A 144179-nucleotide genomic window follows, 5' to 3' on the forward strand; every position below is an offset into this window, starting at 1 on the left:
CCAGGAGGTGGAGGTTGCAGTGAGCCAAGATCGTGCCACTGCACTCCAGCCTGGGCGACAGAGGGAGACTCCATCTCAAACAAAACAAAACAAAACAAAACAAAAAAAAAAAAGGGAAAAAAAGAATATTAGTTATCTTTTTTAAATGCCAGAATTCAAAGCACAATACCACACAAAGAACTTTTAAACCACAAGAAATACATATATTATTTCTACTTAACACACACCCAGTATTATAATGGTTAGGAGAAAATTAGAGCATTTTAGAGGGTTTTAGAACTGTCCGGCGAACAGCGCAGACGCAGGGCCCACCTGGCCTTGGGAGCCTTTAGTCATCCTGTGACTGTCCTAGGGCCGATGGTCAGCGCACGCAGGACAGTAGGGAACTTCTGGACCACTCCCCGAAGACCCAGGGGGCCCCTAGAGACAGGGCCCTGGAACCCGGGACGGAGTGGAAGGAAGCAGAAGCATTGTGAGTGGGGGGTGGCGGCATCAGCTCCGTGGGATCCTTTGCCCCCCGCCCCCGGGGCTGAGGGACGCGAGGAGGAGCGCGAGCGCAGCCGCGCGGGGCGCACCCGGATCCGCCTGGCGCGGGAGCCGCCCCCTTCCCGCGGCAGGTGGCGCGGGGCTGCGAGTCAAGTGCAGGACTCGGGCCAGTCTCTCCGGAAGACAAGACCAACCTCGAGTCGCGGCGCAGCAGGACGTGGGCTCTGAGAAGCGCGAGGCTCCGGCGACAAGACCCCAAGCACCTCGGCCGGTGGCCCGGGCCCGACCACCCCAGCTGCGCATCGTTACTGACCACAAGTTTGCCCAGGCCCAGCCAAGTTGGTGACTTGGAAGCTTCTCCCGGGCTCTGGAGGAGGGTCCCTGCTTTTCTCTACAGCCGTTCCGGGCATGGCCGGATTGGGGGCGTTACTCCACGTCTGGGGTTGGCTGATGCTCGGCAGCTGCCTCCTGGCCAGAGCCCAGGTAAGAGCCAGGGCTCCGCGACACCTGTTTTCGCGGAGCCTCCGGCGGCGATTTGGCTTTAGCAACACTGAGGCCAGGTGCGCGCGAGAGCTCATTCATGTTCACACGTCCACACCCGCCCCGGCACGCACCGAGGCGCTCCCGGCAGGTGGTGGCAGGCAATTAGTGGAGCTTCAAAGATCTGCTTTAGTGGAGTGATGTCCTGGGGCATCCTGGCATCCGCAAAGTAAGGGGATATTTCAGAACAGCGGAGTCGTGGATCAGGAGTGTGAGGCTGGGAAGGTGAAGAAACTTTTCTTAAACTCCGTGGTCCCCATTTAATTAATGAAAACGGCTTTCGTCTGCTGGTAATTTACCATCGCTTTTGAGAATTTAAACTTACAGGATCGATTGTGATCACTATCTGAAAGAATAATTGGCTGTCTGTGATACAGAATCACACACCATTCAAGTTAGGAGACAGAATAAAAATACCAAAATACAGCTCATTTGTTAATGTTAAGAAGCGGTGGCTGTCACTTTCGTACTGCTAATATCATTTAGAGATTATCTGGGCGATCTTTCACAATGAAGCCTCTTTAATGTGCAAGGCACAATTCAGACGCACTTTTTTTTTTTTTTTTTTTGAGTCAAATCAAATGCAGGGTTTACAGTCAGCTTTTCAGATGAGCTAGAGAGATGCATGTTGTGGTGGATGTTATGCAGTTCAAGAGCCCTGTGAATTTAAACTGAATCAAGGTGTTTCTCTCCAATTCGGTAGGGGGTGCACCTAGACCATCAAATGAAGGCCCAGTAAAAAATTATTTCACCGTGAGAATGTAAAGCAGTGATTTATGTATTGATACTGTCTAAACTTAATACTATGTTCTCGGCTTTCAGATGACTAGTTTAAATTTCAGTTATTCTAAAAGTGCAGTTTTAAAAACCTATTTGTTATAGACATAACCAGAGACATTAAAACTTAAAGGGGATTTCTAGAATATGTGCCATGCTAAAAGTGAGCTTTACTTAACATGACCAAGATGCTTCATGTAGATTTATTTTGTTGATAAATAAATTTTGTTAATAAGCAATTTGTGTGTCATACATTGACTAATAATATTAGCAATGGATACCTGAAAGTAAGGTACACTTAAACCTGAAAAAATTCATCAAGTGACCAGAAGGAATATGAATGCATGGAAAAAAATTTGGTGATAAATTTCCATGACCGTTATAGAACTCTGGTAGTCTCTACTATACTTCCTACATTTCTATCTTGTAAGATATTTGGATAATTTGCTTAAAAATGGCATCTTCTTATACCTAAGAGGCAACTAACCATTTATTTTCTTTAGTGTTCTAGATTACTTTTTATAAGGAAATGGGGAGGTATTATTTAGTACAATATGAAAAAAGGCTTGGTGTGGTGGCTCATGCCTGTAATCCCACACCTTTGGGAGATGGGAGGATCTCTTGAGTCTGGGAGTTCGAGGCTGCTCTGAGCTATGATCATGCCACTGCACCCCAGCCTGGCAACAAAATGAGACCCTGTCTTGAAGGAAGGAAAGAAAGAAAAGAAAGAAAAGAAAAGAAAAGAAAGAAAAAAGAAATCACCGTGGGATTGTGGGCAGAATATTTTCTTTTTCTTTTGCTTTCAACAAAACCATTAGGACACTGAATACTTTTTCTATAATTTTAAACCAGGGTTTCCCAACCTTGGCATTATTGACATTTTGGGCTATATATAATAATTCTTTGTTTTGGTGGGGGCGGGGGTGTTGTCTTGTATATTGCAGGGTATTTAGCGCCATCCCTGTCTCTTACATCCAGTAGATGCTAGTAGCACCCCTCCCCCTAACTGAGACAACCAAAAATGTCTCTAGATGTTGCTATACATATTTTGGAAGGCAAAATCACTCCTGGTTGAGAATCATTGCTTTACACGGATTTCCATTTATATCTATAGATTATGAATTGCATAAAATGACAGTTTGTGGTATTACATTTGCCAAATTTTTGACATTTTAAACAAAATCTGGAGGTTAAATTCAAGTGATTTATATCGACAAACTGATACATTTTCTGACCTTCAGTTTCTTCATCTTCAAAAGAGTCATATTGGCCTAAGATTCTTTTAATTCTATAATTCTTGGCTTATTACTTTAGGTTACAGTCATTTTCTACTCTGAAATTCCATTAGTTAACCTGGAGTATAATAGAGACTAAATATATTCTGGGTATTATTTACTTCAAATATCAGTTGCTGATATTATTAGCTTAAGTATGAGAGACAAGGTATTTATGAAAAATGAGCCTGGCTTTATTAATTTTTTTTTAAGCGTACCCAGTTAATGATGAATATATTGGTAGCTAACACAGATATTTGAAAAAATAATTATAATATATTGATAGAAAACCAAAGGGAACTCACAGGCAGAATGAACTTGTGTAGAGTAAATATTTAGTATTCAGTAAACATTGGATCATACCATAAAATAGATGATATAGACTAGCGCTCATCAACTGTTTTAAGGGTCTCTGTGGTTTCTGGTTGGTAAAGATATACTTTTGTCTCAATGCACAGTTCAAAACCCATGCATTCATACATCATTACAGAGCCCAGCAATGCATTTTCTATAGTCAGATTATCACATGGTAATGAGGACCACTAGATAAACATGTTCAGTATTTTCTTTTACTGTGTTAGTGGATCCTCCTGGTAACAGACTGTGAGATGGAATTGGGGTGCCAGAGATTTATTAGGGGAGGAGGTAATGCTTGTGAAAGTTGAAAGGGAGAGGGAGAAGGATTGGACAGGGGTAACCTCAGACCAGCAAGCGAATCTGACAGTTTTGTCCAACTCAATGGAGAACCCTGGGGGAAAGGTTGCCCATCAGAGGAGTCCCCTGCTGTGAAAAAATGGCCACGTCTTAGAATTCCTACTATTGACCTTCCAGTATAAAGATTCAGAGCCTACTAGAAAAATCAGAAGTCTCTTTCTGGGTGTGGAAAAATGGTAATCAGTGATGCTACTTGCCAAGTACCAAATACTGTGCTAAGTACTTGATTCTCTCATTTAATTATCACAGTAACTTTATGAGATGGGCACTGTAATTGTTCACATTTTTATAAATGAGAAAATGGGGCTACGAGGTGTTAGATAATATACTCAACTCACACAAGCAGCCATGATTTATACTCTGGCTTTTACCTCTGGGGCCCACCCCTCCTACTGGTACCCTCATTGTGGAGATCAGCTGGGCACGGCTTAGTGACATTTTGTATACACATGTCCTCTGTCCCAGCAATCTCTGTCCCTGAGTCTCTATCCCAAGGAATTTCTCACCCAGGTCTATAATGATTCTCGCAGTAATTCTGTGATGTTAGAGAATTAGGGACAATCTGGGTGTTTGTAATGGGGTATTGTGCAGCAATAAAAAGCAATGGCTTAAATGTGCACAAATCAGCATGGACAAGATTGTAAAAACAGGATAACATGTGACACAGAAAGAATAGGATATATGGTATGATATCATTTACACACATTAAAATACATGCATATAAACAGTAATATATGTTTTATGAACATATTCAGATAAAAGATTTTGTGTGTGTGTGTGTGTGTCTCACATAAATGCTTGTATATAGGAGGTAGAGAAGTAGGAGTGGGGTATAGAGATAAAAGGGGATAAATCAACAAATCAAGTAGGCCTGCACTCTGCATCTCAATGCATGTGTTAATTGGAAATTGTGGTAATAATAAACAGAACTGTCAAAACTATTACTGGTGGAGTTAAGAATGAGGACGGCTGGGTGCAGTGGCTCATGCCTGTAATCCCAGCACTTTGGGAGGCTGAGGTGGGCAGATTACTTGAGGTCAGGAGTTAGAGACCAGCCTGGCCAATGTGGTGAAACACCATCTCTACTAAAAATACAAAAATTAGCTGGGCATGGTGGCTGATGCCTGTAATCCCAGCTACTTGGGAGGGTGAGGTGGGAGGATCGCTTGAACACTGGAGGAAGAGGTTGCAGTGAGCTGAGATCATGCCAAGTCCTAGAATACAGGCAGCTTCTCCAAAGTGGAAACTAGGGACTATCTTTGGCAGAGTCAAATGGAAACTTGACTGTTGATTATCTCTATACTGTGTTTATTGCCACAAACACTATTATAGTTAAAGATAAGAGAGTTGGTTTGTTCTCATTCTTTTCTGTTGACAACCAGGACTGTTTCCATTTGTCTTCTAGTTATAAGGAAGCTTTAAATCCCTGAGGAATGGGCTTCTCGGTGGCTGCATTGATTGTGAGTAGTCTCTTCAGCCCTGGTAGACCAGAGGCAGTGATATGGAAGGGTCCTAGGTGTGGCTTTTTCTTGCCAATGCACAGAGAGTAGGTTTCACTTTCCCAGAACTTCCTCAATTCTTTGTGACAAAATAAAATATTTTCAACCAGCATTCATGCATCTCACTTATTTTCCTGTCTTGAACTTCAGTTGGTTTTGTCATCTGCTAGAACCCATCTTGTCCTTTCTTTCCCCTCTGTTTTGTTTTTGTCTTTTCTCTGGGTTATTAATTAAGTTTTTAAACAGTCATGTGACTTTAGGTAGTTAATTTCATCTCTTGGTGTCTCCATTGGCTCCACTGTAAAATAGGACTTATTCATAGGATAAGCATTATAGTGACATCTACTCATAGAATGTGAGTCTTGAATTTAAAAATATACAAACAAAAAGCTTTAAGGTGCCTGATAACAAAATATGTGAGCTCTTTCCTCTTCTTTTATTAGAAGATCAGTCAAATTCTTTTTAATGGAACGATTATTAGATTAAGAATATTTCTAAGCATTAGTGGGAACTCCTGAAGGCTTTTAAATGGGGTGTGTATGTGTGTGAGAATTTTGCGAGGCTATTTTCTCTTCCTTTTATTTCTTATGGCTTCTCCTTCAGAACCCACATTTTTCTGATAGCAAATGGACATTTTCTTCATAACACTGATAGCTGTTATAATATTACATTTATTAATATAAGTACTTGATTAATATCTACCTTCTTCATTGCTTTTGCTCAAAATTTGTTTCCTTCTTGCTGATGGATATAACCACTTCACTTTTCCCAGTTGTTATTATCTCCCAGGATCGCACAGCTGTGCTGCATGACAGATGTATTGCCTAGAGGGAGTGACACTAGTTAGAAATGAATAGAACATTGACCATTGTTGCTATTATGTGTAGATATATAATTTGGCCTTCAGCCTGATTTTCTGTAATCTCAGATCCTCGTTGCCGATTGCTGGCAGGAAACGATCTTCTTGATGATTTCTCATGTCCAAAACAGGTCAACACTATTTCTAGAGTGATAATCATTGGCTGATTTCATTTCCTCATGAAATGAACTCCATCACTGAGTAGAGCTTCCATAGAATAGCCTTGAAAGGCAGAGGTAGTGCTGTGTAAGGACACTGTACTGGAAGACAGGATACCTGGCTGTAGTCCATGTTTTACTGTAAATTAGCTGGGTGGCCACAGATAAGTGGCAAAATTCTGGGTCTCATTTTGTCATATGTCAAGAGTATAAGGCTTCAAGTTCCATCATACCAGAGATTCAGATTTTTTCAGGTTATCAACAGCGGTAGCTTTAAAAGTAATGTTTTTGCTATATACATATAACAGGGGTCAAAAGCAAAAACTACCTGCATTTCTATTTAGTCTTTGTCTATGTGCTTGTTCAATTAATATATACTATTTTCAATTATGTCATAAGTGAAATTTTATATATATTTTCACTTGACATTATACAATCCACTTTTTTCCATTTTCCTATGACTATTTTCCTGTCTTCTGTACTCATTCTCTTTCTCTCTCAGTACAGGCCCATCTCCTCTCCATCCCACTCAGATAATACTGTACATCTTCCACCTCTTTCTCCATAATTTTTTTGCTCATATAAAATATAAACACAGATGTAGTTATTTCATCCTTATTTGTTTAAAAAGTGACCACCACACACACACACACACACACACACACACACACACACACACAGAATGTTTATAAACAATGCAGAAGACTGGCAATTTGAACTCATTAAATTATATTACAAATGACAGAGAGCCACCACTTGAATCTTGAGAGAGTGGTCCTCCTTTCATCTTGGAGTGTTGTTATCATAGTATGTTCTCCCCATGTGATGCCACTCTAGCAATTTCAGACACAGCTACATAGAAGTCATGATTACAGAAACTCCAAGAGCCAGCCTTAGCAGAGACAGCATTTGACACTATCAAGTGTCACTGATGTACAGAAAGAAAAATTAGACTTTAAGGAATGCAAGTGTAAAAAAGATTCAGTGCTCAGGAACTATAAGGTTAGTTACTTGAAAATGGAATTTGAGCTCTGTTATGATTTCAATAGTGCAAGAGCTATACTTAATTATTCCTGCATTAACCATTTTTATATTTTTGAACATTTTTAACATATGGAATATAAGATATTGATTAAATGGAACATGTATTATTTTTACATTCTTGAAGTTTTCTATGTGTTGCTGAAAACCATTTGTTTATCTGTATTACCTAATTAGCCACTTTGAACAATGTCACAACTAAAAGCTGTAAGGGTTGAAGAAGGAAGAAAGAAACACAAAAAGTGGCTCAACAGTCAAAGACAGGTTTATTTTGGAGAATAAACCTGGGAGGGGCTTCTGGCCAGTTTTGCTCAGGAGCATGCTCTCTTACAGACTAAAAGTATTTAAGGGTTCAGGGTGGGAGAGCTTATCACAGACTTGGACTGCTTCTGTGCCTCTTTGTCTTGCTTATTTGAGAGGGATAGTTTTTGTGTTTGTTCCCATACATCTTCCTCCACCTGCAGGCATATCCCCCAAGTCTGCTTTTAGCTTCCCCATCTTAGTGCACCTAATGGGAAAGGAATATGCTGATTAGGGTCCACTGTTTTACTGGGGCTCATTGTATGAGTGTGAAGCTTGGTGGTTACTCAAGAGACTTTCCCCCTCCTTCTGTGCCCAAGCTGTCTTATCTTTGTTTTACTGTCGGCTCTTTCTGGTTACTTGTTGTTAGAAGAGAAGTGATTTCCTTGAAATGCGTGAGGTTAGAAAGGGAGCTAGAACTTAAAATGGTGGTATTTGTCCAAGATGACGGTGCTCCTGCTCTGTCAACAGCAACTAAAAGTGGAGGTAACATTCACTCCATAGCCCATTTTCTTAATATATATGGTGACAATAGTAGTTAGTGATATTTTTGTATTCAGTCTTGTCCATGTATAGATATAATATATCCTACATGGTTACATTCCTCATAGTATTCCCCCAAGTTCAGTAAAAGCAATAATCCATGCACTATTTCTTTTTCTGATTATCTTTTGAGTCCTTTGTCAGCTAATGAGGATAGTGAATTTTTTTTCAGTTTTTTTCTATTGGAATATCTATTAGAATAGGAAATTTTGGGTTGATATATCCTCAGTTCTCAAACTTTATTCCAAAATTTTTATTCACTAGAACAAAAATGGGCAAACTATGGTCTGTTATCCAAATTCATTCCATCATCTGTTTTTCTATGCCTCATGAGCTAAGAATGATTTTCACATTTTTAAGTCATTGAATAAAAATCAGAAGAAGGACCGAGGTTAACAGTAAGAGTGAAGTCATGTTGATAGCTTGCACTATTGATAGGTGAGTGGCACTTTACTTCTGTGGTCTTCCTTTTCAAAATATATTGGCCCAGTTCCATAATGAGAAAACCATAGAAAAAAACATATGGTTTTCTCATTATGGAACTGGATCTTTGACAAACCTGAGAGAAACAAGAAATGGGAAAGGATTCCCTATTTAATAAATGGTGCTGGGAAAATTGGCTAGCCATAAGTAGAAAGCTGAAACTGGATCCTTTCCTTACTCCTTATACGAAAATTAATTCAAGATGGATTAGAGACTTAAATGTTAGACCTAATACCATAAAAATCCTAGAGGAAAACCTAGGTAGTACCATTCAGGACATAGGCATGGGCAAAGACTTCATGTCTAAAACACCAAAAGCAACGGCAGCAAAAGCCAAAATTGACAAATGGGATCTCATTAAACTAAAGAGCTTCTGCACAGCAAAAGGAACTACCATCAGAGTGAACAGGCAACCTACAGAATGGGAGAAAATTTTTGCAATCTACTCATCTGACAAAGGGCTAATATCCAGAACCTACAAAGAACTCAAACAAATTTACAAGAAAAAAACAAACAACCCCATCAAAAAGTGGGCAAAGGATATGAACAGACATTTCTCAAAAGAAGACATTCATACAGCCAACAGACACATGAAAAAATGCTCATCATCACTGGCCATCAGAGAAATGCAAATCAAAACCACAATGAGATACCATCTCACACCAGTTAGAATGGCGATCATTAAAAATTCAGGAAACAACAGATGCTGGAGAGGATGTGGAGAAATAGGAACACTTTTACACTGTTGGTGGGATTGTAAACTAGTTCAACCATTATGGAAAACAGTATGGCGATTCCTCAAGGATCTAGAACTAGATGTACCATATGACCCAGCCATCCCACTACTGGGTATATACCCAAAGGATTATAAATTATGCTGCTATAAAGACACATGCACACGTATGTTTATTGCAGCACTATTCACAATAGCAAAGACTTGGAATCAACCCAAATGTCCATCAGTGACAGATTGGATTAAGAAAATGTGGCACATATACACCATGGAATACTATGCAGCCATCAAAAAGGATGAGTTTGTGTCCTTTGTAGGGACATGGATGCAGCTGGAAACCATCATTCTTAGCAAACTATCACAAGAACAGAAAACCAAACACCGCATGTTCTCACTCATAGGTGGGAACTGAACAATGAGATCACTTGGACTCAGGAAGGAGAACATCACACACAGGGGCCTATCATGGGGAGGGGGGAGGGGGGAGGGATTGCATTGGGAGTTATACCTGATGTAAATGACGAGTTGATGGGTGCAGCACACCAACATGGCACAAGTATACCTATGTAACAAACCTGCACGTTTTGCACATGTACCCTACAACTTAAAGTATAATAATAATAAATAAATTAAAAAAAAAAAAAAACCCAACTGTGGGACATCATACAAAATTTCTGATTAGTGTTCCTCAAAACTGTTAAGATAATTAAAAATGAGGAAAGCCTGAGAAACTATCACAACCAAGAAGAACCTAAGGAGATATGACAAGTAAACATGATGTGGTGTCTTGATGAGACCCCAGAACAGACGAAGGATGTTAGGTAAAAACTAAGAAAATCTGAATAAAGTACCAACTTAGTGAATAACAATATATCAATATTGATTGATTAATTATGACAAATATACCTACTAAGATTTTAATAAGGGGAAACTGAGTGTTTATGGGAACTCTGTACTATCATATAACTAAATTTTTTCTGTAAATCTAAAACTATTCTAAGATTTAAAACATTTAAAAGGGGATTTTATTGTATTTTAAAAGGATAATATTTTGTAGATGTGAAGATTAAATAAAATTAAAATTTCAGTGTTAATAAAATTTTATTTGAACACAGCCACATTAATTCACTTACTTATTGTCTATAGCGATTTTATGCTACATAGCAGAGTTGACTGGTTTAGACAGAGCACCGCTTCACATGGCTGTTTGGTGCATTCTGAATTGCAGTGACTCAGTCATAACTTGACACATTTCAAGTGCTACATGTATTGCTCTACATTTTCACTTTACTTTTTTCACTACCAGGGAGAACCCATCATGTCAATATAAGAAGAGAAAAATGGACTAAATATTCTGCTTCTAAAGGCACAGTGTACGTGGATTTTTTTTGCTATCAAATAAAATGGAAAAGCATCGTGTTTATTATTCAGTGACACCACAGCTGTGCTAATAGAATACAGTATATGTTGACATTCCCAGATTAAGCAATCATTACAATATTCCCAGCTGATAGCACAGCATTCAGTCAGAAAAAATTAGAACATTTAAGATGAGATATCTCATCACATAACTTCTTTTAAAAAATGAGGCTGCAATAAAAGTAAAGTTCAAAGTAAGGTTGTCATTTGTTAGCTAAGCAAGGAAAGCCATTTACCAATGGTGAACTAATAAATGGGTTAAATCATATTTGATTGTAGCAGGCATGAAATGTGTCTAGAAAAAATAACTAGTTTAAAACTACTTACCTTTTGAAAAGAATGGAGTTGAGGATGTTGTAGCAACACCAATAATCAATTAAAAAACAAAGCAAATGATTTTAAGGGTTTTCCTTGGCTCTTGATGAGTTAACAAATGTTACTGATATTAATCAGTTGTTTATTTGAGGAGTCAGTGCTGAGTTTGGTTTACTGAAGCGTTTGCCTTGAAAAATAGTCTGCGTGGGAGAACATTTTCAAAGAATTTGAGAAAATGACTAATTTAGTTCAACCTGAAATGGAGTGTTAAAGACGTGTTAAAAATGATGGTGTTAAACCTTTGTGTGGAAGACCAATCCAAAGCTCATGAAAATATAAAGCATTTAAAATCAATGGTTATTTATTGTATGATTTATCTGGAAGTGCTTTGTAGGAAATATTTGAATCTATCATGTGTTATTGAACCAATAATGCCAATGGCCAACTTTGTTCACCCTTACGAACTTAATTATCATCAGTTCTTTAAATTTTGGCAGAAATAGAAGCCACATACTTTGACTTGCCCTACTATGGCTTAGCCATGATAAAGCTTACTATGATTTTTCTGAGCTCAGGGTTAAAATGTTGAAATTAGGTGAACTACTTTTTCAAGCTATCTGCTGTTCTGTATGTGATGGTTGATACAGAGGGTCAACTTGATTGGATTGAAGGATACAAAGTATTGATCCTGTGTGTGTCTGTAAGGCTGTTGCCCAAGGAGATTAATATTTGAGTCAGTGGGCTGGGAAAAGCAGACCCACCCTTAAGCTGGGCAGTCACAATTTAATCAGCTGCGAGCGTGGTTAGAATATAAACAGGCAGAAAAAATGTGAAAAGAGAGACTGGCCTAGCCTCCCAGTCTACATCTTTCTCCCGTGCTGGATGCTTCCTGCCCTTGAACAATGGACTCCAAGTTCTTCAGCTTTGGAACTCAGACTGGCTTTCCTTGATCTTCAGCCTGCAGATGGCCTATTGTGGAATCTCGTGATTGGTGAGTTAATACTTAATAAACTCCCCTTTATATATATATATCTATTCCATTAGTTCTGTCCCTCTAGAGAACCCTGACTAATGCAATGTACCTCCCAATGAAGACTGGAAAAGAAAGAAGGGATGAAGAAAAATATAGCTTAGTTTTAGGTCTAACAAGAGTCTCTTGATCTTTGGTACTTTTTTTTTTTTTTTTTTACAAGGGGTTTATAATTCAGTAATGATGGATGAATCTCATATTAGTTTCAGGAAATTTGTTAAAGCTGCCAAAATGTCCTTCCTAGATTTCATTATTTATCTCTTGAAATGCATTAAGGATCCATTTTACATACATTGTAAAATTAGTCTTTTTTGTTATAATCCTGGAAGCCGAGTAACTAGGCATGTGTATAAAGAAAGAAGAGAGAGAAAATTCCTGTGCCAAAATTTGTAACTGGGGTGTAGCTAGATGTTTTTTCTCTTGGAGGCAATCTAGTTCATTTGCAAGAAATGGTGTTGAAAAGACATGGATTTATTTATTTGAAAAATTCCAGGTCTGTTTGTTATAATAAAGCTGGTCATAAAAACACAAGTACTTGTTAAGAGAGAAGTACTGTTCAAAGACGGGAATCTCTTTTTTTTTTGAGATGGAGTCTTTCCCTCTCACCCAGGCTGGAGTGCAATGGCACAATCTTGGCTCACTGCAACCTCCGCCTCCTGGGTTAAAGCGATTCTCCTGCCTCGGCCTCCTGAGTAGCTGGGATTACAGGCATGTGCCACCATGCCCAGCTACAAAGGTGGGAATCTATGGTCTAATAGGAGGCGAACATCATTAGAATAAGCTGGATAAAATAAGAGAAGCTAAATAGAAAATCCAGGAGTAACTGTGCAAGTCAGCCATATCTTGAGGGGAGAAAGAAAGGCAAAATATCACAGAAGTAGATCAGTCTTGCTTATCATTGCAAAACATGAAAAATCAATTTTAACTTTATGTTAAAATACAAATACCTTATGAGCAATTTTAGCTTTATTCTGTTGATTCTGTTATTTGCAGATGTTAGCAATACTGTTATAGGAAAGTCACTAGAATTCACTAGAAACTATTAAAACTAAAAAAAGTTCAGTAATGTCACCAAGAATGACATTAAAAATAGGAAATAAAATAGCTTACTTATGTGTAAAAAAACTGCCACTTAGCATAATAAGAATATCCTATTAGTAATAGCGATCAAAAATAAAATAACTAGAAATGAACGGAAGAATTATGCTGAACCTGTATGACAAAAAGAAAGCTTTACTAAAGCTTAAAAAGATAAACATTAAATAAATGAGGAAATATACCATATATTTATCAAAGGAGGATAAAGGGAATGTCTCATATTTTCAGGAACCTATACAAGTTGTGAGGGACTACCTAATGCATGATTTCTTTTGCACTCAATTTTCTTTTTGCTAACGAAGTAGTCTTAATATATTTGACCTTACTTTAGCTCAAATACTATATTGCACTTAATTTATAATTAACTTAAAATTTAGTTGGTGTTTTTCGTGGTTATAGTCATGAAACTAAACAATTCCTGATAAACTTTAGCAGATGAATTTTTAAAAATCTGTGTTTTGGGAGAATTATAGATTCACATGCAATGTAAGAAATAATACAGATACTAAATACCTTTCATATACTTTGTCTCAATGGTAACATCTTTCATTACTATAGTACAATATTACAATCAGGAAATTGACATTGATATAATCCCTCTGTCTTATGCAGATTCCATTGGTTTTATACATACTTGTGTGTGTGCACGTGTATTTGGTTTATGCAGTTTTATCACATGTAGAGTTGCATGTGATCACCACCACAGTGAAGATATAGAATAGTTCCAGCACAGGAATCCTTTCATAGCCACGACCACTTACTTCTCCCTTCCCCGCAACACCTGGCAACTGCTAATCTGTTCTTTGTCTCTGTAATCATTATATGACTCTTAAAAATTTAACCATGCTTTGTTTCTAAGTAGTAATTGGAGCTCTACAAATATCTGTAATAAATTCACATGTAGTTAAAATATAAGAGAAAAGGATGAGCAATAGCTTTGAAGGATGACAGCTCAATGTGATCGCATTCTTAATGTTTTCATTTAACTATGTGTGAGCCATACCACAGATAGGTACATGGTTTTCTTAAATCATTTTCAATTTACTTCTTGCATGAACAGGGTCATGGAAATTTTTAGAATTTGTAGTCAAATGTGCAAAATCAACTGATCTTCAGATTTAGTTTGAATTAGAGTTCATTATGTGAAAGGATTAAAAACTTAAGAAGCCAAGACATTTTCATATAGTGTGTGTGTGTGTATCTGTGTGAGTATGCATGCTTCCTTGTGTGTGTTTGTGTAATGTATTTATGCTGTATATATTATCTGTTTTTCTTTTTTTATGTTGACTTTAAAAAGGACTAAACAAAAATAGTTTCATGGTTCATAATTTAAAGATAGATGATTCAGTAATATATTTCTGAAAACTATATTGTTTATTATAACAGATTCCCTTATTTTAAAGCAATATTACAGACAATACATTCTAAATAATTAAAAACATGTTTTCATTGTTAAACCTCCTTTAGAACATAAAAGCTTCAGCTACCCTCAAGGGAATCACACTCGTGAGAGTGACATTGGCATTTAAGAAAAGGAAAATAAAATAATTATAAGTTCATATGAACTTTTTTGAGGTCTGTGGGAAAACATGGAGTAGAGAGTTCATAAAACTGATTTGTTACTTGGCCCATTCATACTGGAGTATATGAGAAACCCTGAATTCCAAGCAAAATTCCTTCTTATAGACCAGCTCAGTTTTCTCTCAGGCTATGGAAAGTAGAATGGCTAGCTGTGTTAGAGTTCTTCAGGGATCAGAACCCCCATGGGGTATATATACAAACAGATTTACTGTGAGGAAGTGATTTACACAATATGGAGACTGAGAAGTACTAGGATTTGCTGTTGTAGCTGGACCAGCTGCAGACAAAACTCAGACACCAAGTTAAAGAAGGAAGGGATTTATCCGGCCGGGGGTATTGGCAAGACTCCTGTCTCAAGAGCGGAGCCCCCCGAGTGAGCAATTCCTGTCCCTTTTAAGAACTCACAACTCTAAGGGGTACACGTGAGAGGGTCGTTATTGATTGAGTAAGCAGGGCGTATATGACTGGGGGCTGCATGCACCAGTAATTATTTCGGTACAAAACAGGATAGGGATTTTCACATTGCTTTTCAATACAAAGTCTGTAATCTATAGATAACATAACCGATTAGGTCAGAGATTGATCTTTAACTACCAGGCCCAGGGTGTGGCGCCAGGCTGTCTGCTTGTGGATTTCATTTCTGCCTTTTAGTTTTTACTTCTTCTTTCTATGGAGGCAGAAATTGGGCATAAGACAATATGAGGGGTGGTCTCCTCCCTTACTGTAAGCAAGCTGAAGATCCAGGAAAGCTAGTGGTATAATTCAGTCCAAGTCTGAACGTCGGAGAACCAGGGGAGCTGATGGACTAAATCTCACTTTGAGGGCTAGAGAAGATGAGGTGAAACGTTGCCAGGAAGGGAAAAAAAGGGTGCAAATTCCTTCTTCCTCTGCCTTTTGTTCAATTGAAACCTTCAACAAATTAGATGAGGCCTAGTTACACTGTGGGAGGGCAATCTGCTTTGCTGAGTCTACTGATTTAAACGTTAATCTTAAATGAAAACAGACACACAGACACACCAGAAACAAATGTAATCTGGGCACCCATGGCCCACCCAAGTTGCTACATGAAATTAACCAACACTCTAGCCTAGAAGGGAATTCATTTTTAAAAAACATATCCTTTTAATCCTTTCCAAATTCAAGTAAAACTTAATATATAAATGTTATAGTAACTTTCCAAGAGAACACTATATTCGTTAAGTAGACTTCACTTTAGGAAAGAGATATTTTTGTAAAATTATAAAATAATCATATCTAAAATATTTTTATATACCTTTTATTATTATTATTATACTTTAAGTTCTAGGGTACATGTGCACGTGCAGGTTTGTTGCATATGTATACATGTGCCATGTTGGTGTGCTGCACCCATTAACTCATCATTTACATTAGGTATATCTCCTAATGCTATCCCTCCTGGCCCCTCCGCCACCAATAGACCCCGGTGTGTGATGTTCCCCTTCCTGTGTCCAAGTGATCTCATTGTTCAATTCCCACCTATGAGTGAGAACATGTGGTGTTTGGTTTTCTGTTCTTGCAATAGTTTGCTGAGAATGATGGTTTCCAGCTGCATCCATGTCCCTACATGGTTACATCTGCAGAGGTTTCTGTTGCTTTTTGTTTAGCTATGCCCTGTCCCCAGAGGTGGAGTCTACAGAGGCAGGCAGGCCTCCTTGAGCTGTGGTGGGCTCCACCCAATTCGAGCTTCCTGGGGACTTTGTTTACCTACTTAAGCCTCAGCAATGGCGGGTGCCCCTCCCCCAGCCTCGCTGCCACCTTGCAGTTAGATCTCTGACTGCTGTGGTAGCAATGAGGGAGGCTGCGTGGGCGTGGGACCCTCCAGGCCGGGTGTGGGATATAATCTCCTAGTGTGCCGTTTGCTAAGACCTTTGGTTAAGTGCAGTATTAGGGTGGGAGTTACCCGATTTTCCAGGTGTTGTGTGTCTCAGTTTCCCTTGGCTAGGAAAAGAAATTCCCTTCCCTCTTGCACTTCCCAGGTGAGGCAATGCCTCACCCTGCTTCAGCTCTCGCTGGTCAGGCTGCACCCGCTGACCAGCACTGACTGTCTGACATGCCCCAGTGAGATGAACCTGGTACCTCAGTTGAAAATGCAGAATCACCCGTCTTCTGTGTTGCTCACACTGGGAGCTGGAGGCTGAAGCTGTCCCTATTCAGCCATCTTGGGTGCCCCCCCATATCTTTTTTTATGATCACCTTGTGGTAGATTCTCATTTACTAGAATGAGGTAATATTTTGTGGTTTTTTTAAGTTAGAGAAGAATGCTTCGAAGAATGCTTCTTTTCTTAAAAAATGATTTTTTTGGTGATAGTTGTAAATTCACATGCAGTTGGAAGAACTAATGAGAAAGAACATGTGTATCCTTTACCCAGTTTCCCCCCTTATCACTTGTAAGATGATAACCTCTTATAAAACTACAATAAAATATCACAACCAAGATAATAACATTGATAACAGTCAAGATACAGAACATTTTCTTCCCAGAAAGATCCCTTCTGATGTTCTTTATAGCCAAACCCCTTCCTTTGCACTTGCCACTCCTCAACTCCTGGCAACCACTATCTCTTTTTCATTTCTATAGTTTAATTTGTGTATTCTTCCTTTTTTTCTTGGTTGAGTTTCTAGAAGCTTGTCAATATTATTGGTAATTTTAAATCGCCAGCTCTTTGTTTTACTGATAGTCTGTATTGTTTTTCTGTTTCAATTTCATTGATTTCTCCTCTTTATGATGTCCTTCTTTCTACTTGCTTTGGTTTTATTTTCTTCTTTTTCTAGGTTCTCAAGGTGGGAGATTATATTATCGATACAAAACTTTTCTTCTTTTCTAATGGGTGAATTTAGTGCTATGCATTTCTCTTAGCACTGCCTTAGATCTGTACCACAAATTTTGATATGTTATTTTTGTGTTTTCATTCAGTTCAATGTACTTTTGATTTCCCTTGAGACTTTCTTTTTGACCCATGGATTATTTAGAAGTGTGTTTAGTTTCTAAGTGTTTGGAGAGTTTTATTATCTTTCTGTTATTGATTTCCAGTTTGATTCCATTGTGGTCTGAGAACATTGTGGTCTGAGAACTCCGTACGCTTGCAATTCTTTAAAAATTGTTGAGATTTGTTTTATGATTCAGGATATGGTCTACTTTGGTATTTGTTCTATATGTATTTGGAAAGAAAGTGTATTCTCCATTGCTGGGTGAAGTGTTCAGTAAATGTCTATTAGATCCTGTTGGTTGATGGCATTGTTGGCTTCTATATCCTTGCTGATTTTCTGTCTAGTTGTTCTATCAATTGTTGAGTAAGGGGGTTGCAGCTTCCAATTGTAATTGTGGATTTGTTTAACTCTTCTTTCATTTCTATCAGTTTTTGCTTCAAATATTTTGCAGCTCTGTTTTTTTGATGCAAACACATTTTGGAAGCCATGTTTTCTTGATGGAGAGACCCTTGTATTATTACATAATGTCTCTCTTTTAGTCTCTGGTAATTTTGTTTGCTCTACTTTATTTGGTACTAATATAATTGGGGAAGTGGGATTATCACCTTATTACTACTCGTGGAAGTAGAAGTTTTGGTTCCCCTGTCAGCTATCACTGACACCTATGGTGGGCTGCTCCATGGTCCTGAAGGGTGGGGGTATGAGTTCTGCTTCTCATGTGGCCTCCCCTGACACCACAATGGGAGTAGCCTTGTTACTGCTAGGCTGACTCTCCACTAGGTCTTCTCTGACTCCCCTCCAGCTGAGAAGTAGAGGGACACTGTTATTGTCAGGAGGGGTGGAAGTCCAGGCTCCTCATATGCAGGCTGTGGAGAAAAGGTGGGGTGTCCAGAAACCTTTGGTAAAGCACAGTATTAGGGTGGGAGTTACTCTTGTTACGGGCCAGTGAGAGGGAATGCTTTAGTTCTTTACTTTGCTCTTAAACCATTCTGGGAGGTTGTAGGGGTCCCTTGTTTTGGGTTGAGTTTGTCAGACAGTGTGACAGGCAAGTGTTCTTGTATAAGTGGTTAGCTGTCCTTGTGTTGCTAGCTGTCCTTGTGTAAGATATCCATGTAGTAAACTGTGGTTTGGAAAAATTTCTTGCGATAGTTCCCGTTATCCAGCAAATCATGTGTGAGAGCCCTGCTTTCATGGTTCTGCCCTGCTCCACTTGCCAAGGCTTGACACAAGTTACTCTAGTTTGGATCTTACAACTTCCACATTTTTCTGAAAGCATCACTGATCGACTCTCCTGTGGGTTGGTTTTAATTGTCCCTTGGTGCTGAGATGCACCTGTCCTGGATTGTTGGTCTAGTCTCACATTGGGAAGAAGTAATTGGCGACTAGGAGTCAGTATCATAACACTTTCAGTCACATTTGAGCAACAAGCCTGACCTGGAGAAAGTGACTCTCAGGCTAAATCTTCCCAGAGTCCACTGTTAAGTTCAATTTTGTTGGTTCCATAAGTATTGGTTATCATTTGAAGCACTGGGCCAGCATTATTCTATTAGGTGTGTTGTTTCTATAGAATTGGATCATGACACAGATAGGTCCAAAGTTTAAAGGAAATAATACAAAGTAAAACCAACAGGAGCATAACGAATTTATTTTGTACAATGGTTTTGAACCAAAAGGCCAAGCCTGAGGGCAACAAACTAAGCAAATCAAAAGACCACAGGGAAATTGGGTGAGACCTGTTGTAGCCATTGAGATCAACTGACTAAATAAAAATTTCTAAAACTCTAATGAAAAAACTAATGGGTTCATGAAACTGCAAATCAAGATCAAGCAGAACAAAATAATTACATAAGATTGAATAATTCATAAAATTATAATTTTTATGACTTTTTAAGGAGAGTACATCAGTGTGGAGGCAATGATTCATGACCTGAAAATCACATGTAATGAGATGGAATAAAAAGCTGAATCCTTGAGATATTGAGGTAGGAGGTGGGGCTCAGAGACTGCACCAAATTGAGGACTAGCTAAAAGAGGGACAGGGTGGAAGTGGCTTTCCATAAGACACATCCTCCAGTGTTCCATGCCAGTTTACCACTGCCATGGCAGCACTGAAAGTTACCACCCCTTTCCACAGCAATGACCCAATGACCCGGAAGTTACCACCCTTTTTAAAAGAAATTGCTATATAATCTACCTCTTAATTTGCATATAAGTGGGTATAAATATGACTACAGAGCTGCCTCTGAGCTGCTACTCTGGGCAGACTGCCTAGCCCTGCTCTGCAAGGAACAGTACCGCTGTTGCTGCTGTGCACTGTCACTTCAATAAAAGTTGCTGTCAAACACCACCAGCTTGTCTTTGAATTCTTCCCTGGGCAGAGCCAAGAACCCTCCCAGTCTAAGCCCCAGTTGTGGGCTGCAGCTTTTTCTGTGGTGTTTTTCCAGGCTGTCTTTTTCTTCCTTGGCTAGACAGCAGGCTTCTCTTGAGACTTAAAATTTTTTTTTGCCTGTGCCTATTGGTGTTCCAGAGTTTCCAGCTTCTTTTACTCCAAGTTGGGGATGTAGAAGGCAGAAAGAAAACCCAGGGAATTTACCACTATGTTGTTTTCCAGGATCTGTAGCCTGCTCTGCATCATCTCTCTGCCTTTTAGAATATTGTTATATTCATTTTATATATAAAGTGTAGGGCTTTTGTTTATATTTACTGAGAGGAATTGGGGAAAGCACATCAACTCCATCATGCTGGAAGTGGAAGTTCCAGAATACCTCTTAAATTAATCTAACTTATGGATTTATGGTTACTTAAAAATTGAATAAATGTGAATATTGGGTTAATTATGAAGATTTTCATATCTTAACATTAAAATTGGCATCTGTATTTACAACGTTAGGGGCTTTTAATAAAGTACAAATTACCAAATTACGGCTTCTCTTACCTATCAAATATGTGACAGATTGGAATTTAACATTTGATTTCAAATCATAAATGATCACTTGTCCAGGAAAAATTACTAACATCTATTTTTCTAAATGTAACATTTTGTTTTGGGTGCAATTGTTGCTTTTGGAGAAACAGACATTGAAAATGTAAACTGCTCTTCTATTTGAAGTACACTATCATTTTAATGTCATTCTATGTTAAAGAACACTTGTGTCTATAACGAAGGAATAAAAGAAAGCAATATAAAAAACAAATACTTATTTGCTTTTACTGGAAATGACTGATTTGGTTTGGCTGTGTCTCCACCCAAAATCTCATCCTGAATTGTAATCCCATAATCCCCACATATCAAGGGTGGGAGGAGGGGAGGTCATCAGATCATGGGGGTGGTTTCCCCCATGCTGTTCTGATAGTGAGTCTCATGAGATCTGATGGTTTTGTAAGCGTCTGGCATTTCCTCTGCTTGCACTCACTTCATCCTGCTGTCCAGTGAAGAAGGTGCCTCCTTCTCCTTTGCCTTCCACCTTGATTGTAAGTTTTTTGAGGCTTCCCCAGCAATCTGGAACTGTGAGTCAATCAAATCTCTTTCCTTACCCAGTCTTGGGTATTTCTTCATAGCAGTGTGAGAATGGACTAATACAATGACTAAAGATCAATTTAACAGATCATGATTTAGCACATTCTGATCATACTTGCTCCTGGCTAAACTGACCAGATGTTTTAGAAAAAAATATCTTTAGAAGCTACAGTTTATAAGACGCACAGGATCCTGAAAAGGTTATCCCAATAAAAAGGCGGCATGTGCACAGAAACAAATAAAAAAGAATATTTTCGAATAAAAATGGTACAAGGGGTGATTTGAAATATTCACCTTTGATAATTGAAGTTAAATTTCTCTGAATCAAATGTACGGTTCTGAAATTTGGTCACAATTTACACAGTGTTTTCTAGGATTGAAGTAAAAGGAAGTAACGGTTTAACTGAAAAAACAGCCACAAACAAAACAAAACAAAACAAAAAACTTCAGTGGTGCCTGACTGTTTCTAGAGGACGAATGGGAAGGAGTCAATTTTTCCTGCCGTGCCCACTCAGAGACTCATCTGTTTCCAGTTCATTCTTTCTTTTTGATATGTGAGATTTTAGGCTCACTTTCAGTGTATCTACTTATAACTCAGAATCTGTGTTGTATTATATTGATAGATAAACTCTGGCATATATTTCAATCCCCCAAATTAGTTTTTACTTATGCTCTCATTTTCTAAAAAAATCATTAGAATAAGTTTGGGCATTGAGCTATGAATATAATCCAGAAATCTCCAAAACTATGTATTGGACTATTCACTGAGCGTCTGTTTGTGCTATAAATATCTTAGAAAATAATACCCAGCTAAGCATCTCCCAAACTGTGAAACAAATTAATGTTTGTTGTTTTAAATCACAACAATGTTTTGGGATGTTTTGTTATACAGCTATAGGTGATAAATACAGATTGTTTCCTCTTTAAGGTTCTGTTCCTCTGGAACCAACCACTCTTGGTACTAAAAAAATTATATCATGTTAGATGGAAGCATAATATTGCAGGAAATTAGTTTTTTCTTTGTATATTATTTTTATTTTTAGTAGTATATTATCTCTAATGTAATTATTTTTTTTTAGTATTTTTTCTTAGTATAATAGCTCTATTTTATTTTTTCCTTAGTCTATTATCTCTAATATAGTTACCTAACTATATTAAAATGTTCTCACTTCTTCTGGTATGAGATTTTTTAAAAGGCTAATCAGGTAAAAGTGAAATTATTCTAAAATCTTACACATTGATGGATTTTCAATTTTGATTTCAAATAGCTTGATATCAAAACTCATTTTCAATTAGATTAGAAGGTGAAATAATGAAAGCTTGTATCCTGACTTGGAAAAATATGATGAAAATGTTTGTATTTTGTTCCTTTCTACAGCTGGATTCTGATGGCACCATTACTATAGAGGAGCAGATTGTCCTTGTGCTGAAAGCGAAAGTACAATGTGAACTCAACATCACAGCTCAACTCCAGGAGGGAGGTAAAGATGCCAAGAAAATTTGCTACCCTTGTGCCTCCTATTCGTTCTCATAAAGATTGCACATTTCCTTCCTTCTTTAGTGTTAGGGAGATCCTTATCAGTCAGTCCACATTTCCACGTGGAGGAGTGTACAGCAGAATAACAACACTCTTTTCATCTCTACCCTACATGCTTTTCCTTCCCTGTGGAAAAAGTGACTTGCCTGATAGTGGGTTTGAGAATAGCAATTGGGCATGTGCACGTCAATCTGTCCCTTAGCCCTTTCTTCAGGGTTTGTCTGCCTGTAGAGACCATGCATACTGATTTGCCCTTGAACATGCAGTAAGCTTGGAGGAGTAGGCTCTGTCCCTGTGGACATTGCCTCTATTATAAAATATGAAGTTCAAAATCTACTTCATACTTCTCTAAATGCCAACAAATAATTGTGATTGATTTCTCAATTGTTTATGATCAGAGAATGTGGTCTGCATGACACTGAGTTTTAAAAATGTGTTGGGACGGCCAGGCGCGATGTCTCACTCCTGTAATCCCATCACTTCCGGAGGCCGAGGTGGGCGGATCACCTGAGGTCGGGAGCTCCAGACCAGCCTGGTCAATAATGGTGAAACCCCGTCTCTACTAAAAATGCAAAAATTAGCTGGGCATGGTGGCGCATGCCTGTAATCCCAGCTACTCGGGAGGCTGAGGCAGGAGAATCGCTTGAACCCGGGAGGCGGAGGTTGCGGTGAGCCAAGATGGTGCCACTGCACTCCAGCCTGGGCGACAGAACGAAACTCTGTCTCAAAAAAAAAAAAAGAAGAAATTGTTGTCAGTTTTGATAACGTTCCATGTGGTCTTCAAAGGTATGTATGTCCTCTAGTGCCTAAGTACAATGTTTCATAGTGTCCACTAGATTAAGCTTGTTAGTTTTGTGGTTCATATATTCTGCATCCATAATTATTTTTAAAATGTGCTTGACCTATTATTTTCTGAGATAATATATCTTAAAATATGCTACTGTGATGATGAATATTTCAACTTTTCATTGAAAAATTCGCTGGATATTTTTACTTCATATATTTTGAAAATATGAGGTTATTTAAGTTTAGAAATATTAGATTTCCTGGTGAATTAAACCTTTTGTAGATATGCAGTAACCCTCTTTATCTCTAGGATACTTTTCCTTCATATTTAAAAAATATGTACAATTTAAAATTACTATATTTTAAAAAATTTAACAACACTAGTTTCCTTCTTTCTTGGTTAGTATCTGCCTTGTATATATTTTCCAATCCTTTAAAAATGTTTCAATTGTGACAAAATATATATAGCATTAAATTTATCATTAAAATTTTTTTCATTGTACTACTCAGTAGTGTTAAGTATATTCGCATTGTTGTGCAATCAGTCTCCAGAAATTTTCCATCTAAATTGACACTCTGTACCCATTAAATAACAACTCATATTTCCTAATTCTTTTATTAAACTTTTCTGTATATTTACATTTCAGGAGTATCTTTTACAAACAGGACACACATAGAGTTCTTCTTGTTATCTATTCTGATAATCTTTGTCTATTAACTGAAAAATTTAGCTCAATCACTTTAATTGTAGTTACTAATATACAGTATTTGAGTTTAATTCTAAGATCTTATTTGGGCTTTCTATTTCACCAGCTCTTCCTCTGCCCTTCCACTTCCCCAGTTCCAACTCTCTCTTGGATTGAGTGAGACCTTTTACTCATTTTATTCCATCCCCTGCCACCTGCAACTAGTATGGAAGATATGTATTATATTTAATGCTTTTAGTGGTTATCCTAGAAATTTTTCACATATTTAATTTCAGAAAGTTTAAAGTTTATCATTCGCTTCCTTTTTCCAAATAATGTATACAGTTTGAGATACTTTGCTTCCAAATTATATGCTTTTTAGCTCTGCCTTAATTTTGTCTTATAATTTTTCTTCTTTGAATAAAATATCCTTTATTTATTTATTTTTGAATCTTTATGTTAGAATATGTTTACAGTGATCTCAGTTTTTGTCTGTTGGAAAATGTCTTTATTTCAATGTCAACCTTGAAAGATAGTTTTTCTGGACATATGATCCTTGGTTAAAAATTATTTGCTTTTAAGATACTTTTTTTTTTTTTGTTGCTTCCATTGTTATTACTGACAAATCAATTCTCAGCCTTTGTTGGTGATTAGCTTTTTCTGTCTGGCTCTTTTTAAGAAATCTTTAACATTGATATTCTGCAGTTTCACTCTGTTTCTAGGTATAGATTCACTGGATTTCCTGAATCTGAGTATCTGTATCTTTATTCAGTGATGGGAATGTTTTAGTTATTTTGCCTCTAAAATTTTGCTCTCCTTTATTTTCTCTTTTATCTCCCTCTGGAACTTTAAGAAGACGAATATAGGACCTCCTCATACTACCCTTTGTGTGTCAATGTCTTATGTATTTTCCTTTTCTTTGTTTCTTTACTGCTGTTTTAGTAATTTCTTCAAATATATTTTCCAGTTTGCCAGCTCTTTGTTCAGCTTTGTCTAACAACCATTCAATCCATCCATTAATAAATTTTGATTATATTTTTATTTTCTGAAGTCTTCATATTCAATTTTGATAGTCTCTTGCTCCTTCAATATTGTTTCAAATCTCTTCTTTTTTTCCTAGACATGCTTTATATGCTGCATATGATAATTGTAATATCTATAGACTTTGCTGATCAATGCTGACTACCACACATGGTAGCTTGTTTCCTTGTGTGTCTAATGATTTGTGATTAGTAACTCATGAGGTTCTTGTTTAAAGTGCATTTCTTTAGAGAAAATTTGTGTTTGCACCTGCAAGGTGCCTAGATGAATTATTGACCTAAGTCCATTTTAAACTAAATTTAGATCACACATGAATATGGGCTTGTGGTTAGAAATGTATAGAGAAGAATTCCCCCTGCCCCCACTGTTTTCTATTCCAACTCCAAATGTAGCCAAGAATGACACAAACCAATCTCTTTCTGAAGGATGGTTTTATTTCTTGTCCACCCACTTAGTGGGAGAAGTGTCATCTTTTGAGGATACTGACTTTCTAGAGGGGTCTCCTGTTCAATTTCTTCACCCCGTCAGGCCTCAGGCTCTTCTTTTGTTACCTGAACACCACCAAAACTCTAAGTAAACAGGTTAGTAGAAGCCTCTAAAGTAAACCCCAAATGCAGAGCTTGCTGCTCCTATATTTCTGGCCTACAATCTATTCCTTTACTTTATAGGCAGTTAAGCCATATTTAAAGAAAGAAGGCTTTTGCATTAATATAGCCTTTGTAGATATCTTGTACTAAAAGGAAGCTTTCTGAATGACTAGTCTAGTAGTGTCTGAAAAGGGAATCACTCATGCAACTTCTAAAGAATGCTGATCCTAATATCTTAGATATGGAAATCTAACAAGGAGATACATCGTCATGAAAAAATTTGAAAGCATTATTATCTATGATGGCTGAGTAAGCTGTTTTCTATGAAATCTTATAAACTGTTGAGCTAGAAGATATTTCAGAGATCACCTAGGCCAACATTATCATCGTCAGTGTCCCTTTAACAGTTCAACAAATATTATTATATGCCCAGAGTGTTTTACTTCTGTTGTAAGCTCTGAAAAGTATGAATAAGATTCTGTCTTTTCTCTGTGGGGTTAATGGTTTAATAGGGAAGGCAGGCATCTTTCAGAATGGTGTATAATTTTAGGAACTAAGGTATTTTAACAACTGTAGAACCACTGAAGATGAATCTTAATCAAGGAAGGCTTCCTGGAAGAATAATGATCTCATCTTAAAAGTAAAGAAGTAGTTAAAAGTAAAGAAGATGTGATGAGGGGAAAGTAAGACTGTATTAGTCAAAGTTCTCCAGAGGTACAGAACTAATAGGATATTCATATATATGAAAGGGAGTTTATTAGAAAGAATTAGCTCACATGATCACAGGGCGAATAGGCCGTCTGCAAGCTGGGGAAGAAAGAAGACAATAGTGGCTCAATTAAGTTCAAGAGCCTCAAAAACAGGGAAGCCTTCAGCCCATGTCCAAAGACCTGAGAGCCCCCAGCAAACCACTGATGTAAGTCCAAGAGTCCAAAGGCCTAAGAACCTGGAGTCTGATGTCCAAGGACAGGAGAAATGGATGGAAGCATCTAGCACAGGGGAAAGATGAAAACTCAGCAAGCCAGCTTATCCCACCTTCTTTCCCCTGCTTTGTTCTAGCCAACCGAGAGTGCCCACCTTCATTAAGGGTGGGTCTTTCTCTCCCAGTCCACTAACTGAAATGTGAGTCTCCTCTGGCAACACCCTCACAGACACAACCGGAAACAATACTTTACCACCTATCTAGGCATCTTTCAATCCAATCAAGTCGACCCTAATATTAGCCATCACAAAGACATTTCAAAAGAGGAAATAGGATGGGCCAAGATAAGCAAGTGTGCATCAGTCACACACCATATGAATTATACAAAAAAGAATAAATTAACTGGTTGTAAACTTAGGTCACATCTAAAATTTGTGAAGATGCAAATGATGTGAAGCATGTAGATGAATAAATACTAAAAGAGAAAAAACACTTTTTTCAAGATCCTTATTTGCATGGAGATCTTTTTCTATGCAAATAAGACAGAATTAAATGTGGTCAAACTTTGGTTTACCTTTCAATTGAAATGTCTAATTATATATAAATTGACTCAAGTGCGCTTTACTTTAAAGTTGTAAAACACTAGAATGACGTTTTGAATTCTCTAGCTAATTTAAGGAATTTTAATTTTTATATTCTTCTAAAATTAAGAGATGCGTATCAAAATATTTAGGAGTGAGCTGTCAGACTGTCTATACTTTGAAAATCTGTAGCAAAAAATAAATTAGATTAACTATTGCAAAATATTAGCAGCTGCCAATTCTAGGTTATGAGTATATGATTTTCTGTTTCATTTATGAAAGATTTTTAATAAAAGAATGTAAGAACATAAAAGTTTTCCTAATGTTTATGAAAGAGAGAAAAGGATATATAAATGCAAATATTCAGCTATAAAACTATTCAAGTACTTAAAAAACAAAGACCAAAATATTATTGATCCAAAATATTATTATTTCAAGTGTGGTCACATTTTATTTGAAAAGAGAAAAACATTCTCCAAATTTTAGATTGTTCTGTGTAAATGTCATGTTTTGACATACTTCACTCATAATTAGTTTGTCCTGGCACACAAAAATAATTACAGAGTTATAATTAATGGTACTAATTTATAAAGAGAGATTAGGAACCATTAGTCAATTAATTAGATCCTTGCCAAATAATGCAGGTATTAACTCACATTGGATGGCAATGATGATCAAGGAGAGAATGCTAGTTAAGATCTTTATTTTTGGGCGGGCGCAGTGGCTCATGCCTGTAATCCCAACACTTTGGGAGGCCGAGGTGGGTGGATCACCTGAGGTCAGGAGTTCGAGACCAGCTTGACCAATATGGTGTAACCCCATCTCTACTAAAAATACAAAAATCAGCTGGGCGTGGTGGCAGGTGCCTGTAGTCCCAGCTACTTGGGAGGCTGAGACAGGAGAATTGCTTGAACTCGGGAGGCAGAGGTTGCAGTGAGCTGAGATGATGCCACTAACTCCAGAGTGAGATTCCGTCTCAAAAAAAAATTTGTATTTTCTATGTGAGGTTCATGGTGTCTTCATTTTTTTCAACCTTTTGTGAATATTCACTACTGTCTTTGTCAAAGAGAAACCACAAAAATAAGCATGATCCACAGAAATATTTTGGGAGACTGTTGGTTTTCTAAAAATTGGGCAGCATGTCCTTGTGTGTACATGTGTGAGGTGGTATCTTGTAGGAAACGAGAAAAACTGTCCCTTTTAGAGTAGGAGGAAAAAAAATTTTCATAGCAGTTTTAAAATTATATAATTATAGAATAAACTGGCCATTGGCTTTTGCTAGAAAATAGCACATGACATTGCAGCATACATTTTGGAGGGATAGCTAGTTGCCAAGAAATAAGAATGTGTGTCCAGGTCCAATTTATGTAGAATACACAATAGATACTGGGCACATACTGACTGGGCAGTCCAGATATATAAAGACATGTGACTTATTAATGAAAAAAGGCAAATTGAAAGATATCAAGATACAGTGTTGAGTGCAAAGTTGTTGGGAAAGGTGGAGTCATTACATTCTGTATAAATGAAAATGAAAAACATACAAACAACAAAACATATAATGGTGGAAAGAGAGGCAGGTGGAGCTGTGCACCAGAAGCAGGAGCCAGTAGGGTGGGCTCCTGCCTTGCCTGTGATATGTAAAGCTCAGGCTTTTATTATGTGAGCAAAGCAAGACTTTTTCCAAGAAAATGTTTTTGGAAAGACATTTTCTTTCCTTATTGCTTTGGCAATGCACAAAGCAAATCAAATATTTGCTTCCGTGTGATATGGTGGACACTAAAAAGTTAATTTGGGGTTCATAACTGATTTTTTTTTTCTGTAGAGATGAGTGTTTCTGTAAGATTCTGTTATGCTGACTGTTTAAAACTGAGCAAACAACTTGACAACATGAACATTAGCTAGAACAAAAATCTTCAGCACAGTTAGTGTAACTGGTAACTAAAAAATTGAGAGAGCTATAATGGGTAGTACTTGTGGTGGCAAGTAACTTCTACCCTAATACCTGCTGTTGTGCCTGTGTATGCTGTGTCACATGGCAGAAGGGACTTTGCAGGTGGAATTAAGGTTCTGGACCTTAACGTGAGGGAGCTTATTTTGGGTTATCTGGGTGGGTTCCATGTGACCATATGGGCTCCTTAAAGTGGAAGAGGAAGGCAAAAGAATCAGAGTTGAAGCAGAAAATGAGAGAGGAGGAGAGATTAAAAATGTGAGAAGGACTCAACCTGCCTTGCTGACTTTGAAGATGGAAGAAGGGGGCCATGAGCCAAGGAAAGCAAGCAGCTTCTGGAAGTTGGGAACAGCTCTCAGCTGACAGCTGACAGCAAGGAAATGGGGACCTTGGTTCTATGTCTGCAAGGAGCTGAATTCTCCCAACCACCCAAATGAACAAGGAGAGAGATACTCCCTCAGAGCCTCCAGAGAGGAATGCAGCCCTGCCCAGCCCTTGATTTTGGCCTCACAGGTCTACAAGGAGAGAAACAGCTGAGCCCAGCAGACTGTTGACCTACAGAAATAGTGAAAAAACACATTTCTGTTATTTTAAGCTGTGAAGTTTGTGGTAATTTGTTACAGTAGTGACAGAAAACTAATACAGCAGTCATTGAAGGTATCTCTTTTTGAGAAGCTGGGGTATAATTTGGCTGACAGGTTGTCTTCCTGGAAGTTCAGGCCATCACTAATCGAAAGGAGTTCTGTGAGAGCACGGAGAATTGACACTGAATATTTGTTAATCCTCCACCAAGTGCCAGGTGCATTCCAGGAATGTGGCTAAAGCTTGAGACAAAACAGGCAAAAATCTCTACCCTCAGGTTTCTTAAATCCTGTGACTTAGGAATATAATAATACAATAACACCCAATACTGGAAGGTGATGAGAACTCAGGTGAAAAATACTGCAGGAAAAGGTATAAGGAACATTTTGGGATGCAATTTTAGATAAGCGTGTTTACTCAGAAGTTGACATTTGAGTGCAAATATGTAGGAGGTAAGGGAATAAGTGTGTCTGGGTGAGAGGGCAGATTCTGTGGGCACTTCAGGCCTTATAGAAATTTATGTTTTGAGATGGGGAGCTGTTGGAAGATTTGGGGCTATTGTGTCAAAAATAAAGGAAAGAAAGTGTGAAGCAGGTTTACTGTGCACTAGTTACCAGCTTGTCTGAGTCCAGTGAGGCAGAATTCCCAGCGCGTGAGATATATGAAACGGGTTTATTACTCACAGGTAGGCAGCAAAGAACAACAGAAGCCTAGGAGTCCTTGGGAACTGGTGCTCCACAGTTTGGGAAAGCTGGCTGGGCTGGATGGAATCTCAACTGCTCATGACCTGTGTGCACCACAGCAGAGGGACCCCACAAAACAGCCCAACCCTGGTTATATACCTCAGGGAACACACAGTGCACGGGGCTAATGTCTGGAGACATCCTGTTTCTAGGAGGGCCTGCAATGGAGCCTGGACTGTTCTAGGCAGTTCCTCACCCCTTATCTCAGCATGTTGCATTCCCAGCACATTCTACAGTTATTCTTGAGAACTACAAGAAAAGGGGGCAGGGAGAATTGGGTTCATTCAATGCCACCCAGAGAACTGTCCTGCAGAAAGAAATGTTGGCATCAGGAAGGCCAGTCCTGGACTGTTGCACTCATTCAGGTTGGAGATGAAGTGGCTTGGACTATTGTGGTGGCAGTGGATGTTGTGGGAAGTGATGAAGTTCTGGATTCATCTTGAGAAGAGTGGAGTTTATGAGAATGTCGTTTGAGATGAATGTTAGACTCAAGGAAAAGTATTGGTTAAAAGATAAACCTGAGTCTTGGGGCTTGCCAGTGAAGTGTGCTGCTTTAGGTGTTACGTTCTTTAAAAACAGTTTTCAAGAATCTAGTGTAAAAATGTAGCTACAACTACGATGGTCAGAAAAACTTCACCACAGAAGTAGTTCACAATGATTTCCAATGTTTCTTATAAATTAATTGCTATAGCTACCATAACTAGTATGCTGGAATGATTTGAGTATTTTTGATGTATGCAAAGCAAATGTTCCTATGAATGGGCCTTTGATGAAGCCACACAGATGAATTTTGGGACATTTGCATCATATCTATCCTATCTAGTTTCAAAAACTACCAATTTTTTTTTTAATTTTGCTACAGACAATGACCTAAAATTTTGTATTTTGAATGCATTTGTTCTCTGGTTCCAACTACATTTTTCTTTGCTTATTTGCTTCAATTTTTTTCTCATTAGAAGGAAATTGTTTCCCTGAATGGGATGGACTCATTTGCTGGCCCAGAGGAACAGTGGGGAAAATATCGGCTGTTCCATGCCCTCCTTATATTTATGACTTCAACCATAAAGGTAGTAAATTTTTATGTATTGATTAATTTAAAACAAACATTTACTTGTCCTTTTTCTTGGTAATAGATTCTAAGGGAACTGAGCAATCTCAGTATCTTTCATGTCTTTACAGGAGTTGCTTTCCGACACTGTAACCCCAATGGAACATGGGATTTTATGCACAGTTTAAATAAAACATGGGCTAATTATTCAGACTGCCTTCGCTTTCTGCAGCCAGATATCAGCATAGGAAAGGTAATGGAATTTTTCTATTTGTGAATTCCTAAGGGAAAGCAGAATAATGTTTTAATGCAATTCTCAATTGCCAACCATTATATATAAAAACCCTCTTATTCCACGACACAAGGATCATAAAAGATAAAAGCAATGTTGCAATCCTTTCAGATGCATATCAATCATTCTGGTATTTTCTATAGCCTAGAGCTACCGGACTGAGATACATACATCCATACTTATACCTGTGTGTGTATTATGTTTATTATGTTACATTACATTGTTTACATTGCATTACATTATGCTGTATTATGAATAAAAATCCCAGTAGGTAGTTAGTAACATGATTCATGATTTCTTCTTAGTTACGTATGAATGGCTACATCTCATCTGTATGTTCCAGAAGGACCTTTGCATTTTAGAGGTGTATTTTCCACCTCATAAGATTTACCAATAGATGATTTCATTAGCATATAAAAGATTAGAGTTGTAGGATTAAAGGGGAGCAAGGGGCGTCATATAATTCTTCCAGCACAATATATTAATTTCAAAGATGTGAGTCAACTGAGAACCAGAGATTAGGTGTTAGTCAAAGTGACATAGCTCGGTGACAACAGGGTTTAAAGTAGAGCCCTTACGTCCTAATTTCACATCAGGGCTGTTTCCAATATAGAAATCATAGGTAAACTTTGGGATATTTTAGAGAGTTACTTTTAAGTTATAAAAGTTGGTTTAAAAGTCGTGTTTAAATTTATACCACTTAGACCTCGTGAGTAAAAATGCATGATGATATATGCATATGATGCTAAGAGTTAATGTGATAAATTAGTGTATAAATGATCCTTATGAAAACCCTGAGAATAGTCCATCATACAAAAACTCTTCAAATTTTTGACATATTTCTTTATGTCTGGTGATGTTTTGGGGAGGTAGGGAGGCAGAACAGCAGCAAGAGAAGTAGTGAGTTGAAGGTTTCTTTGTTTGATTTTACATTAATAGAACTTCCTGTCTTAACTTTCTACCTTAATGAGTTCTTTAGGAATTGGCTGAAAGACTTTCAGTTATCTGTTTAATTGTTGAAAAGCTTCTTAGATAAAATAAGTCAATATGAGGAGATTGTTAGGTACTCTACAATGGAACTAATGTCAACATTCAGTTAAGCTAAAATGCTTCAAAATAATTTCAGTCTCATTGATAGAAATAAACATTCACTGATACTTAGTGTACTCTGTGATTATCTTTATTTTTGCATTACATGATGAAAAATGCAAACCTTTCAGAGCTGTTAATGGCCATTAAATTAAATCATGGTTTTATTTATACTGAACTCTAATCTTAAAACCATTTTCTGTGATTGCTGTGTATTTTAAGAATAAAAATAACTAAAGATGGTTGATGTACTCAATATATGTACTAGTTTATGTAAAATAATTTAAAAGTTAATAGAAAATTTGAAGAATTGTGTTAGTATAATTTAATCTCCTTAATTAAAAACACAAAGAATGTTTTCTATTGTTTGTAACCTTTAAGTAATAATTTGGGAAAACCCAAGAAAACAAAATATGTCTAATAAGAACACTAGATATCTCCTGAAGTTTTGACGCACTGTAGGGCAAAATGATGTTACTTATTTATGAGATATAAATTATTAATAGCTAATAAAATTTTTTTATAAAGAAGGAAAAGCAAAAAACTAAAAAAGTGTACATTTAGAATAAATGCCACATTTTTGTCAGGAAAACAAGACTAAGATATTTTTGAGCACTATTTTTTTTTCTCTACATTTTCATATAGTTGGCATGGCAAAATAAGATAATTATTTTAGTTAAAAAAAAGGGAAGGAATTCTAATAATAAGTGACAAGATTATTAAATTTTTTAGAGTGTGGTATTTAAAACAGTAGCATACCGTAGAAACTACCATATAATACATCTCCTATCCAATGGCTGGATTTACTTTTGGAAAGCAATTTAGCAGTATATATTTAAAAACTTCAAAGGAATCATATTTTTTGATCTTATAAATTTACTTCTAAAATCAAGCATAAGGATTTAGAATGGGGGAACTGAATGGGAAAAAATGTTCATCAAACAAATAATTATTATAATAAATGTTTCAACGAGTTTACATTTCTAATGAAGAACTGGTTAAATGAGCTCAAATATATGCATATAAATGTTATATAGAGTTTGCAGCCTTGGGCAATTATTTTGTCTCACAAAAAATTCAGGAATAAACTTGTATATAAATGGAGAATGCAGATGCTTAAAATAATAGGCAATACTTCACAGAAATAGAATGAAATGAAATACATGAAGTACTAGCTGGGCATGGTGGCCTGTGTCTGTAGTTGCAGCTACTTGGGAGGCTGGGGCAGGAGTTCAAGATCAGCCTAGGCAACATAGGGAGATGCCATCTCTTAAAAATAATAACAACAACTTCAAGATATATGTGAAGGACATGAAGTACTAACAGTGTTTCTTTCTGATTGGTTAGAATTTGTAAGATTTTTTTCCTCCTCTCTTTTATATTTTACACATTATTCAAATATTTTCTATGAAAAGTTTTACTATTTTATTAAGAGAAAATAATAAGTAGTAAATAATATTTTTTAAAAAGAAACAAGAGGCAAAGTCTTCCTGCTTCCAGTCAGATTGTAGGCAGTTGCAACAATAAGTTGAGTTATATGCAAAATTAATAATTTGTAAAAATGAGTTGAGGATACCAAGAAATCTAAATGAACTAAATTCCAGCAATGGGCAAGCCCTTCCTATGAGAGAAGAGAACCATGGCTGCATGTATCCCTAGGACCACAGTAGAAGGGGAGAAAACAGGCCATTGAAGGGGATAAAGAGAAAAGAGACAAGCTTTTATACCAACTTTTAGCAGACAAGGGCTGGCATAAAGGCTTAGAATCCCAAGGAGTAAGCCCTAGTCTTAGTGAGCTATGATCCACCAGGCAATTCTTTGCTGTGAGGTCTTAAACGAGTGCATGGGGAAAGTATGCCAAAGGCTGGGGCAGGCAGAGGGCTCAGAGAAATTCCTTGAGATGTGCACAGGGCTCTCACAGAATGAAAGGCAGCAGCTGGCTGAAGGCATGGATCAGGACAGAAGAGCTGAGAGGCATCTCTTGAGGCACATGGGGCCCTCACTAACTGCATGACTGATGCAGCCCACAGGCCAGGAGAAGGGCAGGGAAGCTGAGAGAAATCCCCTAGAGATGCACAGTTCTCACTAAGCTCAAGGCAGCAGCCAATTGCAAGACCAGGCCCCTGGAAGTTCTGACTAATGACCTTCAAGTTGGGGTTCCCACAAACCCCTCTTTAGGCTTGATTAATTTGCTAGAGCAGCTCACAAAACTCAGAGAAAGAGTTACATTTACTATATATTATTATAAAGGGCATTTTAAAGGATACAAATAAACAGCTAGGTGAAGAGACACATAGGGTGAAGTCTGGAAGAGTCTGAAGTGCAGGAGCTTCTGTTCTGGCGGAGTTGGGGTGCATCACCCTTCTGGTAAATGGATGAGTTCTTGTTCACCTTCCTGAAAGCCTCTGTAAGTTCAGCTGTCTAGCAGCTCTTCATATCCCATTTTCTTGGCCCTTTTGTGGAGACTTCATTGGATTGGCCTGATTGAAACATGGAAAACCCTTGCTGGGTTTCCCCATTCAGTCTATTAGTGTTAGATTATATCCTTTTTGTCCAATCACATTTTTACACCATTGTCCAATCTTAAAAGATCCCATACTGTATAATTCTACTTATATGACATTTATGAAATGACAAAATTATAGAGAAAGAAAACAGATCAAGGGTTTCCAGGTGTTTGGGATAGTGGAGAAGGGGAGGTGTCACTATAAAGGGTCAGAACAAGGGAGAACTTTGTGCTGGTGAAATCATTCTGTACTTGATTTCAGTAATGGTTATGAAGATGTACATATAATAAAATGACATACAACTATAAATATGTGCATTGCATCAATATTAAATTTCTGGTTTTGATATTTTAGTAAAATTATGTAAGATGTAAGCTTTGGAGAATACTGGGTGAAGGGAACCTGGGACTTTTCTTACACTATTTTCTACTTCTTTTAAATCTATAATTATTTTAAAATGAAATAATTGAAAAGGAATGAACCATTTATTCAGGTAACAATATCAATGAATATAAAAAACAGTATATTGACCAAAAGAGTTTATACTGTATCATGTAATCCTATGAAGTCTAAGAGTAGCCAAGAAGTGTATGAAGTATGTGAACAGAGAAAGCTAATTTGTGGTGACAGATATTGAACAGTGGTTTCCTGGGGGTGGATGGTGGGTGTTTTTTTGACTAGCAAGGGGCACAAATGAACTTGGTTTGTCAAAACCTATCAAAATGCTCACTCCAGATATCTACATTTTATTGCATTCTAATTACAGCTCAAAAAAGTCAAAGAGAATTAGAAATAAGATTCCAAAAATGACATGCTATTTCTTTGCCAGTTTATTGGTAAAATAGTCCTATATCATACATGAGCATCTCTTCCCTTGCAGCAAGAATTCTTTGAACGCCTCTATGTAATGTATACGGTTGGCTACTCCATCTCTTTTGGTTCCTTGGCTGTGGCTATTCTCATCATTGGTTACTTCAGGTGAGTGATGCCCATCACTTTCTCCGTGAAGGGACACATTCTCTTTTCTATCCAGAGAAGACATAGTGGTCTCACAATATTTTCCAAATGTTTTCCTCAAACGCAAGTTTTCGAATTCAGCCTAATGTTGTTATATTATTTGACAATTAATTTTTCATGACAAATTCAGGGTTCTTTGTTTAAAAACTTAAACCATCAAAGTAGTATGAAACCTTTAAGCCAATAAGTATGTATTGCAGTATATTTGTTGCAAAGTGAGACAGCATCTAGTTGAATGAGTTCCCAAGTGATTTTGGTGCTATTGGACAAAAATTCATCTTAAATAATCCCCCAAATTATTGGATATCAGCACATAAAGAAACAATATTTATTGTTTTTGTTATGGGTTATTTTTTATACACTTTAACATGTGTCCAATTCCATTCCACTTAATCTGAATCATTACAAAATTTTGAGCACCAATTCAGTTGGCCCTTCATATACCGGGATTTCACATCCCCAGATTCAACAGACTATGGATGGAAAATACTCAGAAAAAAAAAAAAAGTTTGGTTGTGTTTATCCTGAACATTTACGTACCTATTTTGGGGTCATTTTTCTCTAAACAACACAGTATAACATCTACTTACGCAGCATTCACATTGTATTTGGTATTGTAACTAATCTAGAGATGATTTAAAGTAACAAGATGATGTGCATAGGTTATATGCAAATACTGCAGTATATCATATAAAGGACTTGAGTATCTGCAGATTTTGGAATTTGTTTGGAGTCTTGAACCAGTCCCTGCTGGAGGGGAGCAGGCTGGCTGGTGGTGGCAGCAGTCACCGTGGGTATTTTCCCCCATTTTAAATTTTATCCATATTTAAATACTGACTATTTCTCTCCATAGACGATTGCATTGCACTAGGAACTATATCCACATGCACTTATTTGTGTCTTTCATGCTGAGAGCTACAAGCATCTTTGTCAAAGACAGAGTAGTCCACACTCACATAGGAGTAAAGGAGCTGGAGTCCCTAATAATGCAGGATGACCCACAAAATTCCATTGAAGCACCTTCTGTGGACAAATCACAATATGTAAGTGTTTTCACCATTTTCTCTCATTACTAATTTGTATAACATTACAAATAAGTACAATTTTACAGTCCACTAAACATGTTAACTTGCTTTTGCTTATCTCTGAACTAACTAAAATGGATTATCAATTTGTATAGTGATGTTTTCTCCCTCAATTCTGTCTTTTCATGTCTAATCAATCATCATTTTATTAAAAGTTCTTGGGTTTTTTCCTCAAGAATATTCTGGAATGGAAACTGCAAAATGCTCAAGATTGGAATGGTATTTGGTGTAGGCACCACAGCAACTGTCATGGGCCTCACCACTTTCGAAAGTAAAAATCCATCAGCAAAACCAGAAGCTTGCAATTTAAAAGCCCATGATATTTAGTCCCTTTATTAAATACTCAATGACTTGTTCCAATATAAAATTTTATGTTACTTGATTCTGCTCTTGAATGTCCTGGTGGTAGTAAGTAGATTGATCCAATGATTCACTCAATTAGATCACTGAAGCAATACATCTGATATTAGGTATGGTTAATTGTCTTGATGGTGTGAATTAATACCCCGTCTGGATCTGTGCCTTTGCCCTGTAACTTTATAATCCCTGCTGATTCTGATTCTGGGCTGGCACTGTGACTTGCTTTCTCCAACAGAAGGAAGTGGAAGCAACAGTGTACCAGTTGAGAGCAGACCTCTAATAAGTGAGCCTAGCCGAGACAAGCCTAGCCCAGATCAGATGAACTACCCAGCCCATCCACAGATTTATATGTTAAATATTTACTGTTTAAGTCACTAACTTTGGGGGCAGCTTGTTTTGCAGCAACAGCTGCATAAAAAGACCAAAATAAAATAAATTCAAGCTAGAAATATGGGTAACATTCTCTTCTTTATGCTTTTCTATGTGTTTCTAATTTTCTGTGATGGTCATGTATTATTTTTATAAAGTGAAAAAATTGAGAAAAGGTGATTTTTTTGGGTAACTTCTTAAAGAAAAAACTTAGTTTAAGAATAGAATCAAGTTCATGTTTTGAAAAATGATGCATTAAAATAACTGTTTTGGCCTGTCAACAGTTTTGACTTTACTGTGTAAAGGAGACATATTAGCCTGAAAAAGAAACTGAAGACTTGTTTTTTAGTGGTCTAATCTTGGCATCCAGTACAACGAAGAGTTCTAATATGATGCAATTCTGCTTTATTTGTAATAGATCGGATGCAAGATGGCTGTTGTGATGTTTATTTACTTCCTGGCTACAAACTATTATTGGATCCTGGTGGAAGGTCTCTACCTGCATAGTCTCATCTTTGTGGCTTTCTTTTCGGACACCAAATATCTATGGGGCTTCATCTTGATAGGCTGGGGTAAGGCATTTATATCTCCATTCCTTTCAAACTGGGTGATGGATATGATAACATTCTGTCATGCCCATCGTTAGCATCCCTACAGCAATTTTCCTGAAACAATCCCTCCCATTCTTATTTTTATCTCCCTTTCTTTTATTGTTCTATTCTTAGACAAAAATAATTAAGATCAAGTCTATAATTCTCCCAGTGGTGACGAACTTTTAAAGTTATTTGTGTTTAGTGTCCTTAGACCAGATTCTTGAGAGGATTCTTTGGAGGAAATGTAAGAGAACTCATTGTAAGCCATACACATGTAAAACTAAATATCAGTGTTCTGCTTTATCAATAATTTTATCTTAAAAATTTTTATTTTTGAATTTCTAAGCTACAATGATATATTTTTGGTTTGTATTTCTAGGTCATATGATGAGAGTGCCAGAAATGAATTTGTAGGACCATCCTGACTGTATTTAACAAATACAAATTCCAAACTAATGATGTGGACTTACTATGTGTTTTAGAAGGAAATTATTCAAATTACTTTTGGCATAAGTAATTAAAAAAGTATTCAGTTCTCATTCCAAAAATGATTTAGCAGTACAAGGGGATTACCGGATTAGGCACTGACTCAACATAACATAGAGAGAAGAAATTGTTTGCTTGTTAAAAATTAAGAGAAATTAAAACTCATATGTGGTTAAAATTGAGAAGAGGTTGGAGATTAACAGCTGCAGATCTCAATTGCTATTTTAATATTTACATGCTCAGCATAGGAAAAAAATTCACTAAGTAGCTCATAACTAAATTTGAAGGTTTTTTTCCTCTCCAAAATAAGAATATGCCCTTGCCTATTTTGCCTTAATTTTTTTTCTTAACAATTGAAATGTGAAGTAAAGAATGCTGAACTTTCTGCTAGCTAATTAATAACCTTTAAGAAGACAAAGAAAATCAATTTACTGTTATACTTATTTATTATGAAATAATCATCACATTTAAAATTGTATTTTTGTAGACAGCTCATCTGTTTTAAGGCTCTTTCTTATCTTTGACTAGCAGTTATAAAAATAAAAAAGATAATATTTTGCTTTTTTAGGATCCTTTGGAAATTTTCTTGACAGTTTGTGATAGTTTGCCTTCCTTCAAATCAAAATTATATCTGTGTACCCACATAATTATTAGGAGTTGGAAAAGGTGTTGATAGAAAATTCAATAATGAATGTAGACATTTGTTTATTTAGGTTATATTTTATTTTTCGAATTTCTTCATCATTGCTCACACTTTAATAAATACTGTTAGTCACATTGTAGTGATGTGTGGAGCTACACTTATATTGATTGTGATGATCCTTTCCTTTTTAAATGTTTTATTATTTTATTTCTTATTATTTGTTAGAGATGCGGCCTTATTATGTTGTCCAGGCTGGTCTTGAACCCCTGGCCTCAAGCAATCCTCCTGCCTTGGCCTCTCAAAGTGCTGGGATTACAGGTGTGAGCAACCATGCTCAATCTGATCGTGATGATTCATAAAAATAAATTGGAAGGAAAGGAAATGACAAGCTGGAGAAGAATAGGTGTCATATCTGACCTTTACTAAATTAAGGGCAAATATTTAAAAGGACTGTTTTTACATTTTTTTATTATGAAACAAGATATATAGAGAAGTAAAGGTGAATACTAGTGATAACTGTTCCTTTTCTTTCAACCAAGCACATTGTTAATTTTCCCCATCCTTGTCTCAGTTTTCCCATAAATAAGGTGCTTTATTCTTACTTCCATTTTATTTCAACTACACATTTTCCTCTATTTTAATTCTGTATGTAAAAGGTAAGTCTTTTTTTTATTGTTACTAAATATGATAATTTACTTCTATATTAACAGCCATCCTTAATTTTCAACTGTCAGATGAAACACCAGTATGTACATATCATCATATAACAGCACCTATCCTAGTAATACCATCTTACATAGAATATTTTCACATAATGTGTTCCATGAAAATAATCAGGAGATGGTCCCACACTCCCATTTTATTCCTTTTATAAAATATTTTAATCCAGCAAACATTTTTTGATCATCCACTTGGCAGTAAGTGTTTAAACACAGAGACATGTGTTAAAGTCTCCCACACAAGATGCATGCACTCTGACCCTTCAAGTTATTTTGTTTGTTTGTTTTCTTGTTGTGATCATATGTATCATATTCAACATTTTAAATTTATAGTTATTTTAAAGTTAAAGTTTTGTCTTCACAAAACTTATTTATATTGTATTGACATGTCTTATGAAAATAACTCCACTTTGGGATGCTGAAGCAGGCGGATCACGAGGTCAGGAGATCGAGACCATCTTGGCTAACACGGCGAAACCCCGTCTCTACTAAAACTACAAAAAAATTCGCAGGGCGTGGCAGTGGGTGCCTGTAGTCCCAGCTACTGGGGCGGCTGAGGCAGGAGAATGGCTTGAACCTGGGAGGCACAGCTTGCAGTGAGCCAAGATCGTGCCACTGCACTGCAGCCTGGGTAACAGAGCAAGACTCTGTTTCAAAAAAAAAAAAAAAAGAAAAATAACTAAACTTTCAGTAAATGCACATATTGGATAACATTTAAATGTATATTAAATTTACTTAATTTAACATTTAAATTTAAAATAACATTTACATGTCAAGTATTTTTGCCTTTATTTCTGTGTTCTAGATTATGTAACAATGTCATATTAAGACTGGTGATCAAAAACCCTTAAAGGATCCCAAAGTGGTTTTCTGTTCTTTATTCTTCCATGATAGTCTTTATGCTAGTGTTACGCATAAGATTCTCTAAGAAGATGAGAAAAGCCAATTCCATAAAGACATGGTGCCTATGTATGATATTTGTTATAATTATCATCTAAAACATAATGCCAACTCAAGCACCACTAGGAACTATTGTATAGAACAGCATTCGGGAAGTGCCTGATTAGGAGACTATAAAGGAAGCAGAAGATGCAGATATAAGAATGATGAAATGTGAAAATTGATGAAAGACAGGCAGACACTTTTTGAAGATAACTAAGACAGAACAGCTGAGGGATGTATGTCAGGCCATATGGTAGGATCTATGCCAGGCTGTATGGTGGATTTATATCTAAGCATCCTACCAGAAGCCGCTGTCCCCTCCCCATTACACAGTATCACTTTTATTTATTCTTCATAGCACCAACTGAAGTTGCTTTGTTAATTTTGACTGCTTCACCAGAATATAAGTTTTAGAAAACAGGGATATTGTTTATTTGTTCATTATTTTTATGATTTAGAACAATCTTTGATACATAAGTAGACACTTAATAAATGACTAATGGAGAAATGTGATAGATAGATAGATATATAGATAGACAGATAGATAGATAGAATATGCAAACTGAACCTAAGAAATAACCAGAATTAGGTAGATCTATTTTGACAAAAAATTCCTAGAACACAGAATTTGAGCAGATTAAGAAAAGAATACTGTAGAAACAAGAAATAAAATGGGAATACAGAATCATAAAATTCAGTAGAAATATAGTCAGGCTGAACTTAAGTTAGATGGTCACCAAGGAGACCAAAGACATGATTGTGCATATCATTATTTTCATCTTTTTCTGAAAATTTTCTTTTTCTAAGCCTATTTCTTTGTTCACTTTGTTGCTAAGAAAGAATATCTAAAAAATTACAAATGCGTTTTTTAAAGGTAAAGAATTTAAAAGTATGCGTGATAAAAAATGTTCTTGGCTAGACCAAAATTTTGTTTTCCCCTTTTGTAAGGTGCTTCCTAGATTCTAAAATGTTTTCCTTATGGTTTCTGTATATCCTTTATTTAAACCTCTTTCATAAAGGCCACATAAGAAAAGTCATCTCTTAAATCTTTCAGTCCCCTACTGCAGTGTTCCATAAAAGTTATGGTTCATGATTTTGCATGTGTGTGATGTCAGAGTTTAAACTACAACGTGAGCTGGACAGTGAACTTTTACTGGGGGGCAAAAGAAAGTTGGTATAATGGATTTGATGTTGCAAGCCCAGAAGGTGTTTAGCACTTATGAAGGACAAATATCTCGATTAGAAGACTGTAAAGGAATGCATGAAAATGCATTCCTTTTAATTAATGCATGAAAATGCTTCTATCTTGTGCCAATATGAACTAAAAGAAGAGACTAAACTGGTTAAAGCTTCCTGATTTTTATAACTTGCCTCTGTAGGCCTTCTACTTTTAGGATGAAAAAGTTCTAAGTTTTTAAAACAACAGCATCCCTCAGCTTCTCAGGAGTCTCTGTTGTTGCTTCAGTCCTTGAGAACATATGATGGTCAGTGTGACAAGAGTCAAAGTCAATGCGCTAACCATTGCCTACTTCTGACCCTAGGAACTTCACTCTTCTCCAAATGGCTTTTCCCTACACCCCTCAAATAAAAATTAGGCCAGTTTTTATCTTTAGACTAGAGGAACAAATAACATTAATATTCTTGATAATTTCTCAAACTGACACAATTGAAAATTAAGTGGACTTTTCTTGTTCACATATCAGAAATTTTCATGTCTATTTTTCTCTCTGAACTGCTAGTAGTATATTCCTATGTATGGTGAATTTGAGGAAAAAAATCCCTTAATCTTAAAATAAATCTAGTCTCTGAATCATTTTCTGATTGCAGGGTTTCCAGCAGCGTTTGTTGCAGCATGGGCTGTGGCACGGGCAACCCTGGCTGATGCGAGGTGAGTGAAAAGGAAGAGGAAAGAGAGAACCTCAGATGTTCTCAAGACTCAGGCTTCCTGCTCAGAATTCACACTCACTACTGTTCTTGATGCCATTGCTCTTTAGGGATGCCACAAAGAAAATTACCTTGATGCAATGGTAGCTTCCAACACATTACCAGCAAGCTGTCTATTCCAGAGGTCATGGAGCAGAAACACTCACAGACTAGATGCAGGTGCCTGACCTCCATAGATTATGAAATAAATTTAAAATGTAGTGTGAGAAGCAAGTGGAAAGAGATGGGTAAGAGAATCCACTTAGGATTTAGTGCAAGCAGGTTGAAGAACCACACTACCTGATTCCTAGGATAGACAGCATTCATACTTCCTCTCTCTCTGCCACATCAGCTTTCCCTGCGGATGGTGTGGTTATGAGGACCAGGGATAAGGTGGCAGGAAGGGGAACTACAGACAGAATCTGGTGCCCTGGGCCAGTGGCACATATTTACTCCCTCATAGAGATGGAGGGGCAAGTACACTGGCCACAGTGGTAGCTTCCGAATTAGCCTGTAGAGAAGTTCTGGGTTTTATTTATGGCCCTTGGGAAAAGGACACGTGGGAAGGAGTTCCATCAGTTACTGGCTGATGATGCTCTCAAAAATATTAAGAACTTCCTGTGTATCAGGGATTATTCATGGCTCTTGTTTATTTAGTATATCATGAATGTTTAGAGCCCAGTTGCCTCATGTGTCTTTAGTACCTGTGTTTAACACACATGTGGTCTACTAACTCATCTCTTATCTATATTTAATGCAAACTGTGGGTTCATCCTTCCCATTTGTTCTCATATCTTCTGTAGCAGAATTAAATATTTTAAAATAATAAACATACATTAGAAGTGGAATTTATCTCTAACTGTGAGCCGTTAAGTTCTTCCAGGTAGCATCGGGCTAAGTTAATGTATCATTTTAAAGTACAGGACAACAATGCTGTAAATCATTTAAAATGTATCATTTTTAAGGATTCATTTTAATGTATCATGGTACACCTAATACATTTAAAGAACCATTTAAGTATAAAGGGTACATTTGCATTAAATAGTAAAGAATCCTTTCTTTACATTTTGACAGACCTGAGTTCAAATCTTAATTTAACTGCTTTGCTAGGTTTGGGACCAAGGGACCCAAAACACATGATCTCTTTGTGTATCAGTTTCTCATGTATAAAGCGGAGATAATAATGTATAAATTGCATTAATACATTATTGTGAACACTTAGCGTAGTACCTGGCACTCGATGGGAGTGTGCTGAGAAGGAGCTCAGGTACAATTGTCTTATAGGCTTGTTCTGCTACTTCTTGGTTCTGGAACAGCAGATGTACAACCTAACCTCTCTGAGCCTCAGTTTTCTCAGCTGTCAAATGCAGTTAAAATGATACTACTGTCTACAGAGTTGTTGTTAGAATAAATGAGATAATGTGTGTTAAATACCTAATGCATTTTTGTATATTGTTATTTCATTAGAAAGCCAAACTCATCCTTCTGTTAATCCTAGCTTATAATATTTTGATTTTTATCCTGTCAAGTCGATGGAACCCTGCTTCTGCTGAAGCTAGAGCTTACAAATTAGGCTGCAGAAAAGATGAGGGGTGGAGGCCTTATAGACCCTCATAGGCCAGATTAGGATGTTTGGTCTTTGTTCAGTGATAATGACAGCAAATTTGCATTTTGTAAAGATAATTACCAGAACATGGGGTAATAGTACCCGATGTTGGAAGAAAGTAATAATGAAAACAGTTGCTGGCATTTCTGAGTGCTGACCACTTTCCAAGTACTTCATAATTCTGCAAATACTAAGTAAATTAAAACTCATTATCAACTCTATGAAACTGAGGTCAGAGAAGTTGTGCCCAAGGTTGCACAGCCATGAATGATAGAGAAGGACTTTGATCTCAGACATTCAGGCTCTCGAGGCATTCAGAAAATACTTACAGGCAGATAAGATGTTTCTATTGAGATAAGTGGAATTTTTATTATATGTGGAGGAGTAGAGTTGAAGAGGGATTCTTTTTATAATATCACTGAAAGCTTCTCACTCTTCAGTTGATTTAACACGTCTGGTAATCAAGAGTGCACAGTGGAAAATGTCCAGAGTACACTAGACAGTTTTTCTCTTATCTTCACTATGTCTAGACTTTTGTCTTTTTACCTCAGAGAGGTAAAACTTCTAGTTCTTTCTGTTCTGTAAATCAGAAATAGGTTATCACCTACCATGGATTTTTCAACAATTCCCACTTTTTGTTGACATATGAGCTCATGCCTGTGTATTTGTATTGCATGTATACATGCAGTGTTGTCTCCTGGCATATGTTTTTCTCATTCACATGATAAAATTAAACATACCTGCATGTCACGTATTAAATGATAAAATTAAATATATCTGCATTTCATGGTGAAAACCATAACTACAAATGTTCTACCTTGTTAGTGTGTTTGAAATCTACTATTCTACCATATAAATCTTCCTTATCATATTCCTGCAGCATTTAGTATACATATTATATAACTATTCCTTTCTTATCTACCACCTTATTTCTCTTAATGTGCAAGTGTAACTGCCTAATTTTTCCAACAAACCATGAATTCCAAATGGGCATAAGTGAAATTCCCTGTTTTACAGTAGATAACTCTTCAATGCATGCTGATCAATTCTTCTAGATTCGGCTGACCATTTTTTCTCTCTTTGCTCAGTATCTATTAAGCAATGATAAAGTTTGAGTTAATGCAAGTTGTGAGTTATAAGGAGATGTGGTTTTTCTTCCGTTCAGGACTTGCAGCAGTTATTCTCAGCCTCAGTCTTCCATCTGTAAGATGAGAATAATATTCTTGGCCATGACTAATGCTGTGAGTTAGCAGGGGACAGATCTGAGAATTAGATGAGAGGCCATTATGAAAGGGCTTTGTAAACTCCAGATTTTAGACAAACCATAAATGTTACCTTCATTGTGGGTAAAGAACCAGTAACTTTTAAGGCCCAATCATCATATATAAATAGAAAAAATCTTGACCGCCCATCTCCTATCATTCCTTATAAGTGTCTGATAGCTTGTAAGTCGCCCTTTGATTCTGTCTGACTCAAGTGCCTCCATGGCCGACTGCAGGGAGGCTGCCTGGTAAAGGCTTTCGGTTGTCTCAAATGGACTTTGACCAGAGTCCCCCAGTTGTCTGTGTTTCTCTTGAGGGGCTATATGATGAATGAATATGAAAACATTCATTTTTGGGGTATGATTTCTATTTTAAATAATGATGAGTCAAAGAAAGAAAAGGAAAAAGTAGAAAAGCATCCGGGTACCTGCGCTTTGCTCTCATGGTCAAGCTTATTGCTATGGACTGAATTATGTCTCCCAAAATTCACATGTTAAAGCCCTAACCCCCAACGTGACTGTATTTGGAGATAGGGTCTATAAGGACCTAATTAGGGTTAAGGAGGTCATGAGAGTGGGGCCCTGATATGGAAGGATTAGTGACCTTATAAGAAGAGATGCCAGAGAGGCTGGCTCTCCCTCTCTCTCTGTGCACACAAAGAAGAGGTCATGTGAGCACACAGCGAGATGGAGGCTACTTACAAGCCAAGAAGAGAGGTCTCACCAGAAATGGACCATGCTGGCACCCTGATCTTGAACTTCTAGTCTCCAGACCGAGAAAATAAATGTCTGTTGTTTAAGCCACTCAGCCTGTGGTATTTTGCTATGGCACCAGGCTGTGGTATTTTGCTATCACATGTCAAGTAGATTAACACACTTATGATAAAGAAAAGGTAATTTAAAGAGAGGCAGTTTTAAACTATATATGCAGTAATGCCAAGAATTCTTTCATGTTAATAGAGAACAATTTAATATCCATAGATTGTGTACGCTTTGTGATAGCAGTTCCCTTTTTGTTATCTCCTGGGAACTTTTCTTTATTTAAGCCAATATATTGTTTTGAGTTACTAGATATTTCCTTCAGGAATTATTTTGTCTGCTATACACTGAAAAAAAAGTCACATGCTGTGAATACCTAAACTCTATAAAGAACCTGTCACTCATTGTTCCTGAAAATTGGAACCGTACAGAGTCATTGTCTTTAGGTGTAGCCTTCCTCCTACTTGCTTCAAAGCTCCCCATTGATCAGCTTCCCTCAGTTCTAAAACTTGTTGGCTTTGGACTTTTCCTTGCTTTGATCCCTTTATGCTATTTGAATTTGTTAACAATTGAGGGTTGATGTTCTCTACGTTGACATCATTATTGCTATATATACACAGTGAGATTGGAAATCGCAAAGAAAACTTGCAACGGCTGCTATTTGATTTACATGGGAGGGAAGTGGCATCAGTAAAGAGGTACTAATTATTGCTATCATGATCATATTCTGAGATGTGTAACTGTATGACCTAGATTCAGAATTTTAGAGATGATAGGACTGAAGGCATTTTCTGGTTCAATCTTCCCGTATTAGGGATAAGTAAAATGTGATCCAGAGACATCAGGACATATTCTCAAAGCCTACAGCTAGACTGAAGCAGAATTTTGACTCATTCATTCAATTAGTTACATCATGTGACCACCATGCAAAATATTTCACTTTCTTCCTAACTTACTCAGAATAAAATCTTGAATTTTACAGTGCCCAAATCTGGGATAATTGGATGAAGGGTCATTTTATATTTAATTTTGCCTATAAACATAAGCTATATTACTACTTAACTGAGAAGATTTCAAAATTGCCTGATTCAACTTCACATAAAATTCAGCTTTTCTATAGATGAAGTTTTTGTGGATTTTCTTGTGTGTTATCTGACCTATATAGTGCCATGTGACAACATTCGCGGGAGAGAACAGAAGTTAAATATCTTCAAAGGATGGATGGGGTTCATATTCATGTCTTACATTTGAGACTCACTGTTTTCTAATCTGGCCTTTCAAAGTGAAACCTCTGATTTTCTCTGCATCTTGGCCATTTAGAGAGAAGCATATCAGACCCAGTTTTAAATGATACCTTAAACTCTATTGATATACAAAAGAAGTCTCTTTCAGATCTAAAATTCTATTAGGTGTTATTTGGGCTGGGCATGGTGGCTCATGCCTGTAATCCCAGTGCTTTGGGAGGCCAAAGCGGGCTGATCTCTTGAGGCCAGGGGTTCAAGACCAGCATGGCCAACATGGTAAAACTCCATCTCTACTAAAAATGAAAAAAAAAAAAAATTAGCTGGGCGTGGTGGTGCATGCCTGTAATTCCAAATACTTGGGAGGTTGAGGCAGGAGAATTGCTTGAACTGGGGAAGCAGAGGCTACAATGAGGCGAGATCATGCCACTGTACTCCAGCCTGGGCGCCAGAGGGAGACTCTGTCTTTAAAAAAAAAAAAAAAAGAAGAGTGTTATTTTACTAAGGTCAGCTAAGATAATCAAGTAGGTTGGGCAAATTAAATTAAACAGTGAGCAATTTTGTTCTCTTTCTTTTTACTTACAAAAGCAAAAACACCTTACAAGATAATCTTATTATCTTCTCTTTGCTTCATTCAAAGGAGATAAGAGATGCCAGTGAGAGGAGAAACCCGTAACTTCTTTACTTCTTTGCTATATTTCTGTTTCACCATCCAGCAGCAAAGGTGGGGGCTGCAAAGGACCAAGAAGCCGTCTGACATTTCTAGAACATCTGCACAGGCTTTTGGGGTCAGCTTCTCTCGCTTCTTCTACTCTTACTGATTGTATAAGTTGTGGAGAGAAGGTAGTACTCAGCCAATTCAATTCTTTGGATCCCTTGGGAAGAACAACCCACCTGTTTTCAACCCTGACTGTAGGAAGTCCTACTTTCTAGTCAGACCTTTGTATCTCTTGCTTCACCATCCAGAACTGCATTTCCTAGAAGGTTAAAGTTTATCATTAAAATTTTGAACAGAGAGTAGTTTCTGGGACATGTTAACAAAGACAATGTGAGTGGGAGCATTGAAGAATTAACTAAAAACAAGCATTAATAGCATTTTCTTTGAAAGGTTTGAAATCTCAGCTTCCTGTCTTATATCACAGGGCAAATTTGAAACTTTGACACTGAAAAGCATCAAAGAGAAGTGTTTTATGTTTTTAGAGGTAGCTGGTTTTGACCTACTTCCAAATGCAAGCATTTTATAGAGCCTGAATTGCATAATTGAATCCCAATGTGTTAGGAGACACCATGATGAAATGCCATTAAAGCAAAGAAAGAGGACTGTGAAGATATTACCAAATGTCAAAAACTGAAAAGAAAATTTATGGAATCTGAAAGCCTTGTAGCTTAGATCTTGGCTAAGTGAATCAATGTTCAATTTACAGTCACATGATATATGCCACCTTCCTTATGGTTGAAAGCTTTTTTAGAGCAGTGTGATTCTGCATAACTCAGTAACATTGTCTTTTATCTTTCTTGTCTGGTTAAATAATGTGAAAAACAGATGCATGTAAATAATGCCAGAAAATGTTCAATAATATGCAAGTGTAACATTTTTGTTCTTAAATTTCCATGTTATTCGAACTTCAGGTCCATTGAATATGCGCATTTCAGTTGGGCTGAACCAGAATTACATTTTAGTGTAGGGTTCCGGTTGATTTGCCTGTGGTATGTTCTCCCAGTGGAGTGCGGAGCTACTGAGCTCAATTGGTACGGATATGCAAAGAAATAAAAAATACAGTTGTAAAAGGAAAAAGCAAATTGCAGAATAGTGCATACATGACATTTTTGTATGATAGAGGAAAGTAAGAATATAACCTTTGTATTTGTTTGCATAGGCATGAAGAAGCATTGGAAGCATATACAATAAAGTAATAGAAGATGTTACCTGTAAGGAGGCAGACAGGAATGTGGGGAGGATTGAGACATCTCAATGGCTGTCTTTTTATATAGTTTGACTTTAAAAATGAGAACATATTGCCTATATGTAAAAGTTAAACTTTAAAAAAATGTAGTTCTTAGTGTGTATTGAAAATGTCTTACCCTTAAGGAATAGTCAAAATGGTATTTTATTATCTATAACTTGCTCATTAAGAAAAAAGCAACTTCGTTATGTTTATTATCTAGAATTTAAAAATTATCATTGTATCCCACAAATTTCTTTTTTTTATTTATCATTGCCACAATCACTACTGGGTTTTGTGAAAAGAGAAAGAAACTTAAGAGTTTTATTTATGTGTCTTTAGTTTAAAAAGACTGTTTCAAGTGCTATATTAAAGTGCCAAGTGGTGCTAGTTTCTTATCATTTCTGTGCTATTTATTCTAGTGTAAGATCTTTACTAGTACAAACCAGATTGGGAGATTGGGTGAGCATGAGTAAAACTTAATTTGAATTCAGCTGATGTCAATTCAATCCAATAGATATTTATTGACTACCTACATACTGTTCTAGGACTTGCAATACATCAGAACACGAAAACAACAGTGATCTCTGCCCATGTAGAGCTTAAACTCAAGTTAGGGTGGAAGGGAAGCACCAAATATAAAAAATAGGCAAATTATATAATTTTTAAATTAAATACTGTTAAAAACAAACATAAAAATTAAGATAAGGTCATGGATCTTATACAAATAGAAAATGAACACATGTCAAAGATTTTTTTTTAAACTTTTATTTTAGTTTTGGGGGTACATGTGAAGGGTTGTTCCATAAATAAACATGTATCACAGAGGTTTGTTGTACATAATATTATATCACCCAGGTATTAAGCCCAGTACCCAATAGTTATCTTTTCTGCTCTTCCCCCTCCTCCTACCTCCCTCATCAAGTAGACCCCAGTGTCTGTTGTTTCCTTCTTTGTCTTCACAAATTCTTATCATTTAGCTTCCACTTACAAGTTAGAACATGTGGTACTTGGTTTTCTGTTCCTGTGTTAGTTTGCTGAGGATGATAGCCTCCAGCTCCATCCACGTTCCTGCAAAAGACATGATCCTGTTTTTTTTTTGTGGATGTGTAATATTCCATGGTATACATGTACCACATTTTCTTTATCCAGTCTGTCACTGATGGGCATTGAGATTGATTCCATGTCTTTGCTATTGTGAACAGTACTGCAATGAACATTTGCAAACATGTGTCTTTATGGTAGAATGCTTTATATTCCTCTGCGTATATGCCCAGTAATGGGATTGCTGGGTTGAATGGTAGCTCTTCTTTTAGCTCTTTGAGGAATCACCATACTGCTTTCCACAGTGGTTGAACTAATTTACGCTCGCACCAACAGTGTATAAGGGTTCCCTTTCTCCGTAACCTCGCCAGCATGTGTTATTTCTTGACTTTTTGATAATAGCCATTCTAACTTGTGTGAGAAGATATCTCACTGTGGGTTTGAGTTGCATTTCTCTAGATACTTTAACCTCATTAATTAATGAGAGAAATACCAAGATGTTATGGTTGGTTCAAAGGAGAAATCTAAAGAACCACATTTACATTCAGTACAATAAATACCAAAATTTATAAACAAATGCAAAAACTACTCAATATTTTCAGGATACTAATCAATTACATTCCACTGAACATCACAGCTAATTTTCATTTCTATGGACAAGAGTAGTTTGCATTAATTCTCTATTGCATTACTATGGATAAGAATAACTTGCATTATTGTAAGGATTCTACAATTTATGAAGTAAAATAGAATTGCTGTAATGTCTGAGAGAGAGAACTTTCTCTATCAATGAATTTAAATTATTATGGCTTATTCCAATAATAGTAAAAGTGAAGTATGAATTGTATGACATTTAGAAGACTATTACTTTTTGTGGCTCTGGAAACATGGTTTTTAACTCTTGTCACAATAAAAGTAATTCACTAATATTTATAATTCTCTACTCATCTTCAAGGGGTAGCTAATAATGTGAAAATCAATACCTGCCACATGTTTTTTCCCCCGCCCTGACTGGCTTGGGTGTTTTAAGATAAGATTTCTTAAACTATTTGTTTCTTAATTGGAAGTGTGGGGCTGGAGTTTTTGGTAAAACTTAAAATTCTACTTAATTCTTACTACCCATTTGCTTTGCCAATTTATTCATGACAATTTTTTTTTTTCAATGTTGCAGGTGCTGGGAACTTAGTGCTGGAGACATCAAGTGGATTTATCAAGCACCAATCTTAGCAGCTATTGGGGTAAGTTTAAAAGTTTGTATAGTTAAAAAAGAGATGGATAATTAACCTGCTGCTAAAACCCAGAGAAAGTGTGTCTGTCACTGCGTTCTACAATAGATTTGAGAAACTCACATGTACAGCAATATCTGTTGGGAGAGTCTGGGACAGAGATCAGACCCTTATTGTGACTGACACTGAGACCCATGAAAGCCTTCCTTTAATCAGCTGGCACTTGGGTCAATTCTGAGACTTCAAAATATCTATGAGCATTTATATGTTTAGGGAGTTGGAAGGCCCTACGTCTCCTTTTCACCCATTATATTATTTTACCACTTTAACATTCTGACCACCTGGTAGTAGGTCAGTGTGGCAGGGAGGGAAAGATGGAATAGCAGGAAAGCAGAGAAATTACTGAGACAGAAGAATGGTAATATGATGTATAAAGTATTCCCTAAAGCTTTTATTTGGCATACTTCCCCCAAGGAGTTAAGTGCATCCTATACCAGGAAATAGCTCACATAATTCTATCTAACAGATATTAGATAGAAAATTAGAATTGAAAGTAATGGCAAAAAACACAATTACTTTTTCACTAACCTGATAGTAGGGAGAAAGACCACAATGCATTTTGCACTGAACCTTGTCTGCCTGTATTTCCAATGCACATTGCATCTGTGTTGCAAAGGAAAACAAAATCACACACTTCTTCGCATCTAATAAAACTTATCAAAATGTTTACTCTTGATCTTCTTTGAAGACTTTAAGGTGTCAGTTTCTTTTGGTTTGTGAAAGAAATTATACCACCTTGTGTTCATGTATGTGATACATATTACAAGCATTTTTAAAAAACAATTACTATCCTGATAATAAATGTTAAAGTAGAAAACAATATAGCAACCTGATTATTAACTAATTTTGATGTTTTTCTTTGTTTCCCAGTTTCCTATTCCTCTTTTTTCTTTTGGACAATGTGTCACCCACTTTGTCAGAAGGGCAGCTATTAATGTAGTTGAGGTATTGTAGCCTCATCCAAAGAATCAGATAAAAGCTTATTTACCTCATAGGAAAAATGCGTAAAGAAAATAGGAGAGATCAAAAGGAATCTTCAGTTTAGAAGTCCATTGAAATAAATGTTTAGAGAGGGAAATAAAATACAGAACACTTTTAGAGAAGCTATTTTGTATCCTTGCTAAACCATCCTATTAACAAATTGGTCCCAATTCCATATATCCTAGGAGAAGCTCAAAAATGGATTATGGATGAATGAATGGCTTGAATTACAAACACCTGTAATTTTAACTTTTTATGTAAATGAAATGCTGCTATATTAATCCACTGATAAACAATCCTAGATCTGTAACTATATCCCTGAGAGACATCAGTGAACTTAAAGATAAAAATTAACTGCTCAGATTTCCCTTTCATTCATTGGTATTTAATCCTTATTTATACTTTCAAGGCTTTTATTTTCCTCCTTTCTAGTTCATCTTCTGTGTGTTTGCTTCTCCATATCTTACCATTATCTTTTTAAGGGAACAATCTATATCTTATTATTTTTTCTTTGCCTTCAGTGTCTTGTACTGAGACTTACCAATAAGAGTTAATGAATGCTCTCAAATTTACCTACATTTTAATATAATGATTATATAATGATTAAGTTTGATTTTACATTTGATGAAAATGAAGGACCTATTGAATTCCAGGAGATCCTTGTAAAATTACCAGGAACTGAAGCAAAGGACGGTGGAGAAAAGGAAATCTTAGGGCATTTTCCATGAAAATGACTGATTTTTATCCAAAGCTTTATAGTTTGTTTACAGATCTAAGTCACTCACATCATCAACATGGATGAAAAATTTATTTTCTGAGGTTTGTAACTTGTAATGTGAAACAGTAAAGCTAGGTGATTAAAGGGTTTCTGAAGATTCGCCTTTGGAGGAGAAATAGAAGTGATGGCACACTCAGTAAACTTTGAAGAAAATTAGTGTGGAAGGCCATTTTCCTCTTCTTGAGTTAAAATTATGACAGTTCTAAGCTAAGAATTCTGAAGTACTTTTCCTATATTATGAAGTTCATTTAATCTCAAAAATCACAGCTGATACTCAAGAATATCTTTCTGTTCACTAAGAGTTACCTTTTTGTTTCATTATTATAATTTAGTGTTATCATAATTCCCTTGAAGGTTCTTAACTTACTCACAATCTACTAGTGTATCTGAAAGTTTTCATAAAATGTCAAGAATTGGATTTGAAATAAATAATTTACTTATTTTAATCAATAATTTAGAGAAGGCTGAGTTATGAAAGAGAAAAACTAAAAAAGCAAGTGGAAAACTAAAGGAAAGAAAAAACAGAATTATAAAGAAAAACTCCAAGGTATAGTTTTCAATTCAAAAGAGGGGAATACCTCAAGAGACAAGAAGATACACCTCAAGAATACAGAGTTCCTAGGAGAGAGATTTGGCCCTCCTGGGAATAAGAATATGGAAGGCCTGTGTGGATAATTCTGTGATGTATAACACCAGGTAGTTAGATTGCCAGTGGCACTGGTTCAGAGCATCAGCTTGAAGCCTACACAGAAATCCTGGAAATCCAGAAGTTTGGATTCTACATAGTGAACCCAAGTTGATATGTTTTAAAACCTGGATTCCAAGGACAGTGATTATTTCACTTAGAATGCCAAAGACTAGAGCTCTGTAAGCATGATTGACATTCGGGAAAAAGAATAATTTAATATCTGCATTGGAAGTAAATAATAAACACAAAATCTTGAGCTAAGGTGGTAGTGATTAATGGGGGAAATGTATTCACTGCAGGCTGGCAAGTGGTACGAGAGCATTCCAATGGCCTGTGCCAAGGTTGAGTGTGGGTGTGGAATAATATCAGGAGCTGAGGCTGCAAAGGAGGCCGGGCCAGACCCTGAAGGGGCTTCTAAGCCTCACTAAAGAATTGACACCTAATCCTGCAAGGGGTGACAACCAAAGGTTTAGACATTGGAAAGTGAAGGAATCAGGTTTTTCATTTGGAAAGATCTCAGGGCTTCATTGAAGCTGGCAGTGGGGAAACCACTGTGGGTGTCTGCTGGCTGGGGGTTTAAGCCACAGTGATGTGAAGTGGAAAGGACATAGGTCTGAGAGAGTTAGGGCGTGGAGTTCTGAGCACTGTCCCTTCACACTTGGCATACACATTTTCCTCATTTCCATGACCTGGTCCCTTCTTCCTCCCCCATCTCATGTCGCCTCATGTTCTCCTTCCCGCTGCCTCAGCTCCACACAATGGCTTTCTTTAGTTCCCTGAACGTGCTACACTCTTCCCACCTCAGGGCCTTTGCCTGCGCTGTTCTGTATGCCTGCCATACTGTTCTGCCTGCTTGTGCATTCTTCCTTCAGGTCCCAGCTTACGGATAACCTTTTCAGACAGTCTTTTCTGACCACTTGACAGTGTCACAGTGGTTACAGCATAGGCTCTGGGCGAGACTGCCTTCGTTAGAATCTCAGGTTTGCCCTTCTGTCGAGTGTGCAGGCTGAAATTTTATGGTACAGGCTGGTCTTGGGCAAGTTATTTAAACTCACAATTCCCTTTTGCCATCTATAACATGGGAATAATAGTGTAGATTACAAGAGTTAATCATTGGGCTGCATTAGGAACAGTGGCTGGCACGTAGCGCTATAAGCGTTAGCTATTATCATTTTTACTTTTCACGTGTTAATAACTTGTCCACACTCCAGGTAGATTTCTCCTACTCCCTGCAACACATTAACTTAAAAAATGTCTCCATAAAGTCATAAAAATAATGTTGGTTTCTGGACAGCAGTAAGGCTAACACATTGTATCTTGTATATCAGTAAGTGGCTGTTCAGACCTGAGGGGACTCCCAGGGATGATCTGGTTTCCCAGGCTCCACGGTCCCCTAGGATGATACCATGATTGCTTCTCTGTTTGTGCATAGGCACTTCTGATTGCAGAATGTCTGCTCTCCTCGTATCCCATAAAAGCTGGCATACCATCGGTGTGACTATTTTTTAAAAGGCTGTAACGTTATCTACCCAAAATGGTATAATTGTTAACTCTTTTTGGTAGGAGTAGAGCTTATTTTTACCCTTTTGTTAAACATTTTCGTATTCTCCATTTTAGGGGCATTGGAAGGCTCTACTTCATAATCGAGAAATCGATATTTACATTTTGGAAAAGTTATTAAGCTCTCACTTTTGTAATTTTCCAGGTAAACCATTCCATGATTCACCTTCTATTCAAACACAATAAAACACGAGGTGAGAAAAGTATACATAATGTTATTTTCACTTTCACTTTCTTGCTTCCTATGTGAGTTCCTGTTATTAAATGCAATAAATACTTGATTAAAAAGAAACTTCTTCCTAAGTACATTCTATGATCTTCCCTGTGACTTGCTGGCAAACCAGGCAGACAGTAAGTTAGCACCACTGTGGTGAACCTGATGGGCACAGGTTCTCTTCTCTCCAGGTCTGCGTGAAGATGTAAAGACAGGGAAAGCTCTGCCACACCAGTGCATGATTTGTCTGTCCAGCCCATTTGAGATGCGCATGGACACAGTATGAAGGACCAAGGAGGTCTGCCCTTTCTTGGGGGTGACACCAAATGTGTCACAGTAGTTACAGCTTAGACTCTGGGCCAGGCTGTCTTTGTTAGCATCCCAGGCCTGCCCTTCTGTTGAGTGTGCAGGCTGAAATTTTTCTGGGCAGGCTAGGCTTGGGCAAGTTTTAAAAACTCAGGGTCCACTTTTGCAATCTATAAAATGGGAATAGACTGGGCATGGTGGCTCATGCCTGTAATCACAGTGCTTTGGTAGGCATAGGCAGGAGGCTCGCTTGAGGCCAAGAGTTCAAGACCAGCCTGGGCAACAAAGCAAAACCCCAAATTCTTTTTCCCATAATGACTACACCTACTCACATTCATACTAACAGGGTACACATTTTTGTTTTTCCTCTCTGCATCCTAGCTAATGTTTATCTTTTGTCTTTTTGAACTACCAATGGCCATTAAGCCATTCTTTGTTTGTTTGTTTGTTTGAGACAGGATCTCACTCTGTCACCCAGGCTGGAGTGCAGTGGTGCAATCACGGCTCACTGCAGCCTTGATCTCCTGGGCTCAAGCGGTCCTCCTGCCTCAGCCTCCTGAGTAACTAGGACTCATGGCATGAGTCCTAGGTGGCATGTGCCACCATGCCTGGCTAATTTTTGTATTTTTTGTAGAGATGTGATTTTGCCATGTTGCCCAGGCTGGTCTCAAACTCCTGGGCTCAAGCAATCCACTCGCCTCCACCTCCCATAGTGCTGGGATTACAGGTGGGAGCCACCATGCCCAGCCCCATTAAGCCATTCTAACAGGTATGAGGTGATAGCTTGTGGTTTTGATTTGGATTTCCCTGATAATTAGCGATGATGATCACCTTTTCACATACTTGTTGACTATTTGTAAGTGTTTTTTTTTTTTTTTTTTGAGACGGAGTCTTACTCTGTCGCCCAGGCTGGAGTGCAGTGGTGCGATCTCAACTCACTGCAACCTCTGCCTCCTGGGTTCAAGCGGTTCTCCTGTCTCAGACTCCTGAGTAGCTGAGATTACAGGCACGTGCCACCATGCCTAGCTAATTTTTGTGTTTTTAGTAGAGACGGGATTTCGCCACATTGGCCAGGCTGATCTCAAACTCCTGACCTCAGTGATCCACCTGCCTCGGCCTCCTGAAGTGCTGGAATTACAGGCGTGAGCCACCGCAGGGCCAACTCCTCTTCTTTTTAAAAATAGTTTAATGCATTTTGGTAGTAAACTGACAGGAACAGCACAAAACAACATTAAAAACATGTACTTGCATGTAGAATTATTCAGAAAAATATAGTGAGTGGATGGAATTTACTGTATGATAAAAGTGCTACTAACACCAGTTAGTTGCAGTCAAGAAATTTGTTTTTTTGAAAATCCAAATGCTGGCATTGTTCAGAAAAAATTAACAGCTATTTATAACTGCTGTAAAGGTGAACTGCTGAAACTTGTTCAGCTGAAACATTTGGGTGCATTAATACTTTGTTTCCATGCATTTATATTAAAAATTCACACAAAAATGAAAATGGAGAAACTGCCAATACCTGGTTTCTGTTCCCTATTTTTTCACTCACTGTCATTAAGTTAGGTGCCTTTTGACTCCATGGGGGCGGCGGCAGGGGTAATCTGATGCTCAGAAATACCAATAAGAGGAAGAAGAGCTTTTTATTTTTTTCTTTGAGAATGGAATGTTTCCCATCTTAGTGGATTGTCAAGCAAGTTCTCCATGAATGCAGCATGGATGTCTTTTGATAATTGTTACACATTTGGCCTGGATTGCACACGGCTCGGTGTCTCCAGAAAGGCCATTATGATAGATCTCATTTGTTTCCCACAAAGCACCAGTAGCTGTGCTCTGGATGTGCTGCTCTGTTTTGAAGTCCTTAGCAGTTTCTTGCACCAGACACTAGGAGGAAAGTTTATGGATTAGGCTTTCAGTGGATTTCTGATAACATCTAATTTCACCAAGTGCCTTGGTATCCAGGTTGTTACTGGTGAAGTTTCGTCACCCATCCAGTAGATGGCACACTGGCCTTTGTAGTTTTTTTTGTAGGTTGTTTTGAGGGCAATCTGCATGGCATAGAGACCTCCTAACTCACCCCACTTCTCCTTCAGCTAGGGCCTGGTGAGCTAGAGTTGTATGTCTTTTTTTGAGAAACGTCTATTCAGCTCCTTTGCCCATTTTTAAATTGGGTTGTTTCTTGGTATTCAGTTGTCTGAGTTCCTTATATCATTTGGATATTAGTCCCTTATTTAATACGTTAATTTTTATTGAACACATTCAATACATAAATATTGCAGACATTTTCTACCATTTGACAGGTTGCCTTTTCGCTCTATTGATTGTTTCCTTTGCTGTGCAGAGGCATTTTAGTTTAATGTAATCCTGCTTGTTCATTTTTGTTTCTCTTGCCTGTGCTTTTGGTACTTATTTCTAAGTATTGTATTCTTTTTTGTTGTTATTGTAAATTGATTTTTTTCTTAATTTTTTTGGATAGTTCATTGTTTGTACAATTTGTTCAACATTTCAGCCGAATTCTTCTTATCAGCTAGCTTTTGGCATCTGCCCCAAGGAAGCAAGTGCTTACATTCCATCCTCCTTGGAGACGTCAGACTTTCCTTAAATTTTGGGTTAATTGCTCATCCTATAACTTTGTTCTCTGATGCATTTAAAAAAGTTTAAAAAATTTTTGTCAGATTATCCAGCATTTGTTTTTTATAATAGTGGGAGCAAGTTTTCTTTTCTTTTCTTTTTTTCCCTAGCTTTCTACTATTGGGGAAATATAATTTTAAACAAAAATCTTCTCCTAATCTAAAAATCTTCTCCACATAGGTAATACAGAAGAAAAACACTTTTAGTATTAAGTTATTAAAGCAGAATGTGGTGTGCATTACACGCAATCTGCTAAGAGATTGCAAAGAGAAAGAAGTCTCGCTCGTTTGTATAGCCAAGCAGTGACAACTCATTATATATATGTTTTCAAGAGACACAATAACTAGTTCTCAAGTAAGAGGGACTTTACAATACTATATGTCACACATGATTCATCCTAACTTTACCTGGTAATTGGGGTGACCACTTGTCATGGCTAAGTAGCTTTATTGGAGGAAAAACAGGTTTGTTATTTCTTTATGGCAGGAGGAAGTTTTGCCACTTCAAGATAGGTGCCTACAGAAGTTAAGCTCCTACCCTACAAAAACCGGGAGATGATGGGGATGCTATCTCTCTTGATGTTAGCAGTTCAAAAAGATGGTTCCTAGGTCCTTGCGAAAGACATTCCTGGGCCATAAAGCTGACCGAAGGCCTATCTAATCTTCAAAAGGATTTATAAGCATTTCAAAGAGATGAGAAAGTACATACAAGTTTTCTAAGGTAAATGCTCTAAGAAAAAGGGGGAAAGTGAAGTCTCTTCCCCCATTTTCAACAGGGAGAATGAAGCCTCTTATATTTAAATTTGTATTTGACCTCACTCTGTCTCCTAAGTAACAGGTGGCATCTCTAGGTTAATCTGATAATGAAATGGTCTTGCAGTGATTTCCAGCAAAACTCTCCTACGTATTTCCTCCTGGGATTTCAGGCCCACATTCTTATGGACCATGAAGCCTACATCCCTCATTTTACTTTTGAACCTGTCTGTAAAGGGAGAAATAAGCCCAGAACTTAAGCTCCATGTGTTCAGAGTATGGTGCTCCTTCTTCGGAGTTGTTCTGTGTGGTGAAGCCAGGAAGGATGAAGATAATAATGACAACAAACACGACATAGTTCTTACAATGTGCTGGGCAGTGTTTTAGGCGTTTTATATACATCAATATATCTAATCCGACAAATAACTCTAAATAAGGAAACTGTCCAAGAATACCCAATATTAAGTGATGGAGCGGGGTTCTGACTTCAGGATCCATGTCCGCACCCAATGAACTCCATGCACTTATAATAAAATCTAACATCTCTGATGATCCAGCAAAGATGCCTCACTCGTGCTTGTGCCTCTTTACATGCCACACCCTGGCTATGTTGTTTACCAGTCAGTTGCTTGACCTTGTCCACCTCTGTTTTTCTCAGGGCTGTTCTACATGCCCCACTGTACTTCTAGAAGGTTGGAATGTGCTTCCTTCTATGCTTCTTTTGAAATACTACTTTTTCTTTGTGACCTGGATGCCCTCCAATCTAAATTAGATTACCAATTATAATCTACGGGTCGTAGAAAGGCTTTTTCTTTTCAGCATCATGGTATATCATGTCTTTCATTGTTGAATGTCCATCTTGTCCACTGAACTGCAAGGTTTATGTAAACAAGGATCATTTTTGTTTTTTCTAAACTTATGATGCCTAGTGCTTAGCTAGTTTCCTGGCACAGAGTGACCACTCAATAAATAGTTGTTGGAAAAACAAAACATGCATATAAAATAGATATCCTGGGGAACTGGGAAGAGGAAAGAGGCAAAATAAGAGCACAAGGCAAGTAAAATTACAGAACTTGTGAGTTCATTTTATGCAATCTTTTCAATTTCTAGAGAAGAAAACTACAGCTCACACAGATAAAGGTCACATGACTAGTACAAAGACTTTAACATGCATTTTGTGACCACGTTCTTTTCACTTGCATTCCAAAACCTGTCAAACTGTGTCTTGAATTTAGGGGAAAAATCTTTCCATTTATATAGCTACGTTCGTAGTTTTAAAAATAACTTAACTTTAGGATATAAAGTTGTTTTGTAGTCATGCATTGCATATGGCATGGTTTTATGTAAATATATGCATCATATGTGCTAACAAAGAAACTATTTGCTCAGAATTTAAAATCCAAATTAGATCCCTTACTTAATTCTGTCTTTGGATATTATAATACTATAGATTCTGTTAATTTGATGTTTGTATATATAGGAGTAAAATTAGATAAATTATGGTCAGAATTTCTAAGCAATATATGAGGTAAACTAAATTTAAGAGAGTAAAGGAATTTGTTAAGTATGAGCAGTCTGGAGAAGTCACGTCAAGATAACTGATTTTTAGAGATAACCATAGACTGCAGTATAAGTTTGGAAGGAATCACTTAATTTTGGAATTGTAAGATCTATAATTATAGCATTGTTGTTTTCTGCTTTGTTCAAGTGTGTTAAAATTATGTTAAGAGAACTACAGTCATTGGAAAATACTAAATTTTGTTCTGAAAATAAATGTCCCCAAATGTAATCATTTATCAGACACCTGTGTCATCTTGATGTTGGTTTGAGGATGATTTTTTAATTCTTCCCCTGTAAGATCAAAATATAAGAGAAATATTCCCTAATTAACAGCAGAGCGTGATGCTTTGTTTTGGTTCTGGGCCTCCTGGAGCATCATGAGAAGACGTAGGGATGCTCAACCTGAAGAGCAGGAGATGCTGCAGGCAGGACAGCTTGCTTGGAAGAAGTGGGAAAGGTGAGATTGATTGATTCGATACATTCTGACCAAGCTGGGGCACTTACTGAGACATGAGCACCTGCATTTGCACTGATGTCAACCAAGAGGCACTGTAACAGCTGAAACAAAATAAAACCAGAGACATAAAAATACAGATTGGGAAATTCAGCAGATTCACTCTTGGGTACTTATGAGAGGGCCTTGAGAATGCCAGTATTATGGTGTGAAGAGTTGTATGGTACTGACAGAAACCTGAGATCTTGAATTTATAGTTTAGGGAAAACAAAAGGAGGAACTGTGGTATTTGTCTTTATGTAAGTATTTCCTTCATGCTGTGTTACTGTCCCCATTCACCCATCCTTTCATCCACCATCCAGTGATAGGTCATCAAACTGTCTTTCTAGGCCCTGCTCAAATTTTATCTTTACCAAAATTGATATGGTTTGGCTGTGTCCCCACTCAAATCTCATCCTGAATTCCAACATGTTATGGGAGGGATCTGTGGGAGGTAATTGAATCATGGGGGCAGGTCTTTCTTGGGCTGTTCTCATGAGAGTGAATAAGTGTTATGAGATCTGATGATTATATGAGGGGCATTTTTCCCTGCACAAGCTCTCTTCTCTTGCCTGCCGCCATGTGAAAAGTGCCCTTTCATCTTCTGTCATTATTTGAGGCATCCCCAGCCACATGGAACTGTTAAGTCCATTAAACCTTTTTTTCTTCCCATTCTCAGGTATGCCTTTATCAGCAGTATGAAAACAGACTAATACAGTAAATTGGTACCAGTAGAGTGGGGCGCTGCTGAGAAGATACCTGAAAATGTTTAAGTGACTTTGGAACTGGGTAACAGGCAGAGGTTGGAACAGTTCAAAGGGTTCACAGACAGGAAAATGTGGGAAAGTTTGGAACTCCCTAGAGACTTGTTGAATGGCTTTGACCAAAATGCTGACAATAATGTGGACAATGAAATCCAGGCTAAGGTGGTCTCAGATGGAGGTGAGGAACTTGTTGGGAACTGGAGCAAAGGTGACCCTTGTTATCTTTTATGAAAGAGACTGGTGGCATTTTGTCCCTGCCCTAGAGATTTTTGGAACTTTGAATTGGAGGGAAATGATTTAGGTATCTGGCAGAAGAAATTTCTAAGCAGCAAAGGATTCAAGAGGTGACTTGGGTGCTGTTAAAGGCATTTAGTTTAAAAAGGGAAACAGGGCATAAAAGTTTGGAAAATTTGCAGCCTGACAATGCAGTAAAAAAGAAAATCCCATTTTCTGAGGAGAAATTGAAGCTGGCTGCAGAAATCTGTATTAGTAACAAGGAGCTGAATATTAATCCCCAAGACAATGGATAAAATGTCTTCAGGGCATATCAGAGGTCTTCACAGCAACCCCTTCCATCACAGGCCTGGAGGTTTAGGAGGAAAAAGTGGTTTTGTGGGCTGGGTCCAAGGTCCCTGTGCTGTGTGCAGCCTAGGGTCTTGGTGCCCTGTGTCCCAGCTGCTCCAGCCATTGCTGAAAGGGGCCAATGTAGAGCTCGGATCATGGCTTCAGAGGGTGCAAGCCCCAAGCCTTGGCAGCTTCCATGTGGTGTTGAGCCTGTGAGTGTACAGAAATAAAAAACTGAGGTTTGGAAACCTCTGCCTAGATTTCAGAAAATGTATGGAAATGCTTGGATGTCCAGGCAGAAATTTGCTGCAAGGGCAAGGCCCTCATGGAGAACCTGTACCAGGGCAGTGTGGAAGGGAAATGTGAGGTTGGAGCTGCCACACAGAGTCCCTACTGGGGCACTGACTAGTGGAGCTGTGAGAAGAGGGCCACTGTCCTCCAGACCCCAGAATGGTAGCTCCACCAACAGCTTGCACCATGTGCCTGGAAAAGCTGCAGACACTCAATGCCAGCTTGTGAAAGAAGCCAGGATGGGGGCTATACCTTGCAAAGCCACAGGGGCAGAGCTGCCCAAGGCCATTGGAGCCACCTCTTTCATCAGCATGACCTGAACGTGAGACATGGAGTCAGAGGATATCATTTTGGAGCTTTAAAATTTGATTGCTTCAGTGGATTTCAGACTTGCATGGGCCCTGTAGCCCCTTTGTTTTGGCCAATTTCTCCCATTTGGAATGGCTGTAGTTACCCAATGCCTGTACCCCCATTGTATCTAGGAAGTAACTAACTTGATTTTGATATTACAGGCTCATAGGCAGAAGGGATTTGCCTTGTCTTGGATGAGACTTTGGACTGTGGAGTTTGAGCTGTTGCTGAAATGAATTAAGACTTTGGGGGACTGTTGGGAAGGTGTGATTGCTTTTGAAATGTAAGGACGTGAAATTTGGGAAGGTCCAGGGGTGGAATGATACCTAAATCATTTCCTTCTAATTCAAAGTTCCAAAAATCTCTAGGGTGGGGACAAAATGCCACCAGTCTCTTTGATAAAAAATAACAAGAGTCACGTTTGTTCCAGTTCTCAACAAGTTCCTCACCTCCAAATCTCATCTCGAATTCCCACATGTTGTGGGAGGGACCCAGTGGGAGGTAATTGAATCATGGGGTCACTTTCCTGTGCCATTCTCATGATAGTGAATAAGTCTCATGAGATCTGATGATTGTATAAGGGGAAGTTTCCCTGCACAGCTCTCTTCTCTTGTCTGCTGCCATGTGAGATGTGCCTTTCACCTTCCGTTATGATTGTGAGGCATCCCTAGCCGCCTAGAACTATAAGTCCAGTAAACCTTTTTTTTTCTTTTTCAGTCTTGGGTATGTCTTTATCAGCAGTATGTAAATGAACTAATACAGTCTTCTTTTGTCTCTTAACAAAGTTAATTTCTTATATTTTATTAATCATCTGATAATAAATATTTGAGTCCCTTTTTGTTTCAAGCATATTTCAGAGTCTTTTTTTTGCATTGATCCTCAAATAACTTTTAAGTAGGTATTTTTATTATTCCCAGTTTGGGTTCACAAAAGGTTATATAACTTGTCTGAGGTTATAAATTTAGAAAATGCTGAAGCCAAAGTCAAACCCAGGCAATGCCATTCCAGAGCCCACAGGTTTTCCTCTTTCTTGCCATAGGATTTAAGCTAGGGCGGTGTTTCCTTATGTAGGGGCACATACCCTGGTACATGAGAGGACTTAGGTGGTATATGCAAGGTCACTAAGCAATATTGAATCATATATGAATTTTGGTCCCTTTCCAACCCTTCTGAACACATCAAGGAGAAAGTTTTATTTTGGTCCTGGTCTTGAACAACACTCACATGTGTAGTGTCTTTCTTTGGGGATAGGGGGAGGTAGGACAGGCAACCCAATCTAGATAACATTTCATAAGGCTTTTTGTTTCCATCATATGTATTTCACAGTTGTCTCTTATTTGTAAAAGTGTCTACTGGTTCTTTTTTTATGTTTAATGGTATGAAATTTAAATTTTAATAATTTAATGAAAGTCGATTGAAGAAAGGTATGAAGTAGGCATTAGTAGGTAAATAATATCAATATGGCAAAATCATGATGGTGGCACCCTAAATGACTTATTTGGAGAACACTGAACTCTACAAATTCCTTTAACAATGAAACCTGAAATTACGCAAAAGTCCTGACCAGTGTAAGCAGTGGGCGTTCTCCTGGCTGTGGCAGGCTGGTTGTGTTTCATGTGATCAGACACTTTAGAAGGAGTGTACCACACTGCATTTTACTTACTAGCTCTGTCTTCCCTGTGTGCTCATGGGTAGGGATAATCTATTCTTTTATTTTCCTAGAATGCCTGCCCTTTATTGGTGCCTAGGAAATATTGGCTGAATGAAAATATAAATATATACTTAATAATATTACTTATAGTGGATCATAAGATTATTTGATAAGCATGCCACATGTAGGTACCTTACAATCATTTAAAATATAGTTTCCTTCATAGTTAACTGAAATAAATATATCAATATTATTGTTTCAATTTTATGACTGGCAATACCGGCACACAGAGAAGTTTTGGAGGGTTTTGGAGCTGGGGGTACTCTTAGATTTTGTTGAGTCTCACTAACTTTACTAGTCTACAAGCAGTCTAACTCACATCCAAGGTCATACAGGTCATTCGTGGAGGAGGTGCAACTCATAATAGTTTTTATTATAGGGTTGGTAGTTATGTGAACAAGTGTATGAATCCTGTGTGAACTCTTACCAGTTGCTGACTGTACTATGATTTAGCTTCTTTTAAAGTGAAGTTTTCTAAAAAGGAAATTGGATATTCTAATATTTACTTCATAGGGTTATTAGGAGGACTATGTGAGATTATTAAAGTGCTTAGTATAACCTATGAAAAGCGTTCAATAAGTAGTAGCCTATAATACAGGTAGTAACACTACTAATACTACTACTAGTGATAGCATGGTAATAGTAGAGGTGTAGTAACAGAAATGGTGGTTCATGTAGTAGTGATATAAGCTTATCCAAGTCTTTCTGACACCATCATGAAGTTCAGAATAGGGAAGAGACAGCACCAAACTCTGAAGGGCTTAATAAAGGAAACACCAAGAAGGTGAGATTTGAACGAAAAGTATGAAGAAAGAGTAGAAATCACTTACCTAAATCACTTAATAGGTAAATCACAGAGAAGGGTTTTCCTGGCATGGAGATTAGCCCATGCCAAGTGGGCATGTTATGTTTTCTATGGCTGGAAGGAACAATGCATCTGCAGAATGTGCAGAAGATCAGACTGTGAAGTTGGATGGGAGTGGACTTATGTCATGCTAAAGCACGTTGGAATTTTCCTTAAAATTGTGATGAGACATCAAAATATTTTAAGCAGGTTAGTAAGCAGATCAGATTTGGGTTTTAAAAAGGAAACTCTAGAGGTATTATGATGGATAGATAAGATGAACTAGCTTGGAGACGCAAATGTCTAAGAGAGGTACTATTCACCTTTAAGTGCATAGTCCTATTTGATTCTGGCAACTATATGAGAGACTGTACTCTTGATGCAACCTTCCAAGAAAGAGACAGGAATTAAAGAGTTTTATTAAAATGATAACCATAAATAACTGTCAGCTACTGATATGAATAATGGAAGGAGATCAGCTTCAGCAGCGGGGGAGCTTGGGCAGCGAGCGTGATGACAATCCATGTTTTTTGCTATTTGATGACAGTTAGTCCCACATATTCCATTCATTTAAATTCATTTCTTTGGAGATGCTGTAAAGTCTGAAAATATTTTCCTTTATAATGAGTTGATTCATCTTAGCTGAATTAAAATGTGAATGTGCAATAAGGAGAACTTTTTTTTTAAAGACCCAAGAAAAGGTAAATATTATCATAAAATGTAAATGTATAACTAATTTAATGACATATCTTTTATATTTGAATAATAGAAACTTCTTCCAGGGTCACCTTTCTTATAGTACCTATGTCTAAGCTGTGCTTATAGAATAGGAGTAATAAAAGAGAAAATCCTAAACTCAGTGTTTAAAGCAACCCTTAACTGGCATTAAAAAAAACAAACCATAAAACCTATTAGGGAATTAGGGTCTATCACTCATTGAGATTTAGAATTCATATGCTTATTTTTTGCAGTAGTTCAGGCAGTAGTTCCTTTTCTGGCAACTCCATAAAAATAATTCATAGAATCAAAGAATGTTCAAGTTGGGAAGCATTTTGGGGATAGCTTGCCCAATGTTTATCTGACAACATTATTGCTGAGATTATGACCTTTAAATAACCCTCCAGAGAAGTAATGTCACTAACAGCTTGTGGTTTGCATTAGAGATGTTGACAGGTATGAGAAGTATATGGGGCATTTGTGATTATTTCTTTTTCAGGTCACTTTTTATTGGCGTGTATTTACTTACTTTTAGATGTTTGTTTCATCATGCCTCACGTCATCATTGTGTATCCAAGCTGAGAACTAATCTTTCTGGTCAATAAACAATTTGTGATGTCTATCTTGGGTTTGCTCATTGTATCAGTAATGATTAAATTTGAATATTGAATGACATTGAATGACTAAGCAAGTAGGCGACTCCTGGGGAAGCTGCATACTACATAGAGTGCATTAAATACAGAGCTAAATGTTTTTAAAATAAGTGTTTTGTTTTCCATACTTGTCACAGGGTATCTTAGGGAACTCTGGCAGAAGGAATAAGATGGAATTCTAATAAAGGTCTTTAGGAAATACTTTAGGTGATAAGTTTAAAAAATATTATATCTAGTGTACTTTTCAAAATATGAAGAGAAAGGGACAAACAAGGTGCATGCTTCTTAGCTGTTGTCAGGTGAGTGATTCATTTTCTTCCAGTTGCAGGGAGAGGTGCAGTCACCAAAAACAAGGGTTGACTGGGAAGGAAGGAATTTTAAGAAAAATGGATAAAATTTAATCTCTGATCATTGACACAATTGTAAATACCAAATTGATTTTTCCCCAGAGAAAAATCTCCCCTTCAGAACTCCCTTTTCTAAATCAGTTAGAAATATAACTTTAAATGAAATTAAAGCTCTAACATTTGCCATAGAAACTGTCTCCAAGTTATAAATTGAATTCTGACTGATTAGAAATGAACTATATATTTTGATCTTTATATTTGTGATACAGATAATCAAATTATAGTATTTGATAGAGATCAGGGAGTTTATTACCTGTTACGTAAAAGTTCAGCATTTAATACCAATATGCAAATAAGCAAAGCAAAAAAATTCTTATGTTTGTGATATTGAAAAATAAGCCGAAACATGCGTTGAGCAGATAAGACGTATTTAGAGTGTCTCCCTGAGGGAAACTAACACATAGCATCTCTCTTGGCTGCCCTGATTCTAAACATGTTAAGATATAAAGCAAGGGGGTGAGGGAGAACCTTATTGCTGCAGGAGGCTGGGGTGGATGATGTGATCCTAGGTCTGTTAGACAAGTGGGTCTATTGAAGAAACCCATAATTAGTCAGGATCTTCCCACCTGGGCACGGGATGCTAAGGGACAGGCTCCTATCCCTGGAGATGCTGCAGAGAAAGTCTGCTCACTGCAAGTTACCTTTTCTATGCCGAAATTTTGACTTCTTTCTGTGATTACATCTTTTGTGAGTTATGCCTGGAAGTGAAAATTCTACATTGAAGGGGGATGTGCTGATTAACCTCAATATAAATAGTGTTTACAGTGTGCACATCTTATTCACTTATGTATTCACTCTCATTGGACAAATCTTGATTCAACACCAAGAACATTGCAGGCCCTGTGTGACGCATTGGAGAAGAGAGAGTAGAGGAGAAGATAGACACCAGTTTTTTCTCCCACAGCTAAAGCTTAGTGAGTGAGGCAAACATTTAAACATGAAAAATGCTTCTGAGAATAAGTGACATTCAGCCTGAACCCTGATAACTGACCTAGGAAGGGCGAGTGAGTGGAGAGAGTAAAGGATCCAGGCAAAGAAAACTCCAGGAACCAAGTCTCCGAGACAGGACAGCCTGCGCTTCCATGGCTGAAATGTTTTCTTTGTTGTAGTTCATCTGTGGTTCACGCTGAACAAATCTTTACATTTATTTAAATAATTACCTGCAGGCTACATGTTGGGTACAGTGTACACTGCTCAGGTGATGGGGGCACTAAAATCTCAGGAATCACCACTAAAGAACTTAGCAATGTAACAGAAAACCGCCTCTACCCCAAAACTATTGGAATTAAATAAAAGAATCTTTAATTGCAAAATAATTTGATTTCTATATTTGCATTATTTTAAAACCATATTTACAAAAAATTAATTCTATGTGTTATTGGCTTTAAGTCATGTTATTCTAAGCCTTCTTTCTTTTTTTAGATTTCTTTGCTTTGTTTTGTCTGTAGTTTGCTTCAAGCAAAATTTTTCCTATAGGAAGTTTACATAAAATATGCAAGAACTCTTTAATGATGTTTTTCGTAGAATTATGTCTTAATTAAAAAAAATTACTACTACTACTACTACTACTGCTGCTGCTGCTGCTAAAATTTCACCAGAAACTTCGTCTTTGTCTTATTCTCTTTTATTTCTTTTGCCTGGTATAAAATGCCACCTTCCCATTTGCAGACTCAAGTCTTCCTTTAGTGCAAGATTTTTCTTCTGTTATGTTTTTATTGATTTATTCTATTTGTTGCTGTCTTTTCTTCAGAAAGAGAAGTAATCTGCCACATCCTCCAGATAGGTATCTTACACCTCATATACCTCCTCACACTAGTCTTTGTTCTTCTTCTTTTCTTTTTTTAGTGGCTTAGAAGAACATGCATTTGTTCTCTTACAGTTCTGGAAGTCAGAAGTCCTAAAATCAAGGTGTCAGCAGGGCTGCCTTCCTTGTGGAGGTGCTAGGGGGAATCTTCATCTTTTTCAGCTTCTAGAGGCCGCTGGCATTCCATGACTCTTGGTCCCTTCCTCCATCATCAAAGCCAAAAGTGTAGCAATTTCCACTCTTAAATCCCTGGCCGCATCCTCACTCGAACGCCCTTTCTCAAACTCTCAAGTCTTCAAATGTCTCCTAAATTGCCGAATTCATTTTTTTGCTTTGTCAGATCTACTGTTTGTTGTTCTAATACTGATTTTAAAACTTGGTTATATTTTAGATTCCATATAATCTTTTGTTAATCCATCCTGCTCTTAAATTTCTGTCTCCATCTCAGTCTACTCTTAACTCAATTCTATTTTATGGACACTATAGTGCAGTGGTTAAGGGTTTACAGTGTGGATACAGGCTGCATGGGCTGCATTAAGGCCCTGCCATTTGCTAGCTGTGTGGCTGGGAAAAATACGTGGAATCTGTGTCTCAGGTTCCTCATCTGTGAAATGGGGACAAGAAAATGCCTGTCTCATAGAGATGCTGTGAGACTAAGAATCAATTCATTTGCCATGGTTAGTAGTCAATAATGTAGTTTCTAATTCACCCACAGTCTATATTTTTCTAAATTATTCAGAATAATTATTTAGAATTTCATCCAGCTGTTGCTTATATCAGTATGTGTGTATATATGTCATGTGTGTGTTTGTTACTTATCTTTTAAGGCATCAAGTTTTACTCAGCCTTAATATTTTAAAATTCTTAATTCTTTCCATAATCAATTTGGTTGGCCTTGAACGTATCTTCTCAGTTATTAAATGGATGGACTGTTTGGCATGTATTTCCTTGAGTCAGTTTTCTGGGAGGGGGAGGTGCAGATTTATTTAGTGCAGTTTACTAAAGGACTGAGTGCTTGGTCCCAGGCCTTTTAATAAGGTGAAGCTTAAGGCTGGCTCATCAGAAGCCGTCTATACTTCTTCCTTTTCCAGGACAAGGTGTGACAAATGGCAATCCAGCCGACGTTGCCCCACAGCTCTCCCAGCTTCAGCTCCTAGCACTTAGTCCTTTACCCAGCCGTTCCATGCATCACTCCCCAGTATCTTCACCCCAGCTACATCCTGTTGCCGGGGGCTGTTGTCTTAGAGGGACAGGAATTAATGGGGCATGAAATAAATCTTGTCGTTCAGGAAGTAACGCTCACGTACTTCTTTCTCAGTGACCTGAGCAGTACTCAAGTAGCTTTTCAACTTCTCATTAAAACAAAATCTGTCTGTGGGCTGCGAGTTGTAGTGGGTGAAGATGGAAATCCTCAGCTCTCATGTTTTGCATCTTTTTGTCCTCCTGAACAGAAGGTATCAGATGGTGGTTAAGGATTCACAATACAGACTCACAAAGACCTGGTTCAAATTCCAACCGATTGGTGGGTATTCCAGGTTAAAACAGTTAATCTCTTTGAGATAAAGTTTCTTCATCCATAACAAATGGATGTAAAAAAATAAAAGTGTCTCCTCCATGCTCATGTAAGGTTTTAAATTAGAAAATGTTCAATAAATGGCAGCTGTTATCAGCCTGGAAACATCCCTTTCCTTTCATCAGCTCACAGCACAACTTTGTTTTCCCCCATGCGTGGGGCTCAAGACCTAACCCTCAGTTCTTGGAGAAAGTTGTGATTGTTGAGAGGTGCTCACAGGGTTGTCAGTGGTAGGATAGCAGAGAGGTTGGTGGGGTGTTCAAGGCTGATACAGACAGTCAGCTGAATTTGGGACTGAGACACACAAATCCTCTGATAACCAAATTCCCAAACTTCCAGAAGAGATTGAGGACTCTGCAAGACAAGTTATCCCCAGGGCTGCAGGACTTGATGACTTTCTCTTCTGCCCCTGCTCTGGCAGGGACACAGTGCTTACTGTTGGCAATCTACATTTCCATTATTCCTAAGCACTAACACTTCCTGGAATGCAGACATTTCCCTGAATGGAGGGACCCAGAATTTCAGGCCTCGATCTCCTTATGACCCCAGACCTGGAGACGTGTTCTTCATCTTCATCTGGAATGTCTTCACTGATCCTTGAGGTCCTCAGACAGAAAGGGATTTATTCCTTCGACACTCCCCTCCCTCCCCTTTTAAAAGCCAGGACTTGATTGTCTCTAGTGGTATTCACACTTACAACATTTTAAAAAATCAATCTAATTGACTACACTGGGAGCCTTTTCTTATATAGCATCTTACTTCCCTTAAAAAAAAAAAACACCTCATATCACCTTCACCCAATACTTTTCATACGTCATAGACAGAGTGGATCCCCAAAATAGCTCTGTTATTCCTCTCCCTAAAGTAGAGACATAGCTGGGAATTCATTTTAAAGAGGGCAGTTGATTACATTTATATAATAACTGTTACCCTTTGTCCTGCCAGTTTGCCAAAGGGCTTCATCTAAACTTCAGTTTAGAAAGGCCCCGTGGATCCCGGCAGATCATCCTCCGGTATTTTCAGTGTTGTTGAAACTTTATATTTCTTTGTGTTTTCATGAGGGTGAATCAAGAATCACTAGCCTTTCAATATCTGATCTCAGGTTCCCCTGTTCACATTTATGAAATGGGTAATTTTTCTTATTTGAATGGAAAAAATTTCAATTTATGTAAATGTTTATAAAAATCTTGAAGACTAACAATAATTCTTTGTAATCTTACCTTCTTTTTCAGCTGAATTTTATTCTGTTTCTGAATACGGTTAGAGTTCTAGCTACCAAAATCTGGGAGACCAATGCAGTTGGGAATGACACAAGGAAGCAATACAGGTAATTTCAGGACAGGCACCATCAGAGGACATATTTTGGTCCTTCCTTCCTTCCTTCCTTCCTTCCTTCCTTCCTTCCTTCCTTCCTTCCTTCCTTCCTTCCTTCCTTCCTTTTCCTTTCTTTTTCTTTTTGGCAGAGTATCACTCTGTTGCCCAGGCTGGAGTGCAATGGCACAATCTCAGCTCACTGCAACCTCCGCCTCCCGGGTTCAAGCAATTCTCATGCCTCAGCCTCACGAGTAGCTGGAATTACAGGTGTGCGCCATCATGTCCAGTTAATTTTTGTATTTTTAGTAGAGATGGGGTTTTGCCATGTTGGCCAGGCTGGTCTCAAACTCCTGACCTCAGGTGATCCACCTGCCTTGGCCTCCCAAAGTGCTGGGGTTACAGGTATGAGCCACCATGCCCAGCCTTTGGTTACTATTTCAAGTAAAGAACAGATATAAATTAATTTGAAATACCTTTAAGAGATTAAATTTATGAATGTATATTTATTGTGTGATTTATCAGAAAAGCATATATATTAAGAAAAACATAAGTAACCCCAAGGACTACCCCTTGTGCTTAAATTCTAAGTATATTTTAAAATCTGTTTTTAGCAGGTTGGGATGTTCCCATCAACCGTTTGTGAACTCACAGAAAATATGTTGATGATCTTGGCAGACAATTTTGTTTGCATTCTACAAATATGTCATAACTGAAAAGATCAAGTAGATTTGCTGTATTGGTTCTAATCTTTACATCAAATTGTCTCTCACTAAATATGCAAATGTATTGATTGAGAGAGGTCCATTCTTCAGCCTTTCATGAGGAAAAGGACAATCGAGTGTTTGTGATTGTTATCAAACTATCTTAAGGTTGTGTGCATTTCTCATAATGATCATTTTGGAAATTTTGAATATTAGTGGCATCTATCCAACTGGACATCCAGTAATCAGGTAGATGTGGATTTGGTTTTATAATCTTCAGTTAACTATTTATTTCTGCCTCAGATTGTTATGAAATGCTATCTCAGACATAGAGAGGAAAAACGTCATAGTCAGCATTTTGATCTTCTCTCATGAATCTTCCATAAGTCCTCGTTGATTTAGTCCTCTCCACCATTTAGGTCGTATTTACTGTTGAGCTGCAAAGACTACAAGTATGGCCTGCAGGATTCACAGTATCCTATGCCCATAGGATGCACAGTCTTAACAAATCAGCAGCTGCCAGTGCCAGTTATTTTTTGTGTGCTGTCAGTGGTACTATTATACATTGTGCATGAGTTTACGGTGAAAGGTCTATGCTATACTAACACAGCTTATCTCTCACGTCACATCCCATCTGTGAAGACACAGGCCAAAGGATAGAATAATAAGAAATGTAAATAACTTTTCACTCTTCTTCATAAAGTGGAAGAGTATAGTGGTGTTTGGAAGCTACTTACTTCTCTAGTTCTGAACAAAGCTGCTTATTTCTATAGTTCTGAATGACATGAACTAATATTTTTAGTAAAGTGTTGCCCAAGGGACATGAGAAATTTTGGAGGGAACAAAGGGTGACCTCTTTTTAAAAATGGATAGAATAGACAACATTTTGAATTAATTCGTGGAGGATTATTTCCCAGAACAATTGAAGAGAATAATTTATCAAGGATTAAAATAATCAACTACTGAGAATTCAGAATAACTTTGAAATAATCTGGTGCCCAGAAGATTTCAAGTATGAAATTATTAATTAGAACAGTTTAGAGTAATGGAAGTCAGAAAAAGTATTTTTCAGCCAAATACATTTTTTAATGGCTGAAACATATTTAATATCCTTAATTATGTCCAAAGTTAAGCCACAGATAAAAATGTAGTGAAAAGTGACTCTTTTTTTCAGAGAAAAATGTGGGAACCTACTTAACACCAGTTTGAGAATTCAATTCCATATTCTGTTTCTGAGGCCATAGATTTTCAAGTTCAAATAGCATCTCACTTTTTAAATAGGCTTAGGAAAATTAAATCTGTGTCCCTGTCTCAGTGACATTCCTACAATGAGGGTTAATTGAGTATTTAAATTTATATCAGCTAATTTTTGTACCTTTACACTTATCTTCCATTCTGTTATTACCTTTGTCTAACAAATGTTCAAATATTCTTGCTAAAATAAAATGATACAAAATTTCCAAATGGTGGCATCTAAAACAGTTACAAAGCATGTTTCCATGCATACTACTATGAAAAACTAAAAACACCTTTCAGAGCTGAGATAATCTCTCCAGGTGAATGTGCGCTCACACACAAACAAGACAGACTTCTGAAAAGTGCATAAAATCTCTTAGTTGGCATGGTGGTTTAAAATGGAAAGGAATTAATCAATCAATTCTTAAAATAATTTTTTATTTTGGGATAATTGTAGATTCACATACAGTTGCAAAAATCATACAGAGAGATCCCATATATCCTTTGACCCATTTCCCTCAGTGGTGACATAGTGTATAACTACAGTTTACAATAATTTACCTTAAAACAAAATTGTATAAGTAAAATTCAATCATCTATTAGATTTAATAACACAGATAATACATTTTTTTTCCTTTTAAATTACAACTCAATTACTTCATAAAATAAGAAGAGGTTGCCAGGCCTGCAAAAACAAGAGATATGAAAAAATGCAAGATTTGGTGAAAAAGAATAATTGGATGTTTTGACTAATTTGACTTCCCATTTGATGTTAGACAAAACTCATATTTAATGTTTATTAGTTTTAGAATAAATCCAACCAGTATTTATCATGTAGCATGCTAATAAAGAGGAGAGGTTTTAAGGCCGCATCCATCACTTACTTCATCACATTGAGTGGATACTTTCTCTCTCTGAGCCTTTGTCCTCTCTTGGCAATGGGACAATAATAGCTCTCTCCCATGGTTGTTAGAATAAAATGAGGCAACCAGCATGGGATGTAACAGTAGCATGGTGCTTGATGGCCAGTAGCGTCATTTGCTGAATGCCCTCCTTGAACCCTCAATTTAAGTGGGGATGGGTAGAGACAGAGAGAGTGGGAGTGATAGATATTATGATTGATTTAATTAAATAAAATGAGGAAAGTACCAACAGAGATGCCCATACAAAGTGCTATGTATACAGAAAAGAGGGAAGGATTAATTCAAGGCCACGGGGGATCAATCAAGAAAGGCTTAAGAGCAATAGTAGTTTCTTTTTAAACCTAAATTGATTCTTAAAAGAAAATCAGAGATTTTCTAGAGCTGCTCACCTGGAGAGAAATCACCTAGGGAGAGAGAGCACAGAATTAGGAATCTATTTTCTAAACAGGACACTGAGTCCCAAAACCACCTGACTTCTTTGCATTCCTCTCATGGCTTTGTCCTTGGACACAGAGCACACCATGTTTCCAGCAAGCCAGAAGACTGCTATCAGTTGGTACATCCCTGAATCATCTTATTAGACAGCTGTGCATTTTCAGAGAGCCAGGGTGTAAAAACGTACAATGTGCGTGGGTGACCATATGGACGCTGAAAAATATCAGTGCCCAGGATTGCTACATGATTTGAATAGAGAGTAAATGTCCATTTTAAGTGAACAGCCAGACCCATGACCCATGTACACATTTGCCTGGCATATGCAAACTAGCAAAACTCATCAATATTCACAGGGCTATAATTAGTTACATTCCACTGGACAGAATTGTATTTCTATGGGCAGGAATTATTTGCATCACTGTGGTAGGCATATTTCTATACTGGCCCCCAAGATTCCTGCCCCTGGGTGTATAAGCCTTATAAAATCCCTGCTCCCCCAATATCCTTCGCCTTGAGTGTAGATAAGACCTATGATGGGGTAGCCTTTCCATTGGTTAGTTTACTTTATATGATAAAGATGTTAGGATAGTCATTCCTGTGATTATGATGTGTTATATAAGAGTCCATCCTGTGAGCCTGGAGAGAGATTCTCTGGCTGACTTTGAGGAAGCAATCTGACATGTTGTGAGGGCCTATAGCTAGAACCTGAGAGAAGCCTGTGGGTATTGAGTGACCCCTGGTTGACAGCCAGCAAATAGCCCTGCAACTGCAAGAATCTGAGATTTTTCTAGCAATGTGAATGAACTTAGAAGTGAACCCTGAGGCCCAGGTAAGAATGCAGCCAACACCTTAATTTCAGCCTTGAGAGACTGTGGGCCAGGGACCCAGGGTATGTGCCTGGACTCCTAGCCTATAGAAACTGAGAGAGAATGAATGAGTACTGTTTTAAACCACTAAATTCTTAGTAATTTGTTATACAATAGAAGATGAATATAATTACTACCGGTTTTCTATAAATGAACTTCTATCTCCATGGAGTTGTAAAAGAGCTTAGTCCTAGAAAAAGAGGGAGAAAACCCAGATGGCTGAGCCTGCAAGATACCCACTACATTTTGGTTGCCTAAAGCAACTTTGCCTTAACTCTGCATTGAACCAAACTGTCCCTAATGTTCACATTTGTGATAATTTCACAGTGTGCTCCATTGGTGTCGTTTTTGTTTTCACTTAGTTTTGGGCTCCTAGTCATACACAGTAGGAAAAATCAGCAGCTTGATTCTGAGAACAGTCTCTGGGAGGATTTACCCTTTCATCTTAAAGGAAGAAATATAATTTTTGTTTCAGAGTGATATTCGAAAGACTTTCAAGGTTTTGCAAGTTAGTTAATTCTGTCCCCTTTTATCTGATTAGGCTGAACTAAAAGGCCATGAAGGCACTCAGTGTCCTGCCCAGATAGGCAGTGATGGAAAGAGGGCACTCACCATCAGGATTCAGGAGAACAAGCACATCCCAGGGAGCCCTGACAGTTGAAAGGACTAGTTCGGTCAGAGGAACCCTCTGTTTATCAGGGATCTTGCCTTGGATGGAACAGATTTAAGGTAGAATCTTCATATTGAATAGGCTATAGGTAACTTGAAGTATGAGGTGTGAGGACCAGGAGCAGCATAGGAGAAAGCCCATAGGCTGCAGGGAAGCTCTGAATGTGAGGATGAGTGGGTGGAGCAGATGGTTCAGGCACTAGTGAGAGATAAGACAGACAAAGGACAATGAGGTGGAGCAAATGTGCAACCTCACCTACATCTACACTAGACATTTCAATATGATTTCAATATGATTTTATGGGACACTTTAGCTCCTATTGTCAAGAGGATTATGCTAGGAAAGTGTATGTACATGGAAGACGGTTCCCAGTGGAGCCTGAGAATATTATAGCTCATATGGACTTCTAGGCCCTATTTCCTCATTTTGGTGACAACTAAATCACAATCACACAGGTAGTTAATATCAAGTCTGGAACCTGAATCAAGATCTCTGCAGCCTTAGTCTAATGTGATCTCTACTCACTCACACAGCTTATTTCCAAGAAGAAAAACAGATAAATAAAGCAGCTGGAGGAAAGACTAGTGAGAAAGGAAGAGGATCAATTGTTTGAGATTATTAGAGTGTAAATAATTCACAGAGAAAGGGATATATTTGCAATAAGTATGAAAGAAGAAGCCAGATTTGGCAATTTCTTGGATAAAAAGTATAACGTCATCCACCTCAGGAAAACCTCCCAGAAAATAGTATGCTTGAGGGTGCTAGCTATCTATTGCTGCAAAAGGAATGACCACAAACCTAGTGGCTTAAAACAACTCCCTTGCTATTTCCCAGTTTCTGTAGGTCAGGAATCTAGGTATGAATCCCCTGCTTCAGGATCTCTTACCAGGCTGCAACTGATTTTTCAGCTGGGACTGTGGTCTTATCTTAAGGTTGGACTGGGGAAGAATCTACTTCTAAGTTCATGTGATTGTTGGTAAGATTCAGTTACTTGCTGGCTGTTGTCCAGATGCCACCTTTCCTTGCCACATGGGCCTCTCAGTATAGCAGCTCACAACATGGTAGCTTACTTCATTGAACCAAGCAAGAGAGCCAGTCTGCTAGTGAGATGAAAGTTACAGCCTTATGCGATGTAATCTCAGAAGTGGCGTGCTGTCATCTTTGCCATAATCTACTGGTTAGACACAAGTCCCAGGTCTTGCCTACACCTAGAAGGAAAGGATAAAACAGGGGCATAAATAGCAGGCGGGGGATCATGAAGGCCCACTTAGAATAACCATCATATTGGAAAGCCTGGGATTCTTCCAAATACTTAAGAAAATTTATAGAAAGAGGCAGTTAAGGAGAATGATAAAAATATATCAAACGACTTAGTTTGCCAAAAAAATAGACAAAATAGACCTATAGGAACTTTGAGACAGAGTATTTGGCAGAGAATATTCAGAGAAGGCAAGATGAACTGACCACATATGGCTCATAGAAAAATATAAAATGTCTCCCAAAATAAGCATCATCAGAGAAAAATGGAGATACAAATGTAAGAAGAAACAAGGGAGTAATGAATTTTAAAATGAACAAAATAAGCTGAACTACTTCTATGAAAGTAAAGGCAGTTAGTCTGGATGGAAGTAATACTTCTTTACGTCTCAAATATAGAAGTTAAAGGAAACTTAGGACAGAAAAAAGGTATTCTACAACTTTATGTAAATAGTATCCTTTAAGCAAGAAGAGTGGAAATGAGACTGGAGAGATTTATGGGATAGCAATTATAGGGAGTGAGAATAAACTACCTGATTTAGTATGTAAGTGACAGAAAGAGGAGGGAAGGGAAAAAACCAGCAGAAGCAGTGGGATCCAAAGAGATAGGGAAAGGTCAGCCCAAGCCTGGACAACATGGTGAGATCCCGTCTCTAAAAAAAATAAAAAAATAGCAGGCATGGTGGCAAGCACCTGTAGTCACAGCTACTTGGGAGGCTGAGGCAGAAGGATTGCTTGAGCTCAGGAGCTCGACGCTGCAGTAAACTGTGATCACGCCACTGTATGTCAGCCTGGGAGACAGATAGAGTGAAATGTTATCTCAAGAAAAGATAAAAAGAAAGGGTCAGTCCCACCCCCGTTAGCTCTGCTAAGTTATTTCTTTTCCTCCAGCACGCTGTCTCTACTGAAAGGCACTCTAGTTAATGAATGAAAAGACTTGCTGTTCTCCTTTAGGAAACTGGCCAAATCGACCCTGGTCCTGGTCCTGGTCTTCGGAGTGCATTACATCGTGTTCGTGTGCCTGCCTCACTCCTTCACTGGGCTCGGGTGGGAGATCCGCATGCACTGTGAGCTCTTCTTCAACTCCTTTCAGGTAAAGGGTGCTGCCTAGTCATCTGATTCTTGTAATTTTCTTTCTTTCTTTCTTTCTTTCTTTTTCTTTCTTTCTTTCTTTCTTTCTTTCTTTCTTTCTTTCTTTCTTTCTTTCTTTCTTTCTTTCTTTCTTTCTCTTTCTTTCTTTTCCTTCCTCCCTCCCTCCCTCCTTTCTTTCTCTTTCTTTCTTTCCTTTCTTTTCCTTCCTCCCTCCCTCCTTTCTTTCTCTTTCTTTCCTTTCTTTTCCTTCCTCCCTCCCTCCTTTCTTTCTCTTTCTTTCTTTCTTTTTCTTTCTTTCTTTCTTTCTTTCTGTCTCTCTCTCTCTCTCCCTCTCCCTCCTTCTTTCCTTCCTTCCTTCCTTCCTTCCTTCCTTTCTTTCTTTCTTTCTTTCTTTCTTTCTTTCTTTCTTTCTTTCTTTCTTTCCTTCTTTTTATTTCTTTCTTTCTCTTTCTTTCTTTCTTTTTCTTCCTCCCTCCCTCCCTCCCTCTCTCTCTCTTTCTCTCTCTCTCTTTCTCTCTCCCTTCCTTCTTTCCTTCCTTCCTTCCTTCCTTCCTTCCCTCCCTCCCTCCCTCCCTCCCTCCCTCCCTCCCTCCTTTCTTTCTTTCTTTCTTTCTTTCTTTCTTTCTTTCTTTCTTTCTTTCTTTCTTTCTTTCTTTCTTTCTTTTCTTTCTTTCTTTCTTTCTTTCTTTCTTTTCTTTTCTTTTCTTTTCTTTTCTTTCTTTCTTTCTTTCTTTCTTTCTTTCTTTCTTTCTTTCTTTCTTTCTTTCTTTTCCTTCCTTCCTCCCTCCCTCCCTCCCTCCCTCTCTCTCTCTCTTTCTCTCTCTCTCTCTCTTTCTCTCTCCCTCCCTTCCTTCCTTCCTTCCTTCCTTCCTTCCTTCCTTCCTTCCTTCCTTCCTTCCTTCCTTCCTTCCTTCCTTCCTTCCTTCCTTCCTTCCTTCCTTCCTTCCTTCCTTCCTTTGCAACCTTTTGCTCTGCCCTCTCTCTGGCTTTGGTGCACCTGTCTGGGGAGTCGGGGTTGGCAGAAAGGTCGATATTCTGTAGTGCCGGTGCTTCTCTGTCCTCTAGAGGTCAGGTTAATCCTCTGCTCACAGCAGGAGCAGTCTGGAGCTGTTCCTCACACAAAAAAGCCTGGACAGAGACATAAGGAAATATCTTGCTGTAAAATATATAACACCTACAAGAATGAGGAACTCTGCTTGTGTGTATGGAAGATAAATAAAAATAAAAGAAGGTGAAGGCAGGAAAGAGAAAAAAGGAGTGGGGAGGGGAGACAAAACTGAGGAAGAGGTTGCTGGCACACATTTTGTCTCATTTGAAGCTATAATTACCATCATCTCTCACATGGATTACTCTTTGTCCTGCTTACTCATTTGCTAGTCCACATATGATAGTCTGGAGAATCTTAAGAATATAAATTTGATCATGTCATATACTTGCCAGAAATACTCGAAGTTCTCCAGTTGCAGTCAGACTAAAACTCACATACCATTGTTTGGCATACACAGCCCTGCATGTCGTGGAACCTGTCTGCTTCTCACTCTGTATCACACCAGCCTCCATGTAGCTCATTAAGTTAGGGCACAATATTGCTTCCATACGTTCTGTTGCTGAAGTTCACCTGTGCCTCCAGGGCTCACACTTGTATTCCCTTTGCCTAGACTGCTTTTTCCCCAAATATTTACACAGCTGGCTACTTGTTCTTGTCACTCAAACCCACTTGAATATCACTCTCAGAGATACTTTTTTGAGTTCCTCATCTAATATACCCACTACGTTACTCTTTTTAAAATCACTCATTTTTTTTTCTTGCATAACCCTTATCATTTTGCATTTTTCTCATGTGCTCTTTGTTTATATTTTATCCATGTCTCTTCCTTTCTAGAACAGGGAACTTGTCTGTCTTGTTTACATTGTTTATCCCTGCCCCTGTCATGCTGAACATCTACCACACTGCATAAGCTCAATACATATTTTTGAATGAATGAAATAAAAGGTTTCTTTGTATTCTTACCATGTATTTTATGTTTGTAGTTTTCAGCATTTACAGCCTATAACTTCCTTTTACCAAGCAGAGGACCGGTATTATGTGATCCATGGGTCACAACATAAATGAAACTAATAGGATAGAAACCTATTCCATGTGTGTCTTGGAGTGTTTTATGTAGCAACTTATTTGGTTCAGCTGACACCAAGGAAAGACGTCAAACAAATTTAATGTAAACGTAAGGATTTGAAAACACTAGGAGAGAATAATTTGTATATAATTCTCTGAAGGAATCATAAAAAACAATTTTTGGACGTACACATTTTGACACACGATGCCTTAGTGCTGTGAGTTTTGTGAGTTGGCAGTGGGCTAACATTCTCTTTTGTCTGCAGGGTTTCTTTGTATCTATCATCTACTGCTACTGCAATGGAGAGGTAGGTTTGTAGGAACGTTGGATATCCCACAGGTCTCACTTCAGCTTGTAAATGGCCATCACAATGTATCCTGAATCTCTTTAGAATTTCCAGGATTTACAGGATGGAATGGGTGAGGAGAAGGAAGCTATTTTAATCATAAATTATTCTGGAAAAGAAAAAATTAGTGTAAATAACCTAAAGTCTTCCTCTTCTAGTACTTTTAAATGTGAACTCATCTGTAGACGCTGATGTTAGAAAGCAACTTGTTGGAATACAAACAGACACTTGGATGGACAGTGAACATCATATTCCAGTTAATACTTCTATTCCATTTCAAGTTCTGTACAAAACTCAAATAAAAGTTTCCCTGGGACAAAGTCTTTCAACAATTTTGATGTTTTTTGAACTATAAGATGATGGTGGGACAATTTCAGTTCATTTAGGAGTTGGCTGGAAAGATAATAATACATTTTACCTTGTAACTTTTAATATGCCCTGCTGTTGGATGAGCTGCCATGTTTCTTCTCTAAAATTTTAAGCTTGCTGCAGGCCCCAGAAGTGCATGGATACTTTTGTTGCGGTAGACCCGCTGATGCTTCTGACCATGTTTAGGGTTTGGACATTGTGGCATGCTAGTCCAGTACTTGCAGAAAGAGCTTAAATTAGTTTCCTGACTTACTTCTGTATTGTTCTTACCTTATTTTGCAGGAGGGGTAAGTAGTTCGGTGTAAGAGTTAAAGAAAGAGGAAAGAAACACAAAAAGCACTCAACAGTCAAAGATGAATTTATTTTGCAGAATAACCCTGGGAGGGGCTTCTGGCCAAGTTAGGTCAGAAAGCCTTCTCTCTTACAGACTAAGAGCTTTTAAGGGTTCAGGGCAGGAGAGCTTATAACAGGCTTGGAGTGCTTCTGTGTCTCTTTGTCTTGGTTATCTGGGAGGGTGAATTTTTGTGCGTCTTTTCTCATACATCTTCCTGCAGCTGCCTGCACACCCCCTCCCACCCCCACCCCCTGAGTCTGCTTTTAGCTTCCCTATCTTAGTGCACCTAAAGGGAAAGGAATGGGCTTATTAGAACCCACTGTTTTACTGGGGTCCATTGTAGACTGTGAAGTTTGGTGGTTACCCAAGAGACTTTCCCTACTTCCTCTGTGCCCGAGCTTTCTTACCAGTGTTTTACTGTCTGCTCTTTCTGGCTGCTTGTTGTTAGAAGGGAAGGGATTTCCTCAAAATGCATGAGGTTAGAAAGGGAGCTGGAACTTAAAGTGGTGGCGTTTGTCCAAGATGACGGCACTTCTGCTCTGTCAGTCAGGTGTTGAGTTTTTTGCCAAGATGAACAGATAGAAGTTTGTTGTTTCAGGTGACATCAGCATACCAGGTTTCCACTGCTTCCCATGGAAATTCCAAATAAGCTCCTTTCTGAAAAGTGGCAATTGAAGTAGAAATGAATCTTCAGTAGTAGGAATGGAAATAAGAGCCCCACCCTTTTAAGAACGCATTTGCAGTGCCTGCTTTTCTATCCACGAACCTTCTTTTCTCACTCTGAGTCCTTCAGGCTGCCGATGCAGACTGATAGCATGACAGTTACATCTCAAATTGAGTACCTTCTATGCCATTGCTCAGCCTCAGCTGGTGCCAAAGACATCAGCAATTTAAGTGGTAAAAACGGATTTTATTCAGTAACTGCTGACAGTAGGGGGAAGAGCTGAGCCCAATTCCAATTCACACAGAGGTGATTTGGGCATTTTAAAGGGAGAATGAGGGAGGTGGAGTGTAAGGGCTCAGTAGAGTCAGAGAAGTGAAAAAATGTTTGGTCAGTATCAACATGTTTAGGCCAGCTGTGCTACCAAGCAGGCAGTTAAATTAGAATTCTATCTCCCACAGAGACTGGGAGACAAGAGGCCTTATCCCTCTTGATGATTATATTTTGAAGGGATGGCTCTCAGGTCTTTGAGAGAGATGCTTCTGAATTACAAGAGCTGCATACTTACAACTGTGAGCCTTTTTAGTAAATGTCCTAAGAAAGGGGAGTCATGGGCCTATCATCAGGTGTGTGCTAGCTACAGCAAATAGTAAATTCTCCTGGCAGCACTGAGCTTTCTCAGGCAGGACTATCAATGGCTGAGATCATCCTAGGGAAGCCACGCTGTGCTGCTAGAAGCTGTGCTTGAGTTTGGGCGAGTGTCAGGGCAGGGGTTCCAATGGGCTTGTCATGTGCCAGGCAGGAGTTCTGAAGTTCTCACTGGCACTGTTTATCTTGAGTTTCTCTTCCAACCCAGAATCTCTTTTTTTTTTTCTCTCCCGTATGTCAGATATTTCTATTGGCTGCATTTAAACTTCTATTTAAATTCTGATCTTGGACAGGTCCCTTTACCTCTCTCTAAGCTTCAATTTGCTCACTTTCAAAACTAACACCTATCTCAAAGGTATTTTTTGCGGTTGAGAGAAAATACATAGATGAAGTCCCTGGCAGGTAGAGGTACCTCAATCAATGATTATTGCTGTCATTGAAATCAAGGCAAACCTCCTTGTAACAAGGCTGCAGGGTCTCCTTTAGGATTTCTCATGCACAACCTGTTTCTTGTGGCTTAGGTTCAGGCAGAGGTGAAGAAGATGTGGAGTCGGTGGAATCTCTCTGTGGACTGGAAAAGGACCCCGCCATGTGGCAGCCGCAGATGCGGCTCAGTGCTCACCACCGTGACGCACAGCACCAGCAGCCAGTCACAGGTGGCGGCCAGCACACGCATGGTGCTTATCTCTGGCAAAGCTGCCAAGATTGCCAGCAGACAGCCTGACAGCCACATCACCTTACCCGGCTACGTCTGGAGTAACTCAGAGCTGGACTGCCTGCCACACTCTTTCCATGAGGAGACCAAGGAAGGTAGTGGGAGGCAGGGAGATGATCTTCTAATGGAGAAGTCTTCCAGGCCTATGGAATTTAACCCAGACACTAAAGGATGCCAAGGGGAAACTGAGGATGTTCTCTGAATGGACATTTGTGGCTGACTTTCATGGGCTGGTCCAATGGCTTGGCTGATATTCCTATGCTTGAACTCAAAGGCTGAAAATTCAGAGTTAAGGTGTAACTTAAAGTTTTTAGGCTCCATGAATGGGCTCCTGTAAATACAAAAGACATGAAAAGGCAAGTGTCAACGGAGTAGTTTATTACCTTCTCTTGGCATCAAGTTTTCCACTAAATTAATGTATGGTATTTTCTCTGTGATTGTTCATGTTTTTTCTGCTACTTTTGGGTAGAAAAAAGTTTCAATTGCTTGGTGGTAGCTTTCTCTCGTATATATCACCCTAAATATAATGAAGATCATTTAGTGTGTATCAGTTTCCTTTTAGGAACTAGTATTCTCTTATTTCTTACTTTAATGTACTTCTATCATTGCATTTATTTTGCCTGTGCATAGGGGCAATTAGGATCTAAAAAAATATGTGGGAAGATAAAAGTTCTAAGAACAAGTACTTGCTGGAAAATTAGTTGGCTGGACATTGATAAAATAATGCATTTATAACAATTACACATGTTTCTAGGAACAAGGAAAATTTCTCAAAAAAGAATATTTCACACATCCCTTCTTTTGAATGTCCTCTTTGTGACCAGCCAGACCTCAGGTCTTCACTCTTTCTTCTTTGGAAACCATGTCCTATAGAAAGGTTTCCTCAGTTATTGAGCTTCTGTCTGCAATTGATTTTGTTTGTAATTTATTTTGATAGCAAATCACACTGCATCTATATCTTTTTCTTGTCTGAGCTATTACTACATTGTACATGGCATGTGGGAGCAATTAAAAATTTGTTTTAAAAATACATTTTGGATCACTTTTTAAAATTTTTCTTTCAATATCTCACTTTATTTTTGAGAAACAACCAAACTTCCCTTCTTTAAATGTACACATATCAACATTTAACTTTTGTACTTTATTCAACTTGAAATTTCAGTATGTTGCAGTTTTGAAAACTTTTATTGAGGGCATGTTATGTATCGGCAGGCATGCTGCTAGGTTCTTACAAGCATTCATTTATTTAATTCTCACTATAATTTATGCAGTAAGTCTTATTACTGTCGCCTCTTTTACAGATGACAGTGTGACTTGTAGGGGTGGAGTTAACTTGCCCAAAGTCGCCCAGCTGGTCAATGACAGCTCTATTGACTTTAAGTCCCATGTTCTTAATCATTATGTTGTATTGTCACTAGTATATATGTAGTCTATTAACCCATCAAAAATTCAATAAGGCCGGGCGCGATGGCTCACGCCTGTAATCCCAGCACTTTGGGAGGCCAAGGTGGGCGTATCATGAGGTCAGGAGATCAAGACCATCCTGGCCAACACAGTGAAACCCCGTCTCTACTAAAAATACAAAAAATTGGCCAGGTGTGGTGGCACATGCCTGTAGTCCCAGCTACTTGGGAGACTGAGGCAGGAGAATCACTTGAACCCAGGAGGTGGAGGTTACAGTAAGCTGAGATTGTGCCACTGCACTCCAGCCTGGGCAACAGAGCAAGACTCCGTCTCAAAAAAAAAAAAAATCAATGAATTCTGAATAGAGAGTACTTGGGAGTCTTGCACTGTAGTATGTTTTAGCCTCTGATCCTCATAAAATTTCCACTCTAGTGGAGAAGACGTACACCTAGGAAATAAAAAAAAAATCACAGAACAATATGTTTCCAGATAAAATGACATGGATCCAGCTGATCTATGTCATTTTGCTGAATGACTTAACCAATAGGCAAGTAGTGTCATGATGAATAAAGTTCTCCAATATCAACAAACCGTCTTGAAAAATATTACACCTCCCTTCCATGCTTTTTCTTCCCTTCCTCTCCTGTGCCATAGCAGAGGCCATTTCCATACTTCCTGTTCAGGAAGGTACCACTGTGCATATGTAATTCACCTGATTCAATTCTATTGTTAGTTCCCCGGGGTACCTCCGTGTTAGGAGAGAACCATCATGAGCTGAGTCAGATATTAAGTTATATTGCTAATTTTATGCAAGGCTTTATAAAATCACTTACCTTCCTGTATAGTTCAATTTTTCCATCTTTAAAATGAAGACAATATCTGTCTAGCTCAGAGCGATGTTCTGTGTTAAGGGAAATCACATGTTGAAAGCACTTTGTAATATAAAAATTCCATACAAATACTTGGTTTAGGTTCTTGTTTTAAGTTAAATCTCATTTTACCCCTTTATATTATAAAAGCTCTCATTAGTCACTGCAGTATTATAGAAATTACTAGAATAGATATATTTTGATAATATAGAAAATACAGAGTTCTTGCTTTTCAAGCCAACTCCAAATTCTAAGGCTACATCACTATTCCTTTTCTTCTATTTTCTTGCTGCCTTTGAAGACAGAATATTTCTTTACATTAACAAGTATAATAAAGCCCTCAGAATTACCAAGATTTTTCTTAAAGCTTATTTATTTATTAAGCCAACAAACATTTACTTAGAGCTTATTATGGGATAGATACTATGTTAAGTGGTGACCCACAAAAAAGAACAAGGCATAATCTATTTTCTCAAGGAACAAATAACTTAGTTGCTAGGGCTCTTAGACTCTCTCTCGAAGATGAGGTTTTGCTATGCTGCCCAGGCTGGTTTCAAACTCCTGAGCTCAAGGGATACTCCACCTCAGCCTCCTGTGTAGCTGGGACTACAGGCGCACTACACTGTGCCTGGCTTAATCTTATTTTGTGCACAGGTTTTTTTCCTTCTAGGTTTTGATAATGTCTGCATCCAATTAGACCGCACAGACAATGAGTTATGCCAGTCTGTTGATTTTTCTTATAAACTATTGGACAGTTATTGAGGATTGGCTGATCTAGATCCAAAGGTGCAAACTACTGGCTCATGAGCTAAATTTAGTTCATACTTATATTTTATTTGCTCTGCCAAGGGGTTTGAAAATATATTATTTACTTGCCAGCATTTAAAATTTGAGCTATTTCTCATAAATTACACTTCCTGACTTATAAAAATACCCGAGGATTTACTGAGACAACCATGAGCTGGTGTTGACTGATGGCTAGCTATTCAGGCAGGTCAAGAGCTCCACTATGGCCAGGTGGGCACTGGGCAGTATTTTGTGACTGTCAGAAAAAAATGTAACTCTAGCTGCCTGGGCTCTGGACACATTTGTTCTATGTCCTCTGATCTAGATGATGCACTTACATACAACTAAGCAATCATTTTAAAAATATTGTTGAGGAATGATATCTATACATTTTTACTAATGAAATCAAGCAACCAAATATCCTTAGGTATACTGGAATTTAATTGTAGCTTGACATATCAACAGTTACTCTGTTTAAATGAGCCTATTAAGAGGGAAACCCATCACAATTTCTGTATTCATACTGTAGATACCAACCACACTATTCAAAGATTCACTTTCTAAATCATCGCTCTGAGGTACTTATCTGTGGAAGACATTGTCATCTTTTCTGAAGAGTTTAAAACATCTTATTTTATGGGTTGGATATCAGTTTTCTTCTCTCTTTAGACTTGCTCTGACTATTCAAGTCTCAGGCCCTCTCCCTAAGACACACAGGGAATCAATTGTTCAGTAAATCTCTTACCTGTGCATCCAGAGAAGTGTTAGGCTAAAAAATTGGCTTCCCTATGGTTGTTTAGGAATAAAATAGAAAAACAATTAATGTAACCTGCTTTATTTTAGAAACTGAGCATAATATTTTGGGTATATTTTATCATATAATGATTATAACACACAATTATCCCCATTTCAAAAATGTAGAAACAATTAGAGAGGCTAGATGACTTACTGCAGATTAAAATGTCTGAGTTGGGATTTGAACCCAGTTCTGTTTGACTCCAAGGCCCCTGAGCATTCTCCTCCCTATGTGATCTTTACTTTCTTCATGAAAAGTGCAATAATAAACCAAATCATTAAGAAAATAAGTAAGAATGTATTTAAACTATTTTGCTGTTATAATTGTGGGAATGTGAAAATCAATAATTACATAATTATAGTGTTAGATATAAACATTCTTATCTCCCAGTATTTTGTGACTATAAGAATAAAAAGTAAGCATTACATCTAAATTCTCCTTTCAACCCCATCCAAAATGTATAACTAGATATAAAAATCTAAATTCTGTTCTTAAACTGCGTCATAAGACCATGGAAATTTGCCCACGTATTGTTGTAAAAATAACTTTGAACAACTTTATCTTTAAATTACTCATCTGTATCACATTTAAAGACAGATTTTATGTAGGTTTCCATTTATTCACTATTATAATAACTACCCAGGGCAATGGAATATCTATAAATGGTGCAGAAGCCGGGGAAAATGGCTAACATTCTTATCCCTTACTGACTCTCGTTTTAATACTATTAACGTTTAAATTCCATTCCTGTTTAGACACCTAATCTCTATCAAAACTACTTTTATTTTGGGAGCTTATATGGTTTATTTGATTAATGATTTAAATGGTGAAATACAAAGCGAGATTAGTACATAAAGGTGTCATTTGCACACATTTTTTCCCATCTCTAAGACATACAGTAGATTTTTGCTGACCAAAGATATTTCCAACATTTGCACCGCTTGATCTCCCCAGACTGTGGCAACAGAAATCTGTGCCTCAGAAAAATGCCAACCTGAGCATGCAAAAGCCAGGCACCCCCAGTTCAGCTTAATTTCAGGGGCACTGGAGGCACTGTTTTCCAGCTCCATTCCAATTGGCTAGCAGGGTATCTAACATTTTCAAAGGCAGAGTAACTTGGAAAGAACGCCTTTCTAAATCATAAGAAGTCCTTAAAATGTGCACGTACCTCAAAAACTGCAATGCCTGATTTAATCTTGTTGGATCTAGTTTGGGGTCTGATTATGAGCAGAATAAACCAAGAAGGTTTTCACAGCTTTTTTTTTTTTGGCCCACGTAAAATGACTTCTTAACATATGACCGTTTAAACAACTGGCATTTCCCTTAAAAAATATCTTATTTTATTTTGGCTTAATAATGAAAACAAAACAAAACAAAAAAACAAAAAACCCAGACAAACTTAGATTGAGGGACAGTTGGTCATACTTAGATTGAGGATGCTTGATTAGTATTCCTGAAGTCTGTCAGAGTCAGGATAAAAGGGGATAGATGGCCGGGGGTGGTGGCTCATGCCTGTAATCCCAGCACTTTGGGAGGCCAAGGCTGGCAGATCACGAGGTTAGGAGTTCAAGACCAGCCTGACCAAGATAGTGAAACCCCATCTCTACTAAAAATACAAAAATTAGCCGGGCGTGGTAGCAGGTGCCTGTAATCCCAGTTACTCAGGAGGCTGAGGCAGGAGAATCACTTGAACCTGGGAGGTGGAGGTTGCAGTGAGCCAAGATCTCACCACTGTACTCCAGCTTGGGCGACAGAGTGAGACTCTGTCTCAGAAAAAAAAAAAAAAAAAAAAAAAAAAAGAAAAGAAAAGAAAAAAGGGATGGACTCAGAAGCTGTCATAGGTCAGAGGAGACTGGCGACACATGACAACTAAATGTTAGATTTAGTACATTTGTTACTTTAGGTGGGTGATGGGACAGAAAGCAGAGATTAATGTTAAAACTGGTATATCCAAATAAAGCATGGAGTTTAATTGTTAGCAATGTGCCATATGTATAATGGTAATGTAAAATGTTAACCATGAAGGAAACTAGAGGTCAGGTATATAAAAAATCTGTACTATTTTTGCAACTTTTCTATACATCTAAAACTATTCCAAAATAAGAAGTTTATTTTTAAAAATCTCACTTTAGCAGTTTAGGAATAAATTTAGTAAATCATGAATACTATAGTCCAACTCCACTTGAGTTTTTCCATGTCAAATATTTGATATGATTGAGCTGACATATCACAAAAATCACACACCAAGATTCTTTAGTTCATAAATATATACAATATCTATTCTACATTTGAGAATAACTAAAAATTACTGAATGTTTTTATCTGAAAATGTCAAATACTTATTTTTAGCTGTTCTCATACCAAGCCTTCTGCCTCTTTCAAATTCAGTAACTACACTATAATTTTTCCAGTTTTAATTTGTCTGCATGATATTAGATCGTAGATGAATTTAGCAATGTTTTATTTAAATGTAAGGGTTTTGAGGCCCTTGGGGGAAAATGATAAACTCTGAAAGTGTAGTCTATGGCCTTAGCTTTAGGAATCTTCCCTTCATCACAATTCTTTTTGGTAAAACTTCATTGCCACCTCCCACCTTCCAGATCTTTTGAATGCCATTTTTATTCTAGCTGAATTTATTTTATTCAATAAAATGAATTCTAGCTGAATACATTTTATTACATTGAAAAGTAGTTGGTAAAATGTCATATTTAGAATTCAGCTCCTATAATTTTATTATATTTGTTGTAATATTTGTAATATCATCAAGCACATCACAAGTACCTCTCTGCAGATTTCCTGTTTGATAATCGCCCTTTGTGAAGTTATCAGTTTCTAACATGCAGTCTATTTTACATGATTTTCTTTGTAAATAAAAGTTACAATAATCCCACTGTCCTCTCATTATAATTTTCATACACATATACATTTATTGATTAGAGTTGGAGATAAGTAAGGTGGAGAATTTATTCTTTGTAGAGTGTTAGGCTGTATGTTTATAATTTTTGAAACTGCCAACTGAGCAACAGGGGTATGTCGATTTATTCTTTTGTTTAATCAACACCTATTGAACTCTGACTAAAAATTGTAAGTTTAAGACACAGAAATAACAGAATGCTCTCTGATTTATAAATTCAATTGCTCTCAAGAAGCTAACAGTTGAATTTATTTATTTATTAAAATTTTAAAAAAATTTCAGTAGCTTTAGGGATATAAGTGGTTTTTGGTTACATAGATGAATTGTATAGTGGTGAAATCTGGGCTTTTAGTGTACCCATTACCCAAACAGTGTACATCGGTATATCAGTGGTCCCCAAGCTTTTTGGCACAAGGGACCGGTCTTGTGGAAGACATTTTTTCCACTGACTGAAGTCAGGGGTTGGGGGATGGCTTCAGGATGATTCAAGCACATTACATTTATTCACTTCAGTCTATTATTATTACATCGTAATATATAGTGAAATAATTATACAACTCACCATAATGTAGAATCAGGGAAACCCTGAGCTTTTTTTCCTGCAACTAGACAATCCCATCTCGGGTTGATGGGAAACAGTGACAGATTATCAGGCATTCGATTTTCATAAGGAGCGTACAACCTAGATCCCGTGAATGCACAGTTCACAGTAAGGTTTGCACTCCCATGAAATCTAATGCTGCGGCAGCTCTGACAGGAGGTGGAGCTCAGGCAGTAATGTGAGCTATGGGGAGTGGTTGTAAATCCTGGGTTCTGTTTCCTGTTCTATTGATCTATTTATTTTTCACCAATGCCATTTATCGTTGTATAGTATTCCATTCTGTTGCATGGATATACAATAACTTTTTCAAAATTAATTTCCTGTTGATTGACATGAGTTGTTTCTAGCTTTCAGTCCTTATAACTAATGCCGCTAAAAACGCTTACCAGCAAGTCTTTGTGTGAACATGTGTTTTTATTTCTCTTGAGTGAATACTAAGGAGTGGAATTGCTAGGTGGTATGTTTAACTAAGTGTATGTTTAACTATATAAAGAACTACTTAGTAGTGTTGGTTGTGTTATATTACACTCATATTAGCAATACATGAAAATTAAGTTGTTCCATATGTTTGTCAACAATTGATTGTCATTAAATTAACGTGTGGTTTTAATTTTTTTTCTTTTTCTTATGGGTAAGGGGAGCCAGTTATGTGTATGTGCATAGAGGTGAGGGATAAGGAATGGGAGATCCCCAATGGGAGAAAGATACTTCAAGAAGTTCTGCATTTGTGTCTCCAGTGCCCCCATCAACAACTCTCTGCTGGTGGATGGGAATGTTCTGGTCACTGGGGATGACACAGGTGGTATCCATCTCTAGGATCAGTGGAAGGAGGGCCTCTTAATGGATAAGAGGTAGCATGAGGAGCACATTGAAGACATGGCTCTGCATCCAGCTGAGAAGCTGCTGCTGATAGCCAGCTACAACTTCAAAGCTGCCTTCCCTCCCCATGTTCAATGTCTTCCTGAGGGGGAACTTGTGGCTAAGACTGTTGCCCTACTCTCTACAGTGGAAATGGCTACCTTGGCATTTTCGAAATCAAGAGATGTTGGTTTGAGTTGCAAAATAGTGATATATCAATGTAGCTTTAATGAGAATTTCTATGATGACTAATGATTTTATCCTTTTTTGTGCTTATTGACCATTCATATATCTTATTCTATGAAGATACACAAAAGATATATTTATTTTTTCATCTTATTAGGTTATTTGTCCTTTGTTGAGTCGTATAAATTCTTAATATTTCTGGATAAAATTCATTTTTAGAAATACATTTTGTGGTTTTGTGAATGTTTTCTCTGTATAGTCTTTTTATTTTCTAAATGATGCCTTTTTAAGAGCTGAACTTCAAAATTTTGATGAAGTACAATTTGTCAGTTTTTTCGATTGTTTTTATGGCCTAAGATCTTTTTCTATCCCAAGGTCAAGGATTTTCTCTTATGCTTTCTTCTAAGAGTGTTAGGGTTTTTGTTAAGAATTATGATTCATTTTGAGTTTATATTTGTGTATATATATATATAAATTTATATATATACATATTTTGTGCATATATATTTGTGTATATATATACATATATATGAGGAATTGTTCACTGCTTATTTTTTCCTATGTAGATATTCAGTTGTAACAGCACTATTTATCGAAAAAGGCTACTCTTTTGCTACTCTTTTGTCCATTGAAATTACCTGCGTGGCATTGTCTAAAATTAATTGACTATGTTGTTGTGGGTCTATTTATGTACTCTCTATTCTGTTCCATGAATCTATATATCTACCTTTATGCCAAAAATAAGTTTTATAATACATTTTAAAAACCAGGCAAGAGTTTGTTCCTCCAGTTTTGTTCTTTTTCAAAATTACTTTGGCTATTCTTAGTCCTTTGCATTTCTCTGTAAGTTTTAGGATCAACTTTCAAACTCTGCAAGAAAGACTGCTAAGATTTTGATTGGAATAGTATTAAATCCATAGATTAATTTGGGGTAGAACTGGTGTCTTAACAATATTAAGTCTTCTGCTCCACCAGTGTATTATATCTCTCCATGTATTTACATCTTCTTTGATTTCACTCAGCAATATTTTGTAGTTTTCTGTGCATGGACCTCACATACATTTTGTGAAATTAATCCCTAAGTATGACATGCTTTTTTTTTTTTTTTTTTTTTTCTGACAGAGTCTTGCTCTGCCACCCAGGCTGGAGTGCAGTGGTGCATTCTTGGCTCACCGCAACCTCTGCCTCCCAGGTTCAAGTGATTCTCCTGCCTCAACCACCCGAGTAGCAGGGATTACAGATGTCTGCCTTCACACCTGGCTAATTTTTTGTATTTTTGGTAGAGACAGGGTTTCACCATGTCGGCCAGGCTGGTCTTGAACTCCTGACCTCAGGTGATCCACTCACCTCAGCCTCCCAAAGTGCTGGGATTACAGGTGTGAGTCACTGCACCTGGCCAATTACATGCTTTTTGATGCTATTATAAGTGACATTTAAAAATTCAAATTTCCACATGTTTATTGCTAGTTTGTAGAAATATTTTGATTTTGGAATATTAACCTAGTATCCCACAACCTTACTATACACACTGAGAGTTATAATTTTTACATATTTTTTCAGCCTTATTGAGATATCATTAACAAATAAAGGAGTCTTTCTACACAGTCATGTCAGCTGTGAATAATGACATTTGACTTTGTTCTTTCTAATATGTATGCATTTTCTTCCCTTTTCTTGCCTAATTACCATAGCTAGGACTTCAAGAACAATGTTGAGTGGATGTGGTGAGAGTAGACATCTTTGCCTTTTTCTCAATCTTAGAGAGAAAGCAATCATTCCTTCACCATTGATCATGGTGTGAACTGTGGGTTTAATCAATGCACATTGATTTTGTATCCCGAGACTTTACTGAAGTTGCTTATCAGCTTAAGGAGTTTTTAGGCTGAGATGATGGGTTTCTAAATATACAATCATGTTATCTGCAAATAGAGACAATTGGACTTCCTCTCTTCCTATTTGAATATCCTTTATTTCTTTCTCTTGCCTGATTGCTCTGGCCAGAAATTCCAGTACTATGTTGAATAGTAGTGAGAGACAGCATCCTTGTCTTGTACTGGTATTAAAAGGGAATGCTTCCAGCTTCTGCCCATTCAGTATGATATTGGCTGTGGGTTTGTCATAAATAGCTCTTATTATTTTGAGATACATTCCATCAATACGTAGTTTATTGAGAGTTTTTAGCATGAAGTGCTGTTGAATTTTGATGAAGGCCTTTTCTGCATTTATTGAGACAATCATGTGGTTTTTGTCATTGGTTCTGTTTATGTTTTGAATTACATTTATTGATTTGTGTATGTTGAACCAGTCTTGCATCCCAGGGATGAAGCCAACTTGATCGTGGTGGATAAGCTTTTTGATGTGCTGCTGGATTTGGTTTGCCAGTATTTTATTGAGGCTTTTTGCATTGGTGTTCATCAGGGATATTGGTCTGAAATTGTCTTTTTTTGTTGGGTCTTTGCCAGGTTTTGGTATCAGGGTGATGCTGGCCTCATAAAATGAGTTAGGGAGGAGTCCCTGTGTTTTCTATTGTTTGGAATGTTTCAGAAAGAATGGTACCAGCTCCTCTTTGTACCTCTGGGAGAATTCAGAAGTGAATCCATCTGGTCCTGGGCTTTTTTTTGGTTGGTAGGCTATTAATTACTGCCTCAATTTCTGAACTTGTTATTGATCTATTCAGGGATTCAACCTCGTCCTGGTTTAGTCTTGGGAGGGAATATGTGTACAGGAATTTATCCATTTCCTTTAGATTTTCTAGTTTATTTGCATAGATGTGTTTTTAGTATCCTCTGATGGTAGTTTGTATTTCTGTGGGTAGTTTGTATTTTTAGTATCCTCTGATGGTAGTTTGTATTTCTGTCACTGTATTTCAGTGATGACATCCCCTTTCTCATTTTTTATTGTATCTGTTTGATTCTTCACCCTTTTCTTCTGTATTAGTCTGGCTTGTGTTCTATCTATTTTGTTAATCTTTTCAAAAAACCACCCCCTGGATTCATTCATTTTTTGAAGGATTCATTCATTTTTTGTGTCTCTCCTTCAGTTCTGCTCTGATCTTAGTTATTTCTTGTCTTCTGCTAGCTTTTGAATTTGTTTGCTCTTCTCTCTAGTTCTTTTAATTGTGATGTTAGGATGTCAATTTTAGATCTTTCCTGCTTTCTCCTGTGGGCATTTAGCACTATAAATTTCCCTCTAAACACCGCTTTAGTTGTGTCCCAGAGATTCTGGTACATTGTGTCTTTATTCTCACTGGTTTCAAAGAATGTATTTATTTCTGCCTTAATTTCGTTATTTACCCAGTAGTCGTTCAGGTGCAGGATATTCAGTTTCCATGTAGTTGGGCAGTTTTGAGCGAGTTTCTTAATCCTGAGTTTTAATTTGATTGCACTGTGTTCTGAGAGACTGTTTGTTATTATTTCAGTTCTTTTCCATTTGCTGAGGAATGATTTACTTCCAATCATGTGGTAGATTTTAGAATAAGTGTAATGTGGTGTTGAGATGAATGTATATTCTGTTGATATGGGGTGGAGAGTTCTGTAGATGTCTATTAGGTCTGCTTGGTCCATAGCTGAGCTCAAATCCTGAATATCCTTGTTAATTTTCTCTCTGTGTGGTATTGACAGTGGGGTGTTAAAGTCTCCCACTATTATTGTGTGGGAGTCTTAAGTTTCTTTGTAGGTCTCTAAGAACTTGCTTTAATGAATCTGGGTGCTCCTGTTTTGGGCACATATATATTTAGTATAGTCAGCTCTTCTTGTTGCATTGATCCCTTTACCATTATGCAATGCCCTTCTTTGTCTTTTTTTATCTTTGTTGGTTTAAAGTCTGTTTTTTTAGATACTAGGATTGCAACCCCTGATTTTCTTTTTTCTTTTTTTTTGCTTTCCATTTGCTTGGTGAATATTTCTCCATCCCTTTATTTTGAGCCTATGTGCATCTTTGCAGGTGCAACTGGTCTCCTGAATATAGCACACCAATGGGTCTTGGCTCTTTATCCAATTTGCAAATCTGTGTCTTTTAATTGGGGCAGTTAGCCCATTTACATTTAAGGTTAATATTGTTAGGTGTGAATTTGATCCTGTCATTATGATGCTAGCTGGTTATTTTGTCTGTGAGTTGATGAAGTTTCTTCATAGTGTTAATGGTCTTTACAATTTGGAATGTTATTTCAGTGGCTGGTACTGGTTTTTTCTTTCCGTATTTAGTGATTCCTTCAGGCGCTCTTGTAAGGCAGGCCTGGTGGTGACAAAATCTCTCAGCATTTGCTTATCTGTAAATGATTTTATTTATGCTTCACTTATGAAGCTTAGTTTGGCTGGATATGAAATTCTGGGTTGAAAATTCTTTTCTTTAAGAATGTTGAATATTGGCACCCATTCTCTTCTGGCTTGTAGGGTCTCTGCAGAGAGATCCATTGTTGGTCTGATGGGCTTTCCTTTGTGGGTAACCTCACCTTTCTCTCTGTCTGCCCTTAACATTTTTTCCTTCATTTCAACCTTGGTGAATCTGATGAGTATGTGTCCTGGGGTTGCTCTTCTCGAGGAATATCTTAATGGTATTCTCTGTATTTCCTGAATTTGAATGTTGGCCTGTGTTTCTAAGTTGGGGACGTTCTCCTGGATAACATCCTGAAGAGGGTTTTCCATCTTGGTTCCATACTCCCTGTCACTTTCAGGTATACCAATGAAACGTAGGTTTGGTCTTTTCACATAGTCCCATATTTCTTGTAGGCTTTGTTTGTTTCTTTTTACTCATTTTTCTCTAAACTTCTCTTCTTGCTTCATTTCATTCATTTGATCTTCAATTGCTGATATTCTTTCTTCTGCTTGATCAATTCAGCTATTGATACTTGTATATGCTTCAGGAAGTTCTCGTGCTGTGTTTTTCAGCTCCGTCAGGTCATTTATGTCCTCCTCTAAACTGGTTATTCTAGCTAGCAATTCATCTCACCTTTTTTCAAGGTTCTTATCTTCCTTGCATTGGGTTAGAACTTGCTTCTTTAGCTCGGAGGAGTTTGTTATTACCTACCTTCTGAAACCTTCTTCTTTCAATTTGTCAAACTCATTCTCTGTGCAGTTTTGTTCCTTTACTGGTGAGGAGTTGTGATCCTCTGCAGGAGAAGAGGTGTTCTGGTGTTTTGAATTTTCAACCTTTTGCGCTGGTTTTTCCTCATCTTTGTGGATTTATCTACCTTCATTCTTTGATGTTGGTGATCTTTGGATGGGGTTTTTGTGTGGACTTCCTTTTTGTTGATGTTGATGCTATTCCTTTCTGTTTGTTAGTTTTCCTTGTAACAGTCAGGCCCCTCTGCTGCAGGTCTGCTGAAGTTTGCTGGAGGTCCACTCCACTTCAGAACCTGTTTGCCTGGGTATCACCAGCGGAGGCTGCAGTACAGCAAAGATTGCTGCCTGTTCCTTCCTCTGGAAGTTTTGTTCCAGAGGGGCACCTGCCAGATGCCAGCTGGAGCTCTCATGTATGAGGTATCTGTTGACCCCTGCTGGGAGGTGTCTCCCAGTTAGGAGGCGTGGGGGTCAGGGACCCACTAGAGAAGGCAGTGTGTCCCGTAGCAGAGCTCGAGTGCTGGGCTAGGAGATATGCTGCTCTCTTCAGGCTGGCAGGCAGGAGTGTTTAAGTTTGCTGAAGCTTTGCCCACAGCTGTTCCTTCCTTCAAGTGCTCTGTCCTAGGGAGATGGGAGTTTTATCTATACCCTCCTGACTGGGGCTGCTGCCTTTCTTTCAGAGGTGCCCCGCCCAGAGAGGAGGAATCTAGAGAGGCAGTCTGGCTACAGTGGCTTTGCTGAGTTGTGGTGGGCTCTGCCCAGTGTGAACTTCCTGGTGGCTTTGTTTACACTGTGACGGGAAAACCACCTACTCAAACCTCAGTAATGGCAAATGCCCCTCCCCCCCAAGCTCGAGTGTCCCAATTCGACTTCAGACTGCTGTGCTGGCATTGAGAATTTCAAGCCAGTGGATCTTAACTTGCTGGGCTTTGTAGGGGAGGGATCTGCTGAGCTAAACCACTTGGCTCCCTGGCTTCAGCCCCCTTTCCAGGGGAGCGAACGGTTCTGTCTCCCTGGCCTTCCAAGCGCCACTGGAGTATGAAGAGAAAATCCTGCAGTTAGCTTGGTGTCTGCCCGAAAAGCTGCCCAGTTTTTGTGCTTGAAACCCAGGGCTCTGCTGGTGTAGGCACCTGAGGGAATCTCCCGGACTGCAGGTTGTGAAGACCATGGGAAAAGCATAGTTTCTGGGCTGGAAGGCACTGTTCCTCATGGCACAGTTTCTCATGGCTTCCCTTGTGCTGCTCAGGTGAGACGATGCCCCACCCTGCTTTGGCTCACCTTTCGTGGGCTGCACCCGCTGTCTAACCAGTCCCGATGAGATGAGCCAGGTACTTCAGTTGGAAATGCAGGAATCACCCGCCTTCTGCATTGATCTCGCTGGGAGCTGCAGACCAGAGCTGTTCCTGGTCAGCCATCTTGCCAGCCCCTGGTATATTATCATTTTTATATCTTGCTGTTAAGGATGTTTGCATCTAAATGCTTAAGGATTAAAGTCTTGTGTTCTTATAAAATCTTTTTTGAATTGCTTATTTTATGTTTTCATCCAGCTTTCATTTCTTTTTAAAAACATTTTTTGACACATACTTGTACACACTTATGGGGTACACAGGGATGTTGCAATACATACAATGTGCAGTGATCAGATCAGGGTAATTAGCATATCTGTCATCTGAAACATTTATTATTTCTTTGTGTTGGAAATATTCAATATCCTTCTTCTAGCTACTTGAAAATACGTATTATTGTTAACTATAGTCATCCTACAGTGCTGTCGAACGTTAGAACTTATTCCTCCTATCTAGCTGTAATTTCGCATCCTTCGGTGAATCTCTGACCCTCTCTCCCTTTCTCCTACCCTTTCCTGCCTCTAGTAGCCTCTGTTCTACTTTTTGCTTCTACAAGATTAACTTTTTTTGGCTTCCGTGTATAACAGAACATGTGGTGTTTAACTTTCTATTCCTGGCTGATTTCACTTAACAGTGTCCTCAAGTTCCATCCATATTGCTACAAATGACAGGAGTTTTGTGGTTGAATAGTATTCCATTGTGTATATATATCACATTTTCTTTATCCATTCATCTCTTTGATATCTTTGTCTAGTTCTGGTATCATGGCAATAGTGGTCTCATAAAACGAGTTAGGAAGTCTGTCTTTTTTCTCTGTTTTTGATGTAATTTGTGTAGGTTTGGTATTTCTTCCTTACATGTTTAGTCTCCATATATAGAGTTCTCTTAGTGAAAATGCTTTAAATTATGAAGTCAGTTATTTAAAAATTTGATATGGGGTTATTTGGCTTTTTAACTTCTTTTTGATTCAGTTTTGATTATTTGTGTCTGTCAAAGTGCTTCTTAATCTAAGATGGCAAATTTACTAGTGTAATGTTATTCACAATATTTTCCTAGTTATTTTGTTTTTGTTTGAGATGGAGTCTCTCTCTTTCACTCAGACTGGAGTACATTGGCACAATCTCGGTTCACTGCAACCTTTACCTCCCGGGTTCAAGCGATTCTCCTGCCTCAGCCTTCCATTAGCTGAGACTACAGACACGCACCACCACACCTGGCTAATTCTTGTATTTTTAGTAGAGACAGGGTTTCACTATGTTGGCCAGGCTGGTCTCGAACTCCTGACCTCAGGTGAGCCACCTGCCTCAGCCTCCCAAAGTGCTGGGATTACAGGCATGAGCCAACACACCCAGCCCCTAATTATCTTTTTAATGTCTGTAGTTATGTTCTTTTTTTATTCTTTATATTGCTAATTTTTTATTTTTTATTCAGTCCAGCTAAAAGTTTATGAAAATTTTCAACCCTTTCAAAGAATCAGCTTTTAATTTCCTTGATTTTCTTATTGTTTGACCATTTTTCATTTCATTGATTTCTATTCTTTATTATTTTATTCTTTCTATTTTGTGCTTACTTTGCTCCTATTTTTGTAGATTTATAAAGTGGAAACTTAAATCATTAATTTTAGAACTTTCTCTTTTTCAAAATTAAGCGTTTAAATTAAGCATCTACCCCATTCACCACTATCTTTGCCAGCCTTTGGTAATCAATATTCTTCTTTCTATCTTTAGGAGTTTAATTAGAGAAGTTGGTTAATGGGTACAAAAATATAGTTAGATTGAAGGAATAAGATCTAGGGTTTGGGAGCACAATAGGGTGACTATATCTAACGATAATTTATTGTATATTTCAAAATAACTAACACAGTAGAATTGTAATGTTCCTAACAAAAATAAATGATAAATGTTTGAGGTCATGTATATCCCAGTTACCCTGATTTGATCATTACACATTGTATACTTATATCAAAATATCACATGCCCCTGTAAATATGTACAACTATTATATCCACAATAATTATAAAAATAAATTTTTTAAAGATAAGCATTTAAAATTACAAAGTTTTAAAGCACTGCTTATTAGCATTGCAGATATTTTGATATGTCATGTTTCATTTTTATTCTTTTCAAAGTGTTTTCTAATTTCCCTTGTGATTTCTCTTTGACAAAAGTGTACTGTTCAACAATGTTCACTATGCAGGTCATGGGTACAATAAAAGCCCAGTCTTCGCTACTACGTAATACATGCATGTAAGAGACCTGGACTTGTATCCCCTAAATATATCTTTTAAAAGTGTACTGTTTAATTTCCAAATACTTGGGGGACTTTTCAGATATGTTTCTATTGTTTGTTTCCAATTTAATTTTATTGTGATCAGTGAACATATTTTGAACTACTTCGATTGTTTTAAATTTATTGAGACTTGTTTTATGGAACATTGTATGGTCTGTCTTTGCTCATATTCCACATCCACTTGAAGAGAATGTATATTCTGCTGTTGTTAAAGAGTTAATTACAGTTAACTTAGAGTTATATCAGCATTTGTATGGTTAGCGCTACAATATTGTAATATTAGTCATTGAAGCACCCATTATTAGCACTGTCAGTGAGAGTTTTGTGTATCTTACATAAGATGCTTTTAACCTTACACCCATCCCTTATTCAATAATCCATGTAATTATCAGCTGGAAATGATTAAGGAAGCAGGTGTAGTAAAATTTTTGAAAGGCAGTAAGTCACACTCAATTTGCACCCAAATCCAACACATCTGCTGAGAATGGTTTAGTTCTTAATTAAAATTTGATTTTGAATGGAAACATCTTTTCCTGTCAGCCAGGGAAAAGCCATGGTCAAGCCAAGCCAACTCTTGGAAAGAGTTGAAGTGGCCTTTATCTTAGGTATCCACAGGAGAAACTACCTCAGGTGGTATGTAAGCTAATATAAACCACAGAAAAAATAAAAAATCAAATCCAGAACCAAATTCTGGGAGAGGGGAGATTGAAACTGATATGAGAGAATTTTCTGAGGACATGGAAATGTTTTATTTCATCATAAAGGTATAGGTTACACAGTAGCATACATTTGTTAAAATTGTACATACAAGGCCTGGCATGGTAGCTCACTCCTGTAATCCTAGCACTTTTGGAGGCCAAGGTGTGTGGATTTCTTGAGCTCAAGAGTTTGAGACCAGCCTGGGCAACATGTTGAAATCATGTCTCTATAAAAATACAAAAAAATTAGCCAGGCATGGTGGCACATGCCTATAGTCCCAGTTACTCAGGAGACTGAGGCACAAAATCACTTGATCTGGGAGGCAGAGGTTGCAGTGAGCTGAGACAGCACTACTGCATTCCAGCCTGGGCAACAGAGCAAGACTCTGTCTCAAAAAAAAAAAATGTACATATAAGATTCCTTTAAAAGATATTTCACTGTTTAAAGCAAACAATAATATATTGTGAGATTTATGACATACAGAATTTTACTTTAGAAAAGTAAAAATGATTTGAAAGTGTACAATAAAAAAAACTTTAGTTTTTTTTTTTTTTTTTTTTTTGAGACGGAGTCTCGCTCTGTCGCCCAGGCTGGAGTGTAGTGGCACCATCTTGGCTCACTGCAAGCTTTGCCTCCTGAGTTCACACCATTCTCCTGCCTCAGCTTCCCAAGGAGCTGGGACTACAGTCGCCCGCCACCACGCCAGGCAAACTTTTTTTTTTTTTTTTGTATTTTTAGTAGAGATGGGGTTTCACCGTGTTAGCCAGGATGGTCTCGATCTCCTCACCTTGTGATCCGCCCGCCTTGGCCTCCCAAAGTACTGGGATAACAGGAGTGAGCCCCCCCTTTTTTTTTGGAGACAGAGTGCCCCTCTGTCGCTGAGGCTGGAGCGCAGCGCAGTGGTGCGATCTCAGCTCACTCTAACCTCTGCTTCCTAAGTTCAAGTGATTCTCGTGCCTCAGCCTCCCGAGTAGCTGGGATTACAGGTGCTGCTCCACCATACCTGGCTAATTTTTGTATTTTTAGTAGAGACAGGGTTTTGCCATGTTGGTCAGGCTGGTCTCAAACTCCTGGCTTCAAGATATCTGCCCGCCTCAGCCTCCCAGACTTAGTGTGCATATTAAGTATCTGGGATGTTAAATATTTAATTACCATATTCCACAATAAAGATTCTGATTTTTTAGGTCTGGGGTGGAACCTAGGAACTGGTTCATTTAACTCTTCCAGGTGCTTCCTATAAGGATAGTTCAGTGGCTCACACTTGAGAAATAATGAGCAGAAATAAATCTAAAGGGGACAAGGGAGAGAGAGGTTTCTGGTAGTTGGGAAGCGCTTTTTGAAAGAAGTAGGAAGTAGGGTAAACACTGTCAAATAGGAAACTTCTGCTAAAGTTCAATAAACAGTGAGGAGTTGCATGAATTTTGTAGAGAAACATTCATTGCCCAAAAGTCCTGAGATGTAAGGATCCATCCATTTGGTAAACTTCAATCCTATCATTATTTGGTGAATAGAAAGTTTAAAAAAACAAACAAAACCAACTGACTTCTGAACCATGTGTAACCATGGTAACCTTTTTACAACCACAATTCTCTAGAAGAGAAAGTAGTGAAAATGGCTAAGTAAACAATAAAGCATATTCTTTAAACATCCTAATGAAAACTAGTTGAAGAGAGGAAATGAATATAGTGAGACTTGGAATTGCAACTCAAGAAAATATTTCACAACATGATCTATACTAATCTCTCACACAACCTTTTCTCAGGGATAACAGGCAAGATAAGGCAGTTTTTTTTTTCTTTTTGTAAAGAAACTTACTGTGATTAGTAAGTTAGAAGGTCTCTTAAGCTACATTAAAGTGAAGACTTGAATGTTGTCCTAATGCATTTAGAATTTGAAGATGAACAGGGATATGTGCAATGATTTATAATTCACATTGAGGTAGGTATATCATGTATTAAAACTGAATGGTGATTTCAGTATCAGTTAGGAACTTGGTGATTAATAGGTTTTGAGACATGCCAAGGAACATCATTTTACTCTTCATATCTAGTGAGGTCTCCTATTCAAAGTCCATGTACTTGTTATGAGTTATATGAAAAGAACACATAGTCATTATAGTAATGGAAGGAGGCCATGACCCGAAATTAGTAAGTGCTAAACTCAGACACAAAGGAAACAGGCATAGACCATTTCCTTCTTCCTTATTTTTGTTGTGTTTGCATGCATGTGTGCATGTGTGTGTAGGTATAGTTGTATGCATTTTTATATGCTTTTATGCATTTGTGAATGAAATTGGTAGAAGTTATGGATATAGATATGAAGTTGTACATTATTTATCAAATTTAGCATCAATGAAATGGGCTAAATATGTAGTGATTTAATTGAAAATTGAACCAAAAGCCTAATTAATGCAGAAATACATTCAAATTAATTAAAGAGCTGTCACAACCAGTCAGAATATTTTCATAATTACTGTGAATAGTTTTAAAAATTTCTACATAGATTTAATAATCTCAAGCACCTGGAGCATGTTATAATGATCTTATATTGGGAAATGATATATCCTCATCAGATAAATGTGCATGATGTTAAATTAATGTCTTTTTGAAGATGCTGTTAAATATAAAAAATCAAAGTAGGATATTGGAATACATGTACATATTCACACACAGTGACATTAAGAATCTACAAAAAATAGTCATTTTTCCCTGAATCAGAGCAATGAATCAGAATGATAAGGATGTAATGAGGACTGGTATGTTATTCCTTTTTGTGTTGTCCCTTTATTCAAGAATATGATCAAACCTCAGTCAAATGAAGTGCCTGAGATGAATGGGGAATAAAATATAAAATATATTTAAATGTTAAAGATGTGACTGATGAGTGCCTACTTCAGAGAGTCCCTAAATCGAATACCCTGTCAGCATTGAAGTGGAAGACAGTATTTTCATCTTGCATTGATCAGTTCCATTGAATTCTTACTGGGTTCAGAGTTCTATACTAGACATAAAAACACAAGGCTTAATAGAGTTGTTGCTGAGATAGAAAATATTGCCTCCTTTTACATCAATATTTATAATAATACCATTGGATCCTATCTATAAAGCAAATCAGTTGTGTAAATAACTAGTACTAGTTATTGGGAAAAGGTCTTATGCTAGCTAGCTGCTTAGTGCTTTGTATGTATTGTCACCATAAACCTACTTTACCATAATAGAATTCATGCCCACAATGTGAACAGGGAGGATTTAAATTTTATTATCAATAAGGTATTGATAAATAATGTTCATATTGATGATTCATTTGCTATAATTGCAAATTGTTCAACTGGAATTAAACTAGGCAATGAAGGAACTGTTCTCATTTAAATGGAATCTACACAGGGTTGAAAGCCACAGGACTTGTCCTACTCCAGCTCTGGAGCAAGCCTGCCAGGTGACCTCCATAAGGTTGCAAGGTATTCCATTTTAAAACAAGTGGGCCCATATTCAAACTTTCCATCTGAAATATTTATGTCTGAAATATTTTATCTGGATAATACTTAATGTTTTCATTTGGAAAACAATTTGAGAAAATAACAAACTTAGCAGTGTATCTTCTAGTTGAGTTTTAGTGTCATGTTATGACATATGGGAGACTTCCGACTTCCTGCCTGGATATTCACTAACAGTTACTGGATGAGAAACTGCTGGACAAAATCAAAAGAGTCCTTCAGGAGCTCAGAGCAGGAGTTTTTTTGAGCACAGTCTGGTCCACCTCTGGGCAGCAACCAAGGACACTGCCTCTGTCAGGCAGTAAGTGACTGCACAATCATACTGGAGGTTTTAAATATTTGTTTGCCCTGATATAGTCATTTGGCTAGTTTTTAGATTGCCCCACTGCTCCATAGATGAGTAATAATTGAACACTTTGTCAAATATAGTTGGTTGCCTTAAATCAAAATTTATAAAACACAGTTAATTAGAACATTTCTTGATAAAAAAGATCAATGATAATGTTATGGGATCTTTGGGGTTCTGGCTGGAAACCTCTGTGGCTGGTGGTGCCTTTGCCCGAGTTTTGCTCAGGCCTGCTGGGCTCGTTTCACCCACTTGGTCTGGCAGGCTGAGCTTGGCTTATGCTACCGGCCTGGTTCCCGTGCCTAGAAAGGGTGTCAGGCGTGGAACAGCGAGGGGTGTGTGAGTGAGCGTGTGGCCCGGCCACTGTACACAGACATGCTGGCTGCTGCAGTGGGGTGGGCAGCTCCAGGTTCCAGCATGGGTGCCGGCTCTGTGAGGCTGTGGCTAGAACAGGTGCCCCACATACAGCTTTCATGACTGGCATCGGGCAACATGGTGGCACCCAGAAGCTTGGAGATGCCTGGAGCCCCAGGACCCCAAAGAGGGAGTCACAGCCCTGGCTTGGGGAGCTCCCAGGTCTGGGCCCCCCAAAGGGCTGCAACTCTTTTTTCCTTCTCTTTGCCCATAATGTGGCAAGCAAGGGGCATGTCTCAGCCCTGTTTGTGTTACAGCTCTTTCAGCCTTGCCATTTGGTGGTTTCTGAGTTCTTGTCCTGTGACCAGGAAGAATGAGGTACGCAGACAAATGAAGGGTGGGCCAGATGAAGAGGAGCTTTATTGAGCATTAGAACAGCTCAGTGGAAACCCACAGCGGGCAGCTCCTTTCCTCAGCTAAGATGTCCCATCATGAGTTCATCTCCTAACAGAGAGGGTAGCTCCTCTCTGCAGCTGGTCATTCCAATGTCTGCAGCTCTCAGCAGAGAGGAGGCTCTGGAGTGGGTAGCTCCTCTTTGAAGCTAGTCATCCTGACATCTGCTCTCAGCAGAGAGAAGGCTCTGGAGTGGGTACCTCCTATCTGCAGCTGGTCATCCCCACATCTGCTGAGCTCTGGTTGAGTCCAGGGCTTTTATGGGAGGAAGTGCATGCTGATTGGCTCATGGGCAACCATGGGCAGGCCAGAAAAGGCACCACAAGGTTGGTGGTGCCTGGCCTAAAGGTGGGGCCTCACCGGAGACCTGCCCTTTTCTGCCCAGGAGTCTGTCTCCCTCTGGCTGCCATTCATGGCACCCAGGCTGTTTGTACCAAGGAGCACCTGCAGGCCAGTGCTGAGTTGCCCTCCATCCCCCTTGGCTTCCCTCCCATGCTCATCCGTGGCCAAAGTCTGGAGGGAGCTGAGGTGACAGAGGGCTGGTGTGTCAGCACTGCCCTGAGTGTGTGCATACCCTGCCAGGCTGTAACAGCACCTGGGCTCAGTCCCAACTTTGCTCCAAGATCTGAGCAGGTGCTACAGCAGGGAAAAGCGTGGCAGTGGGAGCAGGCATTTCTTTCTTTCTTTTTTTTTAAATTTTTTTGAGACCAAGTCTCGCTCTGTCGCCCAGGCTGGAGTGAAGTGGCATGACATTTCTGAGCCAGTGAGGGCAGGGAGGGCCTTCCCAGGCCCCCAAGAGTTCAGGGATGCCTGGGTTCGAAGCTGCAATTTGGGAAGCTGCAGTTGTGTAGGGGGCGGGGCTCCTTCCTGCTCCATGGATCGGGAGGCCCGGGTCTGCAGCCATGACTTGCGTGGCTGCAGCTGTCCCTAGGAGGGCGGGGCTCCTTCCTGCTCCATGGAGCAGGAGACCCAGGTCCGCAGGCATGACTTGGGCACCTGTGGTTGTACCCGGGGAACTCCCACCCCAGTAACTCATAAGGGGCAGGCCTCCCTCTTGTCACTGGCTCCACAGAGTGTGCAGCCCCAGCTGTGCCTCCCTGCTTGAGCTGGCATGATGGCAGCGACCACTGCAGACTGGCTGCTGCTGCCATCAAATAAGTTTTAGAGTATGAATGTCATGTTATTAGCACATATAACAAATACCTTTTCTGTTGAAGCAATAAATTTCTTCTTTTGATACCAATATGTAGAAAAAATAATTTCCTTTTGAAAATTTACTGACAAACCCTCTGATACCACTTCATAGAACATGGGGTCATCAAAATTCCATTTTGAAGCCAAGGGATCGTGTTTGATCTTAGGTTCAAGGGAGTGAGGATAAGGTTGGTCTCCCTTTGTCTTTGACTGTTGTCAATTTGAATATAAAAGTTAGTATTTTGTAGATGGATTAATAAGATCAAGGTAGAGGTGTTTGTAGGTATGCTTGTGTGTATGTATTAACAAAAGTGTTCTGTATGTATTATCAATAAACCAAATTGATTTTGATGTTACACTTCTAAGTACTATTTTATTATAAAAATGAAGGAAGTCTAAATGTATCCTTCATCTTTCAAAAGCCTCACATTTTTAAATGAAGTAGATATTTATTATAAAATATTTGCTAAATCAAAGAAGGAAGTGATTTGAAAGTAGGAAAAAAATGGAAAGCCTCTCATGAAAATAGTGCACGTGGATGAAGGCTTTTAATGCTCCTTTTTCTAAGCATATGTCAAGATTTTGATTTTTTTCTTCCTCTGAACTAGGTATAGAACTCTTAGGGATGATTCTGTTCGTTCTATCACTCTCAGCAGAAATCCCATTACAAAGAGGAAACTGTGATATTATGAAGACTGAAAATATCTGTGTTTTAGTATAAACCTACTACAATATTTTGTCATGTTGCTAATGCACTTTCCCTAACAAGCAAAATTGTTCCATAACTCCATTTATAGGTTATATTTTTTTTCCCATGGGTTATTTTTTTCTGTGCACCTTTGTCCTCTTCAATATCTCTTTACACAGATGCAACACGTTGCTTTCCATTTCTGTGAAAGTTAGTGAAACTTGAAAGCAGATGTTGCAGTCAGCCATTTCACTCTTTCAGCAGACACCTTACCCAAAGGGAAGGAATTATGCAAAAGTTGCCCCCAACTAACACAACAAAGTGAGCAAATACAAGGCCTCCAATTTTGCTATTAGTAACACAATTTGTCCTGCTAACAAGAACTTTTAATGGTTACTCAGAACTACAGGTGTAGAAAACATTCTTTTATTTTGTATAACTAGGGTAATTCCTCCATTTCAGCTGGCCTGCCTCAGGCTGTTCTCAGGGTGTTCCTAGGACCACCAGGGTGTCCTTAAGTCACTTTCCCACAGTTTACAAGGTCCTCTTTTATCCAACTATATATCTGGGTGAGGCCAGATTTTCTTCATATACTTCCACCAAAAACAACACATCACAACAAATTGAATACCAAAGCAGTTATGTGAATCCAACTGTCTTTTGTTAAGCACAACATGAAATAGCTTTTTCCAAAATGTAAGATAACTATTTTTCTTTTAAAAATATAGTCATTTTAATACAATGTTTAGTATTATGTATATTGTACATAATATGTACTTTTTTTATTGTATAATGATTTATAAATAAATATTTCTAGATGCCACAGTATTAATTTTGAATCTGGTAAATATTGATGGATAGAACTGACACAGATTAAACATTCCTTTGGGTTCCTGATTTTTAAGAGTGTAAAGGGTCCTGAAACCAAAAAGTTTCAGATTTGATGTTTTAGAGCATGACATCTACCCACTAAAGCAGAAGAAAACTAATACTTTTTCCTTAAAATAAGAATTTCAGGGAATATATTTTGGGGTGTATTGTCTCAAGCATATATTTCAAGGTAGTTTTCATGGCATTGGTGTGAAAGTCTAAGAATATCATTGCTAAAATAAACAAATGAAAACATTTAGAATGCAAGGTATTTATTTTTTATTCTAGTTGTGTGACTCAAACTTCTATATAAATTAAATTAACAATGACATTTCCAAATAAATAGTTCCCTTGGTGTTGTGTGAATTAGAGAGTGAAAAGTCATGAGTACAGGCACACCTCATTATATTGTTCTTCACTTTATTGTGCTTCACATATATTGTGTTTCACATATATTGTGTTTTTCTTACAAATCGAAGATTTATGGTAATCCTGCATTGAGCAAGTCTATCAGCACCATTTTTCCAATAGTATGTGCTCACTTCATGTCTCTTGTCATGTTTGGTAATTCTCACAGTATTTCAAACTTTTTCATCATGATTATATCTTTCATAATAATTTCTGATCAATGATCTTTGATGTTACCATTGTAATTGTTTTGGGGTGCCATGAAACACATGCTTGGAAGACAGTCAACTTAACAAATATGCGTGTTCTCACTGCTCCACTGACTAGCCATTCCCCTATCTCTCTCCTCTCCTCTGGCCTCCCCCTTTCCTGAGGCATGACAATACTGACATGTCAACCAATAACCCTACAATGGCCTCTCAAGTGTTCTAGTGAAAGGAAGAGTTGCACATCTCTCACTTTAAATCAAAAGCTAGAAACAAGAAAGCTTTGTGAGAAAGACATGTTGAAAGCCAAGATAGGCTGAAAGCTAGGCTTCTTGTACCAGTTAGCCAAGTTGCAAGTGCAAAAGAAAAGTTCTTAAAGGAAATTAAATTGCTACTCCAATGAACACCCAAATGATAAGAAAGTGAAATAGTTTTATTGCTGATATTGGGAAAGTTTTAGTGGTCTGGATAAAAGATCAAACCTGCCACAGCATTTCCTTAAGCCAAAGCCTAATCCAGAGCGAGGCCCTAACTCTTTTTAATTCAACAAAGGCTGAGAGAGGTGAAGAAGCTGCCAAAAAAAAGTTTGAAGCCAGCAGAGAGGTTGGTTCGTGAGGTTAAAGGAAAGAAGCCACATCCATAACATAAAAGTGAAAGGTGAAGCAGCAAGTGCTGATGGAGAAGCTGCAGCAAATTATCTGGAAGAACTAGCTAAGATAATTGATGAAGGTGGCTATATTAAATAACAAATTTTCAGTGTAGATGAAACAGTCTTGTGTTGTTAGAAGACGCCGTCTAGGATTTCACAGATACAGAGAAATTAATGAGTGATTTCAAAGCTTTGAAAAACAGGCTCAATCTCTTGTTAGGGGCTAATGTAGCTGGTGAGTTTAAGTTGAACCCAGTGCACATTTTCCATTCCAAAAATCCTAGAACCCTAAAGAAGTATGCTAAATCTACTCTGCCTGTGCTCTATAAATGGAACAACAAAGCCTGGATGATAGCACATCTTTTGGCAGTATGGTTTTTTGACTATTTTTAGCCCACTGTTGAAACATCCTGCCCAAAAGATGTCTTTTGAAATATTACTTCTTATTGACAACGCACCTAGTCACTCAAGAGTACATCTGATAGAGATGTACAAGAAGATGAATGTTGTTTTCATGCCTGCTACATCCATTTGGTAGCCTAAGGATCAAGGAGTAATTTTTGACTTTCAAGTCTTAATTCATATATATATATATTTTTTTTTTTTTGTAAGGCTATAGATGCCATAAATAGAGTATATTTTGATAAATCTGGGTAAATTCAAATCCTTCTAGAAAGGACTCACCATTCTCGATGCATTAAGAACTTTAATGATTCATAGGAGGAGGTCAAATATCAACATTAACAGGAGTTTGGAAGAAGTTTATTCCTACCCTCATGGATGACTTTGAGGGATTCAAGACTTCAGTGGAGGACGTAACTGCAGATGGAATGGAAACAGCAAGAGAACTAGAATTAGGAGGGGAGCCTAAATACATGACTGAATTGCTGCAATCTCATGATAAAAAACTTGAACGTATAAGGAGGTGCTTCTTGTGCATGAGCAAAGAAAATGATCTCAAGAAATCTCTTGAGAAACTGACTGCTGGTAAAGATATTGTGAATGTTGTTAAAGTGATAGAAAATGATCTAGAATATTACATAAACTTAGTTGTCAAAACAGTGGCAGGGTTTGAAAGGGTTGACTCCAATTTTGAAAGAGATTCTACTGTGAGTAAAATTCTGTCAAACAACCTTGCCTACTCCAGAGAAATCTTTTGTGAAAGGAAGATTCAATGTATGCAGCAGATTTCATTGTTGTCTTATTTTAAGAAATTGGCACAGCCACTCCAATCTTTAGCAACCACCCCCAATGGATCAGCAGCCATCAACATTGAGGCAAGACCCTCCACCAGCAAAAAGATTATGAATCATTGAGGGCTCAGATAATTGTTAGCATTTTTTAGCAATGAAGTATTTTTAAAATAAGGCATGTACATTTTTTAGACATACTCTCATATGCCTAATAGATTACAGTACAGTGTAAATATAACTTTTATATTCACTGGAAACCAGAAAACTCATGTGACTCACTTGTTGCAATATTCACTTTATCTCGGTGGTCTGGAACCAAATCTGCAATATCTCCAAGGTATGATTGTTTTCTAAATTATGACCAAAAAATTATTTTGACACTTGCTTTCATTTTTATACCACCTTTTTCCCCATTTGCCATTGCTATTTGTTATTTATTTACAGTATTTAGGCATCCAAATTATTTTTTGAATCAAGTTATCTTCCTTTTATTTATTTCATGCTAGTCTGGATTATTTTCTTCCAAAAATTGTAAATACCCTATAGAAAGAGTTATGTTTAAATTTGTTCACCCTCACTTATATACTGTTCGTGAGAATGTAAATTAGCCCAGCCACTATTGAGAGCAGTTTGCATATTTCTTGAAGAACTAAAAGTTGAACTAACACTTGACCCTGCAATCTCATCACTAGGTATACACCCAGTGGAAAATAAATCATTCTACCAAAAGAAAACATGCACTCCTATTCACAATAGCAAAACCATGGAATAAACCCAATAGCCCATCAATGGTGGATTGAATAAAGGACATGTGCTACATATACACTGTGTGTATTAGTTCATTCTCACACTGCTAATAAAGACATGCCCGAGACTGGATAACTTGTAAAGGAAAGAAGTTTATTTGACTCACAGTTAAGCATGACTGAGAATGCCTCAAAATCATGGCAGAAGATGAAGGAGGAGCAAAGGCACATCTTCCGTGGTGGCAGGCAAGAGACCATGTGCAGGGGAACTACCTTTTATAAAACCATCAGATCTTGTGAGAATTATTCACTATCACAAGAACAGCATGGGAAAAACCCACACCCATGATTTAATTACCTCATGACAGGTCCCTCCTGTGACACATGGGGATTATGGGAGCTATAATTCAAGATGAGATTTGGGTGGGGACAAAGCCAAACCATAGCATTTCACCCCTGGGTTCTCCCAAATCTCATATCCTCATATTTCAAAACCAAGCATGCCTTCCCAACAGTCCTCCAAAGTCTTAACTCACTTCAGCATTAACTCAAAAGTCCACAGTCTCATCTGAGACAAGGCAAGTCCCTTCTGCCTATGAGCCTGTAAAATCAAAAGCAAGTTAATTGCTTCCTACCTGCAATGGGGGTATGGGCTTTGGGTAAATACAGCCATTCCAAATGGGAGAAATTGGCCAAAACAAAAGGGGCTACAGAGCCCATGCAAGTCTGAAATCCAGTGGGGCAGTCAAATTTTAAAGCTCTGAAATAACCTCCTTTGACTCCAGGTCTCATATCCAGGTCACACTGATGCAAGAGGTGGATTCCCATGGTCTTGGGCAGCTCCACCCTTGTGACTTTGCAGGGTAAAGCTTCCTTCCTGGCTACTTTCATGGGTTGGTGTTGAGTTTCTGCAGCTTTTCCAGGTGCATTGTGCAAGCTGTTGGTGGATCTACCATTCTAGGGTGTGGAGGATGGTGGCCCTCTTCTCACAGCTCCACTAAGCAGTCCCCAGTGGGGATTCTGTGTAGGGGTTCTGATCCCACATTTCCCATCCACACTGCCCTAGCAGAGATTCTCCATGAGGGCTCCACCTCTGCAACACACCTCTGCCTGGACATCCAGGTGTTTCCATACATCCTCTGAAATCTAGGCAGAGGCACCAAAACCTCCATTTTTGACTTCTGTGCACCCAGAAGGCCCAACACCATGTGGAAGCTGCCACAGCTGGGGCTTGCACCCTCTCAAGCCATGGCTGGAGCTGTACCTTGGCCCCTTTTAGCTATAGCTGGAGTGGCTGGGAGGCAGGGTACCAAGGCCTGAGGCTTCACACAGCAGGGAGGCCCTGGGCCAAGCCCAAAAAAGCATTTTTTCCTCCTAGGACTCTGGGCAGGCAGGCTGGTGATGGTAGGGGCTGCCTCAAAGTTCTCTGATATGCCCTGGAGATGTTTTCCCCATTGTCTTGGTGATTAGCATTTAGCTCCTCATTATTTATGCAAATTTCTGCAGCTGGCTTGAATTTCTCCCCAGAAAATGGGTTTTTCTTTTCTATAGTATTGTCAGGCTGCAAATTTTCCAAACTTTTATGCTCTGCTTCCCTTTTAAAAATAAGTTCCAATTTCAGATTACCTCTCTCAAGTTCAAAGTTCCACAGGTCTCTAGGGCAGGGAAAAATGCTGCCAATCTATTTGCACAGCAAGAGTGACCTTTACTACAGTTTCCAACAAGTTCCTCGGCCTGGATCTTATTGTCCATATCACTATCAGCATTTTTGTCAATTCATTCAACAAGTCTTTAGGAAGTTCTAAACTTTCCCACACTTTCCTGTCTTCTTCTGAGTCCTCTAAACTGTTCCAACCTCGCCTGTTACCCAGTTCCAAAGTTGCTTCCATAACTTCAGTTATCTTTATAACAGCACCCCACTCTACTGGTACCAATTTGCTATATTAGTCTGTTCTCATGATGCTAATAAAGACATAAGCAACACTGGGTAATTTGTAAAGGAAAGAGGTTTAATTGACTTACTGTTAAGCATGGCTGGGGAGGCCTTACAATCATGGTAGAAGGCAAAGGAAAAGCAAAGGTACTTCTTACATGGCAGCAGGCAAGAGACTGTGTGCAGGGGACCTGCCCTTTATAAAACCATTAGATGTCATGAGGCTTATTCACTATCATGAGAACAGCAAGGCAAAAACCTAACCCCATGATTTAATTACCTCCCACTGGGTCCCTCCCACAACATGTGGGGATTATGGAAGCTACAATTTAAGATGAGATTTGGGTGGAGACACAGCCAAACCATATCACTGTGGAATACTATGTATCCATAAAAGTGAATGAAATCATGTCCTTTGCAGCAACATGGATGCAGCCGGAGGTCATTATCCTAAGCAAACCAATGCAAGGACAAAAACCTAAATACTGTATGTTCTCAAATGTAAGAGGGAGCTGAACATTAGGTCCACATGGACATAAAGATGGGAACAATAGATACTGGGGTCTACTAGAGGAGGGAGAGAGGAGGCCAGGCACGGTGGCTCACACCTCTAGTCCCAGCACTTTGGGAGGCTGAGGTGGGCAGATCACGAGGTCAGGAGATTCAGACAATCCTGGCTAACATGGTGAAACCCTGTTTCTACTAAAAAATACAAAAAATTAGCCAGGCATGGTGGCGGGTGCCTGTAGTCCCAGCAACTTGGGAGGCTGAGAGGCAAGAGAATGACCTGAACCCAGGAGGCGTATGTTGCAGTGAGCCAAGATCATGCCACTCCAGCCTGAGTGACAGAGCAAGACTCTGTCTCAAAAAAAAAAAAAAAAAAAAAAAAAAAAGGGGAGAGAGGTAGGTGGGCAAGGGTTGAAAAACTACCTATTGGGTGCTATGCTCACTACCTGGGTGACGAGTTTAGCCATACCCCAAACTTCTGCATCATGGGAAATACTTTTGTAACAAACCTGCACATGTGCCCCCTGATTCTAAAATAAAAGTTGAAAAGAAAAAAAAGTGGTCCCTAAAATACAAAATATGGTATAGTAGGTACAAAATGATCCTTATTACATGAATTAGCAGATGTTATAAAATTTAGTTAGTACAATTAATATTACATCTAATAAATCTAATTGTTTTCTTTTGGGTGAAGTTGCAAAAACAATGATAAGACTCATGGGACTAAATTATTTCTATAGTCCTCTTACTCTTTATACTCAATGAAAGTATGTCTTCTCAGAATTGAGTTTTAAAAATTTGTTTCCCCCAAATCAAAGGTTACAATTTAAAAATCTTTTCGCGTGTTTTGCTTACTGTGTTCCCACTTTCTCAAGAAATAGGAAAAATACGCAACATATTTGTGAAACATTTATTTCATGAACTTTAAATAAAATTGCTATGATACAAAGAGATGGATGACTCATTTAAATCAGAGAGTTAGAAAAATGGTTCTTCGCTTAAAATGTCAGTAAAATCAGCCACATCTAGACCTCCACAAATTCATCCCCACTTTAAAGTCACTTTAAAGTGATTTTAGCAAGTTCGGGTGAAACTTATTTCAGGTTTAAGAAAAGCTGGGGTTTTTTTTCCCCTTTCAGAAGTCACTTCCAAAAAACAACTTTTTATTAAAAATTTTAAACCTAAAAGTTTAAAATTCAAAACCAATTCTACAGTAGGTGTAGGCCACAAAGAAGTAGGTGTAAAATGGTCAGGAACGAATCAGCAACAGTAGGGAAAGCTAGTCTAAGAGTCTGGCAGAGAGACTATTATGGCATCTACAGCTCTGCCTAATGGAAGAGCATTTGGAAAACTGAATTAAAGCTGAAAACTGCCACATACACAAGAAGTATATGTTTCAAAAAACAAAGCCAGCAGTTAGAAGGGGCAGAGAGGGAAAGAGAGAGTGAGAACAAGAGTGAGTGAGCGAGTGAGAGAGAGAGAGAGAGAATAAGCTCAGGAATGCACAAAAAAGTCATTCCTATTATGTAAATTAGAACTTAAAGCAGTGTCATAAACAAAAACAGATTTTTCTGTCATTAATAAATTCCCTAATGAAAACTACAATGATCAACTGTGCAGATGATCAAAGAACATGAAAGATTATAGATGAAGACCAGCAAAATTATATAATTGTAAAAAAGAGTATTAAGACAAATTCTTCAGCCAGGTAATCCTTAATGATGCAGGATTTAAAGTCAATATCATTTGTAAGTATTGGTATCTAGTTAACTGATATTGTACACAATTTAAATATTGTATTTAGCAAATTATTATTCTGTATCAGTGTTTCTCAGCCTGCCTTTAAAAAATTATCAGTCCCATATAGAGAAAAAAATTAATTTAAATTTACCTTTTACCTAAGGAGATAATGGAATGCTAAAGAATAATATTTTGCTGGGTAAGTTACAAACCCAGCAAGATTTGCTGCCCTGTCCCCACCAAAAGAACTGATCTTACTTCTTTGGGGGGCAATATTACTCTAGTTGAGAAGGCATGTTCTATTTGAATTCAATGTTTCTCATTTTTTAATATCAACCATTTCAAAATCTTTTCAGTTACAGGTAAAAAAAATGAGAACATCTGCTGGGCGTGGTGGCTCATGCCTGTAATCCCAGCACTTTGGGAGGCCAAGGCAGGCAGATCACGAGGTCAGGAGATCGAGACCATCCTGGCTAACACGGTGAAACTCCATCTCTACTAAAAATACAAAAACAGAATTAGCCTGGTGTGGTGGTGGGTGCCTGTAGTCCCAGCTACTCGGGAAGCTGAGGCAGGAGAATGGCGTGAACCCAGGAGGTGGAGCTTACAGTGAACCGAGATCGCGTCACTGCACACCAGCCTGGGTAACAGAGCGAGACTCTTGTCTCAAAAAAAAAAAAAAAAAAAAAAAAAAAAAAAAAAAAAAAAAAAAAAAAAACCAACAAAGAACATCAGTGGGAAAATTACTTACTTTTACAAACCTATTTTCTCCTTTGTTAAGTGGGGTTAATTGCCTGATCTCTCTCCTTTCTAGATGGGAGATGAGCCACGTGTAGGTATGTCTGGGGCCGGAAAGTGGACCTCTTCCCACGACGTTGGCGGCTAGGAAGAGTCCACAAACATTCCAAAAGAGAAGTGCTGAAGGTACATTGTCTAGACTGGGAACAGAATAAAGACCAGGAACTCAAATCCAAGGGATCATTTGAGATGTGACGCCAGATACCACAAATTTTGATTTTAGAGATGTTTACATGGGAAGTTGGAGGTTCTTCAAGACTTTCACAGACCATGTATTTTAACACACATTTGTAGTCAGCCTCTTTTTTAGGTCTTGTAGCTTCTTTTACTTTTTCCTAATTAACTGAAGTCCATACTTTATTTGGATTTCCTTAGTTCTAGCATTGTTCCTTTTAAAAAACCTTTTATTTTAAGTTCAGTGGTACATGTGCAGGTTTGCTACATAGGTAAACTTGTGTCATGGGGGTTTGAACAGATTATTTCATCACCCAGGTATTAAGCATCACACCCTTAGTAATTTTTGCTGATTTTCTCTTTCTTCTCACCTTCTACCTTCTGATAGGTCCCAGTCATGTTCTTCCCCTCTATGTGTTCATGTGTTCTCATCATTTAGTTCCCACTTGTAGAACATGCAGTATTTGGTTTTCTGTTCCTGTGTTAGCTGAGGATCATGGCCACCAAATCCATGTATCTGCAAAAGACATAATCTCATTTTTTTATTGGCTGCATTGTATTCCATGGTGTATATGTGCCACATTTTCTTTATTCAGTCTATCATTGATGGCCATTTAGGTTGACTCCATGTCTTTGCTATTATGAATAAATGTTGCAGTGAACATACACATGTATGTGTCTTAAAGTCATGTTTTTTGTTGTGCTTCCTCTTGCCCTCTTGCAACTGCCTTTTAGATACAGATGTTATGACTCTTCTCAGTTTTTCTCCTTCCATCTTTTCCTCATTCTTGAGGTCTGAGGTAAAGGGTGTAGAAACATTGCTGGTCCACAGTAAAATTCACATTGAAAATCTGCTCCGGAGGATGTGATTCTCAAAATTTTTAAAGCTGTGCTTGTAAAGTGTTGGATTGGGTGTGTTTCTAAATGTTCTCTGCCATCTAAGATCTGGTTGTGATCTCTGAGATTTCGTTGCAATCTCCTTAGTAACAGAAGAATCCATCCTTCCCCATGCGAGAGTAATTTCTTATGAAATTCATCAACATTCTTTGTCAAAGAAAATATAAGTAGTTGAAATAATGTTTTGTTATCAGCTAGGAACAAACTCCTATCCCTACACCATTACAGAGCCTAAGGAGCTTGCTGCCACATGTGCTAGAAGCCAATACTGTGACACTGGGATTTTTGGGAAAAATAAAGCCTATTATTGCAAATTGGCCAACAAGGAGACAGGAATCCAGCTCAAATTTATTCCCTATGCTGTCTTTAAGGCAGTAATTTGATCAGATAGGATTTAGGTGGTGGAATCTGGGATTAATAGGTGATTGGTGGAAGTAAAGGGAGGTCTGGAAAATCCTTGGGCGTGCTCAGTTATCTCTTCACACTACCTCATGGGTAACGTGCAGATTTGGGGAGGAGTTAGTATGAAACATGCAGTGCAAATTCGGATTGTGACGTCAGCAAGCTGGTTCTGTGCAGAATCTATTTGGCCATATTGATTGCAACCAATTTTAGCCAGCTGTGTTATCTTACAAGCAGACAGAGTTTCAGTGTTTTTGCAAGTTGTTTCTTTTCTTATCTATCATCCTGCAAACTCAAGAATTTCTGTTAGTTGTTGGTGTGTTTAACTCTTTGGGGCATAGTTTCAACACTATGGACCTTTCAACACAGAGGACCTTGAGACGTGTTTACACAATACTTTGAGTAGTGCTGAAACTTATATTTCATTATTTTGTATTTCTTAAATTGTTTTGCATGTCAATATGACATGTTGAATTGTCAAAGAAAAGTCATATGAAACATCAGCTTACCCAATATCAAATTTTATAATAATTAACAGGTTGAGCATTGATGAAATGTTCATTTCCTAGAGGAGCCTGAAACCATAAGACTCAGTACCCCCAATGTCCTCTTTTTTCTGCTTTACCTGTTTTGATTTTAGAATTCTTGAGAAATGTATACAGAAACATTGTTCCCAAAAAGAGATATTCTGCTTTGGAGCACCTCCATTCTATACTTCATTAATCACACAGCTTACATGGCTACCGCATTCTCCAACCAGACAGACTCCATGAATCCAAAAATTGTAGGTTTATGTACATGAAATAATCGAGGTGTCTAAAAGACATTTTATAGATTGAGACTTTCTATTAGTAAATATCATAAGCTTTTTATAAAAGGTTATAAAAGGGGTTGGTCAAGGTTATTCATTTACGCTGGAGTTTGGAGAGAGCAGAGAGGAAATACCTATGGGCCAATTTTGAAATCAACAATGCTATTGTTTCCATCAGTGGATTTTTAGAAATTACTTTTTTGGATACATGTGATTTTCTTTTTTTATTTATACTTCCTTACAAAGCAGAGATGCAGCTATAACTTATTATCTAGGAAAGTAAATCAGGCTGCATATCCCAAGACACTGATATCCATTTTACTTCTTAAGTGTTTAATACCTAAGTGACCAGTGAGTTTCTATGCCAAAGGCAATGATTTCTCATTGATCAATTCACTATTGAGTCAAAGTTCTCTGTACTTTGTTTCCTTCAGGGAAGAAAAAAAGGAAAGGGAAATGCATCATTTTCAGAGCCCAGGGAAAGTTTCACACTGTGTAACGTAGATTCTTGACGTCAAGGGCTTCGGAATCTTTGTGTCTTTGAGTAACATAAATAGTTCAAATCTAGACTAATGATTTATTAACCCAATATTTATAATCATGAATAGACAAGGTCATAGAAAGGCATAAGGACAGACTGCACTCAAGGAGTATGTTTAGCCTGTTTAGCAAGAGGAACTACAAAGTCATATGGCAACTGGAGTGAATATGAAGGAGAGTGGGTATGAAGAGTTGGGGTCATCATTGCAATGTACCAGTGTCCTCGTGGTGGTTTTCTCTTATTCAGCACTTATTATTTATACTTACAAAGTAAATAATTATATTTTTATTCCTTTTTATCTTTCATATACAATAAAAACATCTATTTAGTAATATCTACCTAGTTTTTGGAAGGGTTAGTCATTTCTAAAAGGAGCAAAGTTCTTTTTCTCTGAATATTTAAATGGTTAAAATATCATTTAAATAAATGTTTACATAACTTGAATGGAAGCTGCTGCATCCTTCTGTTCCAGTCTGGAATTGGCTCAGAACTTACTTAACAATAAGTTAGTAGACATAGATCATCAGTGACCCCAGAGGGATAAGATGGTGCCTGTAAAAGTACATAGTTTAAGAACAGGAAAGTCTACTTCAGAAGGCGTGATTCACCAATGTGGGTAGTAATAGTCCATGGTTTTAGGGGCTGGGAAAAAGAGTGAGAATGTAAATTTTTAAAAAGAGAATTTAAAAAACTGTGAAAGACGAGATTTTATCCTACTTGCAAGCTAACAAGGTAGTCTGCCAGTTTCATGGCTGTTATCATAAACAGGAGCCTCCTGAGTCCGAGACAAAGGACTTTATTATCGTGATATCAAAATATTTGCATCAGTTCCCCTTGCCTCCAAGCCCCAAGCTCCAAGCCCCATAGGGGTGATGTGTGTGAGCCCAGATGAATGCCTGTATGCCAGGAGGTTGTATCACAGGAGGAGAACCCTGAGCCTAAGCTCAAATCTTTTTTTTTTTTTGAGATGGAGTTTCATCTTGTTGCCTAGGCTGGAGTGCAATGGGGTGATCTTGGCTCACTGCAACCTCCATCTCCCAGATTCAAGCGATTCTCCTGCCTCAGCCTCCCAAGTAGCTGGGATCACAGGCATGTGCCACCACACTCGGCTATTATTACTATTTTTTTTTTTTGTATTTAGTAGAGACAGGGTCTCAACATGTTAGTCAAGCTAGTCTCGAACTCCTGACCCCAGGTGATCCACCCGCCTTGGCCTCCCAAAGTGCTGGGAATTACAGACATGCGCTGCGCCCGGCCCAGCTCAAATCTTTTATAACAAACAGTAGGCATATTAGCCCTGTGGTCCAGATGGAGACATTATCTTATCTTCCAAGGCTGTTTGCCATGCAAAATCTTTGAAAGGATAGCCTAGAACAAAATGTCAGTGCCTCTGCTTGTAAGCTGTGCAGAAATCGAAAAGATCCTATAAAACAGTTGTCTTCTAACAGGAAAGAAACATCAGCAGAGCGACTGGGGAGAAGTCTCTCTGATAAATGGAGGAGTTTTTTTTGCTCAAAGTAAAGGTCAGTCCAAGGTCTTGTGATGGTTAATTGTACATTTCAGCTTGACTGGCTATGGGGTGCCCATATATTTGGTCAAACATTATTCTAGGTGTTTCTGTGAGGGTGTTTTGGGTGAGATTAATATTTAAATCAGAGAGATTGGAGTAAAGCTGATTGTCCTCTCTAATGTGAGTGGGCCTCATGCAATCAACTGAAGTCTCGAATAGTGCAAAGAAGCTGACCTTTCCACAGAGTAAGAGATAATTCTTCCTTCCTTCAGACGAACTGAAACATTGGCGCTTCCTTGATTTCAAGCCTCCTAACCTTCAGACTGGAGCTACATCACTGACTTTCCTGCATCTCCTGCTTACTAACTCACCCTGCAGATCTATATTTCATTGAGTCCCCTTGTTGTTTCTTTTACTATATATATTTTTAGTTATTTCCTAGGTGATTGCTACAGGGGTTATAATTAAAATCCCAACTTAAAACAATCTAGCTCAGTTTAACATCAACTTTATTTCAATAATATATAATATGTTTGCTCAAATATAGCTCAATTTCCTCCTCACTTGTGCTACTAATTTTATACCCACTATATCTTTAACATTTAGGCTTATAAACTAGTATTTATAATTGCCTTCTTCTGTTGTGTTTTAAATTGTGGTAAGAACATTTAACATGATATTTTTTATATTTAATAAATTTTAAATGTACAATATAGTAATGCTAACTATAGGTATAATATTGTACAGCAAATCGCTAAAACTCATTCATTATGCACAAGTGAAACTTTATATCTTTAAATAGCAACTTCCAATTTTCCCTCTCTGCCAGCCACTGGCAACCACCATTCTACTCTCTGTTTCTATGAGAGTAGTTTTGAAAATGACTATGTATTGGAGCATAGTCACATAGCAGTTACTAGTTTTGTGTGTCATTGGTACTTAGCCTGTCTTAAGAGCAGTAGACACATAGCAGTGTCTTAAAATGAATGTATTCAGCAGGAGACATTTCTTAGAACTATTTTAAGAAATGTGAGAGCTGGACCCTTAAAAATACCTGTGATTAGGTCACAGCTGGAATCTAGGAAGCCTGTCAAATTTAACTTCCTTGTTGATACTAATTGACTCTAGTCCGCTAGAGAGTAAAAGCTTTTATATAGTGTAATGTCTGTCACATGCACGGAATTATGCATAATTACATGATTATAAAGCTAATTCTATTGGAAGGGAGACCTGTTAAAAGTTATAATCTTTAAATCAGAGCTAGGATTGTAATACATTCAGTCTGGCAAGCCTGCCATTTTGGGTTGACCTTCCACCAGGTAAGAATCCAAATATAAATTCCACCAAAAGAGAATTTCTACCAGCAAAAATAGCTTTTTTAAAGTTCTGGAAAAATGTATCTACCCTGACACCCTATTTTACAAAATTATTATAATTATTTTGTTTCTCAATATTCAATAAAATCTATGATGCTTTTGAATTCATTTGGAAATGAGTTTATTGCTATACTAATTCATTAGAGACATTGTGATTTATTAATTGGCTTTTAAAATATTTTACCTGCTGTGAGCATTTAAAACCTATTTAAAAATTTAAAATGGAAATATGCCAATGATTTTTATTTTGCCTAATCAATAGTCAGAAAATATATAGAATGCCATTCAATAGCTGATCTAAACTTTAAATTACTTTTTATCACAATACTAATTATTTTTCCCTCATGTAACTATAACCTGTGACAAATTTTAACTTCATCTTTAGGCTGCTGCACTTATCAAATTAACATTCAAATTCAACACATGTATTAGATTTCTATTGTTTCATAGCAAATTATCACAAATTTAGGGAATTAAAACAATACACATTCATAGCTGGGCGCAGAGTCTCATGCCTGCAATCCCTGCACTTTGGGAGGCCAAGGCCGGCAGATCACATGGTCAGGGGATTGAGACCATCGTGCCTAACATGGTGAAACCCCATCTCTACTAAAAATACAAAAAAATCAGTTGGGTGTGGTGGCAGGTGCCTGTAGTCCCAGCTACTCGGGAGGCTGAGGCAGGTGAATGGCGTGAACACGGGAGGCAGAGGTTGCAGTGAGCTGAGATTGTGCCACTGCACTCCAGCCTAGGCGACAGAGTGAGACTCCATCTCAAGAAACCAAACCAAACCAAAAAATATACATTCATTATCTCATAATTTCTGTGAATCAGGAACCCAGTTATGGCTTAACTGGGTTCTCTGCCTCAGGCCGTCTCACGAGGCTGCAGTCAAGGTTTTGCAGCAGGGCCTGGATTCTTATCTGGAGACTTGAGCCCTCTTCCATGTTCATGAGAAGTATATGTTTCCTTGTAGCTTTAATACTCAGTGAAGTTTACTTCTTAGAGGTTAGCAGGAGAGCATCTTTCTGACACTTCGCCTTCTTTGAAAGGCTTTTCTGATTAGATCAAACCCACCCAGGATAATCTCCCATTTTATTACTTGAAAGTCAACTGATTACTAGCCTAGTCATGGGAGTGAAATCCCATCATTTTCAGAGGTTCTACCTACACTCAAAGGGAGAGGATTTTACTGGGTTAGGGCAACAGTAGGTGGGAATCTTGGGGGCTGAATTAGTCAGGGTTCTCTAGAGGAACAGGACTAATAGGATAGATGTATATATGAAGGGGAGTTTATTGAAGAGTATTGACTCACACAACCACAAGGTGAAGTCCCACAATAGGCCATCTGCAAGCTGAGGAGCAAGGAAGCCAGTCAGAGTCCCAAAACCTCCAAAGTAGGGAAACTGACAGTGCAGCCTTTAGTCTGTAGCCAAAGACCCAAGAGCACTTGGCAAACCACTGGTGTAGGTCCAAGAGTCCAAAAGCTGAAGAACTTGGAGTCTGATGTTGAAGGCAGGAAAGATCCAACTTCCCGGATATAGGAGAAAGGTGTAGGCCAGAAGACGCAGTCAGTCTTGTCCTTCCACGTTCTTCTGCCTGCTTTCATTCTAGCCATGCTGGCAGTTGATTAGAATGTGCCTACCTAGATTGAGGGTGGGTCTACCTCTCCCAGTCCACTGACTTAAGTGTTAATCTCCTTTGGCAACACACTCACAGAGACACCCAGGAACAATACTTTGCATCCTTCAATCCAATCAAGTTGACACTCAATATTAACCATCATGGGGCCTTCTTAAAATTCTGCCCACCACAGAATGAAACTCAGTGTAACACAGTTCTAAAAGACCTTTGAAATAAACATGTTAAATTTTGACATTTTATTTTTAAAATAAGAAATTCACAGTTAACATGTGTTATGAACTAAATGTGTACCCCCAAATTCATATGTTGAAACCGTAACCCCTAATGTGATGGTATTTGGAGATGGGGCCTTTGGGCGGTTATTAGATTTAGATGAAATCATAAGTGTGGGGCCCCCAAAATGGAATTAGTGCCCTTATAGGTATTGGTTTATATTTACTTAAAAGAATTGGTTTATATTTACTGTATTAGTCCATTCTCACACTACTATGGAGAAATACCTGAAACTGGGTCTCTTATAAAGGAAAGAGGTTTAATTGACTCACAGTTCCAAATGGCTGGGGAGGCCTAAGGAAACTTACAATCATGTCAGAAGGGAAAGGGGAAGCAGGCACCTTCACAGGGCAGCAGGACACAGTGAGTGCAAGCAGGGGAAATGCCAGATGCTTATAAAACCATCAGATCTCATGAGACTCACTATCATGAGGACAACATGGGGGAAACTGCTTTCATGATCTAATTACCTCCACCTGGCCCTGCCCTTGAGCTGTGGAGATTTTGGGGATTATAGGGATTATAATTCAAGATGAGATTTTGGGTGGGGACACAGTCAAACCATATCATTCCACCCTTGGCCCCAAGGTGGAATGTCCTCCCAAGTCTCATGTCCTCACATTTCAAAACACATTTATGCCTTTTCAACAGTCCTCCAAAGTCTTAACTTATTCCAGCATAAACCTGAAAGGCCAAGTCCAAAGTCTCATCTGAGACAAGGCAAGCACATTCTGCCTACGAGCCTGTAAAATCAAAAGCAAGTTAGTTATGTCTTAGATACAATGAGAACACAGGCATTGGGTAAATACACGCATTCCAAATGGGAGAAATTGGCTAAAACAAAGGGGCTACAGGACCTATGCAAATCCAAAATCCAATAGGGCATTCATTAAACCTTAATATTCCAAAATGATCTCCTTTGACTCCATGTCTCCAGCATCCAGGTTATGCTGATGCAAGAGGTGGGTTCCCATTGCCTTAGGCAGCTCCACCCCTGTGGCTTTGCAGGGTACAAGTCCCCTCCTAGCTGCTTTCATGGGCTGTTGTTCAGTGCCTGTGGCTTTTCCAGGCACATAGTGCAAGCTGTTGGTGGATCTACCATTCTGTGGTCTGGAGGATGGTGGCCCTCTTCTCACAGCTCCACTAGGCAGTGCCCCAGTGGGAACTCTGTGTGTGGGTTCGAACTTCACATTTTCCTTCTACACTGCCCTAGCAGAGGTTTTCCATGAGGGCTCTGCCCCTGCAGCAAACTTCTGCCTAGATATCTAGGCATTTTTATACATCCTCTGAAATCTAGGTAGAGGTTCCCATACCTCAGTTCCTGACTTCTGTATACCCATAGGCTCAACACCACATGGGAGGTGCCAAGGCTTGTGGCTTGTACCCTCTGAAGCCATGGCCTGAGCTATATCTTGGCCCCTTTTAACCATGGCTGGAGCTGAAGCAGCTGGGATGCAGGGCACCACGTCCTGAGACTGCATAGAGCAGGAAGCCCCTCGGTCTGGCCCAGGAAACCATTTTTCCCTCTTAGGCCTCTGGGTCTGTGATGGGAAGGGCTGCTGTGAATATCTCTGACATGCCCTGGAGACATTTTCCCCATTGTCTTGGTATTAACATTTGACTCCTCAGTATTTACGCAAATTTCTGCAGCTGACTTGAATTTCTCCCCAGATTTTTTTTTTTTCTATCACAATGTCAGGCTGCAAATTTTCCAAACTTTTATGCTCTGCTTCCTCTTGAATGCTTTGTTGCTTAGAAATTTCTTCTGTCAGATACCCTAAATCATCTCTCATGTTCAAAGTCCTACAGATCTCTAGGACGGGGCAAAATGCCACTAGTCTCTTTGCTAAAGCATAGCAAGAGTGACCTTTACTCCAGTTCCCAACAAGTTCCTCATCTCCATCTGAGACCACCTCAGCCTGGACTTCATTGTCCATATCACTATCAGCATTTTGATCAAAGCCATTCAACATGTCTCTAGGAAATTCCAAACTTTCCCACATTTTTCTGTTTCCTGGGCCCTCCAAGTTTCTAGGAAGTCCCAAACTTTCCCACATTTTTCTATCTTCTGAGCCTTCCAAACTGTTCCAACCTCTTTCTGTTGCCTAGTTCCAAAGTTGCTTCCACATTTTTGGGTATCTTTACAGCAACGCCCCACTACCTTGGTACTAATTCTTGCTCTCTCTCTCTCCACTGTGTAAAGACACAGAGAGAAGGCATCCATCTGCAAGCCAGGGAGAGAGTCCTCACCAGTGCCCAACCAGGTTGGCAACCTGATCTTGAAATTTCAGCCTCCAGAACTGTGAGAAAATAAACTTCCATTGCTTAAGCCACCCAGTCTATGGTATTTTGTTTTGGCAGCCTAAGCTGACTAATACAACATGTATCTAATTTATTTATTGTGTTTTGCTTTGTGTACAGGTGTACATAAATACACACTCAGGAGTATACTTTTATACTATAGTATGGTCCGTGATCATTCATGGAGCTTGTTTGATGAATAATTCTTTTTTAAAAAAATTATTCTTTATTTCCTCTTTTGTTTTGCTTGTTTTATATGACCACTTACCTTCAAGTTCTCGAATAAGTAAAGCCTAATTAGAAATAATTTTTTAAATATTGGAATGTAAATGTGTATGTGTCTCTTCATGAAAAAACCTTTCTCATATCTCTGACATTATTATTAAAATATATTAACAGAAAATACTAATAGGAGACCATTAGCAATTATTCCAGCTAATGAAAAATGATCATTTATGGAATTTAATATTCCAATAGGGTTTAGCTACACTGCCCTAAAAGTGGTCTTTCCATGATCTTTGCAGAAATAAAGCAAATTAAATAAGTTAACTCTAACTTAATTATTTTAAAAATTTTTGGAAGGTTTTTAAAGGGATCTGATGAGTGGCTTGAAGCGTTCTCTTGGAATTCTGCATATCACAAAATAAAAATGGACAGATTTTAATGGTTCTCTCATTTGTTAACCATAAAACATGTTACATGCTTGCTGATCTTTTATGAATCTAATGGATGGAATTAAGGGAGGTAACAAAAATTAATATTACAATATTATAAAATAAAAAGAAAGTTAATTAAAAAGTTAATGGAAAAGTCATGACATAAAAGAAAATAAAAAGGAGGGATGAAATTGGGATTGAGGTTGAAGGGAGACCCCAAATTTGACTTTCCAATGCTAGAAACCAATGGAAAGAGTGATGCTAAAGTATGTACACAGAAAAAATTCTCTCTTGGATGCTTATAAAGGGATACTATGTGATTCTTTCATTCCAAAAATATATTTAAGTGACAACTCTATGTCAAGCACTGTTTTGGATGTTGGGGATATGACAGTGAACAAAAGCAAGGAGTTACTGCTCTCAAGAAGTTTATATTCTATTACAAAGTAGCAAATAATAAGTTTAAAAAAGTTTTTGTGTGTCAAATGGTGATAAGCCTATGAAGAAAAAAGAAAGGAACTGGGTGTGGTGGCTCACGCCTGTAATCCCAGCACTTTGGGAGGCCAGGGCGGGTGGATCACTTGAGGTCAGGAGTTCAAGACCAGCCTGGCCAACATAGTGAAACCCCCGTTTCTACTAAAACTACAAAAATCAGTCAAGCGTAGTGGTGTGTGCCTGTAATCCCAGCTACTAGGGGGGCTGAGGCAGGAGAATCGCTTGAACCCAGGAGGCAGAGTTTGCAGTGAGCTGAGATTGCACCATTGCACTCCAGCCTGGGCAACAGAACAACACTCTGTCTCAAATAAATAAATAAGTAAATAAATAAATAAATAAATAAATAAGAAAGACAGGCAGAGAAATGGGAGAGAGGAGGATGGGTAGATAAGGAACTGGTAGTTAGCGAGGGTTTCTCTGATGATATAACAAGTTTTCAACCCATGCTGAAAAACACAGGGGATTAAGTTATGTGGTTTTTAAGGCAGAAAGCTTTCCAGTCCAAGGAAAAAGCAAGTACAAAGGCCATGAGGTGGGAGCATACCTGGTGTGTACTTTGAACAGTAATAAGACCAGTGAGGAGGTGCAGAAGGAGAGTGAAAGAGTTTGTTCTGAATTACATAAAAAGCCATTTGGAAGGGTTAGATAAGGACGTGATATGATCTAACTTATACTCTAAAAGGATCACCTTGGCTGCTGTGTTGAGATTATACTTAAGGGAGTAAGTACAAACAGGCAGATCAGTTATGGTTCTAGAAAAATAATCTGACAAGAAGACATGGTGGCTTAGATCAAAGAGGTAGCAGGCAAGGTGGTTGGATTCTGAATATTCTTTGAATACAGAGCCAAGAAATTGGTTGTGGCATAGATGAGAAAGAGAAGTGTCAGGGATGACCTAAAGATTTCGGCTTGAGCCTCTGGAAGACAGAGATGCCATTGATGGGGAGATGCGGGAAAATTGGGAAGGAAGAAACTTCTTTAAGCTTTGAGAGAGTAAGTTTGAAACGCCGATTAGACGTCTAAGTGGACATGTGATGGAAATAGATGATTACCTGAGTTTGAAGGTCAGGAGGGAGATCAAAGCTAGAGATATATCTTTGGAAATCATCAATATGTATATTCTCTTTAAAGTATGTGGCCAAAGGAAATTAGTGCATGTGGATAGTGAAGGGAAGAGGCCCTGTGACTGAGATGCTGTGGCAACTTAAAATTTGGAGGAAGTGGGCAACCATAGAGCAAGTTGAAAACTAAGAACTAAGACCCTTGGGTCCCCTCAAAGTTATTTGAAAATTGTTGATATGAGGCAGATAGATTAACAGGAGACAAGGCATACAAATTTATTTCAATGGCATGACATTTCATGGGAGGGAGAAAGGAAGAGGCTTGGCTAGCATAGGTGGCCTTGTCATATAGATGAAGCCTCATAGGTAGTGGTTCTCAGAGAGAATAGATGGTAAATGCTTCTTTCCAGTTTTTCAGTTAATCTTTTCTAGATCCAGAAATGGCCTAGAACAGGAAGGCCTGGCTGCCCTAAGAGAGAGTCACTCTAGATGCAAATTTCCCCCAGTGAGTCTGCTGGCCCTGTGGCAGCCATTTCAATATACATAAAAGAAATATATGTTGGGGTAAAATGTTTTGATTTCCTTCAGAATTGACCACTGTATTGGTCAAGTGGAGGTTATAGTCACTGGTGACATTGACAAGAACACTTGCATTGGAAGTATGTGGATACCATTTTGGTTGGGGTGAGTTTAAGAGAACAGATGGAGAGGAAATAGAAACAGCAAGTAGAAAAATTTGTTTTAAAGATTTTTGCCTTATATAGAGCAGAAAAATGAAGGAGTATTTGGTGGGGGAATGGGTGGACAGAGAAAGGTTTTTCTTTTCAAAATAAAAGATTTTATATCGTTTGTACTGAAAGCAGTCATGCAGTGGAAGTGAAAAAATAATGGAAGAAATGAAAGAACACATGAAAACAATTGCAGGAAGTAAACACTGCCCCCCAAATCCTCCTTTGAGTAAACATAGCAGAAAATTTTATGAAGATGTTTCTTGTCACATTACTCAGTCTAGGTTTGTGGTAAAGCACCAACACTCATTTGTATGAAAGTGGACAGATGTAATGGTGCAGCTAGCCACAAAACTTTGCACAAGTCTGGTTAACTCAAGAATAGATTTTCGTGTATCTGGATGAATACATGCACAGGTGCAAATCCTCCAGGCAATCCCCCCTACATTTTAAATTCTTTCCTAATTGAGCCTTTGATAATCTGTAAGGGATACTGAGTTAAAAGTTGTCCTCCAGGTTCTTCTAGTATACTTACAGGAATCACCACTTTAGTGCTGCAGACAGCTGAAATCACTGTCAGCACTAATAGAGTTCCTGAAGCCACACACCTGGCATTTATTCCCCCAATTTATGAGGGGTCTTTCTTCCATTATAACCAAAAGGAAGGCAGGAATATGTATAAGAAGGTTGCTAAATTTGGTTTGGGAAGATGATGTAGTTTTTGTCGGTAAGTCCTATTTTTTTCAGTGAAATTAGAAGCAAGGCATCAGTAAGAATGAGACAAAAAAGGAAAGATGAGGTAGAAGCTTTCAAATTATGATCTCAGAAGGAAGGAAGCTCAACTCATTTGGATCATATACTAGGCTTGCTAAATCAGTGCTAGGTGTCCATTTGAGGTTTGTGGTCATGCACTAAAAGACCAGAAAATCTTTCTCTCCAGTCATGTTCAGTTGCTTGGGTAAAGCTATGGTGAACCACACAGCTAGTGAAGTTTCACCAGGGTGGATTTTTAAAGTCCAAGTATGATAGAGAAGGGAGAGAAAGTTAGGAGTGAATGTGAAGAAGAGAGTATAGCGATGAACTGTAAAATCTTAGCTGGGTAAGGAAGAATGCATAAACAAAAACAAAAGAGTGGCATTCATGCTAGGGCTTTGAGTAAAAATGGAGTTAAAAATTGCAGAAATAGTGGTCACTAGAGAAAAGAACATTAAAAATTTGAAGAATTTCACAATTTCAGAATTGTGAACTTTAAAGACTCTAAAGAACTTCTTTGCAGCAACAAAACAGGGGCATGCTCATCACCTGCGGATCATAACCACCACGCCTGACTTTCCCACATGTGCCATTCATTATAACCTTGATCTTCTCTGAGAACTGGCTTGTGTTCGGAAAAGGAGGAGTAAAGGAAATCTAGTGATTCTCAGCAGGAGAGGGGAGGTGGAATGCGGGGTTATAAATTCTTGAAGTGCAAAACAGCTCTTTTAAAAAAGTGCTCATAAATTACATTTGAAAGAAGTCAAGGACCCCACATGGTGGCTCATGCCTGTAATCCTAGCACTTTGGGAGGCCGAGGCGGGCAGATCACCTATGTCGGGAGTTTGAGACCAGCCTGACCAACATGGAGAAACCCCATCTCTACTCAAAATACAAAATTAGCTGGGCGTGGTGGCGCATGCCTGTAATCGCAGCTACTCAGAAGGCTGAGGCAGGAGAATCGCTTGAACCTGGGAGGCAGAGGTTGCGGTGAGCCAAGATCATGCCATTGCAATCCAGCCTGAGCAAAAAGAGCAAGACTCCATCTCAAAAAAAAAAAAAAAAAAAAAGAAAAAAGAAGAGAAGTCAGAGTGTTTGTCCTGTGAAACATTTGGTGAGCCTCTAACTTTCCTTCAATAACTTTGTAAGAGTAGTGCTGTCAAGACAGAGGGGCTAACTTTCTCATCCATGGGATGTCCACATCAAGATTTGAGAGGAAGTGTAGTTATTTGTGAAGATGAGGTCTAGGTATGACCACAAATGGATGATTAAGCTTAAAAACAATAGGTGGAGGTTTGAGATTCCAGAGTGTCAGATACAACCTCTGTGGGGATCCTCAAGTCATAAGAATAATAACAGCAGGATAGTAAAAAAGAAGCCATTGAGACAAGTGCAAAAGCCAAAATAGACAAAATCGGTAGTTGACAAAAAGAGGGGTAGGGAATAGCACAGTCTGGTGCATGTGCTTAAATCGAGCTGGATTTTTGAGGGAGAAGGAGAGAGAAATGATCCAGAAGCATCACTGAGGCTTCAGAAAGATTTCCCATTGCAGCTCACAGGAGCTGGGGTGTGAGAGGAAAGCAGGCTTCCTTTGTGAGAGCTGCAGGGTATGTGTTATTATTAAGGACATGGCAGATTTCAGTTACAGCAAGGAAGACAAATGCTGGGAGAAGCAGATCTAATTAAGATACTTTGCTGGTGACAGACTTGAGTTCCAGAGGGCAGAAGAAGCATAGAGGGCTGAATAAAAGATTTTGGTTTTCCCTGTTGGAGTCAGAGAAAGAAAGTTTCAACTCATCTGTTCTGCCCACTTCTGCGGGTACTGTGGAGAGCAGGCACATTACGGAGCATAAAACCACCTTTCCCCACCCCTTTGTCTATGTATCAAGCCTATATAAGCTCTTCTCAGCATTCCCAGTCTTTTGGTCTTCTTTTCTGGGTTTTCACATGCTTGTCTCTAGGATTCATCAAGTCCAGAGAGGAGAATTTCTTGCATCTACTCTCTGTCGAGCTCCACCTGAACCGGAGGCTCTATCCATATCTGGCTGCTGTCAGTAGCTATTTCTGCTTAGGTCAGGAGGGACAGACACTGTGGGGTGATGAATGGGGGTGGCGGGGAGGTTGGACATATCCAAGCTTCCTCCCCTCCACATTTATTTTCTCTTCCTAACCTCACCTCTTTTCTAGGAACTCTATTTCATTCCACAAATGGCCAAATAGTTTACTATTCTCAGAAACTTAACAGTTTACCTTTCAAAGCAACTTGCAATTTAAATAAGTAAATAATTGTCATGCAATCTTGAATGAAGAGGCTGCAGACAGGAATCAGGATAAATGATGTCCCCTGGAATGCTGAAATAGAAACCCAAAGAGTAGAGGATCAGAATATATAAATTGGCAAACCACAGAAGCAACATCCATAGCCAATTAATGTAGGAACATATGTGCCTCGTGAATAATAAAAGTATGTAATTTCAAACTTTTTTTCACAGATTGATAACAATGCTGACAACTGTATGGAGAAGACAGCTCACAGTCTCATATGCTGTTAGTGGTAGTGGGTAGGGTTTTAAGATTTTAGGATGGCAGTCTGGAATTATCCGTAAAGCTGTGGCAGATACTGCTCTGAGGCCACTGCTAACTCGTATTGTTACTGGGAAGTTTGGTAATCCTGGGTCCTTAATGATTTTGAGAGACTTTGGCCAAGAGACAGTTCAGAGATAGCAGAGAGCTTTATTGAAGAGAAATAGGGAGCAAAGAGTATTGTGGGAAAAATGAGTGTACTCCAAGAGAGGAATGGCTGATACTGCAGGGAAAGAGCAGCCCAGCTGGAGCGGTGTTTATTTAAAGGGACGGTACACTCTGAAAGACAAGGTAGAACGGGTTGCTGAAAGAGAATTAGCCAGCAGCCCCACGAGTTCTGTGTTGAGGTTTTTATTATGATGGACTCTTTCTTGAAGTTCCCACCTCTGTCTTAAGTCTCCTCCTTTTCTCTTTGTCTAGTTTTCCTGCTTCTGCCTTGCGTCCCTGCTTTTCCCTACCTGGTTCCCACCCCAGGGTTATGGGATTTTTCTCTTACTGTCAGTGATGTGCATGTGCCGGCCTGGTGTTAGGTAGGAATTCTACCTAACAGTTGCATTGCTCATTCCCGTCACCCCAGGAAGGTTGTATAGTTGTCACATCTACACTCACTGCGCCTGGCCTGTGTATCACTCAGGAATTTCTCCTTTGCCTTCTTTCCCTCCTTAGCAGCACACAGCTAGCTACCTTCTGACAGGATAACTGCGGAGTGAGCAATACTGGGTATCTTAAGGGGTGCTCCTTCTTGCATAGGTATTTACTCTCCTCTCTGCTTCTATCTAGTGTGCGTGTTTTGGGTGGTCTCTGGGGTGTGAGATTTTCTAGATCTACCTTTTTCTCAGAGGCTCCCCCTCCTGTTCATGTCTAGTTATCTGCCTACTCTAAAAACATGAGAACTTTATGTGGACAGGAAAAAGTGGTCCTTCTTCAAGATATTTTATGGCCTTGCCAGAAATGTATCATACTCATGGTATGAACAGTGCCCCTAGAATTGTATACTGCACAACCACGGGCAGTAAGCGTGAGCTGCTGGTTGGCCACTCCCAATACTCTCAAATCTTATCTTGTAACTGCCTCTCATGTCTCTTCCAGCTTCTCTATAGGTAGGACTAGACACGAGACCCAGTTCTGCCCAAAGAGAGATAAGAGAGTGTCTGCTGGGGACTTCTTTACTGGTAAAAAGCATATGTCACAACAAAAAGAGCTCATTTTGTCACCCTCATCTCCTACTTGCTTCCAGATTGGGAGGCTGCTGTGTATGGATAAGAGGCCTGCTACAGCCAGCTTGACACCATGAGAAGGACAAGAGAATTGCAGAGACATATATTCAGGATTCTGATCCAGTTGAGGCACTGAAATAATCTAGAACCACCTTCAAATTTCTTATAAAGAGAGGTAAGTAATTAATATTGTTTTGTATATAACATGTTTAGTTGTGACTGAAAGTATCCCAACTGATCTTGGGATCCCAACACCAAGAATTTATTATATGGGAATCTTTGCAAACAATATAGGTGCAAAGATGTTCACTGTAGCATTATTCGTAATAACAAGAAAATACAAAGAAGCGAAATAATCAACAGCAGGGAATTGGTTAACTGAATGTGGATCATTCAACAATACAATTCTACTTAGTCATTAACCATAATGAGATAATTCTATGTACTAACATGGAAGATATTTAGGACACATTGCTATTTTTTTTTTTTAAATAAGGAAGTAGCCCAGGCACAGCGGCCTGTAATGCCAGCACTTTGGGAGGCCAAGTCAGGCAGATCGCTAGAGCCCAGGAGTTTGAGGACAGTCTGGGCAATATGGTGGAACCCTGTCTCTACAAAAAATACAAAAATTATCTGGGCTTGGCAGTATGCACCTGTAGTCCCAGCTACTTAGGAGGTGGAGGTTGGAGGATCCTTTGAGCCCTGGGAGGTTGCAGCGAGCCTAGATGGTGCCACTGTACTGCAGCCTGGGCAACAGAGTGAGATTCTGTCTCAAAAACATAAGTAAATAAAGAAGTAAAACAATTTTAAACATTGTATTACCCCTTCATTTTGTAAAACTTGGGCTCATGCATATTTAAATTATGATAAATGAAGAGAGTAGGGAGGGAACATTTGCTCCTGGGCAGCAAAAGCAGCACCCAGCCTAGGACATGGGAATTTTCCAGGCAAAAGTACATTTGCCCAGTGAATATCAGAAAAGCAAAAATATTAGAAACTATAATACTGACCTTTAGAAAATGCACAACAGTCACATATTTCCTATGTATATACATATACATGCACATATATAGCGAAGATGGCAAAAAATAATAGCACACTCATAATATTATATTTTTTGGAGATGATATCTGCTAATTTCAATAAAGTGTACATATAAGTGTGTCTTATGGCTATAATAAATTTTAAAATAATAAGATTTATATCAACTTCTAAACTTTAAAAGTTAACTTTTGGGAGGGAGGCAGAGCACGATAGCCAAATGGAAACCTCCACCAATCATCCTCCCTGTAGAAATACCAAATTAAACAACTATCCTTACAGAAAGGCACTGTCATAAGAATAAAAAATCAGGTGAGTGATCACAGTACCTGGTTTTAATTTCATATCCCTGAAAGAGGCACTGAGAGGAGAGGAAAGACAGTCTTGAATTGCCTATACTACCCCCTCCCCAACAATCCTGGTCCGCTGACAGCAACCAGGTGGCATGAAGAAAGAAACTGTGTGCTTGGGGGAGGTAGAGTGCAGTGATTGTGGGATTTCGCATTGGAACTCAGTGTTGCCCTGTCACAGTGGAAAGTGACACCAGGTGGAACTCAGCCATTGTCCACAGAGGGAGCATTTAGACTAAACCTAGCCAGAGGGAAATCACCCATCCCAATGGTTGGAAGCTGAGTTCTGGCAAGTCTCATCACTGCAGTCCAAAGAACTCTAGGATTCTAAATAAACTTGAGAGGCAGTCTGAACCGCAAGGACTGCAATTCCTGGGCAAGAACTTGTGCTCTGCTGGGCTTGGAGCCAGTGGTCTTGTGGGGCATGTGACCTAGTAACATACTGACCAGAGTAGTCAAGGAAGTGTTTTGTGTCACCCAATTCTAAAAGCAGCAAGAGAAAAGAAACAACATGCAATGGAGCTCTAATACATCTGGCAGCAGACTTCTCAGTAGAAACCTCACAGTCCAGGGAAGAGTGCATGACGTATTTAAAGTGCTAAAGGAAAAAACTTTTATGCTGCAGTAGTATATATGGCAAAATTATATTTCAAACATGAAGAAGAAATAAAGATTTTCTCAGACAAACAAAAGCTGATGGGTTTCATCAACACCTGTCCTGCAAGAAATGCTAAAGAGAATTCTTCAATGAGAAAGAAAAGGACATTTACGAGCAATAAGAAATCACCTGAAGGTACAAAACTCACTGGTAATAGTAAGTACACAGAAAAACACAGAATATTACAACACTATAATTGTGCTGTGTAAATCACTCGTATCTTAAGTAGAAAAGCTAAAAGATAAGCCAATAAAAAATAATACCTACAACAACTTTTCAAGATATACTACAAAAAGATATAAATAGAAACAACAAAAAGTTAAAAAGTGATGGGACAAATTTAAAGTGTAGAGTTTTTATTAGTTTTTCCTCTGCTTGCTTGTTTATGCAATCAGTATTAAGCTGTTACCAGTTCAAAATAATGACTTATAAGATATTATATGCAAGCCTCATGATAACCTCAAATAAAAAAATACAACAAATACACAATAAATAAAAAAGCAAGAAACGAAAACATACCACCAGAGAAAATAACCTTCATTAAAATGAAGATAGGAAAGAAGGAAAGGAGAAAGAGAAGATCACAAAACAACCAGAAAACAAATAGTAAAATGGCTGGAGTAAGTTCTGACTTATCAGTAATAACATTGAATGTAAATGGATTCAACTCTCCAATTAAAAGACAGACTTGGCTAAATGCATAAGAAAACAAGACCTAGGGCGGAGCAAGATGGCCGAATAGGAACAGCTCCAGTCTCCAACTCCCAGCGCGAGCGACACAGAAGACCGGTAATTTCTGCATTTTCAACTGAGGTACTGGGTTCATCTCACTGGGGAGTGCCGGACGATCGGTGCTGGTCAGCTGCTGCAGCCCGACCAGCGAGAGCTGAAGCAGGGCGAGGCATCGCCTCACCTGGGAAGCGCAAGGGGGAAGGGAATCCCTTTTCCTAGCCAGGGGAACTGAGACACACAACACCTGGAAAATCGGGTAACTCCCACCCCAATACTGTGCTTTAAGCAAACAGGCACACCAGGAGATCATATCCCACACCTGGCCGGGAGGGTCCCACGCCCACGGAACCTCCCTCATTGCTAGCACAGCAGTCTGCGATATCGCGGCAAGGCAGCAACGATGCTGGGGGAGGGGCGCCTGCCATTGCTGAGGCTTAAGTAGGTAAACAAAGCTGCTGGGAAGCTCGAACTGGGTGGAGCTCACAGCAGCTCAAGGAAACCTGCCTGTCTCTGTAGACTCCACCTCTGGGGACAGGGCACAGTAAAAATAACAAAAACAGCAGAAACCTCTGCAGACGCAAACGACTCTGTCTGACAGCTTTGAAGAGAGCAGTGGATCTCCCAACACGGAGGTTGAGATCTGAGAAGGGACAGACTCCCTGCTCAAGTGGGTCCCTGACCCCTGAGTAGCCTAACTGGGAGACATCCCCCACTAGGGGCAGTCTGACATCCCACACCTCACAGGGTGGAGTACACCCCTGAGAGGAAGCTTCCAAAGCAAGAATCAGACAGGTACACTCGCTGTTCAGAAATATTCTATCTTCTGCAGCCTCTGCTTCTGATACCCAGGCAAACAGGGTCTGGAGTGGACCTCAAGCAATCTCCAACAGACCTACAGCTGAGGGTCCTGACTGTTAGAAGGAAAACTACCAAACAGGAAGGACACCTACACCAAAACCCCATCAGTACATCACCATCATCAAAGACCAGAGGCAGATAAAACCACAAAGATGGGGAAAAAGCAGGGCAGAAAAGCTGGAAATTCCAAAAATAAGAGCGCATCTCCCCCGGCAAAGGAGCGCAGCTCATTGCCAGCAACGGATCAAAGCTGGACGGAGAATGACTTTGACGAGATGAGAGAAGAAGGCTTCAGTCCATCAAACTTCTCAGAGCTAAAGGAGGAATTACGTACCCAGTGCAAAGAAACTAAAAATCTTGAAAAAAAAGTGGAAGAATTGATGGCTAGAGTAATTAATGCAGAGAAGGTCATAAACGAAATGAAAGAGATGAAAACCATGACACGAGAAATATGTGACAAATGCACAAGCTTCAGTAACCGACTCGATCAACTGGAAGAAAGAGTATCAGCGATTGAGGATCAAATGAATGAAATGAAGCGAGAAGAGAAACCAAAAGAAAAAAGAAGAAAAAGAAATGAACAAAGCCTGCAAGAAGTATGGGATTATGTAAAAAGACCAAATCTATGTCTGATTGGGGTGCCTGAAAGTGAGGGGGAAGATGGAACCAAGTTGGAAAACACTCTTCAGGATATCTTCCAGGAGAACTTCCCCAACCTAGTAGGGCAGGCCAACATTCAAATCCAGGAAATACAGAGAATGCCACAAAGATACTCCTCGAGAAGAGCAACTCCAAGACACATAATTGCCAGATTCACCAAAGTTGAAATGAAGGAAAAAATCTTAAGGGCAGCCAGAGAGAAAGGTCGGGTTACCCACAAAGGGAAGCCCATCAGACTAACAGCAGATCTCTCGGCAGAAACTCTCCAAGCCAGAAGAGAGTGGGGGCCAATATTCAACATTCTTAAAGAAAAGAATTTTAAACCCAGAATTTCATATCCAGCCAAACTAAGTTTCATAAGTGAAGGAGAAATAAAATCCTTTACAGATAAGCAAATGCTTAGAGATTTTGTCACCACTAGGCCTGCCTTACAAGAGACCCTGAAGGAAGCACTCAACATGGAAAGGAACAACCGGTACCAGCCATTGCAAAAACATGCCAAAATGTAAAGACCATCGAGGCTAGGAAGAAACTGCATCAACTAACGAGCAAAATAACCAGTTAATATCATAATGGCAGGATCAAGTTCACATATAACAATCTTAACCTTAAATGTAAATGGACTAAATGCTCCAATTAGAAGACATAGACTGGCAAACTGGATAAAGAGTCAAGACCCATCAGTCTGCTGTATTCAGGAGACCCATCTCACACGCAGAGACATACATAGGCTCAAAATAAAGGGATGGAGGAAGATTTACCAAGCAAATGGAGAACAAAAAAAAGCAGGGGTTGCAATACTAGTCTCTGATAAAACAGACTTTAAACCATCAAAGATCAAAAGAGACAAAGAAGGCCATTACATAATGGTAAAGGGATCAATTCAACAGGAAGAGCTAACTATCCTAAATATATATGCACCCAATACAGGAGCACCCAGATTCATCAAGCAAGTCCTTAGAGACTTACAAAGAGACTTAGACTCCCATACAATAATAATGGGAGACTTCAACACTCCACTGTCAACATTAGACAGATCAACGAGACAGAAAGTTAACAAGGATATCCAGGAATTGAACTCATCTCTGCAGCAAGCAGACCTAATAGACATCTATAGAACTCTCCACCCCAAATCAACAGAATATACATTCTTCTCAGCACCACATCGTACTTACTCTAAAATTGACCACATAATTGGAAGTAAAGCACTCCTCAGCAAATGTACAAGTACAGAAATTATAACAAACTGTCTCTCAGACCACAGTGCAATCAAACTAGAACTCAGGACTAAGAAACTCAATCAAAACCACTCAACTACATGGAAACTGAACAACCTGCTCCTGAATGACTACTGGGTACATAACGAAATGAAGGCAGAAATAAAGATGTTCTTTGAAACCAATGAGAACAAAGATACAACATACCAGAATCTCTGGGACACATTTAAAGCAGTGTGTAGAGGGAAATTTATAGCACTAAATGCCCACAAGAGAAAGCAGGAAAGATCTAAAATTGACAGTCTAACATCGCAATTAAAAGAACTAGAGAAGCAAGAGCAAACACATTCGAAAGCTAGCAGATGGCAAGAAATAACTAAGATCAGAGCAGAACTGAAGGAGATAGAGACACAAAAAATGCTCCAAAAAATCAATGAATCCAGAAGTTGGTTTTTTGAAAAGATCAACAAAATTGACAGACCACTAGCAAGACTAATAAAGAAGAAAAGAGAGAAGAATCAAATCGACGCAATTAAAAATGATAAAGGGGATATCACCACCGACCCCACAGAAATACAAACTACCATCAGAGAATACTATAAACACCTCTACGCAAATAAACTGGAAAATCTAAAAGAAATGGATAATTTCCTGGACACTTACACTCTTCCAAGACTAAACCAGGAAGAAGTTGAATCCCTGAATAGACCAATAGCAGGCTCTGAAATTGAGGCAATAATTAATAGCCTACCAACCAAAAAAAGTCCAGGACCACATGGATTCACAGCTGAATTCTACCAGAGGTACTAGGAGGAGTTGGTACCATTCCTTCTGAAACTATTCCAATCAATAGAAAAAGATGGAATCCTCCCTAACTCATTTTATGAGGCCAACATCATCCTGATACCAAAGCCTGGCAGAGACACAACAAAAAAAGAGAATTTTAGACCAATATCCCTGATGAACATCGATGCAAAAATCCTCAATAAAATACTGGCAAACCGGATTCAGCAACACATCAAAAAGCTTATCCACCATGATCAAGTGGGCTTCATCCCTGGGATGCAAGGCTGGTTCAACATTCGCAAATCAATAAACATAATCCAGCATATAAACAGAACCAAAGACAAGAACCACATGATTATCTCAATAGATGCAGAAAAGGCTTTTGACAAAATTCAACAGCCCTTCATGCTAAAAACGCTCAATAAATTCGGTATTGATGGAATGTACCTCAAAATAATAAGAGCTATTTATGACAAACCCACAGCCAATATCATACTGAATGGGCAAAAACTGGAAAAATTCCCTTTGAAAACTGGCACAAGACAGGGATGCCCTCTCTCACCACTCCTATTCAACATAGTGTTGGAAGTTCTGGCTAGGGCAATCAGGCAAGAGAAAGAAATCAAGGGTATTCAGTTAGGAAAAGAAGAAGTCAAATTGTCCCTGTTTGCAGATGACATGATTGTATATTTAGAAAACCCCATTGTCTCAGCCCAAAATCTCCTTAAGCTGATAAGCAACTTCAGCAAAGTCTCAGGATACAAAATTAATGTGCAAAAATCACAAGCATTCTTATACACCAGT

General features: G+C 38.4%; 1 protein-coding gene across 1 annotated transcript; it reads left to right on the top strand.

The window, feature by feature from the left end:
* Nucleotides 1-766: 766 nt before the first annotated feature.
* Nucleotides 767-87296, top strand: PTH2R (parathyroid hormone 2 receptor). Its single transcript, XM_001108598.4, has 13 exons — nucleotides 767-969; nucleotides 22695-22797; nucleotides 31689-31799; nucleotides 31912-32033; nucleotides 36549-36646; nucleotides 37539-37728; nucleotides 38918-39071; nucleotides 43710-43770; nucleotides 52831-52897; nucleotides 73820-73914; nucleotides 80944-81082; nucleotides 83461-83502; nucleotides 86075-87296. Exons 1-13 carry the CDS (start codon nucleotides 895-897, stop codon nucleotides 86468-86470), a joined length of 1653 nt encoding a protein of 550 aa, XP_001108598.1. The 5' UTR covers nucleotides 767-894; the 3' UTR covers nucleotides 86471-87296.
* The last annotated feature ends 56883 nt before the right edge of the window (nucleotides 87297-144179 follow it).

Source organism: Macaca mulatta, chromosome 12 (genome assembly GCF_049350105.2).
Source record: "Macaca mulatta isolate MMU2019108-1 chromosome 12, T2T-MMU8v2.0, whole genome shotgun sequence".
NCBI lineage: Eukaryota > Metazoa > Chordata > Mammalia > Primates > Cercopithecidae > Macaca > Macaca mulatta.

Coding starts and splice junctions, on each gene's coding strand:
- PTH2R (XM_001108598.4), top strand. CDS start 895: ATGGCCGGATTGGGGGCGTTACTCCACGTCTGGGGTTGGCTGATGCTC. Junction 52,898..73,819: donor CAATCTTAGCAGCTATTGGG/GTAAGTTTAAAA, acceptor CTTCTTTTTCAG/CTGAATTTTATTCTGTTTCT. Junction 83,503..86,074: donor ACTGCTACTGCAATGGAGAG/GTAGGTTTGTAG, acceptor CTTGTGGCTTAG/GTTCAGGCAGAGGTGAAGAA.